This window comes from Notamacropus eugenii, chromosome 4, assembly GCF_028372415.1.
Source record: "Notamacropus eugenii isolate mMacEug1 chromosome 4, mMacEug1.pri_v2, whole genome shotgun sequence".
Lineage (NCBI taxonomy): Eukaryota > Metazoa > Chordata > Mammalia > Diprotodontia > Macropodidae > Notamacropus > Notamacropus eugenii.
In genome coordinates this window covers 470,526,345-470,639,213 of record NC_092875.1, presented here as the reverse complement: position 1 = coordinate 470,639,213, position 112,869 = coordinate 470,526,345, and the positions used below count along the sequence as shown (strand labels likewise).

The following is a 112,869-nucleotide window of genomic DNA, read 5'->3' as shown; positions in this document are numbered from 1 at the left end:
GACCTGGCATTGCAAAGTTAATGCTAGATGGGGGAGAGAGTTAAAGATCTTCCCCACCTATTAATAGGCCTCAGATACCTTTTGTTAATTTCTAATGAGGCACTGGGTCACGAGGGTCATGTCCTCCCACCCTGAAAAGTGTATAGAAGTATATATGTACTCTGAGTGAGGTTTTGCTTTGGGGCTTATTTTTTGGAAGAAGGTTGCTGTGCCAGATGAGACTCTGGGCCGTTGATTTAAGAAGCTCTCCAGCTTTGAAAACCCAGATCTCTCTGGTAATGATGTGTGTACTGTCTATGTTCAGACAGTTGGAAGCCCTGTCTGTTGGTCTTTTTGTTTGTAATTTCTGCTTGTAATTTGTGTTTTCTCTGAAGTTCAGGTGCTGACTTTTCCCTCTGAACTAAGTGAATGATGCATGTGCTTATTAAAGTGATTGTTGACCCCTCAAAAGTTGCCTTCCTTTTAGAAAAGCAGCTCTAAGAACCTGTACTGCAGGCTCTCCTGGGTATGCCAGGGGCCCTGCTGATACAGGCATTGAGGGAAATAAAGAGCCTGGACCTGGGAGCTGATGTTGGTATGTGCTCAAAACAACAGTAGTGAGAGGTCAGACTTCTGGAGAATTGGGGGTTGGTTGATATTCCACCAACCACCCAATCTTCTATCACTTCTGAATTTGCCTTTGCAGCTTTCACCCATGTTGGTGGTCAGCTGGATGGACAAGTCTAATCCTAAGTCTAACCCACTATGACAATCTAGCCAATGTCTTTCCTGTTGTTTTCCAAAAGAACGTGAAAGGCTGTCAAATGCATAGGTTAACTATAAAATCCCCAGATCTACAAGTCTCATAATTTTACCCCAAAAGGATGATGTGTTAATCTGAAATACTCTTTTTTGGGAGTGGGATTTTTTTTTGAGGGTAGGTCTCCTTTTGCCCAAGGTGGGAAGTTCAGGATCTACTCATAGGTCAGACCCCACTTCAGACTGGTGGTTGTTCAGGTGGTTGAATCTGCTCCAATTCTGACCCAGGCTGGTTTGCCTCTCCTCACAGACAGCATAAAGGCTTCCTGCTCCTGGAGTCTTCCCAGATTGATGTTGAGTGTTCCTGCCTTACTTCTGAGATAAATTCCAGTTTAGCTTGTTTGTATCTTGTTGGTACCTAGATATTTAAATGGACTCCCTCAATAGAATGTGAGCTCCTTGAGAAAATTTTTGCCATGTTTTTCCTTTGCATCCCCACAGGGCTTAGCACATTGCCTGGCAAGTAGTAAGCATTATAATGCTTGTTGACTGACCACATAAACAAGTAGGACATTGACTTACCTCTGTCCTGCTGACAACAGTTAGTCTACCAGTCAGGAAGTGTTATGGGGCATCTTGCTCTTTATCCTCCATCCTAGAAGAGGACCATGACATCAGGGAGGTGCTGCCATGACATTACTGAATTGTATTGAAGTGAAGGAAGGCTGTGCAAAGTCACCAGCCTCACTTTCTCCTCCAGGAGCCATCTGGGTCCAGTGGTGAGACATACATCAGGACAACTGGAGATGCAGCGGGGGACCTTGGCCTTTTCAAGCTAAGGTCTTTAACGGGTCTCAGTTTGACTGAGGTAGCACTCTTTCAGGGACTGAGGCAAAGAATCGCCTCTTAAAAAATAGATCTGGATTTCGGGCCAGAACATAAATAATTGTTATTTACATTCATTCTGAGCCAATCAGAGCCCAAACAGTGACTGAGAGGGGCTTGGTTTGGGACCAGAGTGATCTGGGGTTAAGGCTGGTCTTTAAAAGAAAAAATAAATCATCACTGAAGTGCTGAGACCCATTCTCTAAGAAACATAGCAGAACTCCTACACATCCATGTAAGTGTTCCCCTCTTCAGACTCCTCATTCCAGTAAAACTGCTATTGCTCCAAACACATCTGCAACTCCTCTTCAGGAACAGCCTTAACAGCCAACATGACTGAGTCTTTTGCGTGTTCTCAATGGTAGCATTTAATTTTTTGGAAAGAGCTAAATGACATTGGAAGCAAGTCTGGTGAATGAGGCGGAAGAAGTCATTCCATTTGAGGTATTTTTCCCCCTTTGAAAAATGTGACTATAAGACAATGAGACTGATTTTTTGGTCATTCATAAACTCACTCTGATAATGCTGTATGTAAAGTTTAAGTAAAGGTACCACGGTCATTTTAGAGATTAAAAGCCCATTTTTAGTGAGTTAATGGTGTGAATGTCTGCAGACAGTATTGGGGGTAATTGCATATTTAAATACTATTAAATATCTCTTTTTATGAAAGCCTTGATGATGAGATTCTTTGAAAGCTGATTTCATATTATTAAAAGTCTCTAAACCATGACATAAAATGCTAATGAAAGCTTTATTATTTCAGTGTATCGTCCCCTGTGACTTTGATCAGGTAAGTAATGAGCAGGTGAATGACTTGGCAACCTTCCTGGCCTCAGAAGTCTTTTTATATAATAGGATACTACGTAAAACTTTTTCACATGTTAAAATACATTTGATAATACTCCAACTACTTTTTCCAAATCATCTTCTGCTTCCCTGCCTATGAAATTTTAATGTAGATGGGAAAGGATAGTTTTTTTTTTTTAAACACTTCAAGCCTGCAGGAATTTTTGCAAAGTCAATAGCCCTAACTCCATAGGTACAATACCTACATTTAAATTCTCTCCTGCCTCTAAAGGGGCTTCTTGACTTAAGGCATATGAACTCAAGCTTCCAGTTCGATTGTATTTGAGGTTCATTATTTTGCATATATCCATATTGTATTGACTGAATTTAAGAACTGCTAAAATTCAGGAAAGCTAAAACTAATTGAGCAAGTAGTGATTCACTGTTATCATTAAAGTTATTTGAGAATATTCAAACAAATTGAAGCCTCCTCAACAGTTCCACCATTCGGTCAACACTGCATTTGTTTAGGGTTATAGTTGAGATCCAAACCCTTCCTGCCAAGGACCATGATAAAATTGAGTCCTGTGGTTCTCCTCTCTATAGGACTCAAAGTACAACCTAGAGATGCGTGAGTGATTCTTTACCTTCTTTTGAGTGGCTGGTGTCCTAGAGCAGTGGTAACTCAAATAAAAAGAGCGATGTATTGACTCTGAAAACCATAAGTTGATGTGATGTTGTATTGTATTTTTACTTTGCTTACCATTTCTCAATTACATTTTCATCTGAGTCACGCCATCCTCTTGGGACTTCAGGAGCATACCCTGGGCTGCAAGTTTTGACACATCTGCCCTAGACTACGAAGGTTGCTGAAGTCGCCTTTATCTTTAGCACACAATTTTGCCTTTGGAGAGGTTTGAGCTGTGAGGATCAGAGAAAATGTGTAGAATTCCATCTAGCTGGTCACATGACCTAGAAGTTCTTCCAGTTTGTGACACTTAGCATGACACTTTTTCCATGTTGTGCTTCCATATAGTAACACTGACTAAACGTTAATGTTACTAAGATGGGCTTTTGCTTTCATGAGAAGCTTGGGATCAGGAAAAGAGCTTTGCAATTTTCCAAAGGCAATCCAACCTATGCTCCCCCTCCTGTTCAACTCTGGGCCCTTTATTTATCTATCTGTGTTGATCCCAGACATAGCTGCCGATGGATAAGCGCTGTAGGGGCCCACCATTATTATTAGTGAATGGCTACTGGTTATATTTTTATTAGTTGTCTATATATCTTGACTATGGGAACCTTATGTATATATATATGTGTATATTTTTTCTTTCATAGTCAGAATTTATTAGTTCTTATTTGGTCATCAGCACACAGACACTATAAACAATATTGTACATTTAAAAAATGCTACAAAAGTCTAAGAATTATGTACTTGTAATCCTTCTCTAAACTTATTCCAGTGACTTCCTTACTTTAACTTTAGAGGCAACTCTACCTAAAAAGAAGTGATCAAATACCAGTATCCTGAATATAGACAAGATATTAGGTCTTTACAAAGCAAAGTTCCACTAATTCTGTATTTAATAAAACTATACATTTTCCACTCTTTTACAATTAATCAACAGTTACTGGAGGAAAAATTGTACTGCTACTACCAAAGCCAATGTCACAGGCAGCACACACTTATGAAAGGGAGATCTGACGCACAAGGAAGTATAGTTTTATTTAGGAAACAATTGTACTCAAAGACAAGGGTACAGATTAATTAAAATAAGATCTTTAAAATTCAGGGTCACAACTCCAAGTTGCTTTTTTCAAAGCTCTTTCTCTCGCCAACCTGGCTGCTAGCGATAGAATCCTAATAAAGCTGCCTCCATCCCCAATATCCTAACTTCCTTGCTCCTATCTAGCCCTTCCCTGCCCCCATTTAATATCCTAACTTCCTCATAACATGCCTCACTGCTCACTAGAACAACAAGTCTGTCCATGAACTCAGTTCCCACAGGAAACAGCAGGGGTGTCCATATACTTGACCACAAGCACATTCATCTAGTCCCAGGCAGGACCAGAATACTCAGCTAATCAGAAAGCAGCACCACCAGGATGCTCAAGCAGGAAATGGACCCCAAAACAATGGAAGGGACTGTGCCTACCTGGGCATTGTGGATATTCGCATGCACAGTTCCATCGTGGCTGGCATATCTCCCCTATTCCCTAATTCCTTAACAAACCCCTCCTGCCTTTTTAAAAAATGTTTATTCTTAGTTTTCAACATTCATTTCCACAAGATTTTGAGTTCCAAATTTTCTCCCCAACTCTCCCTGCCTCCACTCCAAGACAGTGTGCATTGTGATTACCCCTTCCCTCAATCTGCCCTCAACTTCTATCACATTCCTCCCTTCCCTTATCCTCATCTCCCCTATTTTCTTGTAGGGCAAGATAGATTTCTATACCCCATTACCTGTATATTTCCCAGTTGCATGTAAAAACAATTTTTAACAATTGTTTTTAAAACTTTGAGTTCCAACTTCTCTCCCTTCCTCCCTCCCCACCCATCCCCATTGAGAATGCAATTGGATGTTATACATGTGTAGTTATGCAAAAGACTTCCATAAAAGCTATGTTGTGAAAGACTATTGCCCTCCATCCTATCCTGTCCCCTATTTATTCTGTTCTCTTTTGACCTTGTCCCTCCCCAAGAGTGTTTACTTCTAGTTACTCCCTTCTCCCATTTGCCCTAACCCTAACCCTAACCCTTAAAATGCCCTCCCTTCTATCATTCCCCCACACCCCACTTGTCCCCTTCCCCCTTACTTTCCTGTAGTGTAAGACAGATTTTCATAGCAAATTGAGTGTATGTTATTTCCTCCTTAGGCCAAATGTGATGAAAGTTTCACTTTTTCCCTCTCACCTCCCCTTTTTTGCCTTCCAATGAAAAAGCTTTTTCTTGCCTCTGTTATGAGATAATTTGCCCCATTCTACTTCTCCCTTTTTCCTCCCAATGTATTCCTCTGATCCTTTATTTTTTTACATATCATCCCTTCCTATTCAACTAACCCTGTGCCCTCTCTATATATGTATATAATCCCTCCAACTACCCAAATACTGAGAAAAGTCTCAAGAATTACAAATATTATCTTTCCATGTAGGAATGTAAACAGTTCAACTTTAGTAGGTCCCTTATGATTTCTCTTTCCTGTTTACCTTTTCATGCTTCTCTTGATTCTTGTGTTTGAAAGTCAAATTTCCTATTCAGCTCTGGTCTTTTCATTAAGAATGCTTGAAAATCCTCTATTTCATTGAATGACCATATTTTCCCCTTTAGCATTATACTCAGTTTTCCTGATTCTTGGTTTCAATCCTAGCTCCTTTGACCTCTGGAATATCATATTCCGAGCCCTTAGATCCCTTAATATAGAAGTTGATTGTGTTTCCACAACACTCAAATTGTTTCTTTCTGACTGCTTGCAACATTTTCTCCTTGACCTGGGAGCTATGGAATTTGGCTACAGTATTCCTAGGCATTTTCCTTTCGAGATCTCTTTCAGGAGGTTATCAGTGGACTCTTTCAATATTTATTTTACCCCCTGGTTCTAGAATATCAGGGCAGTTTTCCTTCTTAATTTCATGAAAGATGATGTCTAGGCTCTTTTTTTGATCATGGCTTTCAGATAGTCCCATAATTTTTAAATTATCTCTCCTGGATCTATTTTCCAGGTCAGTTGTTTTTCCAATGAGTTATTTCATGTTGTCTGTTATTTTTCCATTCCTTTGGTTTTGTTTTATAATTTCTTGATTTTTCATAAAGTCATTAGCTTCCTTCTGCTCCATTCTAATCTTTAAGGAATTAATTTCTTCAGTGAGCTTTTAGACCTCCTTTTCCATCTGGCCAATTCTGCTTTTTTGGGCATTCTCCTCATTGGCTTTTTGGATCTCTTTTGTCATTTGGATTGGTCTATTTTTTAGTGTTATTTTCATCTTTTGGGTCTCCTTTAGCAAGCTGTTGGCTTGTTTTTCATGATTTTCTTGCATCACTCTCATTTCTCTTCCCAATTTTTGCTCTACTTCTCTTACTTGATTTTTAAAATCCTTTTTGAGCTCTTTCATGGCTTGAGACCAATTCATATTTTTCTTGGAGGCTTTGGATGGAGGAGCTGTAACTCTTATCTGCTGTTTTCATGTTTTGGTTTTCCTTGTCATCAAAGTAAGATTCTATAGTCTGATTCTTTTTTCTGGTTTTTGCTCTTTTTCCCAGTCATTTACTTGATTTTTGAGCTCTTCATCAAGATACTTCTCTGCTTCCAGTAGGGGATAGGGGGAGGACTGGGTGGTGGTCATCCACTCAATTCCCCCACAATCTGTGGGCCTAGAGCTCCAGAAATAGTGGCTGCTGTAGGTTCTTCTGCCTCTTCCTCCCTCTGCTGCCCTGGGGCGAGGGCCAGACCACTCTACTCTCTCACACTGGTCCCACAGATTTTTTCCACTCACTTTTAATTTGTCCTCAAGCATTTTGCGGTTGTAAAGTCTGGAAACTGCCACAGGTGTGAGATTCAGTCCTCCCAAGACTTGCTCGGGTCCTGTCTGTGCCAGTGTGGCCCATACTGCACCGCGTTCTGCTCCCAGCACAGCTTGATAGATAATTCCTGGTGACCTTCCAGGCTGTCTTGGCCTGGAGATTTGCTTCACTGTCTTTCTGTGGGTTCTGCAGCTCCAGAATTTGTTTAGAGCCATTTTTTACAGGTATTTAGCTGGGCTTGTGGAGAATGCTGTAGAATGTCTATGCTTATACTCTGCCATCTTCGCTCCATCCCCCTGCTTTTTCAATATTCATAATTTCTGCTACATAATTGCATCTTTACCCTACAAAATGCATCTTGCTCTCTCTGAAATTGCTGGTTTCTCTTGGAACTTAGCCGTCTCCATGAGAGGCATCAATCTCAATAAATGCCTATACTTGGATTAGAAGTAGTCTGACTTAGAATTCGAGACAGTGCCACCACAATGCATCATGAAACGACAACAGCTAGGACCACCTTATAGATATTTGATCCAATTTTTTCCCCTAGTTGAGTGCCTCCCTTCTTATAGTTGCAAATTGTTCATGCAAAAAGTTTTTCATTTTCACAAAAACCATGTACTTTTTCTCTCGTAATTGCCTTACTGTTACTTTAGTTATGAATTCAACCACCCCCTAAATAGAGCTGTGAAAAGGTAATTGATCTGCTTCTCTTACATTTTTTTAATCTTTAATATTCAGGTCACATGTGGAATATAAGATGCTGGTCTATACCTAATTTCTGCCAGACTGCTTTTCCAGTTTTCCCAGTAGTTCTTGTCAAATAGGGAGTCTTTCCTAGAAATTTATGTTTTTGGATTTATGAAACATGGAATTGAGAGGTACTTTAAAATGTTGCAAAACACAGAAAACCTCAGGCATTTTTTATCTTCAGAATGTACTTCTAGGATGCTGTCAAGCATATTCTTCCCACAACATAGTACAAAAGTATTTGGAAAATACAAACTGTGAATTTTTAAAATATCTCTAAATTCTATAGTTTATAAAAGTAGTATAATCATCCCTCAACATTTGTAGGTTATTTGTTGGTTGGCCATGAACAATTAAATGGGAATTTTTGGAGATTTGCTGTGTAATGTGGAAAATCAAAGATGATGCATATATGTAAACTAAAAATTTTTTAGTAAGTCATAAATATATGCTGTATACTAATCTATTTTATCATTTACTATCATGAGTATATATAAATTTATTGTAAATTTAAATTTTGTTGGGCCATGCACTCTTTGAGAGTGCTGCCTCTTTCCATCTCTATCATCCAAACTCAGCCGTGATTTTCTCCCAGTGACAGCTGTATCTTGAGTTTTTTTGTAGAAGACAATCTAGCACTGTAATGGTAACTTAAATGGGAAGATCTTTCCCATTCACTAATAAGCCCATGTGACCTGCTAAATCACATGGAAGCCTAGGTCACATGTGGTAGGAGGAGCTTGCTGTGGAACAGAACTGAGAGGAATTTATTGAGAGCAGTTAGGGCTGAGGGAGAGAGGACATAGGCAACTAAGCACTGCTACGCTCCTGAGTGTTTGTTTGTGGGAAGGTCCCAGCAGGAGAGGCTTGGGAATGGTTTTGTTCTCTGTAGGGATAAAGTGATAAAGACAAAGACTTCTTGGCTACTATGATAGATTTGGCTTTCTGGTGTCTGAATGTTTTTCTTCTGCCCTCTACACTGAGAGTATTATATTTTGCAATTCTGAACAATGCTGGCATATGGCATATTCATAGTCGCCCTCGGTGTTGTGAACATTGCCTGGGCAATACAAGCACGCTGACAACTGCAAAGAGTCTGCATAGTGTGTGAGAAACTAATGTCTCTAGCTTAGAAACTGAGGATGTAGTGTGTTGTTTCACTTGTTTTTTCTGTTAAGTAAATGTGATCAGAAAGATTAAAAATGTAGATTTGGGGTGGAACCTAGAATTATTCATGGTTTTTTTTACATTCAAGAGGGTCCTGTGCTTCTATCACAGACTGTATTTAAAAATATATCAAAATCAGGAAATAAACTAATACACGAAAGGGTGAAGAACTCTCTTAATCCAGGAAAATTTCATTTTATCATGTCCATGATAATACAAATGATGCTTAAGAAAAAAGAAACTGAAAATTAGATGGATTAGACAAAGGTTCACATGACAAAAGTTTCCTCTTCCTTGCCCCCCATCCCAAACCTTTTCTGGCAACTGAGTGTTTACTATATATCTGCTTGACGTTGTGGAGGAAGTGAAGTTCAGAATATTGAGACTTTCTTCTGCTTGAGATATTTACTGCCTGTTTCTCAAACTGGCCTGTAAATTAAGATTCTGCAAAGTTCAGTTATGTGCAGCACCATTATGCAACAACATAAAAATGTAAAACATTTCAATTACTAAACTGAATTCAAATAAGCTCTATTTTAAGTCATGAAAACTGAGCAAACATTTTATATGCTTAAGTAAACAATAATTTTCAAAAGGGCAGTAAAACTGAGGTACACTGCAAATTTTTCGCCAATTCTGAATTTTATAAAAACAAACAAAAATTAAAGTAAGAAGGAGGGAAACAGCATTTTTACAATTGCTTCAAAATTTCTAGTCTAATGATAGTGCATGGCAAAGACTTGAGGCTAAATATAAAAACAGAAGTTTGAAAGAAGTCATATGAACAGACTTCAAAGTGAGAACGCTTTTGGGATCCGTTCTGTACCATATGCCTCTGATCCTTATTACTGAGATGACTAGAGCCATTTTAAGTTTTTAATACCCGAAGGCAGGAAAAATACTATGCCTAAGGAACACCACTCATCAGAAGTGGATCCTGTCTGGGCTCCTTTATTGTAGCCAGGTCTAGTAATAGGGTAGATCTTAGCGTCAGGATCCACCTGAATCTGTTGGAAACAAAAGGAGACTATAAATTTAGTGTCACTTTCTCTTCATCTTTAAGGTTTTACCTTTTTCTTTTTTCCCCTCATCTCCAACTCCCACAGGCCTAGAAAACCTTGTAAAATTTCCCCTTCTCTATATACATTCCTCTGAAGGCTCCTCCTACCAGAACTTTGTCTCATTTCATATCTAAATCATGAAGACTTCTACTCCTAGGAGAAGCAGGAGCAGCTGACAGCATTAATTAGCAGAAAGCAGTCAGCTCCTCTCCCTCAGTTTCACAGAACAGAAGCTGATATGAAAATAGAAAGGAAAGCAAAGAAACAGATCACCTGCAGCGCAGTGACACCTACACTCACGGAAGAGGACTGCAGTTCTACAAATATTTCAGAGGCATTTGCTGCCAAAAATCCTTATTTTCATGCAGTAATAATTTTCTTCCAGTTCTACTGCCACAAGTGGCATAATTTATTTAAACATATGGTTCAATGAATCACACCGTTTAATGTTACAAGAGTTTTTATTGAGTGTAAGAACATATTCAATAAATATTTTGATTCTGAGGCCTTTATTCTTGTAGTCCATTTCTCATTGGAAATCAGAGTCACCTGGCACACGCTCCATTGCCAGCAATGGATTTATCAAAAAGAAAAATGCCAGGACATTAAATATTTCAATACTGTATTTTCAACTGTTGATATCTGGACACCTTACAGTTTCCAAACATATCAAATGTAAATGGTTAATATGCTGTACAAATCAACACATTCTTCACAGAAGAAAACAGGAAAATGCTAATTTACTACAACCTGTTCATTATCTTTTCAATAATGTTACTTAGGTTATCTCATGGATAATAATATTCACACCCAACTAGCCCTATTTTCTCAAAATCCTATCTAGTTTCTCACAGGACAAGTGAGAGAAGCGTGTGTGAAGTCAGAGATGCCCCTTCTTTACTTTGTGTTTCATAACTCTGACTACACAGAGATGAAGACAAGTGTACATTTTTAAAAGTCGTTCATATCTGTATGGGTTTTGCTTCCCTTTTAAATTACAAAGAAAATGAGATGTTGTAAATAAGGAATTGCAGTGTAAAAAGACAAGGTGATTTTCCTAGGTAGGTGGCCTTTTGAAGAAAAGGAGAATTCTCTAATTCATGTTTGCATTCAGTTATTCACACCTGTGCTCAGTGAACCTCGGGTCACTCAATGAAACTTATGGCAACTTAACTCATTGATTAGTTCAACATAAGGTATTTAAAAAAAAGATGCAAATTTGACCAACATAACTAAATCGTCCACAGCTAATCAAATTTTATTACAAGTCTCTGAACCCTGAGAGGGTAAACTGTCACTCCATTCCCTCACACATACACACTTACTTAGAAAATAGAAATCCCACCAAAAACCAAGATCTACCCATTTAAGAACTCTGAATTTCTTTGCTCTGTAATTGACCTTCACTCTGCAGCCCCTTTTACCCAAGGCATGACTCCTGATGCATCTTTTTGTAGTTTAGCTTCTGGGAAGTTTCCAGCAAACCTTTCTCTTGCTTTGTCCCAATTCTTTTTGTTTTTACTTTGGAAGAGCTGAACATCTTCAATCGAAGATGGCTGGCCTGTCCCCAAGCCTGCATGTGTCCGCCTCAGTTGAAGCTGGATCTGTTTTAAAAATTGAATAATCAATTCTAAATACATTGAAATCTGCTTTTTCACTCTGCCCTTGAATTGGGGTTCTCTGATTTAAGACTGATACAGCAAGCTGTCAAATGCATCCAATACATTTAAGAAGAGGTCACACCACTGTGAATGTCATTTCCTATAATTTTTTTTCTATATTATCATTCTTTGTCATGAAATCAGGATACGCTATGTTTTCCAAAGCAACAGCCTCATTTTATCTAGAGATGTTTCAGCATGCTATTCCCAACAACCTAACTAAAAGCAGAAGCACCAGTCATGCACCAAACCGTGCCTGGCCTTCAACTAAAGTATTCAGCTGTTGGGTGGTAATTTTTCTGAAAAGAACTGAATAACACAGGGGAAATTCTACAAGAGTAACCTTAAACTGAAGATGTTTGTTTCGTTTTCTCAAGGACTATGGGTCGACCGCAGTCTGACTGGGGAAAAACGAGAAAACTGAAGTTACGAATGCACTGAGAAATCGCTCACTCATTTAAGCTCCCAAGCGATTATTATGAAACTTGTGGTAAAGAAACCGAGGCCTGGAAAGGCCAAGTAACAGGGTGGAGGTCACACAAGGAGTAAATAGCAAAACCAGGGTTCCAACTGAGTATCCACATGGCTCCTCATTATCTCCTGCTTCCTGTACCCCTCTACTTAATGAAATGCACACCAGATCACAGGTTAACAGGGTCTGCTTATCTATACAACGAACTCAGATTTACTTGTTAAAAAAGTGAATCGTACAGTTTACGTAAAGCCTTCCTTCTTCATGAGGATGGTTGGTCCATGCACTGGAAAAGCCTGTGTCAAGTGCTGTGTGTTAATCACTGCTAGATACTAAGGGCACAAACAGAGAACAAGACACTTCATGCTCTCCAGGAGCCCACGTTTCATTTATTACAGATACAGGAGGCTTCACCTGTGAAAGGTGCAGAGCACCTCACGGTGCTGTTGTTGTGTTCGTCCCTCGTTTTCAAAGAGGAACATCACATCAGAGAAATGATGGCAGGACTTGCACCTGACTTTGATTGGAGTGAGGGAGGGCTGTGCAGGTCACCAGCCTCACTTCTCCTCCTGAGCCATCTCAAAACACATAACTTCTCTTGAAAAGCATTAAATACAAGAGATGTTCTTGTTTTATCTGTGGGGATCTGAGGTCAGAGGGCAGTAGCTGAAGGTCTAGCAGGTACAGCAGCAGGGCAGAAAGTAGGGCCAAGTGATCCACCACATTAATCAAAGGATTGTGGTTGGCTACTCCTTGATCATTCTTGATGTTAGCGGACATGTTCCTTATAAACTGACTATTAAGCAGGTAGCAGGCAGTGGGCAGGGGGCTGGAATGAAGGAAGGTTCTGGGTTATTCCACTGAAGGATGGAGGAAAAGATGGAGGAAAAGGTGGGGATAAAGGAAGAAGGTTGGTTTGTCAGTATCCTACTCTCTTTGGCTACATGTTGGGATTTGGGTGGCTGTAGGTGGATTGGTGTAGGGGAGGAGATACACAAAATGTTAGCTGTTGAACACAGGCCTCCCAATAATACTTCACATTTGTAGAAGAGTTTGTAAATTACTTCTTCACAATTTGGAATGGATTTTTAGGCCAGAGGTATTTTTTTTCATCATGGACCTGTCGGACAGTCTGGTGAAACCTGTGGGCTCCTCAGAATAAATTTTTAAATGAATCAAATACTTAGGATAATAAAAAGCCAGTTACACTGAAGTCTGATGATCAAGACAGAGGTTAAAAGCACCTCATTGAAACAGCAGTGTGGGGTTCAACTTCTGAATGTTTAGGATTTATCATACCACAGGCAAACAATTGAAAGCTCAAAATCAAGACACACTGTGGCTCAATAAAATAATATTTGTTATTCTAACTTTGTAGTAGGAATTCCTTTAAAACCTCCTTCTTAAAATGAAGTTTTACTAACAAAGTAGAAGACTTACCGGAGCCCTCATCCCTCCGCCGTCCTTTCCTAAGCCTTCTCCTTTTTTCCAGCCCATCTTCTCCAGCATCTTCCGACCTTTGTTGTCATCGTTGATTTCACTTAAAGGAAAATAAAAATATTACCTGGTATGTAAAGGAGAATTTAAAACATTTTTTAATAATAATAAAAATGGAAAAAAATGACAATTCTAAGTAATTGGCCTCTTGTTACTTGCAGTCTGGCCCTTATCTCTAGAACAGAAAAGTTATTTTAATAAAACCAAGGTTCTGACAATTCAGAACTATCATTTTCCTTTCAGTTTCAAACAGATTAAGGCAATCTAACAAAGCTGAGACCACTGGTTTTCTTTTAAATGTTTTCTGGATCTCTAATTCCATTTTAAAAAATAGTCTTCATTGGCACTCAAGACAGTAGGCAAGGAATATAGCAACCTCCTGTTTGATAAACCCCAGGACCCCAGCTTCTGGGATAAGAACTCACTGTTCGACAAAAATTGCTGGGAAAACTGGATAACAGTGTGGTGGAAACTAGGCATAGACCAATGCCTGACACCATACACAAGAATAAAGTCCAAATGGGTACATGATCTAGGTATAAAGACTGATACCATGGACAAACTGGAAGAGCAAGGAATAGTGTATTTAGCAGATTTATGGAGAAGGGAAAAATTTTTTGACTAAAGAAGAGATAGAAAGCTTGATTACATTAAACTGAAAAGTTTTTGCACAACCAAACTCAATGCACCCAAAATTCGGAGGGATGTAGTAAATTGGGAAAGAATTTTTACAGCTAATCTCAGGGATAAAGGTCTCATCTCTAGAATATATAGAGAACTGACCCAAATGTATAACTATACAAGTCATTCCCCAATTGATAAATGGTCAAAAAGGATGTGAACAGGCAATTTTCAGAGGAAGAAATTAAAGATATCTATAATCATACGAAAAAGTGCTCTAAATCACTTTTTATTAGAGAGATGCAAATCAAAACAACTCTGAGGGGGGCGGAGCCAAGATGGCAGAGGAGAAAGACGCACATACACATAGCTCGGAAACCCACAACCCATAGAACGGCTACAGGGAAGTAACTCACGGCGAATTCTGCACCCAGAGGCCACGGAACATTGGAGCGAGGGAGATTTCTGTTCCGGAGAGACCTGCAAACCTCTCGCAGGGGGTCCTTCGCGCTGCTGACTGGGCACCGGGACTGGGAGCTGAGTGCAGCCCTGCCGCGGCCGCGGCACCGAGAGGAAAAGATCCGAGCAGGCTTCAGGGACAGGATCTCCAGCGGCCGCACAAGTCCCTCCACCCACAGGTGACGAGGGTCGGTGAGAGAGTCTCTTTGGCGGGTCGAGAGGGGAGTGGGGTGCCCCCATAACTCAGGCCCCCCGGGAGTCAGAAGCTGAGAGGCGGCTGCAGACCGGGGCTTCCCAAGCGGGCGGGAGCCTGAATCCATTGTGGAAGGTCTGTGCATAAACCCACTGAGGGAACTGAGCCTGAGAGGCGGCACTGCCCCGACTTGACCACCTGAACTTAATCTCACACTGAATAGCAGCCCTGCCCCTGCCAAAAGCCCTAAGGCGGGAAGCAGCATTTGAATCTCAGACCCCAAGTGCTGGCTGGGAGGATCAGGAGGCGAGGTGGGTGTGAGGAGAATATTCAGAGGTCAAGTCACTGGCTGGGAAAATGCCCAGAAAAGGGAAAGAAATAAGACTATAGAAGGTTACTTTCTTGGCAAACAGGCATTTCTTCCCTTCCTTTCTGATGAGGAAGAACAATGCTTACCATCAGGGGAAGACACAGAAGTCAAGGCTTCTGTGTCCCAGCCCACCCAATGGGCTCAGGCCATCGAAGAGCTCAAAAAGAATTTTGAAAATCAAGTTAGAGAGGTAGAGGAAAAGCTGGGAAGAGAAATGAGAGACATGAAGTCAAAGCATGAACAACAGATCAGCTCCCTGCTAAAGGAGACCCAAAAAAATGCTGAAGAAAATAACACCTTGAAAACTAGCCTAACTCAATTGCCAAAAGAGGTTCAAAAAGCCAATGAGGAGAAGAATGCTTTCAAAAGCAGAATTAGCCAAATGGAAAAGGAGATTCAAAAGCTGACTGAAGAAAATAGTTCTTTCAAAATTAGAATGGCACAGATGGAGGCTAATGACTTTATGAAAAACCAAGAAATCACAGAACAAAGAGAGAAGAATGGAAAAATGGAAGATAATGTGAAATATCTCATTGGAAAAACAACTGACCTGGAAAATAGATCCAGGAGAGACAATTTAAAAATTATGGGACTACCTGAAAGCCATGATCAAAAGAAGAGCCTAGACATCATCTTTCATGAAATTATCAAGGAAAACTGCCCTGAGATTCTAGAACCAGAGGGCAAAATAAATATTCAAGGAATCCACAGAACACCGCCTGAAAGAGATCCAAAAAGAGAAATTCCTAGGAACATTGTGGCCAAATTCCAGAATTCCCAGGTCAAGGAGAAAATATTGCAAGCAGCTAGAAAGAAACAATTCAAGTATTGTGGAAATACAATCAGGATAACACAAGAGCTAGCAGCCTCTACATTAAGGGATCGAAGGGCATGGAATAGGATATTCCAGAAGTCAAAGGAACTAGGACTAAAACCAAGAATCACCTACCCAGCAAAACTGAGTATAATACTTCAGGGAAAAATTGGTCTTTCAATGAAATAGAGGACTTTCAAGCATTCTTGATGAAAAGACCAGAGCTGAAAAGAAAATTTGACTTTCAAACACAAGAATGAAGAGAACCATGAAAAGGTGAACAGCAAAGAGAAGTCATAAGGGACTTACTAAAGTTGAACTGTTTACATTCCTACATGGAAAGACAATATTTGTAACTCTTGAAACATTTCAGTATCTGGGTACTGGGTGGGGTTACACACACACACATGCACACATGCACACATACATAGAGACAGAGTGCACAGAGTGAATTGAAGAGGATGGGATCATATCTTAAAAAAAAAAATGAAATCAAGCAGTGAGAGAGAACTATATTGGGAGGAGAAAGGGAGAAATTGAATGGGGCAAATTATCTCTCATAAAAGAGGCAAGCAAAAGACTCATTAGTGGAGGGATAAAGAGGGGAGGTGAGAGAAAAACATGAAGTCTATTCTCATCACATTCCACTAAAGGAAAGAATAAAATGCACACTCATTTTGGAAGGAAAAGCTATCTCACAATACAGGAAAGTGGGGGATAAGGGGACAAGCAGGGTGGGGGGGATGATAGAAGGGAGGGCATGGGGAGGAGAGTGCAATTCGAGGTCGACACTCATGGGGAGGGATAGGATCAAAAGAGAACAGAAGTAATGGGGGACAGGATAGGATGGAGGGAAATATAGTTAGTCCTATACAACACAACTATTATGGAAGTCATTTGCAAAACTACACAGATTTGGCCTATATTGAATTGCTTGCTTTCCAAAGAGGGAGGTAAAGAAGTTGGAACTCAAAGTGTCAGGATCAACTGTCGAGTACTGTTCTTGCCACTAGGAAATAAGAAATACAGGTAAAGGGGTACAGAAAGCTATCTGGCCCTACAGGACAAAAGAGAAGACGGAGACAAGGGCAGAGAGGGATGATAGAAGAGAGAGCAGATTGGTCATAGGGGCAATTAGAATGCTTGGGTTTGGGGGGGGAGGGGATAAAAGGGGAGAAAATTTGTAACCCAAAATTTTGTGAAAATGAATGTTAAAAGTTAAATAAATAAATTTAATTATAAAAAAAAAAAACAACTCTGAGGTACCACATTACACCTATCAGACTGGCTAACATGACAAAACAGGAAAATGATAAATGTTGGAGAAGATGTGGGAGAGTAGGAACATTAATTCATTGTTGGTGGAGCTGTGAGGTGATCCAACCATTCTGGACAGCGGTTTGGAACTGTGCTCAAAGGGCTACAAAAATGTGCATACCCTTTGACCCAGCAATATCCCTACTAGAACTGTATCCCCAAGAGATCATAAAAATGGGAAAGGGTCCCGCATGTACAAAAATATTTATAGCAGCCCTCTTTGTAGTTGCCAAAAACTGGAAATCAAGGGAATGCCCATCAATTGGGGAATGGCTGAATAAGTTGTGGTAGATGAATGTAATGGAGTATTATTGTGCTATAAGAAACAATGATCAAGAAGACTTCAGGGAGGCCTGAAAGGACTTCTATGATCTGATGCTGAACGAAAGGAGCAGAACCAGGCGAACTCTGTGCACAGTAATGACCACAGTGTGCGAGAGTTTTTTCTGGCAGACTGGGAGCTTTGTAATAATGCAAGAACTTAAAAAAAAAAATTCCCAATGGTTTTCTAAGGCAAAATGCCTTCCACACTCAGAGAAAGAACTGTGGAATTCATTCGCAGAATGTAGCAGATCATGTTTATGTTTGTGTGTGTGTGTGTGTGTGTGTGTGTGTGTGTGTGTGCGCCTGTGTGTGTGCATTATGTTTTGGTTTGTTATATGATTTCTTCCATTTATTTTGGTTCGTCTACATAGCATGACTATAGTGAAAACATATTCAATAGGAAAGTATATGTAGATCCTATATGGAATTGTGTGCTGTCTTGGGGAGGGAGGGGGGGGTAGTGGTGGGTAGGTGTGGGGGGGTTAAAATCTAAATTTTATGACAGTGATTGCAGAACATTAAAAAAAAAATTAAATCTAAAAAATAAATAAATAAAAAAGTCTTCAGATTCCCAAACAAGTAGTGACCCAAAGAGATAAAACTCTGAACAGTAATAGTCATAGTTAAAAGAAAGAAAAAAACCTTTTTTCTTGATACAATCTAATAGGTAACATAAATTAAATATAATTATGCATGCTAGATTTCAATTTTAACTGAATCCAGAAGTTCTCTTCAGAGAGAAAAAAAATGATTAAGTTAAGTAACATTTAAACTGAAAAAATGACATACTGCACTTCTGCCCACATTTTTGTTACAAATTCAGAAGCTCCTTCAAAAAAAAAATAAAGAAAAAAATGTAATACTGTGTTTTGCCTTGCAGTAAAGATAAATTCAAGAGTCTATTTGCATCAGCTTATTATCCCTCTAGATGTTAGATACATGAAGTGAAATTAACTAAATCTATGGCCATTTAAGTGAAACACGTCTCAGACTGTAGTGAGTGGCTGTCATTGAAAAAGAGTTTCCAGACCAAAAGGTAACAGTGGAGAACTGCCTTGAATCTCAGCCCCTCTGAGTCATTTCGGGACCCATCCCCACCAAGATAACTTCAATTTCTTCTTTTCCGATGACTCCTCCTTCTGCTTCCAAAACATATTCTCCCTGACCTTTCCATCTTGCTTATTTTATAACTTCTAACTATTCTCTTTTCTAACGTTCCTCTCTGACTTCTTCAGTCTCCTTTGCTGGCACATCATCTGCATCATGCCCCTTAATTGAGAGTGTTACTCAAGGCTCTGTCCTAGGTCCCTTTATCTTTTCTCTCCACATACTCTCTGTAACTTCACCAGCTCCCAAGGGTGCTACGTATCCACATGGTATGGTATGCATGTCTACACTGCTCTGTAAATGATTTGTGCATATGTATGTATGTATACCCACATACACACACACGTCCAGCTCCAGTCTCTCCCCTGGGTTCCAGGCCTGCATCATCAATTGCCTATTGGACATTTCAACCTGAATGTCCTAGAGACATCTTAAACTAAACATTTCTAAAACTGAACCTCTGTTTCTTCCCAATCCATGGCCTCTTACAAACTTTCCTATTTCCCATGAAAGCAGTCATCCTTTCTGTCTCCTAGGTTCATAACCTTGGCACTATCCTGAGGTCTTCTTTCCTCCTTACTCCACATTGCCAATTAATTAGGTGCCAAATCTTGGCATTTCCACATCTTTTGGGTCCAATGCTTTCTCTCCACTCACATGGCTACCATCTTAGCTCAGGCCTCCTCACCTCTTACCCAGAATATTTCAACAGTCTTCTAACTGGTCACCCTGCTCCAAGCCTCTCACTACTCCATTCTATCCTACACACAGCTGCTAAACTTATTTTCTTGAAGCCCAGCTATGACCATGTGATTCCCCAATCAATGCCACAGGCTTCCTATTGGCTCTAGGATATAATATAAACCCCTCTTTGCGCTTTTATTAAAGCCCTACGTAATCTGGCCTCCAACCAGCCTCTTTAGCTTCACGGGATATCAATCCTTCTCCCACACTGGGAACCAGACCAGGGGCTCCCCACAGACATTCAACAGGACACTCCATCTCATGTGGCTGGTACATACTATTCATCTAGCACTAGATGACTGATTTTTTCCTTTCTTCCAAACTTCTCCAAATATTCCATTTCCTCAACACTCCTTAAACCTATGCAACATGACTTCCACCCCTCTCTATTACACTACTTTTCCCACGGTCACTAATGACAAATAGCTTCTTACAGTCTTCATCTTTTACCTCTGTGCAGCAAATGACAATGATCACCTCCCTTTCCCCTTGATTTCCATGACACTGTACTCTCCTGCTCTCCCCAATTCTCCTTATTTGCATGTGTTCCCTAATGCTCTATCCATGGTTCTTTTCTTTTTTCTCTATAATTTCACTTGATAAACTCATCCCTTTCACAGATTCAACTCTGTAGGTGATTCCAAAATCTGTTATCTCTAGCTCCAACCTCTGAATTCCATACTCATGTCTCCAATTACCTCCTGGATGTAACCACTTGGATTTCCCACACGTATCTTATATGTCTAAGACCCACCTTATCTTTAATCAATACCTGTTGTTGTTTCTATTAAATACACCAAGATTCTCTGAGACATTTATACTTCCTAATTCCAGGCCTTTGACTCTACCTTTTTTTCCACTAGAATAATACTTTAGTCATAAAATCATCCTATTTCTACCTCTTACCTATATAATCCTCCTTTATTTTTTTTTTAACTGCTATTACCCCAACCAAGGCACTCATTATCTACTGCCCAAAATGTTCAATAGCCCTTTAAACTCTTCCCCTATTTTCAGTCCATTTTATATACTCAGATTAATCTTCCCAAAAGTACTCACCTGACCATGTCACTACACTGATTAAAACCTCAGTGATTTCCCACTGCCTACTGAATAATGCCCAAACTTCTTAGCATTACATTTTAGGTCTTCTGCCATCTGGCTCTTTTCCATCCCAGTCTTATACTATTTCTTTTCACAATCTCTACACTCTAGGTAAATTGGACTACTTTTTGTCCAAATGTGTCCTGGTACTTTGCAACTCCATACGTTTGCTCCCCCTGTTTCATGTCCACTATACCTTTCTTCATCATCTCCACCTGCTAAAATCCAACCGTAGAAACCTCCATGAAGTTTTTAGATTCCTTAGCAAGCAGTGTTGTGACAGAAAAAGCACCGGATTTAGAATCAGATGACCTTAATTCAAATTCTATCTCTGCTGCTGACTACCTGCATGACAATGAGCAAGTAACTTGACTTCCCTAGTTCTCAGTTTCCTCATTTGTGAAAATAAAAGCCTTGACCCCAGAGACCTCTAAGGTCTCCTCTTGCTCCAAGTCTTATGATGCTGTATGATCTTTGGAGCAATCGTCCTCGCTTACACATTTATCATCTTCTACTTTGTACAAGAACAGTCTGTGTACACGTCTTGTTTTCTTATTAAAACATAAGAGTGGAGATCATTTGTCTTATTTTCCCATTGTCCTTTGCACTTAGTACAGTGTTTATTCACACATAGAATTTACTCGCGTTCCTTCTGCCTTCTGGCACTCACAGAGACTTGGCTGCCCCCAAAAGACAATGTGAAACCACCGTGAGTCACTCTCCTTTCCTATCTTTCCTGCATCTTCTCTCATGTCTTCTGATCCGTGGAGGGAGGGGGATTTGGCAGACCTATTCCTCAATGCCACTTCTAGACCTAATTCTGCCACCACGACCTAGCAACCTCTTCTGCTTTGGGGCAGATGAATCATCTAATCCAAATTCTGGGGGTCATTCATGAATGACCCCACTCCTTTCTCAAGGAAGTCAGTACCTGGCTCCCATGTACTTGGGGACTTCTGCACTCATTCATGTCCCCCAGACATTTTAGCCTCTACTTCCTTAATCTCAATTCTCCTAATCTATGCTTCCTACTCTACCACAGATATACGTCTGATCTTATTTATCATCACCCATAACCACGACTGACAATTATGAAATTCTTCTATCCAATCCAAATGTCCCCAATTCCATCTCCATGCCTCCCTCCTCTTCCTAAACCTTTCAGTGATCTTCATTATAATCTCCAGTCTCTCTACCCCTCGGTATTCCTTAAGGTCATCATCCCCTACTCTGGCTTACTTACTTACTTACTCTTCCCTTCTCAGTTACACTATCTTTTATTCTCAAATCCCTCTCCCACTTAATGTCAAAACCCTGGCTTATCTCTACCATCTGCCTCTTCCACTTCTACTCATATATATGGCGCTGGAGAAGTCACACAACTGTGATGACTGGATCTATGATGTATGTGATCTAATTTCAACTGGACCCTCATTGCAACAAGTCAGTGTTTTCTCTTTTCAGCTGATTCTTCCAGCATATGTGTCAAATGAAATTTCCCTTCTTTTTCCCAAGCTTTCTACATAACTTTTCCCCTTACCACCTCAAAAGGGTCTTGTGTCAAACTTTATTGACAAAAGAGGTCATTCAACACAAGCTCCACCTTTTTTCTTTCTCTAAAGGTCAAAACCTCTTGATATCAGCCCCATTCTTGTCTTCTTTAGGCCAGTCTCTTGAAGTGGTGGCCCTTCTTAGCAGGATTGTATGTTCTATATACACCATTCCTTCTTTATTTCTTGTGGCAGATTATCCTTACTACCATCACATATCTCTCTCTAAACTTTCATCTTTTCATTTCTCAGGGCTCCTTCCTTGCTGCTTATAAATACAATCAAGTCTCCCCATCCTTAAAAAAAAGAAATGAAAAAACAAAAAACCACACTTGACCACAACATCTCTTCAAGCTATTGTCCTTTATATCTTTGTGCTTTTTCTCAGCCAGTTACTAGTAAACTGTCATTGCCTTCAATTGCTTCTCATTCACAATACTAAGTCCAAAATCTCACCTTCTCCAGGAAGGCTTCCTCACCCCCTCTTAATTTCAGTGCCTTCCCTTTCTTATTTCACACTTATCTCATATACAAGTCACTTTGCATACATGTGTATCTGCATGCTGTCTCCCTGATTAAAGGCAGGGACTGTTTCGGTCTCTTTTGGTGTCCCCAGAGCTTAGCACAGTGCCCGGAACCAGCCCTCTGCAATCGGACTTCCAACTGTATCGACTGATTCAAACAGTTCTCTTCAAAGTTAACAATCTTTATCAGACTTGAATTGTTCTGTAGCATTTGAACCTATCAGTATATATTATTACCATTTAAACACTTTCTGGTTCAGCTAAGCTGGCCTTCTTACTGTTCCTCATACATTCCCCACTTCCCTGCCTTTGCTCTGGCTGACTCCTCTGCCTGGAGCACTCTCCATTACCACCTCCACCTCTGCGAATTCCATATTCCCATCAAAGCTCAGCTGAAGTGCCAACAGGCCTTTCCTTATCCTTCCACAATGTCTGATGTCTCCCTGCAAAATTACCTTGCATTGATATCGCACACATTTTGTGCTCCAGTTGTTCTCTCCTCCCTCAACAGAATGTGATCTCTGAAAGTACAACTGTTTAATTTCTGTCTTTTTTGTTCCAGTGCCTAGCTGAGTGCCTGGAACATAAGAAGCGCTTAAATACTTGTTCAGTAAATACTCACTACATTACATTTTGCATACGTATGAACACACATCTATACGTTATACAAAAATACACACAGCTTCTCAGGAACATGGGGGAATTATGGTAATGGGAAAGAAGGCCTTTAAAAACAGACTTTGCGGATAAGAGGCTACAACTGGACAATTTCGATACTTGACCACTACATGTTCTGTGACCATCACCCCTTTGGGCCACTAGAACAGAATCAACATAAATCAGGCCATCTGAATATGCGCACTGGATTGATGGCAGTACGTCTAATACTCACGAATGGACAGAAGCAGGGGCATCATCTCTCTGAAACATTCCTTCACTTCCAATCTGCTCTCTCCGTTTCCCGGCTCTGTCTTTATATTTGGGATTCTTTAGTGCTTTTTCATCTTCGTATTCTGTATTCTTAATAAATTAACACAAATCATTAGGGAAGAAGGACATTTTAAAATAAATAATGTAACTTAACATAGTCTTAATGTAAGAGGGGGAGGCTACTGGTGTTACTGCACATTTACCTTTATAATAAGGCAATTGTTTCCACAAATATTAGAAATTAAACAAAAAAAGAGAAACCCCTCATAACCAAAAAATCCTACTTACTTCAGATTTTTACTGGTTTCAGTTTTTTTTCCCAAGTTAGTTGTATTTTCATAGCAAAATAAATCACTAGCTTTATAAAGGCACGCTACAGTTATGATACCTTAATACCATCTGATCCAATGTTATGCAGTCACTCCTTTTTATCAAATGCTAACACACAACGGTGCCTCAGCCATCTGAGAGGTCACCCTATGTCTTGGTTTACTATGTTTACTTTACATAAACATTCCTTTGTTTGCCCTACATTTTAAGGGGCCAAAAGAGTGCCAGGATGCCAAAAGTGGTTTTTCAGCGTTTATTGGAAAAGAAAATTTAGTGACACAGTTTTATAAATAAACAGACATTTTTCACTTGACTGGTCAGAGATTTTTTCCCTACAATGTCATTTACCAATATTTATAAGAAATTCTTATTCTCATTATTTTCATATATCACATTCATTCTAAGTAATCATAAGAGCTGACAGAAAAAATTTATTCCAAGAACAGCTGAACATTTTAATTCAACAAACATGGAAAACCTATGTGATGAAACATGATCCAATTAAAAAATACCAATATACATGATGTAATTGTGAAAATTTTCAATTAATTTGGACACCTAATGCTTAGTAAAAATAAATATAAAAAGTTTCAGCATTCTACTACAGCAGCTTCTTTATTTTGGGTGAGAACACAAAGAATTCAGATCTACGAGTTTGGAAGAACATCTTTTCCACAATCCCCTTCAAATTTTGGCCCAGACATATTATGGGATTTCTCTCCTTTATTAAATGAACAAATATTCATTAAGCGCATTCTGCGTACAAGCTGAGATAGAAGACAAAAAGCAACAGAGTTGTCATTCCACTCTCTCCAAGATCTTGTAATCCATTGATCCGTTACTATTAACAATAATGTTACTTTCAAAGCCATCAAAAGCTACATAGAAATGCTCTGAATCATTAATAAGTGGAGAAATGCAAATTAAAATAATTCTGAGGTACCTCATCCCTACTAGATTGGCTAACATGACAAGAAAGGAAAATGACAAATGCTGGAGGGGATGTGGAAAAATTAGGACACTAATGCACTGTCTGTGGAGTTGTGAACTGATCCAACCATTCTGCAAAACAATTTGGAATTACGCCAAAAGGGTTACAAAATTGTGCACACCCTTTGACCCAGCAATACCACTATTAGGTGTGTATCCCAAAGAAATCAATGAAAAAGAGAAAGGACTCATATGTACAAAAATATTTACAGCAATTCTTTTAGTGGTACAAAGAATTGGAAATTGAGAGAACGGCTGAACAAGTTGTGGTATATGATTTTGATCAAACAGTACTGTTCTGTAAGAAATGATGAGCAGGATGGTGATGAGCCTCTCCACACTTAGGCTGGTCTTCAGATGTGGTGGTCTGTCACCAGGCCTCCAATAAAAGCCTTTCCAGTTTGGTAAGACCTTCTAGAGTTTATGCTCCATGAATGGTCTGAGATTCCTTACATTCTCAAATCTCAACTACTGCCCTTCTCTTTCTATTGAGTTTTAGATATGGTAGAATGTAAAGAGCACTGGATTTAGAGTTAGAGAACCCGTGGGTCACAATCCAGCTCTGCTGCTTGTGACCTTGGGCAAGTCATTTCATATCCAGGCCTCAACTTCCTTATTTGTAAAATAAGGAGACACATTTTAAATTTTAAGGTCCCTTCCAGCTCTAAATCGAGCATCCTATGATCACCAACAGAATATGTCCAAATGGTCACTGCACCAATAGCTCAAACTCTTCTTTTCTTTTTCCTTTTGGATATTTCATTTTTCCCATTTATATATAAAAACAATTTTTACATTCATTTCTTAGAATTTTAGTTCCAAATTTTTCCCCTTCCTTCCCTCCCTCCAGCTCCTGAGATGGGATTAAATTTACTTCCCTCTCCTTCCCCACTCCCCGTCTTTACTTTTGTGCCACTCACTCCATCACCCATGTGCAGAGCCCTGGATTACCTGGCTTTCCCCTTTCATCTCACACCCTTCTTCAATGTGATCAGGTCTTAGGAGTTTCACCTCCTCAATGTTGCTCAAATTTTGCCTTTTCCTCCTGTTCCCCTGGCAAAGGCCACTCCTTCAAGGGTAATCCAACAATTTCCTAGGTAGTCTCCCTATTTCCAGTTATTCTCCCTCTGATCAGATCCAACCATCTATCACACTGCTACTAGACTAACATCTCCTCAACACAGATTTGATCGTGTTACTCCTCTGTTCAAAACATTCCAACAGTTCTTTGGCTGCTGAATAAAAATGAAACTCCTCTGGCACCCTCTCCGTTGCAGACAAAGGTGGCAGCCTGTGTCAGGCAGGTGAAGAGACCCTGACCCCCATGTTCCCTCAGACTCTGGTGGAGAAAACCCAGGTCCCTGAGCCCTGCCTCCCTTCTGGAAAGGAGCAACTCTCGGGGGAGCCAAACATCCCTGCTACCACCAATTTCAACAAGCTGCCACAGAAAGGCAGGTAAGCCAAAAAGTCCCAGAGGCAGCAGCATATCCAGACACCACCAGCTCTACTTCTTTCCTGGATCCCTCAGTCATACATGTTTCAGAAAAGCAACCCATGTGGACATGCAACTTGGTAGCTTCCACAGGTGCTGCAGCCTACGTCTCCTCAGCAACCACAACTACTGAAGACGCAAAAACAATGTTCTGCTACCAAAGTGCTTGGAACCATCAAATGGTTCAAAAATCAGAAACCAATGTTGTTTTATGAATGGAAACTGCATTAAATAAGGGGCATGACCATTTGCCTTACTGCTGCACCCTAAGGGCAATGAAGCGTTTTCATCTCATTTGGAGCTGAAACCTTCTACATGAGTTGTCTCCCTGTTAGAACGTGAATCCGGAGACCAGGGGCTGTCTTGTTTATTAATGTGCATTCTTGCACACAGCCTGTTGCTTTGTACATAGCAGGCATTTAATAAATTTTTCCTGCTTTCTTCCAAATATCTTCTAATCTGTAACGACCCTACCTTTCTAGCCTTATCTCGCACAACTCCTCTCTATGTGCATTTACCTTCAGTCAAAGACTCACCAACTCCACCCACACACTGCACCCTGCTCTCCTGCCTGGTCTCTGGTTACAGCTCCCTGTTTCCTGACATCTGTCCTTCTCCACCCTCATCAGTCTCAATTCTGCTCGCCCTTTAACAAGCCCAGGTCCAACGTCAGCACCTCCAAGAAGCCTCACCAAGTTCACTCAGTAATGACTTTCCCTTCCATTAGACCTCACATTTCATTTGACACATGCATTTTGTGTCGGAATACTGTGTGAATATTGTACCTCCATCTTACTCAATTGTGATGGGAAGGGGTTATTTAATTTTTGCTTCTCCAACATCTAGCAGTTCTATGACTATGGAGGCATTTAACAGATGTTTCCCTCTGTGTAATGTGGAGATGTTTTAATAAGACTTGAGTGAAGGATTATTATTACTTCACTTAAAAATCAGTATGATCCTGGTCAAGTTGCTTTACCTCTTGGGGCCCCAGGCAAATTTTAATACTTTAAGGTGCAGAACAGTTGCTGATCTGCATTAGTGGGGGGAGTTTTCTCACCAAGAGTTTCCTATAACAATAAAAATTACATGTCAGGACTAAAAAACAAAGCAATTACTAGGGAAATAATGCATATAGAAAAAAAAAATCTTTACTTGAATTGAAAAACGTGGTGAATTATGTGAACAGCATCTTCTCTCCCTAAGTCTCTGCAGTATAGCTAAAAGAATATTAGATTACGACTCTGAGGACTTGGGTCCTACTCATGGTTTTTCTCTTGGCTGTGTGACATCTCAGAAATCACTCTGATCAATTAAGGAGCATTTATCAAGGGCTCACTAGGCAGTAGGAGCTGTGCTATGGATCCAGTGCTACGGATGCAAAGACAAAAACGAAGAAGCTTACACTCTGTTGTGGGAAACGTATACAGGCCAAAGATAAGCAGCAAATAGATACAAGGTAATTTGGGGGAGTGAAGGCACTAAATGCTGGGGGAGGGTTTCAGGAAAGATTTTATGTAAAGAGTGGTGCTTGACTTAAGCTCTGAAGGAACTAGAGAGTCTAGGAGGCAGAAGTGAGGAGCTGGTGAATTCAAGGCACTGGGAAGTCTATGAAAAGACATTTAAACAGTAGTGACACAGCCAGGCTTGTGCTGTAGCAATATGACTTTGGCAGCTGCGCAGAGAACGTGGGAAAGGGAGAGATTTGAGGCAGGGAAACCAATGAGCAGACCACTGAAACAACCCAGACTAGAAGGGCAGTCAAAGGAGAGAAGGGGATACAACCTTGAGTCTCAGTTTTCTTATGTGAAAACTGGTGACTGCCTACTGTACCTACAGAGATACTGCAGGGAGAAAATCAGAGAACGTACACGAGAGCATCATGATAATGATAAAGCACACACAGAAGTGCAAAGAGCCTCTTCTGTTCCTTTTTTGCCCCAACCTAACCCTCACTTATGATCCACGGGGCCGACAAAAATTGCATGCGCTCACCAGATCATTCTCTGCGATGATCGTACTGCAGCCTTGCATGACAAAAGCTTTGCTTTATCACTTAAAATAATATAATATTTACTACCTTACAAACACTTACCATTAAGCCATATTTTACTCTTATTTTCTTTAATGCTTTTCTTCTTACCAACTCTTTTTCTTCTTTACTTAGTGCTGGACCCACTGAAAAGGAGAATGACCACTTAATCATTACATACATGAAGCGTGAAATTCTTTTTTGGAGGAAACGTGAATTTCTGCAGCATCTAGAGCTTGCAGTCAATAGTAATACGCCATTTGTAAGTCAATAGCAAAGAGGCACAATGAGATGTTGATATAAAATGGTCCTTGGGTTACAATGAGGTGCTTTCGTTATTTCTGGTCACTAAACTGCACTGGACAGAATGATAACAATTCTACATTCTTGGACTGGCTCATATCACAGCTAGATTCTAGTGCATGTTACAAAAATTTCTTAGGACAATTCCTGTTAAACCCCCTAAACCACTTAATAGATCTCAATCTTTCAAGGGGCCTTACTAGCTAAGTATTTAACTATAAAAGGTACGAAAAAAATTAAGCGATTTTTCCCAAAGGATCAACACAAGCTGGTAAAGAAGTAGTAGAGAACTGAGGATTTCTCAGCATTGTGTTGAGATTCTAACAGGAAAACGCATTAGTCCCCCATTCCCAAAAAACAAATTAAGTAGAAATGAATAAGTATGCATATAAGTAAAGAGGCTGATATTTAGAAATAATAATTTTGTTAGAAGCAATTTCCAAGAAGTTCAAAGTAACTTTTTAAAATTCAAGAAAACTAGACAGCAGTATCAAAATCTTCCTACAACACTAGTTTTGCCTCAGAAAGTGGTGCTGTGATAATAAAGCATGGTTTCCCAACGTGATGTATGTGTAACCCTACAGGCTTGTCGAAGGGGTTGGAAAATATTGGGTAAATAACTTTATTATCCTATTGAAATTAGTCTCTTGATCTGCTTGTGAGACAAAGTGGCATGTGGACATGGAGCTAGCCTGGGAGCCACGAAGACCTGTGTTCCAGCTTTACCTCTGCCACACAGTGGCTGTGTAATACAAAGCAAGTCACTTAACGGCTCTCTGCTCTCAGTGGCGTCTGAGCCGATTAGCTGCAAAGGTGGCAGAAGGTCCTTACCAGGAGCTCCCGAGAGCAATGGAACCACAGGGCCAAGCCCCATCCCCATATGCACGTGCACCGTGAACTGAAGAACAAATACAAACGATTTACTGAAAACTAAGTCCAGGGACCAGAACAAGGTGGGAACCCCTCCAACAGAGCAATGTGGACTCTACCTCATGTTAATGCCAACAGACCAATTCTACTAATGACAAAGCCTGTCAGTGCCTGTTCTTAATATCAACCACAGAAATGAAAAGAAACAGGACCTGATGAGATAAAAGTACAATTACAATTCAAAGAGGCCTATTCACTGAATGGGCATTACCTCACCCTAAGTGAGTACCTGAAAAGGCCCTAGCCTAAAAGGTCAAGGTCTCCCACTGCATCCTGGGCCATCTCCTCTCATCCTGATGAATATCTGGTCACTGGATTCAGATGGCTCTGGAGGAGAAGTGAGACTGGTGACCTGCACAGCCTTCACTCAAAACAAAGTCAAGTGCAAGTCACGTCATTACTTCTCTGATGGAGTGGGCTTCTTTGGCAGCGAAGGACGAACACAATAACGAATCATAATTACCATCTTAAAGAACATTTGGAAACAGCTTCAGCGTTGTTGCAAAAGTCTCTTAACAAACTGAACTAATATTCCGCTGGCTGTTCTTCTGGCCAGTGCATTTCCTGGGCTGCTACACTTCTCGAAGGGTTAAGGGCAAGCACATGAGATTCCTTAAGGTAGTACTAGCCCAGTTCTCAAATATGAACCACACTGTCTTTACTGGATGTCATTAAAATATACTCTGCTCAATAAGCTTCTTCCTAAAATATACTTTACTCATCAGATGCTTATTAGCAAATAAGCTATCCGTCATATACAAAGATCAGGGCAGTGGACCCATCGCTAGGATATGCCATTAAAAATACAAAAACTTCATTGGAAAGCTAATTTCTAGTTCCAGAAAAAGATGAGTATTTTATACTTAAAGATTAAAATTTAAAAGGGAAGTTATCAACATCATATAGAACGATAAATTTTACCTACCAGAAGATTCATCTTTCTTATCAAGGCGAAGGTGAGCTCGAACTTGCCCTGGTTCACAACCATCACAAGTATCACTACCTGGATGAATGTGAAAGGACAGGACAGTTTCTCCAATTTTCACTTCATCTCCATGTTGCAGTACGTAAGGTTCACATTTTGTTTTGGGCTAGAGGAGAAATATGTAAAACAATGTCCACGATGACCACACAAACAGCTGATGTTCTTGTTTTTTTGTTGTTAAGGACAACAAACACCACAATACAGGTTATACCAGGTAGTACCACCTACACAAGAGTAACCCAGCCTTTCTTTTATACAAAAATTCAGGGCGACAAATGTCTTCTCTGTCCCCTACCCATGTAATTACTATCCAGGACCATGGTATTTTACTTGAAGTATAAGTGGAGAAGACAGCTGAATTGAGCTTTTCATGCTTCTTAAAAATTTTAACATCAGATTACAATTTCCCTTTATAACCCTCATTTCTTCACATTTCAAACATTTCTTCTAATGCCATCAGATATATCAACTAGATTTCCAAACCAAAGGAACTGCTGACACACTGGGTAGAGCACTGGGTCTGAAGAAAGGAAGGCTTGAGTTCAAAGCTGGTCTCAGATATTTCCTAGCTGCGGGGCCCTGGGTAAGTCCCTTACCCGTTGCCCAAGTTTCCTCAACTGTAAAATGGGGTCGTAGTGCCTTCCTAGAAGGGTTGTTGTGAGGATCAGATCAGAGGGTGTAACATGGTGCCTGACACAGCAGATGCTACACAAACGCTCATTCCCTTTCCCTTCCCAAACTATCCAATACAGTGAACCACCATCACATAAGAAGCGAGTCAGAATGAGGAAGAGAACCGCAGCTGGAGAGTACAACAGGCCTGCACGCCTTCTCTTGAGCTCAAAGTGTGTCTCTCTGCTTGCTAATCTAAACAAAGGTGTCTTCAACAACTAGAACTGGGTTAAAATATACCTGGGAAATGTTTAACAAAATAAATAATTACACACAGACAATGTTGATCAGTCAATGTGCTGCCCAAAGGAATTGTTTCTCGAGTCTGACACCCCTCCTCTAAAACAACATGGTTCTTCCTAGAATAAAAACATTACTCCAGGCAATCAATAGATTTACTTCAATATTTTGCATTTTAACATAAAAGTCTGGAGATGTCAGGTTTTATTGTAAGGGAATTTCCCATACGTGATTTCCAGATCTAATTATATGTAAGGAGGAAAACCAAATTTTCCATTGAAGTCTAATGACACCGGTGATCACGGGAGGGGCCTATGAAGTGGATTTCTAAGGCTTTCCCCTGGATAACAGACAAGTCACAACATATCTGAGCTTCATGGAGAGCCATCAATGATTGAATCTAGAATTCTGGTAATAGCTTTCATATATTTACATAAAAGATCTGCCCTTCACTCCTGAACAAGTGACCTACACCCCATTCTATAATAAACAGTTGTTTATTGGTTCGGATCTATGACTTCACTGGCATAGGAAATTCCCTCACCAACACAGATGGGCAACTATTCATCCCGAGTTTTAGCAAGCTGCTTGGGTCACTGGACAAGACGTTGCCCACGTCACATGAGGAGACAAGACTTGAACTCTGGTCATAATCATGGATCTCACAGCCGGGAGGAACCCCGGAGGTTGTCTAGTCCAACCCCCTCATTTTGGAGAGGAAGAAACCGAGACTCATCAAAGTGAAAAGACCCGAAGCCATACAGATAACAAGTGCAGAGTCTCTGATGCACAAATCTAGCCTTCTTTCCCCGGACACAAATCATTCAATGCACCAAACATTTATTTAGCACTTACTGTGTTCAAAACATAGTACTAAGTGAGAGTGAAGAGATGAAGTTCAGCTAAGAAAAGCTATCTGCCCTAGTGGAGACGGCATTCTAATAGGAGGAGCTGAGAGACATTAAATAGATAACTGAAACCAACGTTTTTTGGGGGAGGAATAGATCTAGACCTGTGATTTCTGGGGGGGGAAGTTACTGGCAGAAAGGGATCAGAAAAAGCAGCCTGGATGAAATGACTGAGCTGGTCTTTAGAGAACGGGTGAGAAGGACATCCAGGAACAGAAGGGTCTGACATGTTCAGGGAGCTTCACCACAGAGCAGCATAGGAGATAAATCCGGGGGAAACAACGGTGCCAGATGGCATTCAGAGTTAGGTAAAGGACTATGAACTTTAACTAGTAGAGAAAACAAAGCCTATGTGGAATTCTGAGCAGGGGAACAAGATAATCTATAAATGTTATAGCTTTTAGAGAATTAGAACTTTTAGTTTTTTAAAGTTACATAATAATATATGTAGGTGTTTGATTAACATAAAAACACTCACCTGAAGAATCTGCTTTCCATTAACAATTGTACCATTTTGACTGCCTTGATCCACAAGAACATAACTTTGTAACTCATGGTCAAAGTAAATTTCTGCATGAAACTTGAAAAATAAAGGAAATAAAAGAATTCTATGAAATGAAATGTGACCTCGGTGAAATGAAGTTGTCTCAGACCATTAATACTTTGCTATATGTCTTTGAACGTATCGATTTTAAAGATAAGATATAACTAGATCTACTTTCAGATGAGTATGGAATTTTTTTTTTAAATCTGAACGACAATGAATAAAAAGCAACTTACCATGCTGGTGCAAATACATGCTGTACTTTCCTTCCAAATCTAATATAAAGTCTGCATCTAAACTACAATGGATGTTATTTTTTTCAAGTAGGCATGAATATTTTTTTCCTTTCAAAGAAGCCACATTTTAGCGTGACTGGAAATATTCAAGCATTATGGTCATTCAGTTCATTCTAGAGTGTCTGAGTTTCCTTTGGGGGATGAGAGGGGAAGACAGGAGGCAAAACAGATGAAGCTCATTTGGCTTTAAAATGAACAAGAGGAAAGCTCTTTTACATACATCTGTGTGTTTCCAGACACACAACACGGATACTTCAATTTCATATATTTTTCTGTTATGGCTGAGGAGCGAATCGGGAGAAAGACAAAAGCAGGAAGAATGAGCCAGAGGAGGAAGGGAGAAAACATAAATGAGAGGAAGACACGATAAGCACAGAAAGAGAAAGGGTGAAGTAACACAGCAGAGAGGCAGGTCCAGAAGCTTCTAAAGCATCAACATCTTGAGCCTCAGAGTGTTCCTGTCTCTCATCCCTGTACTGTGGAATTCTAATCAGCTCTGGCTGTTCATCCTAGCCTTTCACTCTTTATCCTGAACTCTCCTTCAGAGGATGTAACAGCAGCCAATGAGCCAGAAAAACTGCACTTGTGGTGACTTAGGGGCCTGGATGAAATAAAGGTGAGGGCTTGGGGTGCCTTGCTGGCAAAGACCACAGGTGGAGTTCCTTCACCTTGTTATTAAAAGGACTTTATTTTTGTCATGTACCTGAATGGAAAAATGCTGATACTTTCATTCTGATAAAACAATTTTTCACTAAAATGAAAAACAAAAACCAAACCCATACCCAACCCCAAGTGTTCTATTAGTAAAAAGGACTGGAGTTCAGATAAGCAAAGTTAACAGTCAACTTTGCTTTAAAACACAGGGAAAGGAGTATTATTCTGAGTTCAAGTTTACCTTACTGACACCGACTTCAGGAATCCGGAGTGTGTGCTCCATGCCTTTCTCTCTGGAAAGTTAAATACAATAACTTTTCAGTCATATGTAACTATCCCATTTACAGAATGAAAGCAGAATTCTTAATCCTGAGAAGAATCCTAGTATAGAGTAGACTACACCGTTAGCTCTGTTCTGAATTTCCTATCTAAGTAAAGGTGCCTAGCAGAAAATGATGACAATTTCTTTTTATTCTCTAGTTCATCTAACCCGAAATAATTAGCAAACAATGAGCACATAACGAAGCTGAACCTGTCAAACCTTATCTCTACACCAACTTTGCATTCACTTTCCCAGGTCTGTCATATGTACGATGGTAAACGCTGTTGTTTGCGAGCATTTAAGATTGAGGCATCATATAAAGTCTGAAATAAGAATAAGCTAGATTATCCTTCCCAATGGAAAAATGTGAAGCTATCCTACGTGTGATCAAATTCATTCTCCCTGTTGAGCACAGTGGATCCAGTTAACTATGAGCTGCAGCTGGAAGGATAAGTAGACTGCATTGATGCCAGAAATTAGTCCTTAAAAAGTAGAAATTAAAGGAATAAAGTTTCCAGGCCTCTGGAAACCATTAGAATAAAAATCCAATTTTTTTTCTCCATGTTTCCATTTTGAGGCTGAGAGTACAAACTACAGATACAAAAAAGGTGAAGTCAAAATAGATCAGGACACAGGTTGTAAGGCCCGTGCCCAGTTTAGGATCTTAAAAGTGCCTGTAAACAATAAAAGATATTGTCAAATGTAGTTCATTTTTGGTGTAATGCATTCCTAAAATATGAACTACTGGAGAAGTCTCTCAGTCTCTTAAGAAAGGTATCACCACCAGCAGATGATCAATGACTATGAGTCAGAGACAGGAGGCTAAGCACAAAGTAAAGAGATTTATTAGCACGCTGTGGAATCTGCTTGCACTGGTTAGCAAATGCAGGTTCCTACGGTACAGATAGGATTTCTTATAACCTTTCAGGTCTGTTTACAGTACCAAGCCAACCAGCAGGTCAATATGCCTTTTCCAAGAGACTGAGAGAATTTTCTGCTGGTAAAGTCTTTGCTTTTCTCCTGAGACTAACACCCTTTGGGTATATCATCATGAAGACCAAAAAGTGTTAACCTTTGGTTCTCCCTGCTCTCTTTTATTTACATCAAGTTTACATCGAGAAAAGATTATTATTCAACAGCTATGACCTGGCAACTTCATTTTTTGGTCCTCTTTATTGGGTCCCGAGTCTAAAGAGTGAAAGAGCTGTGAATGTTAAGTTCACTTTCTCAATTTAAAAAATCTTTTAACATGGTGTATAGGTATACTGTAGTATATATGTATATTTTTTCCTATGCTATGAAAAAGAACAGGGGGTGTTTACCTTAAATTTGGCACCATCCTTTTTCAAGCAAATACAGTAACTAGAGAAGCAATTGTGCAAACAAGAGTTTACCCAATACTAATTTTTTCCTTAAACTGCCTTCTGAATAACTAAAAGTGACAGATTTACATATTCCCATGGGCACTGGCTTTAAGACTTCTCAGACTCTCTGCTACAGAAGAACTCAAACCAGGCTCACCCATGGCAGTTCAAAATTCTGGAGGGGGTGGGTCTACTTGATTAACTAGGAAATTCCCTCTGGTCACATAGCAACTTGGGTAAGATCTGTATCAAAAAGTCTGAGTGCTTACGGCGCTACAGGGCTTCTGTTCCTGTACGAATTTATGAAAGCAATTTGCATATAGATTAAACATAATGAAAAAGAAACCATTCACGCTACCATTCTCTAAACCTAAAACCCACATAAACAATATGCTTTGAGGAAAGACTAAGAAGTGACTAGTGCCTTTTTGAAAATGCTTTAGTTTTTCAGACTACTAGAATACTTTTTTATAATAGCAAATCATCTCTTTCTAATTCATTCAGCCAATCAACAAGAATTTATTAGTTGCTTACTAAGAGCCAGGCATCTTACTAGATCCTATGTTACAAAGACAAAAACAAAACACTCCCAGTCCTCAAGGAGCTTTTATTCTTGGGTTTTAGACGTGTGCGTGTGAACAGCTTAAGATCTATTTGCGTTCAAAGTCCTCCCTAACCCAGTCCCCTTATCCCCTCCCAGGATGCTTACACCTTACTCCCCAAAATGTTCTCTTGGATCCAGTGGTACTTCCATGAACAAGACAACCTCTTCCTTGTCTCCAGGCCTTTTCTCTGGCTGCCTGTATGCCCAGAAGCCTCCTCTGCTCTGATCACTGACTCCCTGGCTTTCTAAAACTCCACCTATCACAATAAGCCTTTTCCCAGCTTCTCAGAATTCTAGTGCTTTCTCTTTGTTAATTATTTCCTATTTATGCTGTATGTAGCCTGCTTTGCATGTTTGATTATGCTCCTTCAGGACAAGGGCTGCTTTTTGCCCCTTTTTATATCCCCAGTCCTTAGCACAGTGCTTGGCACACAGTAGGCACTTAATAAATGTTAACTGAATTGAATTCAAAGTCATACACTATGTTTGTGCATGTGTGCGTGTGTATAAAGCTGGGAGAACTGAGGACAGGCTTGCTGTAGAAGGTGGCACTGGGGCCACGGATGGCAAGAAGTGAAGGGCAGGAGGAACACATTCCAGCACAGAAGACAGCCTAGGAAAAGCCACAGAGACAGGAAATGACTTCCTGAATGCCAAACAAGCGGTGAAGTTTGGCTGGAACACAGCTAAAAAGAGTAACGTGCAATGAACGGGAATCAATAGTTGATAGTTGGATTGTGAAAAGCTTTAAAAAACTCAACAAAGTAGCATTTTATTGTAGAGGCAAAAACTGGTCCTAAATGAGACCTCAAGCAATTAAGCACATTTTCCATCTGATACAGGACCAGACCCACTGTGTTCTGACCTATTCCTATCCCTCCACCTTAAGCACCTGAAATTTAAGGTGTGTAAAAATAGTTGCCTGAGGCACTTCACAGAGTTCAATAAATGAACTGCAATTATTTTTATATACTTGGCAACCTACAATGTTGTATAATGACAATCCTACAGTACCAAATTTCATTTCCTTCATTCAATCACACAGTCATTTCTTATCCATTTTAATAAGAGCACCATAACTAAATTTTTAAAAAATTTCTCCAAGAAGTTTATATAGAATGCTTAGTGCACTTATGTTGTGTGTGTGTGTGTGTGTGTGTGTGTGTGTGTGTGTGTGTGTACACACAGTGCTCATTTACCCACCTATGTTTTACTTAGAACAACATTTATATTCAATTAGAATTTGTGTACCTGTATCAGTATAAATTGGAAAAGGAACAGTGAGTAGTTCATAACATAAAAAAGCCTTGGTAAGAAGTCCATCTGGATAATCCACATACAGAGAATTAAGCATGAACATAATTTCAATACTCTAAGATAGTATGATGAGAGAGATGAAGACATTTTACCTTCCAATTGTAGCTGGATTTACAGCTGTGATAATAAAAAGTGAGCCTGTCTGCAGCACTGGTGATCTAACAACAATGACTCTAATACACGGAGGCCAGATTTTTTCTTCCTCTGTAACACAGAATGAAAAGAAAGAAGAATAGAGGGTGATTATTAGTTTGAAGGGAATGAGACTGATTTACTTTTTAATATCATGAAGTTGTTTCTTCAACTGTTTGATCTTGAGGCTTGGAAGAATTTCAAGCGTACATTTTATTGTATGGTTTTAAACATTTAAGCTTTTAAAATAATTCAACCTTTAAGAAATAAAACAGAAAAAATTAATCAAGAATGAAAATATTAAAAACATTTAATTATTTTTTATACTTTCAGTGCCTTGACATCTGTTGTAAAAACAAAAGAAAATAAGAAATGAGGATTTTTAACACATAATTTTTGGCATTATATTTTCAAAACCAATGTATTTTACAATGTGTGCTGAAGTGAGCATACCCAAGGTTACAGATGACTCCAAGACTAGATGAAAGAGTTTTTGCTGTAGAGAGAAGCGGGCCTCTGACAGCGTCAGTGTGACCTTCAGTAAATGATTCCATTTCTAGGAGCCTTAGTTTTCTATCTGTAAAATAGGGATACTGATACTCGTAGGGTGGTTGGGAGGAAAAGCAGGTGGCACGGTGGGCAGGGCACTCAAGAAAACCTTGAATCTGGCCTAAGACAATTTAACGGCTGTGTGACCCTTGGCAAGTCAGTTGTTTGCCTGTTTCCTTAACTGTAAAATGGGGACAGTAACAGCATCCATCTCAACAAAGTTGTTGTGAGGATCAAATGAGATATCTGTAAATCCCTCAGCACAGTGCCTGGCACACAGTCGGTGCTAAATAAAGGCTTGTTTCCTTCCTCCTTTCCTACCAGAGGCTTTCCCACCAGCTGATAAGCTGGTTCAGCCACAGTAATTCATTGCTACATCCTGGCTTTCTTAAAGTCCCAGCTAAAATCCCACCCTTCCACAGGAAGCCTCTCCCAATACCTTCTAATTCAAGGGCCTTCCCCCTGCTGATTAATCCCTATTTATCTTGTACATAGCTTACCTGTTTGCATGTTATCTCTTCTATTAGTCTGTGAGCTCCTTGAGGACAGAACTGTCCTACTCTGTATTCTCAGTGCTACCAGAGGGCCTGGCACACAGTAGGTGCTTATTAAATGCTTACTTACTCACTAAAGGAATAGCTACTAACTTAATATTAAAGTCTGTAGGGACTGCAATCTGCATCAGTCTCCACAATGAGCAAATCGCATATTTTTAGAAATATTTAAATTATTCCTAACCATCCCTTAAAAAATATTTTAAAGTCATTTTTCTGCAGGTATACATCCCCTTTGAGTTATAAACTCTTTTTCTACTTTGTTCCTTTACAATGATTACTTTTTTAGAAAACTGTTTAAATTAGTCCCACGTGAAGGCCATTGACTCACCCTCATCTTCGGTGCCTGCTGAAGTGGCGCTGTCTTCACTAGTCACGTCGCTGCTGTCCTCGGTCTGAGAGTCTGTGATCTCCCCTTCTTCTGGCTCACTCTCAGTCTCTACAACCTTGTCTTCTTTCAATAAAGCCAAGTCACAGACATTCACGCTGAGATGTGAGTCTGCGTCATCTTGGCTATCTGCATCAGGAAGCTTCAAAGGACCATTTTTACTGTGATTATCGACTCTGGCTTTCTTTTTCACATTTGTGGATTCTTCTCTTTCAGCACAGCTTTTATGTTCAACATTGGTGGTAAGACAATTCAAACTATTTGATGCTTTATGTTCTTCCAGATCCAAATCCTGTGGTTAAAAAAAAAGAATACTTGATTAACAAGAGCTGAAAAAGTGATGCAGAAAAAGCAACTGTCCTAAGAAATACTGTGAACTCACATAACTAATAACTAATTCACATTTCTAGTACTTTTGTATCAGCAGATCACTTTTCAACAAAGAAGCTCCTCGTCCTTATCCTGTCTCTAGAATATTAACGTCAAAATGAAATAGAGCATAAAGGCTACGACATCCAACCTGCAGGACAACCGATCTTCTGTCCTTTCTGTATGTGATGAAATACACTACAGTGACCTGGGCAGTGCTGATGCTTTGGGGTTTTGCCAAGGTGACACATTTGCTTTGAGGGTGTGTTAACTTTCCTAACACTAGGAGAGTACTTAGTAAAGTCTGGTTTTGGCTTTCTATAGTAATAGTTACTAACTTTAATGTAATAATAGTTATGAACCAGAGATGTAGCATGAAATGCTGGATACCGAGATGGCCTTGCAGCCAGTAAGACTTGGATTCTGCTTCTGATATATACTGGCTAAGGGCAAGGCACTTAACTCCTTGGAGTGTTAGCCAACTTTCCAAAGCAAGGGTTTTTTTAACATGGGGTCTGTAAACATGTTAAGAAAAATAATTTGATATGTGATTACCTTTGTAATCTTAAATAATTTTACGTATTTAAAAAGAATATTCTGAGAAGGGGTCCACAGGATTTACCAGACTGACAATGGGGTCTATGACCAAAAAAAAAAAAAAAAAAAAGGTTAAGAACTCCCAGTCCAATATTTGAACCCCTGATCTAAAACTGTAAGTTGCAGAGAAAGTGCCACCCTGCATCAGGAGACAACTTACCTTGAACCTAACCATCGAAAGCATGGCTCTAGTTCTTTTCCCTTTCCATATCCTAGGTGATGGAGATCCCTCAAAAGATGAACTGACTTCCCTACTCACCAGATTAAATCTATAAAACATATTTCAAAGGTGAACTGCCTAGATAAACTATTTGCCTGACAAAATAAATATTTTGCATGATCAAGGAGATTAGTTTAACTCTGATAGGTCAGCTTTCACTATTACAATTTGTGATTTCTATTTACTTATAATGTTACTACAGAATTCCCATATTTTTGCCATTACCTCATTTTAAAAACATACATGAAACTCAAAGCAAATGTTTTCATGCGGAAGCATGAAAATAAAAAAAATACAAAACCTTATTTTCATTTAAATGTACACAGTCACAATACCCTATCATGACAAGAAAAATCTTGCCATTTTATCTTTTTTGAAAATCCATGTTGAATAAATAAATACTCTTTTGGGGGGGCAAATTCAGTACCCTTATTCAATTTCACAAAGCCCAAGATATTTACATGTCCCCAGTGCTCACAAGAATCCTGCAAAGAAAGAACCAATTATTACCCTCATTTTATTGATATGGGAGAGAAAAAAAGAAACAAATTTGTAGCCAACACTAGGACTCTGAAAAACTTCAGTCTGTGGTTAAACTGCTGGAGTTAGAAGATCTATGAGAATTGTGATACGAATGATTTTAACCTGGCTTACCAAAAGAAACTTGAACTTTCCTGTAAATAAAATGGTAAAATTTTTATAAGACCAAGCAAAAATTTCAGTTAAATTACTCTTCATAAAATGAATAAACCACTGCCTCAGATGTTTCAGCCAAATACCCCCAACATTGTTCCTACTTCGCCTGCTCCTTTACCGACCACCGCGCAAATTACAATGTTGAAAAGTTTATATGGAACTTAGCTAAGTCCGTGGGAATTCTTCTCACTGGGAGCAGTTTTTTAAGGATATTTTATTTTGAAATAATAATTTTAAAAAGATCTACTTTAAAAATACATTACAGATTCAAAATAATAGCAACCTACATTCTTATAACCCAAATTCTTTAAAATGAAACAAAAAGCTTAATGGCAGTTACACCTTTATCAGGGAATGAGCCTTTCAACTTAAACTACACCTCCCCCCAACTTCGCACTCTGGTATCTTCATTTTGAATTCATCTCGAATATAGTCCATTTCGATTTACATTCCAGATTAAGAGGAGACAATACAAAATTAGCAATTGATGCATTTGTATTTAGTTTGGAAAATAAAGTCCTCATTTTGTTCCCTCTGCATTGGTCCATGAGTCTTCCTCGATTTCACTGAAGCCGTCCTCTTTATCACTGGTCACAGCACAACAGTTCATTACATTCACGCAATAATAACTATTTGGTTCCCATTTCTCTGACACCACAAAAAGCTGCTATAAAATACACTTTTGTACATAAGGGTTCTTTTTCTTTCTCTGACCTCTCTACGGTATGAGCAGGGCAGAATACTTAGGGGGCACCAATAAGATTGTTCTAGCTGTCTGTCTTCTTCCACTATTCACCCCTATCAGGAGGGGTGGGTTTGGGAGAAGACAAGTTCCCTTTTGTGCATAACGAGTTTGGAAGGTGTGAGGCAGTAGTCTCCACAGTGGAGCCTATAGACTGACTTATCCCGGGGTGGGGTAAGAGATGGAATGACCCTTGGAGGGTATGAGATCAAACTAGTGAGAGGGAAGAGGAGGTTACATCCTACCCTGGAAATACACCTCCTGCTGTGCAAGTCTGAGCAGGGAGTCTAACCCACAGGGCTCCCAGCACAGCTGTGCCCTCCCATCTCACTAGACCCAGAGGGTGGACTTTGTGCTTGGCAGCAGTGAAGAATGAGGAGGAGTCCTATCTCTCTCCCTTTGCCCGGGGCTGCAACACAGTGAGTCACACAGGATGAACAGGCACTGGTGAACTGCGAGCTGTATCAAGGTACATCGTTTTCACCAAAAGCCCTTCCCTCTTCCAAATTTCCAGGTTAATGCCAAGGGAACCACCATCTTTTTAGCCGTGTTATCTCTGATTCTTCATTCTTCCTCGTCCCACGTATCCAGTCATTTGCCAAATCTCACACACTTCTTTGGTGCATTCTCTCGTCCAACACTCGAGTTCAGGCCCTGATCTGAACTCCTGACAACAGGCTTCCAGCTGGTCTTTGTGCCTCGGCGATTCCTCCCTTCTCCAAACTGTCCTCTGTACAACTGCTAAAGCAACTGTATAGGTCTGACCTGATCTCTCCAACTCAATAAACCTCAATGGCTCACAATTTACTCTAGGATTAAACATAATTTCATTTTTATTTCACCCTTTTAAATTTCAATTTTTCTAAATATTATAATGTACATAATTAGTACAGCAGAAGGTGTCTATATGTACAAACATATAAATAAACACAAATTAAGGTTAATAGTAAAAGTTGTTTTATGATAGAGATGTGTGACCAAGAAACACGTGAACACTTCTGGCCTAAGGAACCTTCAGCTGTAGATGTTTGATATAGCACTGGAGCTGATGAGAGACTAGGGCTGGACAGACAGATCTAAAAGTCATTAGAGATAACAAATGAAGTCATGTTAGCTGAGGAGGTCACAGGCGGAAGAGAAAGGGCTTAGGAAAGAATTTTGGGGGCCACTCAAAGATCAGGATAAAGAAGACCGAGAGAGAACATGTAAGTAAAGCTAACAGGGGTGCCAAGACTTAAGAGTCAGGAAAACATGGATCCGAGTCTTGCCGCAGATACTACATTCATGACACTGGAAAAGCACTCAAGTTCAGTTTCCTCATCTGTAAAATGGGGATATGCAAAGTATTTGGTAAACCGTAAAGCATTATATAGTGTGATCTACTTTTATTACAAAAATATGAAGAAATCAGTGACACGAAAACTCAGGGAGGTCGATGTGGTGATTAATAATGTCACACGTTAGAGAGAGGTCAAGAAGGACCAAGAATGAGAAGACAAGCTTTAAAAATCATTCAATTTTTTATGGCTTTGCTGAATAAACACCAACTCGGAGAAGTGTCCACATGACAATACATACGGACATTAAAGTACAGAGCTTGACAATGCTATCGCCTTTTCATGAAAGCACCGCAACCTAACACGCACGCTCTCTTCCTTCGTTACAAATACATTATGTCAGTGTCTTCAGCATACTTGATGAAAATGGACAATTCCTTTTTGGAACTTTGTAGAAGCCACAAAATACTAAATCCCATAGTGCAATGTGTACTTTCTCTATTCTTAAGGAGAAACATGAACTATATTTAAATACTATTATTTTGTAAAATATGAGGGTATCTCAAACGTATTCCTTTAATAGCAGTATAAGCTGAGTTTAAATATAACACACTCAAAATATGATGAACTAATTAAACTATGAACTTCCAGAAACAGAGAACTTCAAGGAGAAGGTCCAGGAAAAGCAAAACTATATGGAACTTTACTCAACAGGGTAAACAATTTTTATACTAAAAAAAAAAAACATCTCACAACTCTTCAGTGAAAAGCAATGTTAAAATTCATTCAAAAATGTTTACTAATCAAACAAAACTAGAAAAGAGACTTGTGAGGGTTAGCACTCTTGAGATCCCTATGGGGGGCTCTGAAATACAAGGGAAGAACTAGTCCATCCCTTTGGTCTCAGCAGCTTCTGCAGCCTCTTTGATCCACACACCATCACTGTTTGCCCCCCATGTCCTCCAATTACATGAACCCCCCGCAAATGCAGTTTATATGTCCTGGAATTCATCAAGCTACAAGGACCAATGGCAAAGGTCAACAGTTATGAAAGCTACACATTCAAAATCATGATGATAGAATATTCTTTCAACTTTCTTTTGAATTATCAAAGAAAATGGAATTACTTCCACACATTCCTTCCTCACTAATAAACAGGCATCAATGAATGATCAATCAGCCATGTGAACCTCTCCCCATTTCCCTTTTTGTTGTCTAGGGTGAGACTTCTCATCCCCAACACTCCAGTCTTTCAGTATCAGGGCTGGTCCTCACACATGGGGGCATTAGACTAGATTTTCAAAGTCTACTCTAGTTATACATCTTCTAATATTGGGATGCAGTTTATTGCTTAAGGCTTTGACTAGTAAGGTTCTTTGAATGCAAGGGTAATTGTCTTTTTTTTAGCATAACTTATTTTATTTTTTCCAATTCACAAGCACTTATTTTATCTAATTCCCAATTTCTCCTCACCCTAGCTGGAGAAAAATACAAAAAAAGGAACCCTGTAACAAATATGCATCGTTAGGCAAAACGAACTTTTGCATTGGCTAAGTCTGTAAGTCTGTCCTACACTGCATTTGGAGTCTATCATCCTTTGTCAGGAGGTGGGTATCATGTTACATCACCAAGTCCTCCGTGATCAGCATTTTTAAAGAGCTTTCAGGTTGTTTGTCTTTGCAATGTTTATTTTATAAATTGTTCTAGTTTTGCTAACTTGATTCACATTATTTCACCCAAATTTTCCCACGTTTCTCTGAAACCATCTCTTTTGTTATTTCTTACAGCTTCTATTATTCACGTACAATAAATATTTTATTGAGTGCCTACCAAATACTGTATTAAGTGCTGGGGATACAAATAAAGGCATTTAAAATCAAATAGTAGAAGGCAGCTCAAAAAGAGAAGCTTATGATTATGGCAGTCAAACAAGCAATGCGGTTGGTGGGAAATGTTGCCTGGGCTTCTCTTTAAATGAAGCTTTGGAAGGATTTTCCTTCATTCTCCAGACCCCCCCAGAGACATAACTGAGGGTCCTGATGAGATATGAGGATCAAAACTAATGAAACCTCCACGATAATGAGTTTCCTAGTGATGAGCTTTCCTAGGGGAGATGGTGGAACAGAAACCTATCAGTGCGGCTGGTGAGAAATGAAAACCACACTTTGTCTAGCCATTCCCCAACTCATGGGCACCTCTTTACCGCTACGAAAAGAACTGCTATAAAAAAAATTTTGTACATATAGGCCCTTCCTCTTTTTGTTCTCCATGACATAAGCCTGGTAGTGGTAGTCCTAAGTAAAGGATATGTATGTACAGTTCAGTGACTTTTTGTCAGAGCTTTCAAACTGCTTCCAGAATGATTAGACCTTGTCACAGCTCCACTAATAATTCATTAATATGCTTATTTTCCACAGCCCCACCAATATTTGTCTTTTCTTTTTTTACCTTTGCCAATCTGATTGGTTTGAGGTACAATCTCAAGAGTTGCTTTAATTTGCATTTCTTTAGTTATCAGTGATGTGGAGCATTTCCTATGGTTATTGATAATATGGTTTCTTTCTTTAGAAAACTAACCATTCGTATCCTTTTGACCATTTCTCAATTAGCTTGTGTTCTTATACATTTGAATCAGTTCCTTATCTCTCTTGGAAATGAGAGATTTTTTGCAAAGATTTTTTTTTCTCCAGTTATTTTTTCTAATTTTAATTATAATGGTTTTGTTTGTGCAAAACCTTTTTCATTTTACATAATCAAATTTGTCTATTTTGTCAAAAATCATCTATTTTCTATGATGTGATACTCTATATCTTAATCACATATCCATTTGGAGTTTATCTTGGCATGTGATGTGAAAGGCCGGTCTAAATCAAGTTTGTGACCTCGAGTCCACATTTCGCAGCCATCCTTATCAAACAGTAAGTAGTATTCACGCAGTTCCTGTGCGTGTCTGGGTAGCTGGACTACCAAGCAGTTTGTACATTTGGTAGTTACTCCACATGGAACTTTAAGGAAAACCTCTTCCTTTCATGTTTTCTTGGTGATTGGTGGCCATTTATTTGTGCCCTGTGACTCTCTGAAGTTCTTGTTCTGCTTGTTGTTAACTTCCCACCTGATGGCTTTTCTCGACCACGTCATCTCCAGAAGCCTGTCATTTTGCCAACTCTAAAACTCACTCCTCCTCAGCAAACCACTCCCCCCCTCCCCACCTACACGGGCCTTTCCTTCCTCTGACTGGAGAGGGAGGAGGTGAACACCTGGGAGCTCTTCCTGATGTGCTACATTTGAGAACACCCTAAGAAATCCACACCATTTCCCATCTGGCTGCTTTACTAATCGTTCTGCAAGATGGAATCAACTATGAAGCTTTCATTATACCTCAGTGCCAGCATCCTCCCCTGCCCCTGCTTTTTAGCTTATTTTTATGTGTTGTCTCCTCCATCAGACTGTGAGCTTCTTAAGGGCAAGGGCAAGGGCTGTCTTAGATTGTCTTTCTTTGTATCTCCAATGCTGAGCACAGTGACTGGCACACGCTAAGTACTTAATGTTTATCAGCCACTGACAATGTCCCCCTATCTTGGCCAGCCTGGAGCTATAGTGGCTATTCGTGAGCTGTCTCTGCAGCTGAAAAGCGCAACTGAAAGTTCTGAGCTGCTCGACTTTTGACCTGAGTCAGGTTGTTTCCTCCTTGGGCAGCCTGGTGGTCTTTCAATCTCCTGGCACTCACCACATCGGGGCTGGACTTGGACTGTAGACAACCCCTCAGCATTAACTTGACTACTGTTTAGAACTCCTGAATTCAAGTGATCCACTACCTCAACTTCCTCAGCAGCAGGAATGACAAGCATGCATCACCATGCCCAGCTCAATTTTTTTGTTGATACTCTAGTGTTTTCTAAGTAAATAATTTCCAAAAAAAGTAATAATTTTGATTAGGCAGGTAGGTGGTACAGTGGCAAGAGCACCGTACCTGGAGTCAGGAAGACTCATCTTCCTAAGTCTGGCCTCAGACCCTTACTAGCTGTGGTCCTTGAGCAAGTCAGCTAACCTTGTTTGCCTCAATTTTCTCATCTACACAATGAATTAGAGAAGGAAATGGCAAACTGGCCCAAATGAGGTCACAAAGAGTTGGATACAACTAAAAAATGAATAACAATAATTTTGTTTTCTTTTTGCCTATGCCTATTTCTTCTGAGAAACCTTTCCCAGGTTCAGTGCCTTCCCTCTGAGTTTATCTCCAATTTACCTTGTATAAATCTTGCTTATTCATACTTGTTTGCATGTTGCTGCCCCATTAGACTATGAGCTCTTTGAGAACAATGACTTTTTTTTTTGGTCTTTCTTCATATTCCCAGCACTTAACATAACGCCTAGCACAATAGGCACTTTTGCTGAATTGACTTGATTTTCAAGTTTTTCCTCCAGAATTCTCATTTAAAATATCATTTTTAAACTCTTGCTTCATTTCTTTGAGGAATACTAAGTAACCTTGTGGTTACACTGTGTTTTTCTTAGGTTCCGCTTGCAGATATTTTAGAGTTATCTTCTTCTGAGTTTAAAGAAATGTCTTCCTCACACCAAAAACCAGTCACTTCTTGCTTGTTAAGACAGTCAATCTCTTTCTTTTAAAAAAAAATGTAGTTTGGTGCTTCCCATGACTAGAACCTCTCCACTCTTCTTAAATGTACGCATGAAGGGTATAAATGAGACATTAAAAAAAACCATAAAAACTCCAAAATATATGAATTCAGAAGGGGACACAAAAAGAAAGACAGTTTTGTTACTATCATGTTAGATTTAATATATACTTAAACAAAAAAAGCCCCAAACTGTATGTAACCTAAGTTCACAATTCCATACACAATCTTCATTTCTGTTCCATATATATTGAAATGTTTATGTTTATGTTTGTTAAGATTATAATGAAAAGGAAAGTTTTAAGTAAAAAAAGAAAGCATCCATGACACACAAACATGAAGCTGTTGTATAATCTCTGGCTCCTTACATGTTTTTTGGCTAGTCTCTCCTATGCCCACCTTTGCATCGCAGTCACAAGTATCAAAGTCTGTGCTGACTTAAGTTTGAGGATCATAATGAATTCTTTACAGAACTTTTCTACTTCCCTATCGTTTCCAACAGATTCTGGCACACAATAGATAAATTTAAATAATTTACTGTGGTCTTTTTGCAAATGCTCATCATAAACATTGCTATGTGAGATAACTAAGCATCCCAAGAAATGATGTTTCTTGTTGCCTTTGGATAAACAATAAAACCAAATCTGCCAAATCCTTTATTTCCCTCTCCAAAGAGAACCTGTGAATCATCCTTATAGCTGCAACTTCATTCTGTTGTCTGGTTTCATTTATAGGAAATATATCAATAACAAAATGATTTATTTTCTCCAAGTATCATCTCCACTCAATGTTCACAGGACAAGAATCTAACATTCAGAGTAACAACAGTTACGTAATCTTCATATAAATGATGTAAAATTGTGTGATTCTTAGTACCTTACCCACAAAAGGAAATTGCACAGGACTATTTTTCTTTGTTTTATGTGTTGTCATAACTGAAATAACTGACCACATCACCTAGTGGTCAGCCTATTTATAATAAGTGATCATCTCTGCACATAACTAGGCTGTTCCTCAGATAGCAGTCTGTTGTTGGGACTAAAAGCCTTTCATGGATGATAGAAACTGCCACAGTTTTCTCTTCAACACAACAGTGAGGCATCTGAGGATGTCTGTGAAGAGGTATTGAATAGGAGGAAGAAATCAGGGTGGATTATATTTGAGAAAGGATCAGTGCTCTTGGTGATTCCCAAACTCCTCACCTCTGCAAAAAGGTTATCTCTTTACCACAAATAGGCTCCCAGAGATATTACATGGCTATAAATCATAAAAATTAAAATGAAAAACAACCAAAGTGACAAGAAAAGGTGTATGCATGGCTGGTATAAAAATGGCAGGAACAAATACTTAAGGCAACTTATATGCAAAAGTGGAGAAACATTATCACTTGTTTACATCCTTTTCACCTGGCCATTCCATTGCTGGGCATTTACCCAACAGAGCTCAAAGACAGGAAGCAACATTTCACATATAACAAAATATTAATAGCATATTTTTTAACTACCAAATAAGCAGAAACAAAGTTAGGTGCTTATAGACTGGGGGATGGCTAAACAAATTGTGGTATATGAATGTAATGAAATATTTATTATGGATGTGAAATGAATTCAGGAAAAAGGATGTGAATGCTTATGTGAAGTGAAACCGAATGAAGTACACAGAACCAGGAAAATAACACACACAACTCCAACAATGCAATGGAGAGAAAAAAATACACAGCACTGTGTGTTATATACCAATGAGAAATAAGGAAATAAATCTCCTGTTTTTCACTAAAAGATAGGGGTACTCTGAATGTGAAATGCTGCATATGCTCTCAGATGTGGTTTCTACATTAGTTGGGTTTGCTTATATATTTTTCTTTGTTAAAAAAGGAAAGACACTCTGAGAGCTGGAAAGGGGGAGGAATACATATCACCATAAATGACTGATGAAAATCAAGTGGTAAGAGTAAATTTTAAAAACTACATCATCAAGGAAATGACCAGAAAAGGAAGATAAACTGGTCATATAGCGAGAATGAAATAACCCAAGTGGTACAATGGCGTCCCCAAGACACTAAAACAACAAAAGGGAAGCCATTAATGCAGGAGTACATCCTCTATGAAAGATATGTGGAAAAATGTGAGAAGTCACAGGAAGCTGCAGTACAATGGTAGAAGGAGAATCCACACTGGTGAAATCACACATCTCTCCAAGTTCTCATTAATATGACAAAAGCTGGTCTATATAGATTTCTATTAATAAAAGACTTCTATTAACTAAGCAATTCAGCATAGCTATGGTTCGATACAAACTGATATTTATAATAACGATGACCTTAAGGCCCTGTAAAAAACCCTGATATGCCTTCAGAAACAGCCCAAAATAAATATAAGTATAGTGGTATTTTTCACTGAGTTCTAATACTCTGAAAATTAATAAACAGTGTGGATAATGATGCTAAAAGTCAAAACATTTTATTAAACTGTTTCCTAGTAAATCAGCTCATTTTAGTAAGCCTTGTGAAAGAACTGATCCTGATTATTTCAGAAGAATTCTCAAATTTGTAGATAACTAAACTAATAGTGAACTTCCTTTTTGAGAACTGAGGTCTAAAGTGGTGAAATGACTTGTCCAAAGTAACACAAATTGGATGGTTGCTTTCCTGCGTTCTCAAAGAGGACTAAAATGACATCACCACATTTCAGTCAAGGTACAGTATGTCTGTCTGTGGCTGATCAGACCACTACAATCTAGGAAGGCTCTACCACAGGTTGGGCACAAACAGGTCATATGAATATTTGGAATGGAGATATCTCTAAATTTGTGTATCTCATGTTTCTTTCAAGCTAACTGCAATTCTGCTTCATTCATGGGGCACACACCATGCTGAGTGCCTTTAACAGCATCTCCCGTGTCACATAATTGATTCCACAGTTCTTCAGAGAGATCTTGAGTGTGTCCTTGTGTCAATTCTTCTGACCTCCATGTGAGTGCGCGTCTTTCTCCATAAAAGAGTCTTTTAAGCAAACATATGTTTGGCATTGGAACATGGCCAGCCTATTGGAATTCTGCTCTCTGCAACAGAATCTGAATGCTTGTCAGTTTACTCAAGAAGGATCTCAGTTTCTGGTGCTGATCTTGCCAGGTGATCTTCAGAATCTTCCTAATATCATTCAAATGGAAGTCATTCAGTTTTCTGGCATGGCGCTCGTAGACTGTCCAGGTTTTACAGGCATACAACAATGAGGTCAGCACAACAGCTCTACAGACCTTCACTACGGTAGTCAGTCTAATACCTCTTCTCTCCCACACTTTACTTCAGAGCCTCCCAAACACTGAACTAGCTATGGAATGAATGTATCAACCTCATCATCTATGCAGACATCCCTGGAAAGTATACTGGCAAGGTAAATGAACTAATCCACAGTATTCAAAAATAGCCTTCAGGGCATCATAAAAGCGCGTTGGAAGGTTATTATCTGTGTAAAATGGAATTTCATCTGCCTTCTTCACTGAAACAAGAAATCTTGCATCTCTCCAAGCTTCACTTCACTCGCACATTTTGGTAGAGTTAAATGCTGCCTTCTTCGACACAGCTGAACACTGCTGGTAAACCGTGTGGAGTTCTTGTTTTTTGTTTAGCAGTTTCTGAATTTCCCCATCATTTTCATCAAACCAATTTTGATATCTGCAAGTGTTCTGACTCAGATGAATAAATACAGTGCTATACACCAACTTGGAAAGCTGCCCACTCTTTTTGTGCTCCATTGTTGCCAGCCACATGCCAGCCACATGCTAGCTTAGCTTTTCCTCCAAGCTAGCAACAACCTGTTGCTACAACAACCTGGAAGAAGCTCTCTAATTTGTGGACATTAACTCTTCTGGTAGTTACCTTGTCTAGAGGTTGCTGCTTTTGTTGAATTCGAATATTTAGGTTGGAGAGGATAGGATGTCTATGATCGGTCCAGCACTCTGCACCATACACTGCCTTAGTCACTCTCACATCTTGTCTGCCTGTGCGTCCATGAAGTTTTATTGCAATGAGGTAAAGGGAAGACTGCTGGTGATGAGAAGGTCATGAGACACACAAGTGTCCGGTAGCCAGTGGCCACTGCTGCTGTTTTTGCCTCCACTCCTCCCAAGGATTCCCTGCCACACCTGCTAGTCTGTGCCGACTCTTTGTATTAAAGTCACCCAGAACTATAAGCTTGTTCTCTTTTGGCACGCTGATGACAAAGGTCTCCAGGTCTTCGTAAAACTTTCTTTGGCCTCATCAGGGTTTGTCATGGTGGATGCATACACACTGACAAAGGTGGCATGGTGCTTCTTGCAAGTGGCAATCACATTGTCATGAGCCTGTCATTCACTCTTTTTGGTAGGTATATGAGCTTGCTGACTAGATTACTTTTGATTACAAAACTCATACCAGCTTCACAGCACTCCCCTGCACTGAGGACACTCCAGAAAAACCATGTATCCCGCTCCAACTTCAGTAAGCTGGCCTTCATTTGCCAGTCTTCTTTCACTCAGGGGTGCTTTTGGATGTGATAACTGCTGAGTTCTCTAGCAACAAGAGCTGTTCATCTTGTCACATAAGCATGCACACATTCCATGTACCAAATCATCTTTGCAGAAGTTTCTGTACATTTTGGAGGGCTGTTGGCCACAGGAGGGGATTTTCGTCTGCTGCAGTAAACAGGTCAGGGTTGGCTGAAGCAAACAATTTTTAGGGCATCTTTTCTAGCACCTTTCTCATGTCAGAAGGTAAACAGTGCTGTACTTAAAATAGGCTGCTCACACACCAAGGGGGCTGCCAAATCCCACTGCTGTTTCCACTGAGAAAATGACCCTGTGGCACAGGCTGCCTGTGTACAGGGCTGTGATTATGGCTCCCAGGTTATCTGCACCTGCTGCTTTGTCACTTGCCTGTTGCCACAGGACTGACATAGGTAAAACTGGTAACATGTACGGGTGATGTCTTTTGATTTGCACACAAACTGGATTTAAGTGAAGCAGAGTTGTGCAAAATCATCAACCTCACTCTCTTTCAGAGTCATCAAAGTCTCATAGCAAGATAAAGACCAAGATGACTGGTGATAGCTCAGGATGAAGTGGGTGCCCTTAGTATCTCTGATGTCTGACTAAGCTCTAAGCGCTCCACAGCACCTGCTTCAGTTGTCTTCATGGTTGTTGGAGCAAACTGTTTTCATTTGCTCATTTCACCCAGGGAAGTCTTCACATGCATGGAGCAGACATCCCTCTAACTCACCTCCCTCAACCTGTCTGCTGAAATTATTTACCGGGGTTTGACCACTGTGCATGCTGCAGGTGAGGGTGGACACCAAAGGTGGAACACAACCCTGAAAAGGCCTCAGCAGCCTTCACACCAGAGGTACTAGTATTCCCTGAACACATTCTATATCCCAAAATATAGGTAAGATAAGATCAGAGGCAAAAACTGGGAACCAGATCTCAATTTCTGGACCATTGCTCTTTCTATCAAACTATTCCATGATCCCTAGACATAAGTGGAGCTAATTCACTTTATAGCGTTCCTATACGTGCCTAACAAAATTATTACCAACAAGATTATTATGATTATTCAGGAACCAAAGTTACAAACTCATTTTGTGAATAATCCTCAGATACAAATATTTCTTTACAATCAAACCCTACATTTTAAGGCACTAAACAATTTTGATGTTTTTCTTTCATATTATTCCACATCTTGCTGCTAAACACAACTACAAACTAATTTTAATTAAAATGAGAGAAGTTATTTTAAATTAAGACTCTTTAAAAATCACTGACAATTGCTCCCTGACTTCTGACACGTATCTACATGACAAAAATTTCTAAACATTTGGATGTTGTATAAAGTGTTTTAAATACATTTGTGATTTTCATTTGCTGCCTCTACTTACTCATCAATCATGCAGTAATCAATTCCATTAATATGCCTTTCATCCTCCAACTCTCCTTAAACTGCTCTCTACAAGGTCATCAGAGTAGCCTCCTTATTATCCAATCCAATGACCTTTTTTCTGTTTCAGTTTTTCTTAACTTTTCATCAGCACCGGACCCTGCTGACTTCCTCGTATCCTAAGATACTGCAATCTTAATTCTCCTACCTCCACTCCTTTTGTCTCCTTTGTTATCTCTTCTTCCTCGTCCTATTTCTTAAACTTAGGTGTCCCCCAATGTTATGTCCTTGGCCCTCTTTGCTAAAGGAAAGAGCACAGAGAGAGAAGCGATCTTACTCATTCCTGTGACTTCAATTTTTACCTCTGTGCAGATAACTCTTAACTCCTCCCTAAGCATCAGCTACATTCTGTAGAGACTGAATACAACCTCTTCATTTTTACATTATGAGGAAAACGATGCCCAGAGAGCTAGTAATTGATCCATAACAACAAATTGGCAAAGGGATACAAAAAATTCTTTTAACTTGAAATACAGTGATTCATCCACTGTTGGTAGATCTCTACCTAACCACTAGAATCTCAAACTGAACACATTACAAAATTTCCCAAAAACTTGTCTCTTGCTCAGACTTCTTTATTTCTGTGAATCCTTCTATTTTCCCACTTGTCCAATCTTATAATCTAGGACTCATCTTTGGCTCTTTCTTCAACACACTAAAAAATCTTACAAAAACTTGTCCCTTGATCAAACTTCTTTATTTTTGTGAATGACATTGCTATCCTCCCACTTGTCCAGTTTTATAATCTACAACTCATCTTGCACCTTTTCTTCAAACCAGTCCATTTTCAATCAGTTGCCAAATTCTGTCCATATCCACCACCACTACCACCACCCCCCCCTTTCCCTTTGCCAAGGATAGCACTCTATATGTACACTTGATCCCATCCCCTCCTGTCTATTCTAGTCGACTGCCCCCATAATCGTTCCCACTCTCTCTAATCCTTATGTCTCCTTAACTTCTAGTTTCTTCTCTGTGGCCTAAAAGACAGCCCAAGTAGCCTCAAGCCTTAAAAAAAATTCACCAGACCCTACCATCTCCCCTCAAGCTCTCTCTTTTTCCTTTCTCAAACTCACAGAATTAGCTGTCTACACTTAAAGCATCCAATTCCACTTCTCTCACTCTTCTTTAACTTTCTACAGTCTGGCTTCTGACCTCATCATTCAACTGAAACTGCTCTCTCCAAAGTTATCAATGTCCTTTCAATCACCAAATCCAAAGGTTTTCTATTCATCATTCTTGAACTCTACAGTTTTTGACATGGTCAATCACGCCCTTCTCTCCTGACACTATCTTGTCTCTCCATTTTCATGATGCTACTTTCTCCAAGCTCCTTTAATGGATCATCACTCAGGTCATCTCTGACAATCAGTGGGTGTCCCACAGGGCTCTGTCCCTGGCTCTCTCCTCTTCCTAAACTACTTCATTTGGTAATCTCATCAGCTCCTTTGGAACCAATAATCATCTCCATGTAGATGATTCTCAATTTATCCAGCCCTAACCTTTCTGCTGACCTCTAGTCACTTATCTCCAATAAAATGCCCTGCAGACACATTAAAATCAACATATCTAAAACTGAACTCATTCATTACCTTTCTCCCCAAAGTCTCCCTTCTTCCAGCCCTCCCTATTATTATCAAGGGCACCACCACCCTCTCAGTACCCCCAGGCTCACAACCAAGATGTCATCCTTAATTGTTCACACTGGTGCAGACCTTCATCAGCCCATGCCTGAAATACAGCAATAGCTTGGTACATGTTCTCCCCCACACAAGTCTCTTCCCACTCCAGTTCACTCTCGCTTTAGGTGTCAAAGTGCAGGTCTAAACACGTCAACACTTCTCAATAAATTCCACTGGTTCCCTATCATTTCCACAATCAAAGATACCTTGTTTGGCATTCAACGCTCTTCGTAATCAGTTTCTCTCCCTTCTCCCCTTTCCAGTCTTCCTATGTGTCTCCTCCTGAACACTCCACATACTCTTTGATCTACTGAAATGGCTTCCTTGCTATTCCTCCACAAAACACTCCATCTTTCAGTAATTTTACAGGCTGTCCCTCATACACAGAACGTTTTCCCTAATCATCTCCACCTCCTGGTTTCCCTGGTTTCCTTCAATTCCCAGATAAAACCCTATTTTCTACAGAAAGACTTTCTGAAACCCTCAATTCTAGTGCCTTTCCTCTGTTATTTTCTATTTATCCTGAATACAGCTTGTTTGTACGTAGCTGTTTACACACTGTCTCCTCCATTAGACTGTGATCTCCTCAAGGTCAGAGATTATTCTGCATCCCCCACACTTAGTCCAGTGCCTGGTACATAGTATGCAATTAGTGTTTATTGACTGATACAAGCACCATGAAGGCAAGGAATATTTTACTGTTATCTTTGTACCTCCAGGTCTATCAGTGTCTGGCAAATATTACACGCTTAATCAATGCTTACTGATTGATACCCAGAAGGAATTTTTTTACCCCTTCACCCACATTTCATTCCCTTCTTCCCTCTTTCAAAGCTTAACTCAGGCACCACATTCTTCATAAAGACCTCCCTTGAGGTCCTCCTTACTCCCTTCAAGTTATTGATACAATAAATATTTGTTAAGTTTTTGAATTACAGCATCTAACACCTTGTGACTAAGTTATAGAACGTACTCAATAGTTAACTTATTGTAAGGAAACACCAATGGAAACAACTCTGAGGTTGGCAACAATGAAAACAAGATAGGAACGTCAATATTGAAGGGGCTGTGGGAAGACAGGCACATTGATCCCTAGAGGAGAACTGTGAAGTACAATTTTTCTGGATTTCTGGAGTTATGTAAGAAAAAAGTAACCAAACTGTACATACTCTTTGATCTAGCAATTTCATTACTAGACTTCCTAGATCTTAAAGAAGTCAATGACAGAAATAAAGATATAGCATAGAACAAAAAAAATCATACCAACACTTTTCATGATAGCAAAGAACTATAAACAAAAAAAGGGGAATCAATGACTTAAGGATTATTTGAAAAAATTACATTCTACAAATACAGTAGAGTATTATTATCAGTAATAAAAGACTTCTGTAACTCATGCAGATGAAAACAAGCAGACAATACACAACTATAACAATGTAAATGAAAGGATCACTAAAAGGAAAATGAATTCAGGGTAATGGAAAAATCAGTGAAGGTCCATCCTAAAGAAGAGATACAAAAGGCAGGAAGGCAAGGGGCACCTAGGGAAAAATACCATATACATTGTCACACAAGGTTACCGCATTCATTGTTTTTGATTATGTATTTTTGTTTGTCATAAAGGAGGGCTCAACTTAATCTGGGGTCGAGAAAAAGCAATGACATCAATGTAAAGCCAAAAAAGAATCAATAAAACATTAAATGTACTTGTTTACCACAAGAGATCACATTTAAATGACCTACAATTCTTTTGTCTTCTGAAATTCCTCACTGATTAATACTGCATTTCTGGAAGTTTACCAACTAAAATTAAGTCAACTTCAGACAGAATGACAAAGTTAGGAGATTACAAATGAGTGACTGTGAGGCAGTTTGGAAAAAATTGTGTCACTGAATATCTACATATAATCTATTTTATTAACTCATCCAAGCACTGGGTACTCTATTCCAGTAAAGTTGGCTTTTCTGTTTTCTATGGTTTCTTTGCTCTATTAACCATACCACCTCCAAAGAAACAACTGAAAAAATTACTAGTCTCTTGGCACTTTGTTTTGTTATTTAAAGCTACAACCAGTACTCAAATGGATCGTGCTTTAAATCTTGTTGGATTAAATCTTGCTAGATGGGTTTGGACCCGTATGGTGGTGAAAGTACTAACACCTTCTGCAGATGAGTTTAACTATTCTCATAGTTTCCGTTAGTTTTTGAGCTCTTTGAGATTAAGTTCCATTCTTGGTACAACTCTATATCCTTCACCAGGATTACCTCATCTGTGCCTTTCACACAGCAGGCATTTACTGGAAAATTTGTGGTTGGTGTTGAGTCTTTTCACTTGTATCTGACTCTTTATGATCACAGAATAATGAAATATTTATAGAAAACAATCCACATAAGAATCATAGGGTTGTAGGCTTAGAGTTAGAAGGGATCTTAGTGACTACAGAGACCAACTAATTCATTTTACATACAAACTGAAGCCCAGACAAATAAAGTAACTTACTCAGGGTTACTTTGCTAATAAGTGTCTGAGACAAGATCTAAACTAAAGGGTTACTGTGACTCTAGCGTCCTGCCCACTACCCCATGATTCCCTCAAAGGTAATCTGGGGGTAGCTGTGAATATTTAATATTAAAATGAGTTGAAGGATTTCACTAGATTTTAGGGTGTTATAGTATAACAAACACCACTGCTATAACTCATGCTTATACAGTTCTTTAATGTTTATAAAATGCTTTTCCCACAACTCTGTGAGTTAGGTTGTACAACTATTATTTTCTTTTGTAAAGTGGGGAAATTGAGGCTGAGAAAGCATGAAATCCCTTGCCTCTCATTACATGAGCAGTAAGTATACATTCAGCTCCTCTGATTCCAAATCCACTCCTCTTTTTACAACACACTAATTCTTCATCATAATGAGAATTCTTTGTTATGAGGAAAAGGTTATTAAATTCATTAATATTCAGTTTAAAAATGCAAGGAAACAGGTAACAAATTTTTAAGATGTCTATACAAATTCATTTATAACTATGTTTGGATTCTTAAAGGGGTGAACCTGTAGCCATGAAGAAAACTCAACTAATCAGCACAGCTCATCTTCAAGGATTAAATATGGCTGAAAGGTTTTTTTTTGGGGGGGGGGGGAGGAGAAGTAGAAGGGAGATAGACCTTTTATTTCATTAATATAGGGAACTCTCATTGAGAAAACTCTTTTCCAGAGGAGATGAGTAATTACTCTACAAATTAGTCATAGAGACTTGCCTGAAGTACCAGGAAGTTATATGAATTGCCCAGGGTCACATGACTAGTTACGTATCAGAGAATACTTGAATTCAGTTTTCCTTCATTTCACTTTACCAGCTGCCTCACTGAACATTTATTCACAGACAACTCTTTTTTTAATATGGAAAATTATTATTTTTCCTTAAAAAAAAAAAAGCCCTTAGAAACAAAAATCTAATACCAATCCTTGAAAAATTTTAGCCACTTAAATTAGAAAAGGAGGAAAGATGAACAAAATTTTTAAAAATTGTTCTAGTTAAACGACACTTTGGATTTTATCCTCTCTGCACATTACTTTTAAAGAAGGAAAGGTCAGCAACTTCCTTTTCTGGAAAGGGAGGTTTGACAAAGTTCTCCTTCATGTTAAGATAGCACCATCTGCTGGAACTTTTGCTTTCTGCCGCAACTATCAGAATAAAAAAATTCACCAGAACAAAGATGATACTACCCACTTTCTGAAAGGAAGGTGATGGGCTCAAGATGAAAAATGAGGCATATATTGTTGGACATGATCAATGCAGGCATTTTTTATTAACTATGTTTAGACTACAATTTTTTTTAAAATGGAAGGTAGGGAAGTAGGAGAGAAATTAAAGATTTAATACTTAAAAAAATAAAATTAACCAGCTTTGTTAAAAAGCTACATGCATTTAAGGTCATAACAAATGCCACATGAAGGCATCCTCATCTTCTCTAGTAAATGGAGAGCATGTCTGAGTATTTTTAATTAGTGTTCTATTAGCAAAGTGGAACAATTCAATAGGGCTGACATGCTCTATAAATAAAAAATGATAAATTAAAATCTCAATTAACTGCATAGTAGTCACCTGGAATTCTTTTTGACTGTTATTCCTGCCATCCCCAATATTCTATCCTTAAAAGAAACAGGTTTTTTTTTAAAGGAAAACTTGAAAATTAGTAAAATCACAAAACTACAAGGTTGCTTCAGGAGTCAATCTCATTTGGCTCAAATCTTCAGGTAAAATATTACTAGTGATCATATTGATGATACGTAATCATAATTTTTTTCATCAAGGATCAGCATGTTTTGCTTATCAAGAGAAGAAAACACTGCCTCAGAAACTTTGAAGCTTCATATGACTTATATTTGACTAACAGTTAAGTCCTAAAATATGTCCTAAAGTCAACTGCATTTGCCAAAGCCCCATTCCTCCTCCCCCACACTTCCATTTCTCATGCTTCAGTGTATCAGCAGAAGCTATACATTCTTTGGTTTTCAGAATAAGAAACTGAAGAAACACAGTTTTGCCCATAAACAACTTAAGAATTTGAGGAAAGATAAAAAGTCTCATCTTTGATTGGCCTTGTCTGAGTACTCTACACTTTTCTGAATTTCCCAAGTTTCAAGGTGTGACATCAAGAACATGACTTGTCTAGATGATGATGATAACTGCTAGCACTTACGCAGTGCTTTAAGGTGTGTAAAGCATTTTACAAATATGATCACACATGGGATCACACAGCTAAGCAAGTTAAGTTTCTGAGTCAGGTATTGAATTCGAGTCTTCCTGGCTCCGGGTTCAGCATTCTATCCAATGAGCCACCAGCTGCCTTTAGAGGCAACCTCTGCACAGGAACAAGGGGAAGTACCACGGGGTAGATACAGTAAATAATACTGGAAGATGCCTAGGTCTTAATCTGTGCCCTGCTGTTGAGGAGCTATGGGACCATGGGCAAGTCATATTACCTCTCAGGCCTTCATTTCATCATTTGTGAAATGGCAAAGCCACACACAAAGGTGAATGAAGCCTCTGTCTAGCCTAACATTCTGCAATTCGGAGGGCATCATGTCAAACAAGGTCAAACTGAACACTGTTTCCAGCCATTCTTTACTTCCAGCAATGGCATTAAGTGAAGGTTTACATCTAGGTATGCCCTCAACCCTAACTGGTTTTTTGAAAATAGTATTTCAAGTGAAATTATACTGCAAATGGTAGAATTATTTCTATAACAATAGAATAAATAGGAACTTCAATCCCAGACAGAAAACTGAAACTACATAAGCTCAATCCCGCTTACAGAGAAGTGAGGAAGCCAAAAGAGCTGAAACAGAGACCTGAAGCTCCTGAGTGGTAGAGATCCCCGAGTTTGGTAATTAATACCAGCAAAGAAGTACCACCAGCACACAATTCACTTGGTACTAGTAAAGAAGTCATGATTTTATCTGGATGGTAGTGCATTGAGAAGTGAAGGATGGAAACTGGAAAAAAATGTAGATACAAATGGGGCTTTCTGATGGGCGTTTGCAAAGCCTAACTTGGGGAGCTAAAGACTGAGAGAAATACTGAAATCCTCTATGATCTACTTAGAGATAGAGACTGCTGGTTAAGTTTAAACATTGATTCTTTAAAAAAAAAAAAATTGGGAAAGGTACAACCAAATGCCCTACAGGAAACAAAGCCCTGGTGTTAACATGTAGGAGGAGGAGGAAAACCGAAGAGAACTGTAACTTAGGGGTTCAGGAATTGACTGGCTTGTTCCTAATCTTTGATGCCTTTCATAAGACAGGAGAAACTGGGAAACCAACAGGATAATGACTTTAATATGTATAAGTTGGGTTGAAACTTTTAAAACCTTTTCCTTTATTTTTCCAGAAGCAGACAGTGGAAAAATTTCATTGATAATTTATTATCATAAATGCAGCTAATACCAATTAAGACTCATCCCTTATCAGTGCACTGTTTGTATAAAAAGCTTAAAATCTCTCTGTGATAAATTTAAGTCAACAATCAATTATTAAGCTTAGGGGATTCAAAGAAAGGCAGCCCTCACCCCAGAGATGCTAGCAATCCTCCTTGAACAAGAAGCTTATAGGCTAACGTGGGACACCACGTACAAGCAAATATGCACAAACAAGATACATACAAGGTAAACTAGAAATAATCCCCAAGTTAAGGCACGAAGATGAAGGGGGAGCAGGAAGGGCTTCTTACAGAGGGTGGGACTTTAGACGAAACCTGAAGGAAGTCAAGAGCTCAAGATGAGGTGAGAGAATGAGGGACAACCAGTGAATGAATATCCGAGTAACAGAAGTGAACAACAAAGACTCAAACTGGGAACTTGGGCTGAGCTGGGCTGATCTTCGGGGAAGAATTATAGGATACAATGTATCCCTATCAAACTACTTAGGTTGGGATAACTCTGTGCATGCAGCGTCTCCTTAGGACATCATCCTCAAACGTTAAGAGAATGCATCCTTAACTCCTCTTTCGTCATCAGAGATCAGTTAACCACAGATCTACATACTTTTCCTTGAACCTATGGGTAGTTTTAGACTGTACAAACACCTTGTCATCATAGAGGATGTGTCTGCTAACAGCTACTTAAGGCAAGGCTTATTTATCCTAACAGTAGCTGCTTCAAGGAATGCCCCTTAGATTTCAATTCATTACAACAAACATGCTATGCTATCTAGAAAGATACAACACAGGTTCTGTTTTCTAGGAACGTAATTTAATGGGAGGAACAAATACACAAACTGCAATAATATAAAGGAGAATGAGAGAGTACAAAGGAAAATTCAGGTAAGGTTCTATGGCAAATCTGAGGAGAGATACCACTTTTACCTCAGGGTGTCAGAGAAGACATCATGGAGAAGGTGGCATCTAATTTGAGCCTTGAAGTTCAGAAGTCAGAATCTAGTGAACAAGTCCATATTTGCCTGATCAAAATCTCATGTACTTTTAATAAAGATTCTCAAGGTTAGGACTAGAATAGACATAGGTAGTGATTTTTAAATTTCTTTATAATTTTACGCTTGAACATAACAATTACATTTCATAATCATATAACATCATGAATATTTTATATAACTGTATATGGAAAAAAAATACCTTCTCTTCATTGGTTGTAAAGCAATCTGGATCTTTCCTTTTCTTTTTCCCTTTTTTATCTTTACTTTGTTGTGTGGTGGGAGTCTGGTAGGACTGAAAATCTACTCGGGAATGAAACTGATATCTACCACTTTCCACATCACAGTAGTAATAAATTCCAGTAGAGGGATCATAATATAGTTGATTTTCCTTTCAAAGGAGACAAGAAAACAATGAGCTCTATTAATACAAAAAGATAGTAATCTAGTTCAAGAAACATTAAGTGTAACATAAATACCAATAAATATGCCCAATACTGTACATCTTCATAATTTTCTGACATACTCTATATTATTAAACATGCTTTAAATTCATAGGTTATGAGTATCTCTTTTAGCAAACCATGGGAAACTAAAACCATATAAAAGGCAGCCAGTAAGGAAAAAAACTACACAGTAGAATAATTGTGCAATTGAAGATAAGTTTCATACCCCACCCGCAACAAAAAACTTGAATGCATGGTTTCCAATTCTCTAATTAGGTTACTCTATGTGATCACTTTAAAACCATCGGGTACAACCTCTAAAAGCTTCAGATTCATAAAATATGCATCTATCCTTAACTGTTAAAATATACTTAGCAGATAATGACAAAATGATGACTGTCAAACTCTCGAGTAATTAAATAACTCAAGAAACTAATGAACAGCCTTGATAAAACTTAATCTTTTTATAGTGAAAGGATTTAAAAACTATGCTTACACTTATAAAGTAGCATTTGAGTTTCAACAGATTACAGTTTAAAAGTAGAAAAATACAACTGAAAAATCTTTTGCATTAAATACAGACACATACGCACCTAAAGCTATATAGCAAAAGGAAAATAAGGCCAGATTGAAAATTCTATGGCTAATTTGTAGTATGAAGCCATACAAATCGGTCCCTAAAAACACTAATTTGCTGCATATTCAAGATTAAGATGGATTCTCAACAACATGAACAACAAAAACTCAGTCCAAACCTGGTTTAGCCTTGATCACACAATTATCTGAAGGAAATAATTAGTGTTTTTCTTTGTTCTCTGCTAAAAATTTATATTAGAAGAAGGCAACAACCTGTCATTCAATCTAATGTATATTTTCTTACTGAGTCACTTTTACATATCAAGAGTAAAAAATTGGGGCACCAAGATGGTGCTGAGGTGGCACAGTGGATAGAGTACTGACTCTTAAGTCAGGGAGGGCCTGAGTCCAATTCAGACTCAGACATAGCACTAGCTGTATGACCCTGGATAAGTCACTTAAACTCAGCTGCCCAACAAACAAAAAGACCACTACTCCCCCCAAAAAAGAGCAAAAAATTAATGATATTCAAACAAAATAAACACTGTTAAAAATAAGATTGTTTGAAGCAGAAGAAATGTTTTCATTTTTCCTATTAATAGCTCAATGTAACAACACCCTCATGGTACATCTTAATTATAGTTAGCCTTTGTGTAACATTCACAAAATATTGAATTTCTTCACCATATTTCCTTTTTTTTTTTTTGTGGGGAAATAGGGAAGTTAAAATCTGATGTTTGCAGAGTTTCTGGCTTAGAAGGGAAAAAATCAACCAATTTATCTTATTGCTGAAACTGTATTTCTTCTGCCTGTACAAGCCTAGAAAACAGAAATATTCCCCACGTGGTAAAGTTACAACTTAGAAAACAGAACCAACTGAACAAAACAGTGCTGATTTCCCAGTTCTGCACTGGCTACTTGTTGAACCACATGGCTTCATGTATGCCTGTTTGAATACTGAATCTTTTATGATTAACTGACTCTCTTTAAAGTAATCTTCAGTTTTCTCATAGCTGATATTATTAAAAGTTCCAGGAGGCTCTTTTCTTCTTGATTTATACATTTTCAGGTTTCTTTTTAAAAAGATTTTGGTATTCCCAAGTAGCTTTTCTACAGGTGACTAAAGTGAATAAAAATAGCCTATGACTCAAACTCCTCCACTTTTACTGTCATAGTAAACTTATCAACTTGACATTTATAAATACAACTATTTTCCTTTCTACTTACAAAAAGGAATAATTTATAATAGAATCAGAGATTCAGAATAGTGATAGTGCAGGACTGGTACAAATATCATCTTCATTTTACAGATTAAAAAAAACCAGCCTCTGAGAAATGACCTGCTTTGCCTGAGGTCAATGCTAGTAAGCATCAATGCTGCGATTCAAACCTGTTTCCAGACTACTGCTAGTGCTATATCCACTTCTGCATGTTAATTGAAATCCCCATATAGTCCCAAGCCCTTAGCTGAAGGCTATGAAAAACTGAGAAAGATCTGTAGTCAAGAATGAGAAGCTTTATTTCATTTTAAAAGGATATCTCAATGTAAAATACTATAATAGAACTAAAAGCCTCATTAGAGCCTTTATTCAAGAATTAGAAAATAAAAGTGTCAGAAAGGAGAGGGAAACACAAAGGAAGGCATTACTTTCATAAGCATCAATCTGTGGGCATGTGAGCCAGTCATAAGCCCTCACAGGTCCTACACCAAGGTGGAAGGCATTAAGTATGGACCCAGTGACAGACTTTCATTCAAATACCAGACAACACCGGGCCAACAAAATCATCCCCCAAAGATGAGCCAACAGATGATAAACTATTTTTGACCATAGTGTGTAACAAAACTTGGCTGTAAGGTACGAAAGGTTATGATTGATGTCACCAGAAGAAATGCCCACACTGAAATGTGCTTTATCAGTGTAACTCATAACTATACAATGGGACAGGCCAACTGAATCACAATGCTCAGACTTCCTTGATCACTCAGGCCAATTTTCTTTGGTACATAGACCAGCACTCTCATTCTTTAACCAGCACGAATACCTTACATGTCAGCCTAGGGAAGGTTGAATTTTCAAGGTTAACTTAGGCTCTCATTCTGCCTCAAAATTCAGCTCAACCTCTCTACCCTTCAATGTATATCTAGCCCAGAAAAGTTCAATTTTTGTGTTCAAATCATTAGAATTTAACTACTAGCCTCCAAATATCTAAGAGAAACAAAACAAACATTTTTTCCTAATACTCCCTACATTTAAATAATTTGTATTGCATACAAAATGTGACTGGTCAAAAGTGAAACCTGAAAATTTTACTTTTTATGTGTTCAAACAGAATTAAACCATATTAATCTTTATTTACCTTGCCTTATAAAACTGTGAAGACATTAAAATCCATCCAGTAATCCATTTTGCTACAACTTATTTTGGAATATAGATAAAAGACTGTGAAAAACTGAAGAGAAAATATCCTACTTAGAATTCTAAGTACAAAAATTAAAATATTTGATTTTTTCAACATTTTTCATTATAACAGTTACTACTTATGGATAATCCATGCTTAAAGTCAAATCCTGTTTGCAACATCAGAATTAGGGAATGATGTAATTATAATGGTGCAATGAAGACAGTAATCTCTTTAAGTACAATGTAACTGGTTTTGGTACAACACTATACTAAATAAAAATAATGAATAATATGGAATTGCAATAGTTCTAATGTAATATTCTTCCTTAAATTTAAATGTTTTAAAGGTTACAAATTTAAGCAAGTATACAGTGATACCCCAATGAATGAATCCTCTGGGAATGAAGCTCCTTTATAAAATGAAGTCAGCCATGTTAAAAACAAACAAAACAAAACAAAAATCTTCATAAATCATGTGAAGTATTGTCGGTCTAAATTATGGGACTCAACAGTAATGTTCCAGCTAAGTTGCAGCAACGTGCAGACATTCGTAGGCAAAAGTAATTTCAAGTTTAATTTCTATTTGGCCAACACTTGGCTAACCTGGTCTTTCAGCTTCCTGGTCTCTACCTTCTGTGCCCTTTCCTCTCTGTGGTGTAAAACTTTACCTCTACTGAGTGTTCTATAATGCTTTTCATCACCATTAAGGCAGGAAAAAGATCTCACATCTTATCATTTACACCTGATGACTGCTAATATTTTGAAATTCAATCACCTCAGACATTTACCCTTATCTTGAGGCATATTGTAATATTATCCTGAAAGTAAATCATAGAATTTTAGAGTTGGGGAGAAACATTTAAAAAATCTAATCCAATCTTTTCATTTTACTGATAAGGAAACTGAGGCACAAAGATGTAATCTGTAGTCACAAAACTAGTTAGTAGGGTCTACTTGATTTAAGGGACAGAAGGGGAAGAACGTCTGGAAGAGATTATCCAAGAACTCTTTCCCATTTAGCTTCCCTGTTCTACTACAGAGTATGATCAGGGATGAGCCTGATTATAGCTGTAGAATCTAGAATCTAGAATCTTTCAGATAAGTTTCATGCACAATCCCTTCAACCAGGATGCTGTAATTATGTATTTACAGCTGAAAAAGACCACAGAAATGCTGAGTCCAACACACTCATTTTATAAATTAGAAAAGTGAGGTCCAAAAAAGATAGCTAGCTGGTCCAAGGTTACATAACTAGTAAGAGGAGGACCTAGGTTTTTAACTTTACCTTAAGAGACCTCCCTTCTCATTGACCTCAATGCTACTTTTTCCCTCTTATGTGACTATCCTACACTCCTAAAGGCATATTTATGTTCTATTTTAACTATATTTTTAAATAAGAGCTATTCCCCAATTGATAAAGGGTCAAAACAGGTAGTGTTCAGAAAAAAATCAAAGTTATCAATATTAAAATGCTCTATATTGCTAATATAAAATATATAAAGTTAAAATGTTACAATATAAAAAGTTTAATTTATATTTTTAAATATAAATGTATATTCAATAAATGTCATATGAAAATGCTCTAAATCTCCACTAACTAAAAATATGCAAATTAAAACAACTCTGGGGTACCACCTCACACCTATCAGATTGGTTAACATGACAGAAGAGGAAAAAGACAAATACTGGAGAAGACGTAGGAAAATAAGGACACTTATACACTGTTAGGTGGAGTTGTGAATTGGTTCAACCATTGAGGAAAACAATATGAAACTATACCTGAAGGGTTATAAAACTGTGTATACCCTTTGACTCAACAATACCACCACTACTAGGTCTATATCCCAAAGAGATCAAAGAAAAGGGGAAAGGACCTATACATACAAAAATATTTAGCAGCTCTTTTTGGGGTAGCAAAGAATTGGAATTTGAGGGATACCCATCAATCAACTGGGGAATGGCTGAACAAGTTGTGATAGGTGACTGTGAGGGAATACTACTGTGCTATAAGAAATGATGAGCAGGATAATTTTGGAAAAATCTCAAAAGACTTATATGAACTGATGAAGTGAAGTGAGGAGACTGAGAGCCAGGAGAACATTGTACAAAGAAATAGCAATACTGTATTGATGATCAACTATGAAAGACTTAGCTGGTCTGATCAATACAATGATCCATGATAGTTTCAAAGGATTCTTAATGAAAAATCTTTTCATCTACAAACAGAGAAGTGATGGGCTTTGAGTAAAGACTGAAGCTTTTTTTTTTTTTCCACTTTATTTTTCTTACATGGGGAGGGGGAAAGGGAGGAACCACATGGCTAATTTGGAAAACTTCATATGTGGATTTCATATTACTTGCCTTGTCAATAGGTAGGGGAAGGGCTGGAGGGAGGGAGAGAATCTGGAACTCTAAATAAAAAAAGAATTGAAAAAAAAATAATAGCTCCCTTTCTGGAGACTATTCCCATCCTTTCCTTGCTTACCAGGTCACAATCGCTGAAGGAAAGGAATGAGAATTATCAAATCGTGTGTAGGAGCAGCAGAATTCAGTGAGAGAAATACAACACTGAAAATCAGGAACTCAAATTACACTTCTACAATTAATGATCTGTTCTGTGCTTCTGTTTCCTCATTTACTGAAAATGAACAGTGGGGATTAATAAAACGTGTGAAATCCTCAAATGTTAATGTACATGTGCTTGCTTATAATAAATAAAGGTATTACTGAGATTTTAGGAAATACATGTAGTTTTTCATATGGGTTCATGCAAACAAAAAATAATTTATCATGTAACTTGAACAACAGATCCCATTTGGTTATCTCCACCCAGCACTGTTTTTTTTCTTTCCTTTCAGCCCACAGTATTAAAAAACTTTAATTCCTTTGAAAATATTATAAAGAAATGTAAATTTATGTATCCAAAACATCCAATGTTCTTGCAATGATGTAATTACTAAAAATGTCTCAAAAAATGCTAACATTTTCACGTTATTTAATAGAAATTACAGCATAAATGACAAAAAATGAAGCTATAATAGACACAGAACAAAAAAATCTACAATAGACACGACTATAATTCTAATTAATGAAAATCCTGGAGTACCAGAACATTCTGTAATCTCTAAATATACTTCAATATTTCTGAAAAGTTAAAAATCATGAATTTCCTTTTCTTTCGTGCTTAGATTTAAACATGATTATTAAGACCAATAACAGTATATAATAGCAAAGAAAAGATTCTGAGACTTACTGAATCGTAGTAGAATCCAGTGCTGTGATCATAATACAACCCAGTACTTTCATCATAACTAAATCCAGTCTGCGACACAGCAGCTTCTGCAGCAGCTCTCAGACTTTCAGCTAATGATGAACCATTTAATTCGGCATTTTCGGCTGCTAATACACCTTCTGCTTCCTAGGTAAGTGAAAAGTAGCTGAAATGAGACAAGTTTCTTGGAGAGAGTCAACAGGTAAGCATAAATAGGCTCTGATCTAAGAAACTGATTAAGAACAGTGTGACTCAAGAAACAGGACAAAAGCTCTATTGGAGGTGACCAGAGCCTTCAGTGTCCAGTGACAATGCTGGTTTTCTCTGCATAAGGTATTCTATTCAAATTTGACCCAGTTTTGGAGAAGCTCAAAGTTAGTCTATGATAGCCACTGAAAATCCGATGTTAAGCCAGCACCAGTTAGATCAACATCTAACTCACAGAAGCAGAAGAGTAAATAGTAGACCCTGAAGGGAAAAATAAATGGGACTATACTGCTATCTTCAAAAATGTATTTTTTGTTCCATGCTTAAAACTTGTTTGCTTTTTAACTTTTGGAAGCTATTTCTCTTGTATTACCAAAAACTAGTGAAGAAATCCACACAGGAAATATTTAAAACAAATGATGTGATGTTATGCATTCGTGACCGCACATTATAAATGTTTGTGGTATGACATACAGATAAAAAATACACATCTATGGAAATCTAGTTTATATTCTTAGCTTTTATGTCTCATGTCTAAAATTCTAGTTTCACCTATTTCATAATGATGACAATATCAGTTAGAACTGCACTTACATAACGGAAAAGTCAGAAAACAGACACCAGGTAACAGGAGTCTGAATCTGGCAAGTCTACTACCTGTGAACTGGAAGTAAAATTGTCCTCTCGTTCACATTCAGCGTTTTCGGTTGGATCGGTGCCAGCGTCACCCTCATTCTCCCTGTGTAATGGGTCTGTACAATTATGACTGGGCTCTGCATGCTCTGGATTTTGTTCAAGTGGAAGTTCAGCCCCCTTCTCTGAAGGACTGACATTCTGATAGTAAGTCTGATAGTAATAATCTGTAGCAAAAATAAAGTAAATTCTATCAGGCAGGTCATAAAGGATTTATATTTTCATAGCATTTTTGTAATCAATGAAGGACGTTCAAAAAATAATGTCCTCAAATGATAATCACATTGATTCCTATCACCCACTTAATGTACTTTAGAAGTTTCCACAGAATGTTCAGATAAATTTTCAGTAATAAATCTCTTCTGGCACCTCTACTGCTAACACACTTGCTTTCTTTAATGACAGTATTTTAGCTTTAAAACTTTTAAAGAAGGGAATGGCAAGAGAAAGATGAAAAGAAAGAAATATTAAGTTAAACTAAATAAATAATCCTTAGCAAGTGCTAATTCTCTCTCTATGGATTCCTTGCTATCTCTCCTCACCACATGAAAGTAACAATCAGTTTTGTATGGTGCAGTAGGGAGTGTACCACACTTGGAACTAGAAGAGTCAGGCTTGAGTTCCAGCTTCTCTTGCTTCTTATTAGCTGCATGCCCTGGATATACACCACCTATCTCACAGGGTTATGGGAAGAAAACATTTGGTAAACTGAACTGCAAGGTTCTAAGTAAGTGTGACCTCTCTGAAGTGAAACTCTAAACTGAAGGTTTTTACCTGCAGAGATGAACCCATGAGTTTACCAGTTCAGGCCAAATGGCATCCACAGTAAGGTAGACAAAATAGAGCATTTGGGGGAAGAAAAATCACTGTGACTCAAATTTGTCAAAAATCAGTCAGGATCACTGGCTCTATTATTTAGACAGACCACAATGCTAATGAGGCCAAGGTTATGGGCAGCATCCCACAAAAGGCAATGGGCTTTGCACTGAGTAAATACTCAGTACTACTCTCACAAATTAGCACTAATCTCAAATCAGTCATGTTAAAGACATGTGCCTTTTTGTTACAAAGGCTCAAGTGAGAAGGCACATGGCTCAGATCCATCGTTCATCACCACTGCTGAAAACATAATCCAAAATAATACTCCTAGTGACATTCTGTCAGCAACACATTCCTATATGAAACAGAGCACATGCCAATCACCTCCATTCAAAGGTTATCTGATTTTTTTGTAGTGAACACACCGTACTGAACTGAACAATGGGACAAAACATTCTTCTAGATATTTAGCTGTTTATTTTCAATTTAAAGAAAGACAACCCTAAGTTGGGCTGATTCAAGTTAAAAGAAGTATTTCCTCATTGCATACTAGATACCTGAGGTTGACCAAGGAGTATAGTCTTCTGTTTGAACTTCTACATCAGACTTGTTATTTTCTTTTTTTTTCCTATAATGTATTTCATTACTGAGCTCTTCTACCTGAAAGAAAACAAAGGGTTATTAAAAAAACAAAACACAAAATTTTTACCCCATTACATATAACACTGTACAATGAGTACTAACAGTATTATTCTTGGTAAAAGTTGTCAAGCTGTTGGGTTTTTTTTTTCAAGTACACAGAGAGAAGTTGGTTTCTTTTCTAAAATGTGACATATCACAGAGTTTCTTTCATCTTTCCCATCTAATCTGAGAAACTGAATATAATCATTCTTAATATCTCCTGCATTTATTCTTACAAAAATCAGTAACTAATTGAAGGAGATGAAGGAACTCCCTAAATGGAGTTTTGGTATCCAATATGTCAAGTGGTTTATAAATATGATGCTAATATTAAAAAGGTTAGTAGTTCTCCATAGAGAATTATAAAACCAGGAAAACACAAATTTCTATCTATATTGCAATTAAATCTGTAATATTACTCAGTGCCCTTCAACCTTGAAAATATGTACTTAATTAAATGCATTAATGCAGTTTAAATGGTTTTTTGCACATATTTCTTAAAATAGCACTTTCATGATTAAAAATCACTGCTCTGGAAGAAGGAAACTATGTTAGCTACTGAGATATCGCTACTCTACATGTCGCTATGCCATCTGAGTCCTTGAAGGGACCGTACGTGTGCCACTCTGATATCTAAGGCATCGGACTGGAAGAAAAGCAGAAGCTGCTTTCCCAACATGCCACGGCCTGATACAGCATTAACATAAAACAATGCTAGTTCACTGTACATTGTGTTCTCTTTGCTCTGTCAACTGTACATAGGTAGGCTATGATATATTCCCTGGACAAGCTCTGTGACTATGTGCTAGATACGTAGTCATTCTGAATTATTCATACTCACATTTTTGGCAACTTACAAACAGAAAAACAGGGGCAGCAGGGAAAGGGTTGACATGAAACAATAAAATAACTTGTGAAAGTATTTTATCCATTTCAATTACCCATACCATCTCTTTCTCCTATTAAAACTCATGATCAAGTATGTCTTAAAAACTTGGCAAAAACACTTCCTAATTATACTAGAACAAATATATATATATAAAACCAACTTAGAACCACATACTTTAAAAATTACAACTTTTCTCTGAAGCTCTCCACCTCAGTTTGTCCCCGTTCTTCCTATAGTTTTTGGTTTATTGAGTTAAAAACGTCAACAATATAAACATTCTTAAGAAAACAATAACAACGCGAAGGGGCAGTTAGAGTGGCACGGGGACAGAGTGCCTGACCAAGAATCAGAAAGATGAGTCCTCATGAATTAAAATACAGCCTCAAACACTTCTTAGCTGTGTGATCCTGGACAAATCACTTAATCCTGTTTGTCTCAGTTCCTTATCTGTAAAATGAACTGGAGAGGAAAATGGTAAACCATTCCATTACCTCTGCCAAGAAAGCCCCAAATGAGGTCATAAAGAGTTGGACATAACTAAAAAGATTGAACAAAAGTTTGGAAGGAAGTTGACTAACAACTGTGCACAGAGATGGGAGATGTTGCATGGTCATGTCTGAGGAAGGCCAGTATGACTGAACTGTAGAGGTTGGGAGGAGGAGCAGTGTCCCCCTGAGGCTAAAAATCTAAACTACAGTGAGGTTGTAAAGGGTTTAGAAAGCTAAATTGAGAAGTATGTTCTATCTCAGAGCTCACAGGGAGCCACTAGAGTTTATCAAGCAAGGATGTGACATGGTCAGATTTATGCTTTTAGAAAATCATTTTGGCAACAGCATGAAGGAATTGGAGTAGGAAGAGATCTGAGCCAGGCAGACCCATTAGAAGTTCAATACAGGTGAAAGGAAGTGACTGGATATATATGGTCAGAGGAAATGAGGACTCTAGGATAATGAGATTATGAACCTGGGAGATAGGAAGCATGGTGCTGCTTTTGACAGAAAAAGGGAAGCTTGGAAGAAAGGTAGGTTTGGGGGAAAAGATAATGAGTTCTATTTTAAACATGATAGACACCACGCCTCTAGGATATCTAGTTTTAAAAGACTAATAGGTAACTGGAAACACAAGGCTGAAAACTCAGGAGACTGGAGAAACTTAAACAGATTCTGAAGTTAACTGAACTCAAAATGGGGGGATGAGAGATAGAGGAGGGAGAGATAGAGGAGGGAGAGAACAAAAAAAGAATGGGAGAAAGGGGAAGAGAAAGAGAGAGAAAGAGACAGAGACACACAAAAGTTAGGAGAATGAGGGCAAGACAGAGAAGAGCAGGACAAAGACTCAGGGAATACCAAGAGGTAAGTGATGGGATGCTGATGATGAACCAGACAAGAGTATTGAGAAGGAGCAATCAGACAGGAATAGAATATGGTAGTGTCATGAGAACCTAAAGATAAGAAAGTGTAGAGAGAAGTGCTCAACAGAAGACTGAAAAATGCTGTGATAATTAAATGATACTGGTAACTCTCATGAGAACAGGTTCAGTAGAGTGATTAATTTGGAAGCCAGATTAAAAAGGGTTGAGGAATGACAGAAAAAAAGTAGCACAAGATTATGAGTATTGACATTTTTTTTCTAGGAGTTTGGCTAAGAAAGGGAGGAGTTCTACAGGACAGTTTGAATCTAATCAAGGGTTTGTTTGTTTTTCCCCCCAAAGGGTGGTGGAAGATGGGCATTTTCAACCCCTAGAGAGGGAACCAACAGAAAGGGAGAAGCTGAAGAAAGGGCCACTTCATTTTGTCAGAAACTGGGGAAAGATGTCAAGTGGTTTTTAGATGATGAAAACGGCAAAAGAAGGTGCTCACAGAAGATGTGGGAAAATTGGAACACTAATGCATTGTTAGTGAAGTTGTGAACTGATCCAACCATTATGGAAAGCAATCTGGAACTATGTCCAAAGGGCTACAAAAATATGCATCCTCTTTGATCTAGCAATACTACCAGGTCTGTATTCAAAGAGATCATAAAAAAAGGGAAAAGCAGCCACATGTACCAAAACATTTATAACAGCACTTTTTGTGGTAGCAAAGAATCGGAAAATGAGAGGATGTCCACCAACTGAGGAATGGCTGAACAAGTTGTGGCATGTGGATGTCACACAACACTATTATTCCATAAGAAATGATGAGCAGGTGGATTTCAGCAAAACCTGGAAAGACTTAAATGAACTGATGCTGGATGAAATGAGCAGAAGCAGAACACTGCACTCAGGAACAGCAATACTGAGTGACCAGCTCTGATAGATTGAGCTCTTCTCAGCAATGCAATGATCTAAGACAATGCCAAGAGACTCCTGATGGAAAACGCTATTCACATCCAGAGAAAGAGCTATGGTCTGAATGCAGATCACAGCATATTATTCTCTTTCTTGTGGTTTTTCCTTTTTGTTCTGATTCTCCTTTCACAATATGACTATGGAAATATCTTTTTTAAAAAAGGTGCTCATAGAGAATGGTCTCATTTTTAATATAAAGACCAGGGGTCCTCAAATGGATGGAGGTGTGGGAGGCACAAGGAGGCTTGGAATAGCTTCTGAAAAAGTCAGTTAACAGTTATTAAGTGCCTACTATGTGCCATGCTCACCCTAAGTACTGGGGATGCAAACGAAGTCCCTGCCCTCATGAGCTGAAAATCTGGAGGAATAAAGGGATTATACACTACAATGAAGGCCCAATTGAATTTAGGCAGCATGAATTTATAATGAGCCCATCATGAAAGTAGGAGATGGATGGTGGAATCAGTTCAGGGTTAAGGTTGGGCAGGGATAAGACTGGTTGGATTTGAGAATAAGCGCACTGTGGCTAAGTACACGGTCCAGACTGGCAAGGAGAACAAGTGAAATCAGAGGTGGGGATGATGGCTTGAGAAAGTACTGAGGAGTGGAGGAACTGGAAGTCCTGATACTAGCCAAAAAAATGTTACGGAGGCATAAAACAAGAGGGAGAGATAGAATGTATCTATCTATGTATCTATCATAGGTTACAAATTCGTTAACATGTAACTATATCAGCAGGTATAAGTGTTTACAGGGTGTTTAAACGCCCTCAACTCAACAATGTTAACTTATGATTACATTCGAGGTTGGTAAAGTCCAACACAATAAACTTGAGGGTCATATCTACTGCATAGGCTGTGTGCTTTACTTTACAAACGACTTCAATCTTAGATCACCCAATTTAAGCCTGGAAGCTACCGTGGGTACCAGATAAGGAAACCGCAGCCCTGAGTTTTTCCTATCAAAATATTCTGCCAAGGTGGTCACTTTTGACTGGAGCAAAAGGAGTCAAGGGTGGTGTTTGGAAATTAAGAATCCAGTCATACAGAACTGTGACTACGTGGACATAAGTAACACTGCCTCCCTAAACGACTAACTTTGATTTAAGCAAAATTGTTATTTGTTAAAAGGGCTTTTAAGGAAAGGAAAGTAGCAAGATAGGAAAGCCTGCCTTGAACATAACTGACCTGCTTTGACAAACAAAACTCGGCTCTGCCTGGGTCAAACGTGAAAATCCCCGTAGCATAAGCTCTCCTCTGTCTAACTACGGGCTACTTTTAAGACACCACAATTACGATCTCTCGCAGCCTCCTTCCAGGCGCGGGCCACTTAAAGCCGGGGCTGCGGCGCCCGCGGGCTGGGTGGGGGCGGGGCGGCTCCCGCGGAGGCCCGGCCCGGCCTCGGCCTCGGGTTACCTGGGAGCGCAGCTCCTGGTTGCACCGCTCGGCGCCCTGGTACAGGCGCTCCGTGTGCTGCAGCACCTTCTCGATGTCGCGCACTTGGCGCCGGCAGCCGCGCAGCTCCTGCTCCAGCCTCTCCACCTTGCGCCGCAGCTGCACCAGCTCGGGCTCGGGGGCCGGCGGAGACGGGGAGCGGGGCGGAGGGGAAGGGGCCGCGGCGGCCATGGAGCCGCGCTCGGAGTCCGCCGCCGCCGTCGCGCCTCGGGAGGAGGCCGGAGGCCGCGCTCAGGAGGCGGCCCGCGGGCTCAGCGGCAGCCGGAGGGCGCGGGACGGGAGCCGCCGGACGCTGACATGACGGCGGCTGCCGCCGGCCATGCCTCCCGAAACGAGCCTCTCGCCGCGTCCGCGGGAACCGCGGCCGGAGGAGTCGAGGCCCAACGGCGCGGTCCGGCCCTCGGTCCTGGCCCGGCGCGGAGAGGCGGCGCTGGCCGCTACCGTCGGTGCCGGACTCGCGGGCCAACTTCGGAACCACAACAACGAAAACTTTATTGGCAACAACTTTTAATTTCTCCGGTTACCGACTGGGCGCGGGGAGGGCGGGAGGCGCGGAGCAGACGCACACGGGCCGCGCGTCCCCCGGACGTGTTCTCCGAGCGGAGCCGGAAGTGACGTAAGGTCTTCGGCTCCGCTGGCGGGGAGGAGGGAGAGTGTCTGTGTGTGGACTGGATGCGCATGCGCTCTGCACACCGCGGGGGACTACGGGGAGAGAGTGACCTTAGTGTTTCTGGGAGAATGGGGGCAGGTGAAAGCTCAGGAGGTCCTCCCCAGCTGGGGCACTGGGCAAGGCTGACCCTGCTTGCCTCGATTTTATCCGTTGTCACATGGGGGTAACAGTGACACCTCCCAGCATTGCTGCAAGGATAAGCAAAATGAGGTATTATTTGTGAACAAGCACCATGTCAGTTCCGACTCTGGTCATTTTCATTTCCCTCTAAGAAGCCGGGAAGCTCGGGCTGCGTGTCTGGAGTCCGCCGCCCACCTGCTGCTGTCTGATACGTGCGTGAGGGCATCGCTGCCTTCTCCTAATCTGTCCCTATGAGGAGGTGCTCTTTCTTTCAGATTTGGAGGTTAGAAAGAGGTTAAATATTCAAGAGAGACTCTGGTCTCCGTGTGTCACCTTCTCCTGGTCATGCCATTTCAAAGCCATTCACAGTACCCTTAGTAAAAACATAAGACTTCCTTGGCTGGAACGTCCTCCTGAGTCATGTTCACAGGGTATCTGACAGGTAACGTCAGGGGATGTTTTAGTGAGAGAACATAATTTGTCTTTGGTGAGAACCACAAAGGTTGGTGATAATGAATTCTGGTTCTATCGCCCATCAATGTAAATAAACGTTTTTTGGGGGGCGGGGTGCAGACCTGTGATTTCATATGTGTAGGGAACTCTCAGGGAAAAAACTCCCTTGCTACCAAAGCAGATCTGAAACTGTTGTGCAGCTTGTAGTCTTACAGAAGTGTGTGTGTGTGTGTGTGTTCATCCTTCTTTGTCGAAGAAGACCACGCCATCAGAGAAATGATGACATGAGTGAGGGCCTCACTTCTCAAGAATCATTTGAATCCAGTGACCAGATAGTCATCAGGATGACTGGAGATGGCCCAGGATGAGGCAGCTGGGGTTAAGTGACTTGCCCAAAGTCCTGCAGCTAGTGAGCGTCAGGTGTCTGAGGTGAGACTTGAACTCAGGTCCTCCTGACTCCTGCACTGGTGCTCTATCCACTGCACCACCTAGGGGCATCAAGAGGTTGTGATTTTCTCAGTATTACACAGCCAGATGTCATAGTTTAAAAGTGAAAAAAGGCACATTCACACTCATCTAGTCCAGTCTCTTATAGATGAGAACATTGAAATCCAGAAAAATTATACCATAGACTTGAAATCAGATGCTATCTAGACCAAATAGTACCTAAGCAAGTATCCCCTCTACAAAATATCTGACAGGCCTTTTCAGTCTTTGAGATCTCCAGTGAAGATCCACTGTCTTCTGAGGAAACCTTTTTCCCTTTTGAATTGTTCCAGTTATTAGGAATTTTTTTCTCATGCTGCACTGTAATGTTAGAGTTAAAGATCTTCCCTCCATTAATAGGTCTCACCTGGAGCTCATTAAGGGAAGCTTAATTAGGGGAGTCTTGTTTTATAGGAAGGCCCACATGATGCCCTCCCGTTCTGAAAAATGTATATGTACTCTGAGGTGAGGTTTTACTTTAGGGGCTTGGAGGAAGATTCATGTGCCAGGTGAGACTCTGGGTAGACTACATCTGTTAAATAAGAGATTAACTGTAGTCATTTATTTCTGTGTATTGTATATCTATCCTGTTCCACCGATCTGCCTTGCTATTTCTGAGGCAGTACCAGACAGTGTTGATAATTACTGCCTTATAATATAGTTTAAGATCTGATGCTACTACACCTCCTTCCTTTACATTTTTTTATTAATTTCTTTGATATTCTTGACCTTTTTTAAAATGAATTTTATTTTTTCTAGCTTAATAAATTAATTTTTTGATAATTTAATTGAGATGGTGTTGAATAAGTAGATTAGTTTTGTGATCTAAAGGCAAGTCTATTTGCTACTTTATCAGAAACCTAAATAAGAACAAAAAACAGAGACAGTGGTAAGATTATAAAGTTAGGCTGCAGGGAATTTTGGTTTGAATGTTGGATCTTCAACAGGGGAAAGGAGAACTACATTTTTTTTTAAAACAAAGTGTGAAGTTTTCCAGCCGTAATTGTTGGAATCAGAGGACAAATAGCTGTTGTTTTTATACATATACACATATACACACACACATATATATGTATATGTATGTGTATATATGTATGTATGTATATATGTACATATATGAACTTAACAAACATCAGCAAATACAAACTTTTTCAATATGCAAATAAGAACAGAGAAGACTGTCAGTGAAACTAACAAATTTGCCCTTCATGCCTGTGTCCTAAGTTTCCTTCTCTTCTCTTCTGTGTTTTTAGATATTGGCGTTCATTTCTTCCCCCTCTTCCTCCTCCTTGCCTATTTCCCTTTCCATTTTTTTCTTGAGTTAATTTGTCTGCCCCACTACTTCCCCTTCCAGTCAGCAAATTTGAAAAGTAACTCCCTAGCAAATAGAAAGCTCTCAGCACATGCATATGTAGCTCAGTAAAACAAATTTCCACCATAGTCACATCTGAAAATGTTTGTCTCTTACTGCATTTTAACTTCATCATTTCTTTGGCAGGAAGTGAGGGGGATATTTCATCTCCATTCTTTTGGATTTATCACGGTTTATCAGTGTTGACCAGAATTCTAGAGTCTTTCAAAATTGTTGTATTTTTTTTTTTTGTGGCTCAACTGTTTTATCACTGTATAAATTTTTCTCCTAGCACTTATTTCTTCCAGTTCATAGAAGTCTTCCCAGTTTCCTTCAAAACTGTCCATTTTGCCATTGCTTATGGCACATTGATATTCCATTGCATTCATAGGCCACCACTTGTTTAGCCATTCCCCCACAGGAGAACCCTTCTGCAGTTTTCAGTTTTTAAGGGTTCTAAATCTTGGAGTCCATGAATTTGTTTTGTTTTCTAAAAAAAAAAAAATTGATAAGATTTCAATACAATTGGTTTCCTTTGCAATCCTATTTTTTATTTTATTTTATTTTTCCTTTGCAATCACATTTTATTGTATGCACTAGAAATATTATTTTAAGAATGAGGTCATAGGCTTTACCAGACTGACACAGGGGTCCAGGACAGAAAATCTTGCTCTGGTCAATTGCACCTCTCCTTTTTCTTCCCATTTCTATCTGAAGTCTCCTGAGAGTCAGAGTACCTTTGTCCTGAAGTTGCTGATGCTGCCTCAGGGATCTTTGTTGCTATCTGGAGAGTAATAACATTTATAAATTGTATTTTATACTATTTATAAGTAGTTTATAAGCCTAAGTAGTTTCTGTTATTCCCATTTTACAGATGGGGAAACAAAGTCTGGAAAAGAGTGAGTTGACCAGGTTCACACATGAGGTAAGTATCTGAAGCAAGATTTAAACCTGACAACAAATCCAGTATCCTCACCACTACGCCCCTTGAGCCTTAACAGAAAGGTTTTGTTCATTCTACGTCTGGTAAATGTTCTTTTAGTTTTAGAACTTCTGGGTTACATCCCTAGAGGGCTTGGGGATGAAATGGAAGCTATTGTTTAAGGCAAAGTATTATTCATCACTTCTTTCTCTTTCCCCAGTCTCTCCTCTGTGCTTCAGTCCTGCATCACTAATTACCACTTTCAAGCTGAGTGTCCCAGAGATATCGCAAATTAAACATGTCCAAAACAGAACTCATTATCTTTTCCCCAAACCCTCTCCTCTACTAAACTGTGCTCTTTCTGTCAAGGCACTACTATTTTTTGTCTTCCAGGTTCATTATCTCAGTGTTATTTTTCTCCCTAGTCCCACATAGCCAGTTAGTTGCCCGATCTTTCTGTTTCGACCTCAACAACCATCTCTCCTATTCAACCCCCTCTCTCTACTCACATAACTTGTTTAACTTTGAATCAATTAATTCAAATCCTCCCATGTTGCTCTGAATCTATCCCTTGCATCCTTTCTTATGGCTCAATAATACTTTAACTTTGAATTTATTTAACTTTGAATCAGTTTATTCAAGTCATCCCATGCTTCTCTGAATCCATCTCGTACATCCTTTCTTATAGTTCAATAATACACTATTACACTTGTAACTCTGCACTGGAATCTGTTATGAGATGGCTAGTGGCAGAGTGGATAGAGCCCTGGGCCAGGAGTCAGGAAGCCCTGAGTTCAAATTCAACCTCAGACACTAATGATCCTAATTCGTTTGGTTGATTATGAGGATCAAATGAAAGGATCAAGTAAAAAGTGCTTAGCACCGTACCTGGCACATAGTTAGGTGCTGTATAAATGTTAGCTGCTTCTCCTCTCTCTTCTCATTATTATTATCGCATATTCCCTTCCTTATTCTGCATCTGACTTTGAATCAGGATAATCAGAGAGACTGAGATGCTTTCCCAGGAATTGACTAGCTATTGAGATTATGAACTGTGTGAAGGCTTCTGGAATTATTTAAGAGACACACACTTGGAGAAGGAGGAAGAAGACACAATCCAGGTTGGTCAGTGACTATCTTGAGGACAAATTGACCTTGCAGAGTCAAATACTTTGCATTGAATTTGTGCTTCTCTGCTTTCTTGCTTAACAAAGCAGTGGAGGTCACCGTGACCAGTGAATATTGCCAAGCCTAGTGGATGAGGTTGGATGAGATGACCCCTGATGCCCTAGAGATAATTTCCTCCTTCCGTATCTCTGGGTGCCAGAGAGGGCAACTGCCTAAACTGCAGAACTCCTCCGCAATTTGTGGTTTACTTCTTCCCTCTGAGAGGAAGGGGATTAATGAAGGAAAACCCTGGTTCCTAGGACAACTGGCTGTTCCCATTTAAGAAACTTCAGTGACAGTTCTCTATTCCTCCCATACTTATGCCCATTCCTCTGCCTGATTATTCTAGTGTTATATAAAACATATTAACTGATATTAATACTGCTTGATGTTTGATGATAGCCTTGCTAGTAGAGATTGTAGTGTTGGGTAGTCTGAAGAAAGTGAAGACCCATCCCGCAGCTACTATAAAGCTGCAAAATGCAGAGGTGGCCAAGCAAGTTGTTATGGTTTTTTTCCCCTCTTAGCCAGCTCAAAGTAATAATAAATGGAAAAAAAAACACAGAGTAACATAAGTTGAAAAGTTGAACCTTTATTCCTCTAGAGTCTCAGGGGTGGGGAACCTGGGGTCTCAAGGTCACATGTGATCCTCTAGGTCCTCAAGTGCAGCTCTTTGACTGAATCCAAACTTCACAGAACAAATCCCCTTAATAAAAAGATTTGTTCTGTAAAAAGTCAGTCAAAAGGCCACACCCGAGGACCTGTAAGCCCACCCTGCTATACTCACACTCCCACTCACACTCACTTTCTCTGTCTCTTTTTAATGAGGTCAAAAGTGTGAGACTTTAGAAAGAGGGAAATGTTCTTTTTCTGGAAATCTTTAAGGAGAACATACCTGGATTCTTCCCTTTCCAAAACTTTCACTATCGCATTGTTTCCTGTGTGTTACCTTATAGTGTAGCACATAAACGACTACGCTAACCCAGCCACAGGGGCCTATCCCAGTTGTTTGTTCTTGATATTTCTACCCTGTAAATTTAATGCCCAGTTTCCCCCAAGCATCTTTGGGGAGTTATGAACTAAGTGTAGATGGCTCTGGCTCTGGAGGAGAAGTGATGAACACATTTAAAAATTAAGTTAGAATATCTTAAAAGTACACTTATGTTTGTTATTCATGTGTTTATAAAAGGACTGGATGTTTTAATATCATCTGTTGAAAAACAGATTTCTTTCTTCTCTTTACTGACAAATACTCAACTGTGCTTGCAATTAGGATAACTGTGCCAAGTAGTTTCTTTAACCCACTGAAACAGTCTCTGGAAGAGGCTCCAGCATTTCTAAGTCTAATGTCCTTATCTTATCATCAAGTACATATTAAGTGTACTCAAGATGTTGTACTGGGGACTATATGTATCAGATTAAAAAGTACGTATGAACTGAAATAAAATTCACCAGTAAATAGGTCAATAACCTTAAATTGGAGAACACAGTGGCATTGCTGATCAACTCATTAATTTCCCAGATAATCCCAAACTGAGCAGGCTGCTGAGGACCTTGAAACATGGGCACAGAATGAAAAATCGATTTAGTTTTACATAAAATCATAACGTTCAACATTGACAAAGTGCAGGGTAGTACGAGGGGAAAAAGCACTGTATGATTACATTTTGACACAATGGGGTAGTGCATAAAAAGTGTGCTTCAGATCAAGGGTTCAAGTCTTGCCTGTTGCACAGCTATAGGACTCTGGGTAAGTCACTTAATACCTGAATGCTTTAGGCAGCTCTTTTGTGCTTTAAATTACAGGGGGACTTTCCTCATCTGGGATACTTCTCTACCAACAAAATCCCAGGTCCAGTTCCTGTCTCAGGTCTATTCCGATGGGAAAGTTAAATCCTTGTGTGTGCTTTATGCTGTAGACCTATGTCCTAGGTATTAAAAGTGTGGGGAAAAAAAACAAGGGAAGGGAGGGGTTGGTAATCAGCTGAGCATGAGGCAGTGCTAAGTTGTACAGGGGTACTTTGCTAGGTGGCATGGTAGATGGAGTGCTGAACCAGGAGTCAGGCACTGAATGACTCCCTGGTCAAGTTCCTTAACCTCTGTTTGCCTCAGTTTTCTCCACTGCCAAATGGGAATAATAATAGCACGTACTTCACAGGGTCGTTGTGAGGCTCACTGGAGATAACGTTTGCAAAGCACTTGGTGTGGCGCCCACAGCACATAAGGTGCTTAGTACACATTTATTGCTTTTCTTGGCATAATTGACTTTTTCCTGTGTGTATATCAAATTCTTATAAACTCAGAGATTTTAAATATTTTCATGATACATTAATTAGATGAATCTAGCAGCAATCCTATAATAAAACAAAGGGTCTTTTCATGAAATTGATTAAGAAACCTCTAATGTATCTTTTGTGTGCTCTGATTTTTCATCTGTTTGGCTTGCCCAGAGGTGCATGTCTGGTACCGAAAAAGTGAGCTACAAATGTGTTATATACAAAACAATGTATAGCTAACAGCATGGAAACGTGTATATAATGTGAGAATTATGGTCAGGAGGATTTGGGTTCAAATTTTGCCTCTGCTGCTTGCTAGTTGTGCACTTAGATCGTCTGAATCTCAGGGAATGCTTTGAGTTATAGATGGGTTATGATCTGCCTGGTAGAGTGGATGGGATCCTTGATGTAGAGGGCAGTTAGGAGCTATGAGATGTTGGTAGGGGTTTTTATAGAGTCACTAGAAGGCCTAGAACTAGAAAGGACCTTAAAATCATTCAGTCCATCCTCTTCTTTTGTCTATGGCCATGACAAGTCAAATCAATGATCTGCCCAACGCCACAGAATAAATAATAGATCCAGAATGGGAAATTTCCCATTATTTTCAGACCTGGTCGGTTCTGGTCATTACAAATTAAAGGGAATGAAAGAAAATTAACTATAATTTAGAGGAGAGTCACAAAGAGTCCTAATAATTTAGGAACTCTGAGAAAATGTTAAAGAAACACAATTTAGTTAGCTAGAGAAAAGACAAAAATGACTATTTCACACATATGGGAGGTATTATACAAAGACTGATGACCATGTGGAACTACTGCATTGAAGCTGGGAAAATTAAAGAACATAAAATTCAGGGTTTTAAATAATGGACTTTTAGTTGAGAATAGTGATGAAATCACTATTCAGGGGTAGTAAAGGGAAATGGGTAAAACTGGTTGTTTCTAGTGGAAGTACTGTATGAAAATGGGGGATAGATTGGATGTATCATTAAAGTCACTTCCAGTCCTCTAGGCTATTAAACCTTAAGCCTAACTTCCCTTGTCCCTTTACTTAATTTGCTGAAAGCCACAAGATAAAATAATGAAGCTAGATGATTTGTCACCAGCAGGTGGCAATAAAGTATCGTTAAAAAAAAAAAAAAAAAAAGATTCCCAAGTGAAAAGTTTGGAGCTACCTCACTCTAATATATCTTGGGAATGGAGAAGGAGTAGGGTTTTTGTCATTCAATCATGTCCAAGTCTTAGTGACTACATTTGGGAATTCCTTTGCAAAAATACTGCTGTGGTTTGCCATTTCCTTCTCTTACTCATTTTTCAGATGAGGAAATGGAGGTAAACAGGGTTAAGTGACTTGCCTAGTGTCACATATCTAGTTATTGTCTGAGGCAGGATTTGAACTCACGTCTTCCTGACTCCAGGCTCATGCTTTCTCCCCTACACCACCTACATGTCCAATGGGTAGGGCACACTAGGATAAATATTTGGGAGAGCAATAACATTGATCATACCTTCCAACCCAGTGATTCCATAGACCATTCCTCCCCCCTCCTCATATAAAAGGACCCTTTGATGTAAAAATATTTGTATTTCCTCTATTTGTAATAGCACAGTACTAGAAATGACCTATAAGTTCAACAATTGGAGAATGAATTGGCTAAATGATGGTATATTAATGTAATAGAATATTATGGAAATAAAGAGACATCTTTATAGAGTGATGTAATAAAAGTCAACAACCAGAAAAATATAAAATATACATATTATGCATAACATTAAATATATAAAATAGATTTTCTCTGTCCATATATGTATACACACATGTGTATATGCATATACATCCATGTGTGCATATGTGCATACACAGGCTGGTACATGTATAAACTTGTGTATATGTATGTATATACATACATGTATGAGGACAAAGAACATGATATTTTTATATTTTGATATATAAATATATTATATCCTTATATATTATATTAATGTAGTATATTCTCCTTCATATATGTGTATACATACATACATATATACACATACACATACATATGTATGCACATATCCACCCATGTATATATACTTAGATGCACACACACGCTATCTATCTATATACATATACATGCATATGTAATACATATGAATGAAGGACAGAGAACTAAATATTTTCACCTTTTTATTATTAATTCATCTGCTTCTCCCTTATAAGATGCTAGGGATTTTATGTAAGATTTTGATACTTCTTTTGTATGTTTATTTGATTATTGGGGGTTTTTTTGTTGATAACTATATTTAAAAGTAATTTTAAAGTAAAATTTAAGTAAATTTAAAAATAGATGCTTCACAGTGAGGTGGCAGCATGGTGCCTCTCATTGTGCCCTATCAGAACCTATCAGTGCCCTAGACCTGGGTTTGAGTTCTGCTTCCAACATATATTGGCAGTATGACTCTAAGGAAATCAATTACCTGAGTGATCTAGGCCATGTTTGACCCTCTAGGTCCTCAAGTGCCACCCTTTGACTGAATCCAAACTTCACAGAATCCTTTAATAAAAGGATTTACTAAAAAAAAGAGTCATTCTAAGTCTTTAAGTCCCTCTCCTCCCTCACTCTCCCCAAAAGGTGCTGACCTGTATTGTTAGGGGAAAGTTCTTTGCCCAGAATTTCCCTATACCAATGAGATCACAAATCTGGTTCCCACTTTTTCCTCCCACTGTATGGTACTCTTCCTTTTGAAGGAGTCTCTTTGTGGCTCCTTTGTATCATGCAATACCCATTCCTAATATGCCTCATATCCTACCTAATAAGGGCTGAAAAGAACTGAAAGTCATATAAATTTACAAATTAGATTACGCCACACAACCTCTTATTCTCCACCCTAATCTGGAATAGATTGATTTTCTTGATTAATTAGTGTAGCCTATCCTTACTTTATGGGAATGGATAAGAGTTGTCCTTAGAACCAAGAAGGCCTGGCTTCAAGTTCCTCCTCTGAAACGTATTGCCTTTGTGACTCTGTGGCAAAATGCTTGACCTCTCAGGATTCCAGACCATGCTTTAAGAAGTAGCAACCAAGGGACAGCTAAGTGGTGCAATGACTAGAGCACCATTCCTGGAGTTTGGCCTCAGACACTTATTAGCTATATTAAGTCACCTAACCCTGATTGTCCCCCGCCACCCCTGCCACCAAAAAAAAAAAAAAAAAAAAAGTAGCAGCAAATGTGCTGAACTGCATTGGTAGAGGGAGTTTTCTTCACCTGGGAGCTCCCAGTATCACTGAAATCACATGACTAGTTCTTACTCCTTTTTACCATAAGCCCTAATTTATGGAGTTCTCCATATAGGGTTTGTCATCTAGATATTTTAATTCTAAAAGGGAGACCTGGTGAAGAAGAAGGTAGTTTCGATGATGCTGACCGTGGGAAGATTAAGTAATTTCCAGCATGTCAGTTGTCCATGGCGTGGTGCTGTACTACCCTCTTCATGCCCCAGTAAAAATGCCCTTTTAATTGGATGGGTCTTCTGTGTACTACACTAAAGTTCTAGATGGAACAAGTAACCCTGGCTTCTCAAAGCCTTCTCATTGTGGAGTGTAAGCTCTGGCAGGTCCTCCCAAGTTGGGAAGGTGTTGAGTCTAAGTTCAGACATAGACTGTTTATCAGAAGTTAGGCAGTGGATAGAATGCTGGACTGGAAGGCAGGAAGTCAGTTCAAATCCTGCTTCGGATACTTACTCGCAAAGGTCGTCCTTACTTTGTCTTTGGCACAGTTTCTTCATCTAGTAAAATGAGGGGTTTTAATTTAATTGTGGGCCCTTTTCTTCTTCAGGCTAAGCACGCCCAGTTCTTTGAACTGATCTTCATAGGATGTGCATTCAAGGTCCTTCACCATCCAGATTGCTCTCCGCTGGACATCAATTAAGTCTCAGCAAGAATTTCAATACCTTTTAAGGAAAAGAGCTAGCCCAGCCCCCTGGGCCAGACAATCTGGTAGATATTCCTCCCTAGACCAGCCTATATTCTTCTGGATCTACTGGTATCCAGTGGCTTAACTGTCCCTCCCACCTTTGTGTCATCTGCAAGTTTCGTTAGCGTTCTCTCTATGCCTTTGTCCAAGTCATTACAATTTAAAATAGCACAGGGCTAAGCACAGTTCCCTGTGGTACTCCACTGGAGATCTCCTGACATGTGGACATCAAATTATCAATAATGATTCAAAAGTTCCTTCAAGGATTGTTTCTCTCTGTCTCTGTCTCTGTCTCTCTCTCTCTCTGTCTCTGTCTGTCTGTCTGTCTGTCTCTCTCTCTCCCCCCTCCCTCCTTTCTTCCTTCCTTCCTTTCTTCCCTCCTTCCTTCCTCCTTCCCTCCCTTCCTCCCACCTCCCTCCCTCCCTCCCTTCCTTCCTTCCTTCCTTCCTTCCTTCCTTCCTTGCTTTTTTTGTGTCCTAGTTGCCTAGCTCAGTGCCTGTCACATAATAGATCCTTAACAATAAATGCTTGTTGAATTGAATTGGAAAATCATGTAATTCTGCATATATATATAATATATACATATATATTATATATATATTACAGACGAACAAACTGAAGCCCAAAGGGAAACTGGTTTGCTCAATGTGAGTGGCAGAATTAAGGTTATCTAATTCCAGATTAAGTGCTCTATCACACCCAGTTGCTCTCTGACAGAAGTGTACATGGAAGGCCAAATATATGGCAAGTCCTTACATTTGCATAGCTCCTGAGGCATGTAACTGGAACCTGCCGGCAACCAAGCTTTGAAAGAGGAAGAGGCGAGAGGCTGACTTCTCGCTCTCAGAATAAACTGATAAAATGTGGAAGTGGGACAGAGCTGTAGCCCCCAACGGATGAAACATCTGACTGTCTTCAGAGGTTGAAGGCTGCGACCAGCCTTAACCACTCATCAGCGGTTACACCAGAGGCAAACCAATAGGAGAGCTGTGGATTTGGAAGCAGTGTGGTGCAGCCAGAAAAGCCTCCAATGGAGGGTTGGAGCTGCTGGATTTGAATTCCGATTCTGTCACTTTCTATATGACTGAGGCAAATCGCCTAAGTTAAGTTTCCTCATTTTGTAAGGACCCTTTCTTCTCAGTGGTTTCTAAGGTCCTTTTTAGCTCTTAATAGTACAGAGCTGGAGCTGAGTTGTAAGAATGGGAGTTCGGGATCTGGGCAGCCAACTGTGTACAGATCAAACCAACTTGTAGGCAGATGAAAGCACCATTTGGCACTGGGGAGCTAGGCAGGCTGAGCTGTCAGTCATTCCTCAAGCTGGAGCACCTGTTTGAGCATGCTCAAACAGATTCTTTCCCCTCCCTACAGTGGACCGTGCTGGAGCTCAGGGATGAGGCTTTCCCTTTCTTAGCAACTCACTTTCACTTCTTTCCACAGGTGGTATGACTTTGTTTTCAAACCCTGGAGCACAAAAAAACAATGGTGGTTCCTGGGGGTGGAGGAGGGAGGCGAAGGGAAAGTTAAAAATGCTTATGCCTCACTCTCTTACAGCCTTGGGTGTTTACCATCTGGTGATTTTATTTCTAGGGGCATTTCCTCTTTCAGATTTTTTGCCAAGCTATACAGTTTCATACTGTGTTTCCCTCTTCTTCCCCCCTGGCCTCCCACTGCCACTTCCCCAGCTCCCTACCCTGTACTTTGCCCTTATGACTCAAGTATGATTTCCAAGTCGTTGGCCTACCTACTTCAGTTAGGCAAAATATGGCTTTTTTTGGAAAGGGAGAATCTGCCCTCTGACTCAGTCAATAACCCTGCACTCATATCTCCTGCTTGCATGAGCATCTACTTCCTTCTTCCTCCTTCTCTCTAATACTTGGCCCACTTCTCCTAACCACAAGTCTTCCTCAAGGTCAAGGGTAGTGATGTCAAAGAATGTTAAGGGATCCCCTGAACTTATCTTTTTGAATTGTATATTTTCCAAAAATACTGGTCCCAGAGTGTGCAGGAAGCCCAGAATATGTCAAGGATGAACCCTGCCCCCTCCCCAGTTGACATAATTTGTTATTTGTATCCCAAACTGGACACCCCGGGTGTCCTTGGGAGTCAAGACAGGTGCCAGTCAGTCTATGCTAGGCTGAGAAAATGCTTGTGCAGCTGGAACTGTTGTAGATAGACAGACCATCCTATCACTTTGGTCCAGCAGTTCCACAGGGAAAAGAATGCTGCTTTTGCCATCAGCTTTGCTCTTCCCCTTCAGGATGGGTTTTGTCTTTTCCCCACCTTTACTGCACCTTTCTCCCTCCCATGCCATGGCCTTTTAGGTGGAGATTTCTGGTATCTGTTCTTTCCTTTGTTGTACTGTTAAAAATATGCAAACTTCTGTGTGGATTCTGAACTCTCTGTGTTCCACATGCATTTTCATTTCTCTTGTAATAAACCTAGTTATCACATAATTTTGTGCCTATTGACAGTGGCACTCTGGATAGTTGGATCCCCATCAAATCTGAAACTCCCTTGTGTCTTAGGGAATGCTTGGAAGAAGACTGTTCATCAGCAGAAAGTTCCTTTTCTTCCAGTTCCATATAAGTCTTTTGGTGGAGCTCAAGAAGTGAAGTTATGAATTAGACATTAGATAGAAACCTGTATTATTTAAATGCAGTTATGCCTATGCTTTGACCTTCCTTTTTTTTTGCTTCTTTCTTCATTTCCAAGTAAAAATGGATTTTTAAAAATTCCATTCTTATTTCCTTAGACTAAAGAGAAAAATGTATTTTTTTTTTTGAGTGGAGTAGAACAACTAGCATCTCAAAATTCCTTAAAGAATGGTGGGATTGAGGTAGATTAAGAAGAGAGAAATTGGGGGGAGCTGTTGGGAGGTAGGGTTTGGGTAGAGAAACCATTGCAATTTCAAGCCACTTCTCCCCTAGCATTTCCCTAATGATAACACTTCTTTTTATAACCAAAACTATTTCAAAGTGTGTGTGTGTGTGTGTGTGTGTGTGTGTGTGTGTGTGTGTCCCCGTAAGCAAAATTGTGAACAAAAGTTTTCTGGCCATGTCCCTGAAGGATTTTTGCAGGGAAAATTTTGAAGTTGTAAGACCTGAAGATAGGCTAATTCTAAGGCTCGGAATTAAAAGGAAGGAAGGAACTAGAAATTGAAATGATGCTAGCTTGAAGATTCAGTTGAAACCAAAGATGTTATCAAGAAAGAATAGTGCATTATATGGTATTCAATTCAACAAAATTCACTAAATTCCCTCTACATGCTGGGCATTGTGCTAAATAACTAGGAAAAAATATATTTTTAAAAAGTGTTAAATTTCAGATGTGCTTTGGAATGACCAAGTACTTTATATGCATTGGCTCCTCTGAGCTACACAGCAGCAATATGAGGTAGGTAATAGAAGTCCTATTTTCTTCATTTTACTGATGAAGGAACTGAAGACCTGAGAAATCATGTTCCTTAGCCAGATCAAGTGGTCTAGATCGTTCAGGTTCAGCGTCAGGAGGTCCTACAGGTTCCAAACTTTCAACGGTTAAAAGACAGTCTATGTCCTCAAGGAGCTTACACCCTCCTAGGGGAGACAGCTTGCAAACAAATATATGCCAAGCAAGCTACATGTAGGATAAATGAATATGCATAGGAAATAATTAAAATAGGGAAATTCAACTACATAACTTCTCAAAAAGCAAAGGCTACAAAGGATAATTAAGAATACAGATAATACTAAAAAAAAAAAAAAGAGAGAGAGAGAGAAAAAGAATTGAATTAAATCAGGATGAGGCTTATAAGTGACCAAAGTTTTTGAATCACAGGGAAAACTTCTTAGCTAGTATATGTAATAACAAAGTGATATATTAAAGAAAATATTGGATGTGGTATGTGAGAAAAATGTCAGTCCTTGTTCACAACATTTTGGAAAGTGGAAATTGGAAGGCTGGAACTAGAAAGGGAAAGTTCGTGTGTCATGCAAATTTTTATGTTATACAGTGTCATATTCCAGTGGTCCATGGTGTAAAACTTGACATCGACATGAGTTCTTGGTCAAACTAGAAGGAGTGTTTTTGTTTCTAAATGTCAGCTGCCATATTAATGTGTCTTGGCAAACACTGACATCTTCTGAGAATCCGCAGAGCAGGAAGGGAAGCAAAACTATTTGACACTGATGTTATGTCTTCTTTGGTGCTTGCGGGAGAAAGAAAGACCTTCTGAAGTTACTGGTTAAATAACATCTCACAGCCCAGTACCTGAATGGTGATGTTGATCATGTATCTCCAAACAGCTTCTCAGTGTCATTGTTTGAGGACACGAAATTCTACTGGTGTTTTTGAAACAAGAAAAATTTATTTTCAAGAGAAAAAGCTGTTAGAACATGCTCTGCCATACTTTCAGTTGTTAAAAAAAAAAAAAGATGTATCAGTAATAACAGAGGAGAAAGACAGAGTGAAAGTCACTGCCAAAACGGGGACCTAGAACCCAGGTCCTGATAAAATAAATGAGAGGTAGTATGGGAGTAAGTAGCATGTAGGATTTGAAGTCAAGAAATCTGGGTTTGAATTCTGCCTCAGTGACTCAGTAACCAGGTGACCCAAGACCCTTGCCTAGACATTAGTGATTTAGTTTCCATTTCCTCTGAAGGCTGAAATAGAAGAACAGATATGAGGTTGTGTTTGTCCTTTGTTCTTGAAGAGGACCATGACATCAATGATGACATGACTTGCAGTTGACTTTGATTTGAGTGAGGGAGGGCTGTGCAAGGTCACCAACCTCACTTTCTTCTCCTGAGTCACATGGGTTCAGTGGCCTGATATTCATCAGGACAACTGGAGATGGCCCAGGATGCAATGTGAGACCCTGGCCATTTTAGATTAAGGTCTTATCACATTCTCACTTTGAGTGAGGTAGTACATTGGATAGAAAGCTGGCTTTGAGATCAGGAAGAGCTGGATCTACCTGACACATCCTTTCTCTGTCACCCTTGCTTGGCAAATCACTTGATCCCTCACTACCCAGGGAGACTTTGTAAAATTAGAAGTTGCTGAGTAGGAGCCCATCTGTGTTGGTTAGAGAGAGTTTCTTCTTGGGAAGTTCTCTACACCAGTAAAATCACAGATCCAGTAAAAAAAGAAGAAAAAACCCAACCTGACAAAAAGCTTGCATTTAACAGAGTTGTTCCATAAGAAATATTCTAAAAATCTCAAAGTGCTATATAAATGTGAGTTCCTATTAAACTAAGTAATGGTTTAAAATCCCTTAGCCCTAAACTTTTATGATCCTGTGTTGTTTATGACAAACCAAATAAAATTTCACAGAGATGGGAAGAAAATCTTTAGGACCTTTTCTCTCATGATCTGACGCTATCAAAACTCCCTTTATTTAAAGGAGATGGTGTAACAAACCAAGAAGACACACTGGGATTAGAATCAGAGAAGCCACTTGGCACCACCTCTGGCTCCCAAGAACTGGTGTCCCAACTGAAAACTGTAGTCACTACTGATTGCATGTCACAAATGAGAATGATAAGCCTGAACCATTCAAAGCATAATAATAGCTGACATCTACATAGCATTTCAAGACTTGCAAAGCTGTTATAACATATTGTATTTCATGTGATTCGCGCAAAAACCCAAGAGACAGATACTAAAGCTATTATTTTCCCATTTTACCAATAGGTGAACTGAGACTTAGGGAAGTTAAGCGCCTTGCCCATGGTCACACAATATCAGTGATTAAGTTCTAGGTTCTAGAATATCAGGGCAGTTTTCCTTGATAATTTCATGAAAGAAAATGTCTAGCCCACTCCCTCTCTGCCCCCCCCCCCTTTCTTTATCATTGTTTTCAGGTAGTCCAATAATTTTAAAATTATGTCTCCTGGATCTGCTTTCCAGGTCAGTGGTTTTTCCAAGGAGATATTTCACATTGTCTTCTATTTTTTTCATTCTTTTGGTTCTGTTTTATGATTTCTTGATTTCTCATAAAGACATTAGCTTCCATTTGCTCCATTCTAATTCTGAAGGAATTATTTTCTTCAGTGAACTTTTGGACCTCCTCTTCCATTTGGCCAGTTCTGCTTTGTAAGGCATTCTTCTCCTCATTGGCTTTTTGGACTTCTTTTGCCATTTGGGTTAGTCTATTTTTAAGGTGTTATTTTCTTCTGTATTTTTTTGGGTCTCCTTTATAAGCTGTTGACTTGTTTTTCATGATTTTCTTGCATCTTATTTCTCCTCCCAATTTTTCCTCTATTCCTACTTGATTTTCAAAAGCCTTTCTGAGCTCTTAAATGGCCTTAGACCAATTCATAATTTTCTTGGAGGCTTTGGATGTAGGAGCTTTGACTTTGTTGTCTTCTGGTTGCATGTTTTGATCTTCTTTGTCTCCAATGTAACATTCTATAGTCTGAGTTTTTTTTATGATGCTTACTCATCTTCCCAGACAAATCCTTGACTTTCTAACTCTTTGTCAAGGTAGGACTCTGCTTCCAGTGGGGGTGGGGGTGGGGGTGGGCATACTCTCTCAGGCTTCAGAGGTTCTGTATCAGCTGCTTTAACCCCCATCATCTGTGGACTCAGAGCTCCTGAAGCAGCTGCTGCTGCTGTAGCTGCTACTTTCTCTGCCACCACCCCAATGCCCAGGGGCTGAGGCCAGACCCTACCCAGACCACATTCCTCTTTCACTCAGGTCCCATAGAGTTTTCCCACTGATCTTTTTGTTATTTGTGGGTTGGGAAGTCTGGGAACTTCCATAACTGCCAGTGATTCAGTCCCCTGAGGGCTGCTCCAGCCAGTCTTGCCAGCACACTGGACTGAGCTCTACTCCCTGCCTGGTGAGATATACCCTTCCTGCTGACTTTCCAGGTTGTCTTGGGCTGGAGATTTATTTCATTGTCATTTTTTGGGTTCTGTAGCTCTACAATTTGTTTAGAGTCGATTTTATAGGTATTTGAAGGGCTTTGGGGGAGAGTTCAAGTAAGTCCCTGCTTTTACTCTGCCATCTTAGGTCCACCCCCAGAATCTAAGATTATTAAAGGAAGAATATTTCATTTTTGAATTTGTATGCCCAGTGACTATCACAAGATTCTGGCACACAGGAAGCCTCTAATAAGTGCTTGTCAATTTATTGACTCTGATTCTAAATCTAGCACTCTTGCCACAATAAAACTGACTTATTCTCTAAGGGTATTGGGTGAAAATGTAGAAAATATATGCCAAACTGAACATTGCTAATGAATTAAGAACTCTTTCAGACCCACTCAGATATCTTGGTGATTTGCCTCAGCAGGTGGCCAATTTCATCAGAAAATACATTCCAAGAACATCAATTGGAACTGGAAGGTCACTTACTTTCTTGGATGTCTACCCAAAGTTAATTCTTCTGGACTCCAAATCAGAAGAAATGGATTTTGTCTTAAGAGCATCTACTTGCATTTTACTTTCCCCATACACATTTACAGTCAGGTTCAAAACTTTCCATATAAAAATATGCAAGTACAAAAGGTTCTTAATTAAGCAAGTAGGAAGTACCATTTCAGAGGATATCTGATCCTCTGAAACTCAAGAGCAATAAGCATTTAGAACATGTTAAACATCTTTCAAAATGGCACCTAAAGAGCCAGTACAAAAGAATGAGCATGGGTATTGTTTGAAATAATTGTAGGGTTTTTTCTTTGTATATTTAACAAGGATAAATGTCAGAATCAAGATGAACTTATTCTTTAGAGCTGAGGAAGGAGAGTAGAGAAAAGGCTAAAAAACTACCTCAGTGATTTTGAGATCTCTGTGCCTCAGTTTCCCTTCTTTTAAAATGGGGCTAAGATAAGAATATATGCCAGATAGTGTTTATAAAGATCAAATGAGAGGTTACAAAGATCAATATAACACATAAAAAATTAAAATTTCCTGAGTGCTGTTTATTTTTACATCACATAGATCAACCACTTTTAAATCCAAGTGAGTCTTCCATAACTTATGTCACAGAACAAGAGGTAAACCAAACTAGCTGACATTTTGGCCAAGTCTAGCAGTCCATGTAACCTTCTGAGATCATATTCCACCATCTCTCTAAGGAGAGGAGGTAGATTCACATTGTCATCTCTTCTAGAAGCCCAAGATTGGCCATCATGACTATATAACATTTTGCTTCATTTTGAAGCTATCTTGATTTACATCTTTGTCATCATTATGTGTGTTGTTTTCTTAGTTGTGCTTACTCTGTTCTCCTTCCATTCTTATAAAAGCATGTATGATATTACTTATTAAAGGATAAAATGCTAAGATTGGCCCACTGAGGGGAGCTATGCCAACCTAACACGTTTCTTTTGTGATGATTAAATGTGGCATATAAAATGAAATGCTATAAATTTGGCTCTTGGTGTTGCCCAAGTTCTATAACTGACTGGCGTGTCCCCATTAAAATGATCTGATTAATTCAGGAGGTCTGCATCAAAGCATTAGGTGCCAAAATACTGGAAATTGGAAATGGCTGTACCAGGATTTTCCAGAAATTCCTGTCAAGACAGAAGGGCTATCTACTTTCCCAGGAAACAACCAGAGAAACAATATTTACAGTTCCTAATATTTACAAACAATTTATTACTTTTCAAAGCAGTTTTGTAACACTGTTTTATTGTAGAGATATTGCCTATAATAGGATCATGCAGAAGCATTGCTATCACTTTTTTTCTCCCAGGTCCAGAATCTAGCCTACCACTTCCCTGGGGTTCTATTTGAGGTCTGAGCTATATCTCATAATTCTTAGAAGGTGGCAGTTTAAGCCCTAGAATATAGTGAGTATGAAGACAAAAGGGATGAAACCACTCGAAAGCTGTTAGCTGTCTAGTTTATATCATTCCCACTTAGAGACAAAGAGGCATTTTTATCACCTAGGCAGTGAAAAATCCCATTGCCAAATACTCAGAACATAAAATAATAATTCACATTTCTTACAGAAATGTGAGAACTTCTAGGTCATATGAACAGCAAGAAGGAAGACTAGATATTTTCTCTGATCCCCACAACCACTGAAACCTCTAAAACAGAAATTATGCACCAAAGATAAAGTAACTTCAGCTGACTCCAAGGTCAAGAATACCCAGAATCTAAAAGAAGGTTAAAAAATAAAAACAAAAATACAACTTCATGAACTGACACTCACCCTGAACTTACTTAATATACTTCCCCTAACTCCCACATTGCCAGCAGCAAGGCTACATTAGCAGACCCAAAGATATGACACAAGCTTACAATAAAACCTGCTTCCACATATGGTCCCCCCGCCCTCTTTCCAATCTTGCGGAGACCCCAGCTGTGAAAATTTGTTCAGGCTGAGTCTGGATAGCCAGTGCTGCCACAGTCCTTTAAGAATTAAAGTCTGCTGGGGGCCAAAACCCTTTAGTACCAGCACTGCAAAGCTCTGAACTGCTATTGCTAAGGCAGACAGCCCTATAACACCAGAGTGGCAGCCCTTTAAAAATCTGTGGGAGATGTATCCTTAAGCAAACAAGAGATAGAGGTAATTGTGAAAGACAAAATATGCAATTTTAATTACTTGAAACTGAAAAGCTTCTGCACAGACAAAATTAATGTACTTAGGATAAGAAGGAAAGTGGTTGAATGGGAAAAATCTTTGTATCAGATTTCTTTGATAAGAGTTTGATAACCAAGATATATGTATATGTACTATGTATATGCATGTATACACACATGTATACATATCTCAATCTATCTATCTATCTATCTATCTATCTATCTATCTATCTATCTATCTTTCTCCATTCACTGATAGATAATTGGTCAAAGGATATGAAAAGTTCTCAAAAGAAGAATTGCAAAGTATTCACAGCTACAGAAAAGAATGTTTCAAATCACTAATAACAAGAGAAATGTAAATCAAAAACACTCTGAAATTTCACTTTACACCTTGCAGATTGGCAAAAATATAAAAAAATGGTAGTACTAAATGTGAGGGCTGGATGTGTTGTGGAATGATAGATGCACTGGCTATTGTCCTTTGTTTTGAAAGAGAACCAAAATGACACCACTATGTTGGGGTGAAGGTACAGTGTGTCCTGCTGTGACTGATCAGACCAACATGAGCCTGGAAGGCTCTACCACAGGTTGGTACAAATAGTCCATATGAACATTTGTAATGGAAATTGTTCTAAATTTATACGTCTCACATTTCTTTTGATCTATTATAGTTCTGCTTTGCTCAACGATCACAGTGCCTTCTTTGATGCAGTCATCAAATGTGCTGGGTGTTCCTTTGCCAGTGTCTCCCATGTCTCACAATTGATTCCAAAGTCTTCAGAGATACTTTGAGAGTGTCCTTGTATTGCTTCTTCTGACCTCCATTTGAGCATTTGTCTCATGTTAGTTCTCCATAAAATAGTCTTTTAGGCAAATGTATGTTTGGCATTTAAATATGGCCAGCCCACCACAGTTGTGCTCTCTGCAATAGAGTTAGAATGCTTGGCAGTTCAGCTTGAGAAAGGATCTCAGTTTCCTGTTCTTTATCTTGTCAAGTGATCTTCAGGTACTTCCTAAGACTATTCAAATGGAAGCTATTCAGTTTCCTGGCACGTCACTGATAGACTGCCCAGGTTTCACAGGCATATCACAATGAGGTCAGCAAAATGGTTCTGTAGACCTTCAGTTTGGTAGTCAGTCTAGTAACTCTTCTCTCCCACATTTTCCTTCAGAGCCTCCCAAACACTGAGCTAGTTCTCTCAATGTGTGAGTCAATCTTATTATCAGTGAAAAGTATAATACCAAGGTAAGTGAACTTATCCACAGCATTCAAAACTTCTCCATTTTGGGTAACAGATAATTCCATGTATGGATAATGTGGTGCTGGAAGGTACTCTGTTTTCTTGGTGTTGATTGTCAGACCAAAATTAGCACAAGCAGCAGAGAACTGATCCATACTTTGTTGTATTTCAGCCTCAGAGGCTTCACTGGGTATAAAATCATCCACAAAACAAAAAATTGAGTACCGATTCTCCCTTCACTTTAATCTTAACTTGTAGCCCTTTCAAGTCAAATAATTTACCATCAGTGCAGTAGCTGACCTTGATGCATTTTTGTCCTCATTGAAGGCATTTGACATCACTGAAAACATCATGTTAAAAAAATATGGGAGTAAGCACACAGCCCTGCTATACTCCATTGGTGACTGGGAAAGTGCAAGAACATCATCCATTATCCATAACCTGTGCAAGAATGCCATCATGAAACTGACACAAAATACTGATGAACTTCTCTGTGCAACCAAACTTTGCCATGACCTTCCACAAGCCCTCACAAGTGACAGTATAAAAGGCTTTGGTCAGATGGAGGAATGTTGTATTCAGACCTTTGTTCTGCTCCCAGCATTTCTCCTGGAGTTGGTGAGCTGCAAGCACCATATCATGTCAACTATTCCTCAGCCCTTTCTGAAGCCACTCCTGGGTAGATGACCATTGTCCATTCAAAAGAGGACTCTGGCAAGAATCTTCTCAGGAATGACTGAGAGACCCCCCCCACACACACACACATACACACACAACCTGTGATTATCACAGGAAAACTTATTTCTCTTTCCCTTATAGAAAATGGAGGCATCCTTGACCTCCTCTTGTCATATAACCTTGGAAATTTCCTGTCAGTTTTTGTTTGCACAGTGGACTCCTGCCTTATAAATCTCAGCTGATAGCACCAGGTGCTTTGCTACATATGATGACTCTAATGGTATTCAAAGCCTCTTCTTCAGATGGAAATTTAGCTAGAGAGAGATTAACTTCAACCTGTCAATGGCTACAGCGTTGATTGATGATGATCTGCTGAGAATACCATGGAAGTCTCTAGGACCTTGTCATTATCACTAATCAAGGTGACTCGATCAACACTGAGTAATTGAGATGCACTATAGGTCTTTGGTCCGTAAATAATCTTCAGGGCATCATAAGAGTGCTCTGGATTGATATTATCAGTATAAAACTAAGTTTCATTTGCCTTTCTACAAAGTCAAGAATGCTGCATCTCTCTAAGCCTTACTTGCACTTTATTTTTGATGGAATTAAATGATGCCATCTTACTTAGCATAGATGAACTATCCTTCCGGTAAACCCTGAAGAATTCTTGTTTTTTGTTTATCAGCTTCTGAATTTTTCCATCATTTTCTTCAAATTAATCTTGATGTTTGCAAGTCTTCTGGCCCAGATGAGTAAGTGAACACCAGATCTCTGAAATCTTCTTTGCTCCCCTATTGCCAACCATATGTTGGCTCAGCTTTTCTTTTAAATTAGCAATAAACTGTACATTCTCATAGAAGCAGTCTAATCTGTTGATGTTACATCTTCTAGAAGTCATCTTGTTGACTTTGAGTGTTGAGCTTGGAGAGGTTCAGTGTGTTGGTCTGATCTGGATCATAGACTTATTCTTTCCAAGCTAAATGCTCAGAGTCAACAGAAGTGGCAGCTCCAAGACTCCACAAATTATCTTTGTGACTCTTAGGTTCTGTCTGTCTCCTCTCCTTACAATGACATAGTTTATTAAACACCAATTTTTGCTGGGTGGGTGAATTCACAAAGTTTTGTTACATTGAGGTAAATGGAAGACTTGGTTGGTGATGAGAAGGTCATGAGATGCACAAGTCTTCAGTTGTAAACTCTTGCTCTTTCTGACTCCACTCCTCCCAAAGATTCCTTGCCATGTCTATGCCTACTCTGGCGTTAAAGTCACCCAGGATTACAAGCTTGTCCTCTTTCAGCACACTGATGACAAGGGTCTCTAGGTCTTCATAAAATTTTTCTTTGACCTCATGAGGGTTTGGCATATGCATTAATCATGATGGCACAGCACTTCCCTGCAGGTGGCAATCTCATTGTCATGAGCCTGTCCTTCTTTCCTTTTGGGAGGCTTGCAAACTTGTTGACTAGATTAGTTTTGATTGTGAAACCTCTGCCAGCCTCAGAGCACTCCCCATCACTGTAGCCTCTCCAGAAAAATATGTATCCAGCTCCCACTTTGGTAAGCTGGACTCCATTTGCCAGCCTTGTTTCACTCAGAGCTGCTCTTGGGGTGTGATACCTGCTGAGTTATCTCACAACAAGAGTTGTTCATCTTTCAGATCAAGTGAATTTCATGTTGTCCACAAGCATGTGCACATTCCATGTACCAGTGGGGAGGGAATCATCTTCACAAAAGTTTTTGTGCATTTTTTGTGTCTCTGCCATAGAGTAAGGATCCCTATTTGCCACAGTAAGCAAGCCAAGGATAGATTTATGAAACAGGCAATTTTTAGGGCACCTTTTCTAGTCCCTTGCTCATGAACAGGGCAGTCCTTTAAAAAAAAAAAAAAAAAAGGTTACTCAGACACTCAGGAGGCTCCCAAATTCCACTGTTGCTCCAGTCTAGTAAAAAAAGACAATCCTATGACCTGGGCTGCCTGTGTACAGCAAAAGAAATCCATAAATATTTATTTTTAGAAAAACCATGGTGGGAGTGAGTACAGCTATTATTATTTCCATGTTATAGATAAGGAAATATGGATACTTATTGAGGTTAAGTGACTTGACCACTGTTACTTGGTTAGTAAGTATTAGTGTCTGCATTTAGACCTAAGAACCCTGACTCTAAGTTTAGCATTATTTCATTATTTTGCTGCACCCTGCTGCTTATTATTCTAAGAACATCCTAAGTATTTCCTAACATAACAGAACTTTACAGCTTACAGTTTTCCCCACTCTTTCTACTGGGGTCCTCTGCCAATATTTTTGCTAGAACTTAAGGGGCAAGAGAACTGAGGACCTCAACCTAACAGACCTCAGGGTCCTACGGTCTCTTTAAAATCCAAATAATCCAATTATGCCAGGACACAGCATCCAGCAACCTTTGTACCCTCCAGTTTGACACCTAAATTGCTGAAGATATCCCTAGAACAACCTGCTCACTTCATGTAGCTTGGCTATTCTGACTAGGCAACATGCTGTCTCTCCCTCTGTCTCTGTCTCTGTCTCTGTCTCTCTCTGTTCTCTGTTTCTGTCTTCTCTCTCTCTTTGTCTCTCTCTCTCTCTCTCCTCTCTCTCTCTCTCTCTCTCTCTCTCTCTCTCTCTCTCTCTCTCTCTCTCTCTCTCTCTCTCTCTCTGTCTCTGTCTCTCTCTCCCCCCACCCCTTTCTTCACCTTCCCTCTTAGTTCTTTCTGACTTTGTGTGAATTAGATTGACACAGACCACCCCTCCTCCCCAAACATTCTCCTGCTGATTCTGTGCCCACTCACATTCCCCCTATTACTACGCACAACACTTGATATTTACATCTGCCTGGAACTCATTATCACAGTTCCAAAAATGCTTGAATTACTCCATGAGGATTAGTATTAGCACCTAGGACAGCTCAATTTCACTAGGTGGATGCACTCTGGAGCTGCCTGCCTGCCTGTTCTTCTCAGTCACGACTGCATTCCCTAAATGGAGGTTTGCCTAAAGGGGCACCTTGAACTTTCTGGGGATCCACAGCCAAAGACCTGAAACAGACTTTCAAATTACACAGAGATCTGTGCCCAAATAACAACCCCATTCACTCACAACATGCACTGACTCACATCTCATTGACAAAGCAATGACTCATAGTCCTGCTGCTTGCTCACGCTTCTATTAGCTAATCATTCTCACTGCTTCCACACATTCAAATTTTGCTCATGACATCCTCCAACTCAGGCACCTGGAATCAGCGTCCTCCCTTCATTTTGGGGCTCCTCGCTGCCTCCAGCTCAATTATGCAAAATAACGTTTGAGTCCCCATCTAATGCATTCCGTATAGACACAAAAGAACCTCTACCCAATGCATTTTGTATAGACCATCTAGGAACCAATCGCAGATCAAACATCAGGGATTTTAACCAAGACAAAATTACAAGGTAATTCACTGAAAGATAAACAGGCAGCAGAATCATTCCCTCTGCTACACAGAATAGCTGTAATCTACTTCCCAATATGCCAGAGGTTAAGCAATGAAAACTCACGGGAGTAGGAAAATTTTCCCTATTGTGAATGGGCAGGCAAGGTAAGAAAAGAATCCATTGTTTCCTTTGTTCTTTTGACTTGATCTCAGTAGGCAGTATGGAAATCTTCAGATGACTCTCTTGTGCAATTTTTTCTAACACTGATTCCAAGACCATCAGAGTTCCACTTGGACTCCTGGCTTCAGAGACAATATTGCAAATCCATTCACAAGGTCCTTCTTCTACCTACTCCATCCGATGAAAGACCTTTCTCCCCAGTCATATCAGGAGGGTTTTTCTGACTCTAAGCTTCCTCAGTTTATTCTCAGCTGTTAACAAACAGACTATATGGGTAGGTGCTCCCCTCATCCTGTACTGGTTGTGGCTACTAACCTTTCCTCTTTGTGTCTACCTTCTTCCTTGTTCCAACCCACTGTATACTTCCCGATGTAATCTCCAAATCCAGACTAAAACCTCATGAGTTTCTTAACTTCTGAGGATTTACCCAATAAAGGATAGCCACTTCACCTTAGCCATTATGGGCAAATGAAGTTAGCCAGAGACTAGATTCTGTACAGTTCACTCCCCTGAAAATCAGTGCCAACAGATGTTATCCATCATTACTAAGCTGAGGCCTACCATTCAAACTGCTATTCAACTGTCTCCTCTTAGTCTAACATAGATGGATAGAGAATTTATTAAACAATTACCTATGTGTTAGATACTTTGCTGTGTGCTGGAGATATAAACACCAAGAGGGAAATGATTATTAAATAACCAATTATGGGAGAGAGCAAGGGTTTTTCTCCCATCCTATTTCCTCCTTCTCTACTAGGTCAAGTGAGCATCTGAAGGACATTGCTGATAATGAAATTGGATTAACTTTCTCCTCCATCTTGTTCAGACCCCACCTAACTGGGGAACCCTATTGTGTTAACCTAAGATTAGGTTATATGATAGATCCTTTATCTAGACTGCCCAAAGTTGGGGGTGATCTGGAAGCAAGAGTGATCAGAGTTACTGCCCCCAGTCCCTCATTAGAATAGGTCCACCTGTTATTATGATATTCATTTCTCATTAATGGTTAATCAATCAGAGTTGATTGCTGGCTGTCAGGGAAATCCTACTCTTCCAAGGTCATCTAAACATAAAGAAACCTCAATGATTCATCTTTGGCATTTGAGAGTGCCACTGATTTTATAAATTTAATCACTCATTAGCATAATTAATAAAATTATTAATTACCTAGAAACTATACCTCTTGAACTTGTATGTCACAACACAAGCAAGAAAGACACTCCTTGCCCTCAACCAGCTTACATTCTAATGAGGGAAGATTTAACACAATGGGGAGCTGGAAAGTGGGGAGGAGGGCATGGTATGACTGGTGGTATGTTATGGAGATAGCTAGTTGTGAAGCAAGAACCTTGGCATACACAGAAGGACCTGCTGTATAGGTTCTTAGATCTGCTTTTCTGAATGGAAAAGCAGCTTTTGAGGGGGTCATTAATCTACTTTAATCAAGCACATATATTATTCACTTAGTTCAGGAGAAAAAGTCAGTACCCTGAACTTCGGAGAAAATACAAAGAAATAACAATCAATAAACAGGGCTTCCAACTGTCTGACTATAAGCAATACATACATCACAGATCAACAGACAGATCCAACTGTCCGACCATACACACATAGTTACAAGAGAGAGAAGCACCAACATCTGGGCTTTCAAAGCTGAGGGTTCCTTAGTGGCTTCCCAGAGTCTCATCTGGCCAAACAACCACTTCCAAACAAGTGGCTTACTTTGAGTAAAGCCCAAAGCAAAACCTTACCTCAGAGTATATACTTTTCAGAGCCAGAGGGCGTCACAACCCCTGAGAACCAGTGCTTCATTAGAAATTAACCAAAACAATCTCTTCTAATCAACCTTCCTTACAGAGCAGGTGGGGAAGATCTTTAACTTTCATTAGCATTACACTCGTAAGTGAGGTGGAGAAAATAGTGCTGGACAAGATGAAACAAAGGCTCTCTGAGCCCTTCTACTTATCACAGTCCATCATACTGATTCCAGATAGATTCCAAGGAGTGGGACAGGAGATGGAGGTGATGGCAGACAAGATGTGAAGAAGGTTGGAAAATGGGGACATAAACTACAATTTACAGTTTTGCCATAGGATGAGTTTAGACCATGACTCTATACCCAGGCTAATCTTAGATATAGTTTTTGGTTACCCCCAATATCTTGTTTCCTTGAAATCTTTGTCTTAGTGGCCTGGAAGAGGAACTACAATGAACCGAATTTACAGAGGTGTGGTGATTAATATTTAACTCACTCAGTGTACCCACAGCACACTTTTAAGTTTAATTTAAGTTTTTAAGTTTAATTTGCATAGTTAACATTTTCTCCATATTTTTCTTTAATCTAGATAATCAACAAAGCAATAAATTAAGCCCTGATTTGTAGTGTTTGCTGATTTTTGAGGTCTGTAATGTTCTCACTGAAAATTTAATAATTGGTTTTCCTAAGTTGTTAGAGCTGGCTCCAGCACATCCCTGCTTTCAGGGCTATCTATTTCTACATAAAGAGTCCCATCTTCAGTCCCTTTCTCAACAGTTTATTTTGACTCTTCTACTGTCCTGAGATGGAGGACCTTGCAGCAATAGCATGGGCACTATTAAATAGAACTTATTGCTACAGAAGGTTTTCCAGGTCTCAGGAAAACCACATTTCTAATTCCAGAGTTCTAGTCTAATCAAAGTTATAGGATATACCCCTGTTTCTATCCCCTCGTCCAGCTGAGGGACAAGCTTCCTACACAAGTGTGAATGGACCTCAGAGTTGCCAGGCCCAAGGCTGCTTCTACCTATAGCTGCCACCTGATCATCAGATGCTGTATCCCAATGGCATATTTCTAACTCTGCAGTATTTCATACACAGAAAAAAAAAGACTATGCCTAGATGGCTCAAGCAGACCCAGACCCATTAGCATCAAAATTCTATGTATCAGTGGGTCTAAAATAATATTTATTCAAAAATCTAAGGTGTCCCAAAAGTTTTAGTGCAGTTTAAAGTTGTTTAAAGCTAGACTTCACTGGAGACATTTGGAACATACTGTATATTTTTTAAACAAAGTGGCTAAAATACCTATATCATTTGATCCAGAGACTCCACTGTGTGGCATATACCCTTGGCCCCTCCTACCTGTCTTACACTCTACTTTCTGTCTCATACTCTTAGATCTAGTGACACTTGGTCTCCATTTCTCAACTCTGGACATTTTTCTTGGCTGTTCCCCTTGCCTGGCATGTTCTATCCCCTTTCCTCATCTCCACCTACTGCCTTCCCTAATTTCCTTTAAAACCCAACTACCATCTCATTTTCTTTTTTCTTTTTTTTTTAAATTTTTTAAAAAATTTATTTATTTAACTTTTAACATTCATTTTCACAAAATTTTGGGTTACAAATTTTCTCCCCATTTGTCCCCTCCCCCACCCCCAAACACCAAGCATTCTAATTGCCCCTATCACCAATCTGCCCTCTCTTCTATCATCCCTCCCTTCCCTTGTCCCTATCTTCTCTTTTGTCCTGTAGGGCAAGATACCTTTCTATACCCCATGACCTGTATTTCTTATTTCCTAGTAGCAAGAACAGTACTCGACAGGTGTTCCTAAAACTTTGAGTTCCAACTTCTCTTCATCCCTCCCTCCCCACCCATTCCCTTTGGGAAGGCAAGCAATTCAATATAGGCCATATCTGTGTAGTTTTGCAAATGACTTCCATAATAGTTGTGTTGTATAAGACTAACTATATTTCCCTCCATCCTATCCTGCCCCCCATTGCTTCTATTCTCTCTTTTGATCCGGTCCCTCCCCAAGAGTGTTGACTTCAAATTGCTCCCTCCTCCCATTGCCCTCCCTTCCATCATCCCCTCCACCCTGCTTATTCCCTTCACCCCCACATTCCTGTATTGTAAGATAGGTTTTCATACTAAAATAAGTGTGCATTTCATTCCTTCCTTTATGGAATGTGATGAGAGTAAACTTCATGTTTTTCTCTCACCTCCCCTCTTTTTCCCTCCACTAAAAAGTCTTTTGCTTGCCTCTTTTATGAGAGATAATTTGCCCCATTCCATTTCTCCCTTTCTTGTCCCAATATATTTCTCTCTCACGACTTAATTTCATTTTTTTAAGATATGACCCCATCCTATTCAATTCACTCTGTGCGCTTTGTCTCTGTGTGTGCTTGTGTGCGTGTGTGCGTGTGTGTGTGTGTGTGTGTGTGTGTGTGTGTGTAATGCCACCAACTACCCAGACACTGAAAAGTTTCAAGAGTTACAAATATTGTCTTTCCATGTAGGAATGTAAACAGTTCAACTTTAGTAAGTCCCTTATGACTTCTCTTTGCTGTTTACCTTTTCATGCTTCTCTTCATTCTTGTGTTTGAAAGTCAAATTTTCTTTTCAGCTCTGGTCTTTTCATTAAGAATGCTTGAAAGTCCTCTATTTCATTGAAAGACAATTTTTCTCCTTGAAGTATTATACTCAGTTTTGCTGGGTAGGTGATTCTTGGTTTTAGTCCTAGTTCCTTTGACTTCTGGAATATCCTATTCCATGCCCTTCTATCCCTTAATGTAGAAGCTGCTAGATCTTGTGTTATCCTGATTGTATTTCCACAATACTTGAACTGTTTCTTTCTAGCTGCTTGCAATATTTTCTCCTTGACCAGGGAACTCTGGAATTTGGCCACCATGTTCCTAGGAGTTTCTCTTTTTGGATCTCTTTCAGGCAGTGATCTGTGGATTCCTTGAATACTTATTTTGCCCTCTGGTTCTAGAATCTCAGGGCAGTTTTCCTTGATAATTTCATGAAAGATGATGTCTAGGCTCTTTTTTTGATCATGGCTTTCAGGTAGTCCCATAATTTTTAAATTGTCTCTCCTGGATCTATTTTCCAGGTCAGTTGTTTTTCCAATGAGATATTTCACATTATTTTCCATTTTTTCATTCTTTTGGTTTTTTTTGTGTGTGTGTGTGATTTCTTGGTTGCTCATAAAGTCATTAGCCTCCGTCTGTTCCATTCTAATTTTGAAGAAACCATTTTTTTCAGTGAGCTTTTGGACCTCCTTTTCCATTTGGCTAATTCTTCTTTTTAAAGCATTCTTCTCCCCATTGGCTTTTTGAACCTCTTTTGCCAATTAAGTTAGCCTATTTTTCAAGGTGTTATTTTCTTCAGCATTTTTTTTGGGTCTCCTTTAGCAAGGTGTTGACCTGCTTTTCATGCTTTCCTTGCATCTTTCTCATTTCTCTTCCCAGTTTTTCCTCCACCTTTCTGACTTGATTTTCAAAATCCTTTTGAGCTCTTCCATGGCCTGAGCCCATTGAATATTTATTCTGGATGTTTGGGATACAGAAGCCTTGACTTCTGTGTCTTTCCCTGATGGTAAGCCTTGTTCTTCCTCATCCAAAAGGATGGGAGGAGATATCTGTTCACCAAGAAAGTAACCTTTTATGGTTTTATTTTTTTTCCCTTTTCTAGGCATTTTCCCAGCCAGTGACTTGACTTCTGAGTGTCCTCTCCACACCCACCTGGCCTCCAGATTCGCCCAGCCAGAGTTTAGGGGCTGAGATTCAAATGCTGCTTCCCAGCCTCAGGGCTTTGGGCAGGGGCCTCGCTGCTATTCAGTGTGAGATTAAGTTCTGGTGCTCAGGTGGGGGCAGGGCCGCCACATGGGGCTCAGTTCCCTCAGGGGGTTTATGTGGAGACCTTCAACAATGGATCTGAGCTCCTGCCTGCTTTGGGAGCCCTTGTCTACTGCTACCTCCGCTGCTGCCTCCCGAGGGGGCCTGAGTTATGGGGACAGCCCGCTCCCCTCTCGCTGAGCCAAAAAGACTCTCTCACTGACCTTTAGCGCCCGTGGGTGGAGGGACCTGCGCTGCTGCTGGAGATTCTGTTCCTGAAGCCTGCTCGGATCTGCTCCTCTCAGTGCCATGTGGCCAAGGCAGGGCTGAGCTCTGCTCTGGGTCCAGTGTGTGATGGACCTTTCACGTCAGTCCTTCAGGGCTCTCTGGAACAGAAATCTCCTCTGCTCCATTGTTCTGTGGCTTCTGCTGCTCCAGAATTTGTTTGGAGTTCTTCTTTACAGGTATTTTATGGGCTGTGGGTTCGGAGCTAGCATATGTGTGTCTTTCTACTCCGCCATCTTGGCTCTTCCCCTCTACCATCTCATTTTCTATAAGAAGCCTTTTCTGATCCATCACAAAGACAACCTAGTCAAGAGTATGGCAATGTAACTGAAACAACACAAAACAATTAAATGGAAATGTTGCAAAATTATGAAGAAGACATGTGAGAGGAAGCATTCCCGCCAATTTTTTGGTAGGGGGATGGGGCTCTGAGGGCATAGAACACTGCATATATTGTCAGATTTTTTTTTACTTTTACTTTTTTCTTTTACAAAAATATTTTATGTATGTATATATGTGTAAAATATATATATATGCTTGCGTGTGTGTGTGTATACACACACACACACACACACACACACACACACATATATATATATATATATATATATATATATATAAATGATGGCTTTCTGTAAAAAGGAAAGAGGAGAGCTACTAGGGGAAATTTAATTGATGTTAAGAAACAAAAAACTCTGGAGAAGGAAATGACAAATGATCCAATATCTTTGCCAAGAAAACCCCAAATAGGGTCATGAAGAGTTGAAGAGGTCTGAAAAAACAGTAGGAAAAAAGACATCACAAAATTTATTTTGAAAAACAATACTCATGAAATCCCATATTAACAACGTCCCTTGTGCTCCACCACTCCCTGCATGTTGTACTGTGTGCATATGTGGTTCAAGTGCCTTCCTTGGCTGTCACTGGTCTCATCTCTGAACATAGTCAAGATATATATATAGATATATATGTATGTATGTATGCATGCATGCATGCATGTATGTATTTGTGCTTGTTTTTGACTGTGGGTTTCTTTAATGTTTTGGGGAAGTTGAAAAACAGCTCAACTTCATGATCTGTAGTGCTCCTGTTGCCCTGCTCCGCTCCTTTCCTGTTCTTTGCTGAGTGCTAGGGATGGAACATATCATCTCTTTGACTCATATAAAACAGAGTGGCGTCCCTTGTTTTCAGACCTACACTTTCTCTCAGAAAGGAAGACAACTAGACCTTAAAAGCCCGGCAGGTAACAAGATTGACTAGGATCTGAAAGTTTTTGCTTAGGGTAATGTAATCTGCAATGAGTAGAATCCATCAAATAAGAAAGTAGCTTCCACTCTCTGCATTGCTTGTATTTTGAATTCAGAAAATGCATCCATAAATTGAACTGTAGCACTCGACTAGTCAAACCGCAACACACTTAAAACCTAATGCAGGAATTGTGTTGGACCTGTACCAGGAAGTAATGAGATAATGGGATTCCATTTCAGAGGAAGTCTTTCACTGAGAAATTTGGAAATGTCAAAGTGGTGTGATGTTTTTTAAACTGCTACAATACATCAGGTAACAGGCCCACAGTTATTGAATCACTTCATATAGTTACAGAGAAATTCTTAGAGGGGAGATATAAATAACATAAAATGCATGTATTTGGTACCACTCAGTACTTGTAATGGCAAAGAAATGGGTGGCATATTTTTCAGAATCCTGTTGTAAGTAACTAGATGAATCACCACATTTTCTTTGACATACTTATTAGACGAGTTTTCATTTCATTTAATTGTAATTATAGTTGCCTTGTAATGCATTACTTCTACCACACATTCATATCTGATCTCAGGAGCTATAAACGTCAGAAGCATATACTTATTAGAGAACTTATTTCTTCTTAATATGTCATGAGCCTATAGAATTTAGCTCCTCAAGTGTGAGTCAGCTCACATCTGCAGTTTTAAATGGCATGACCATGTCATTTGGGGAATTTCCTCATTCCCTTTTAACTTGCACCATTTCTTTCACTCTTCGCATTCTCATTCCTTGCTTTATTGCAGCAATAAACCAACCGGAAATCTCAAGGTAAGCAAAGAGGGTCCCTTTGTTATTCTTGTGACATGGTCTTTTCAGAAATGAATTGATTCTTGATTGCACTGACTAATTTAACTTATTCACCATGTGAAATTAGACCAGTCACTTCCTATGCCTGGACCTCAGTTCCTCATCTGTTATTTGAGTACAAGCAGCTAGATGGTACAGTGGATAAAGCACTAGGTCTGAAGTCAGGAAGACTCATATTACTGAGTTGAAATCTGGCCTCAGACACTTAGTAGTTGTGTAACCCTGTTTGCCTCATTTTTCTCATTTGTAAAATGTGCTGGAGAAGGAAATGGCAAACTACTCCAGTGTCTTTGCTAAGAAAACCCCAAATTGGGTCACAGATCCAGGCCTAAAAAGACTGATCACAATATACCTGGCTAAGGAAGGGCATGACTCTCCTCCCCAAGGAAAAGAACTTTACTGTGGGGAAATAGATTATGGCCCTTATCAGTCAACAAGCATTTATTAGGCACCTAATGTGTGCTGAGTCCTGTCCTAGGGTACTAAGGGTACAAATACAAAAAATGAAACAATCCCTACTCACAAAGAGGTCTAGTCCAGAAGCAAACTCTCCTCAGACCATTTACTATACCTGCTAGTCATTCAGTCAGTCAACAAGCATTCATTAGGCACTTATGGTGTTGTCACCTGGAGCCTCTACTCCTGTGGCTTCTTCTTCCAATTGATGAGCTCCTTCCTAGAACCTGCTTTGAAGAAGTACCCATCAGCCAAGCTCGCTCCCAACCCAACTCAGCCTCTAACTCACTAGACTACTTTTCCACTTCCAACTCCTTTTAGCTCCCTTTAATATGTTGTTTACCCCCATAGAGGGCCCAACTAGGTGACTCAGTGGATAGAACGTTGGGCCTGGAGTCAAGGAAACTGGAGTTCAAATCCAGCCTCAGACATTCATTAGCTGCATGACTCTGGCCAAGTCACTTAACCTGTGTTTGCCTTAATGACTATGGTAAATGCTGAAAATAAAAGAGAAAACAGCCCATACTCTCTAGGAGCTCACATTCTAAAGGAAGAGACTACATGCTACGTATGTGTTAACATATAGCTCTGTACAGTGCACTCAGGTGATACAATCTCCACATTGAAGGGGCTAGGCAGTCTGCTTTCAGAAAAGCCATGCTCCCTGATGTGGGCTATTCACAGACATTCCATAACTGCTTCAAGACTGCTCACCACGTGCAGAAGACATAGGTTGTTAATTGGTTGTTCTGCTGCAAGTGGGGTCCATTCAAAGGCCACTAACCAGGTGAAGTGAGAGGCCTGTTCTTCCTTGTTCCTGATTGTTGTTTAGATGAGAGACTGAGGCAATGCTGTAAGCTTCTAGATGGGGAGAGGTCTTGAGACTTCCTTACCTGGGACCAATTAATAGCCCACAAACACAGACCTTCTTTTAGATGAAAGAGTATTAGAGACAGTTCTGGTCTTGTAAACTTCAAAAGGTCATAATGCCAAAGCCACTAGAACTCTGGGAGCCAGAGGCTGTGCTAGAACTTGTTGGGAGCCTGATGGTGAAGAGCAAAGTCTTGAAAGAATTACTTGACCCAGCCCAAGGGTAACAGAGGCATGGACTCATCCATCAGCTGTGCCCGACATGGAGGGGAACATGGCGGGGAGAGGATTATACAGAAACTGTGTTTGATTCCACTCTCCCATGAACTGAGGTGGTGTTCATAATTTCTTTATAAAAGTTAATTGGTATTAATTGGCTAAATGATACTGAAGCACCGATCACTGGTGGTTAACAGTGGGAAGAACATGTCAGAATGGGGACTTGATCCAATAACATGAGATAATAACCCCTCGACCCTTCAGGGGTGTCCCTAGAACCTTTAGGGAGAACCTTGTTCTGGGTCCTGACACATCTGTGAGAGTGGGAGTTGGAATAAGGCTCCTTAGAGGTCACAAAGGCTACACATATAAGATATACACAGTATAAATGTAAGGAAATTTCAGAGGGAAGAGTCTGGTGATGAGCAGGGAGAAAAAGGGACCTTGAAAGATCTACCAGCTGACTTGTGACCATATTATCTTTTCCTGTTTCTAACTTTTATATTCTAACTTTCATGACCCAAAGAGTAAGATTCTGACTCCAACTCATGATCCTGTAAATACCAAAGTGCTTGCACACAGTAGGCACTCAATGTCTATTGACAATAACAATGGTGAATCTGGGTGTCAGGAATAACCTGCTTCAGGGATAACCCACAGCAGAGAATGACTATGCAATTGGGAACTCAGACCTTCATTCATTAGGTAACACCAAACATTTGGTGTGAAGACAATTTAAAAAAAAGACTTTTCCATCCTTGTGCCATAGATAAGCCTGCATAAAT

The 112,869-nt window shown here is 39.4% G+C and overlaps 1 protein-coding gene across 1 annotated transcript; it reads right to left on the bottom strand.

The window, feature by feature from the left end:
• Positions 1 to 10,351: 10,351 nt before the first annotated feature.
• Positions 10,352 to 76,672, bottom strand: AGGF1 (angiogenic factor with G-patch and FHA domains 1). The gene is made up of 14 exons (XM_072606388.1): positions 76,051 to 76,672; positions 71,294 to 71,396; positions 69,882 to 70,084; positions 69,000 to 69,164; positions 62,525 to 62,713; positions 39,146 to 39,494; positions 37,672 to 37,783; positions 34,214 to 34,265; positions 32,957 to 33,058; positions 30,599 to 30,764; positions 28,504 to 28,586; positions 23,559 to 23,686; positions 13,483 to 13,582; positions 10,352 to 11,513 (listed from the first exon to the last, which is right to left on the bottom strand). Exons 1-14 carry the CDS (start codon positions 76,258 to 76,260, stop codon positions 11,313 to 11,315), a joined length of 2,163 nt encoding a protein of 720 aa, XP_072462489.1. The 5' UTR covers positions 76,261 to 76,672; the 3' UTR covers positions 10,352 to 11,312.
• Positions 76,673 to 112,869: the final 36,197 nt, after the last annotated feature.

What these genes read in the sequence shown, in the direction of transcription:
- AGGF1 (XM_072606388.1), bottom strand. Translation starts at nt 76,260, where the DNA reads ATGGCCGCCGCGGCCCCTTCCCCTCCGCCCCGCTCCCCGTCTCCGCCG. An exon ending in ATGGAAAGCAGATTCTTCAG is followed by an intron (nt 30,765 to 32,956) that starts GTGAGTGTTTTT and finishes TTTCTCCTCTAG; the next exon opens with CCCAAAACAAAATGTGAACC. An exon ending in GCGGAGGGATGAGGGCTCCG is followed by an intron (nt 11,514 to 13,482) that starts GTAAGTCTTCTA and finishes TTTTTAAAACAG; the next exon opens with ATCCAGCTTCAACTGAGGCG.